At 46.4% G+C, this 131,098-nt stretch overlaps 3 protein-coding genes and 1 long non-coding RNA gene across 8 annotated transcripts; 2 read left to right on the top strand and 2 right to left on the bottom strand.

The window, feature by feature from the left end:
* Window positions 1-13,043: 13,043 nt before the first annotated feature.
* On the bottom strand, window positions 13,044-87,143 carry Cfap251 (cilia and flagella associated protein 251). Of its 4 annotated transcripts, none has more exons than XM_047561498.1 (22): window positions 87,019-87,143; window positions 84,782-85,596; window positions 83,699-84,094; window positions 68,706-68,846; window positions 66,362-66,471; window positions 60,037-60,148; window positions 59,700-59,780; window positions 53,635-53,712; window positions 51,902-51,952; window positions 49,647-49,861; window positions 47,233-47,424; window positions 46,244-46,494; window positions 45,297-45,448; window positions 43,987-44,160; window positions 42,740-42,924; window positions 38,566-38,680; window positions 37,758-37,921; window positions 33,866-33,956; window positions 33,518-33,661; window positions 15,986-16,214; window positions 15,156-15,257; window positions 13,044-14,014 (listed from the first exon to the last, which is right to left on the bottom strand). In XM_047561498.1, exons 2-22 carry the CDS (start codon window positions 85,574-85,576, stop codon window positions 13,914-13,916), a joined length of 3,879 nt encoding a protein of 1,292 aa, XP_047417454.1. In that variant the 5' UTR covers window positions 85,577-85,596; window positions 87,019-87,143; the 3' UTR covers window positions 13,044-13,913. The 4 variants fall into 4 exon arrangements, with proteins under 4 accessions (XP_047417454.1, XP_047417458.1, XP_047417456.1 ...); XM_047561502.1 differs by having other exon boundaries at window positions 45,336-45,448; XM_047561500.1 differs by having other exon boundaries at window positions 84,782-85,594; window positions 87,006-87,068.
* Window positions 87,144-88,803: 1,660 nt separating this feature from the next.
* Window positions 88,804-107,024, bottom strand: Psmd9 (proteasome 26S subunit, non-ATPase 9). 2 transcript variants are annotated; one of them, XM_047562772.1, is made up of 6 exons: window positions 106,824-107,021; window positions 101,941-102,043; window positions 97,382-97,593; window positions 95,344-95,445; window positions 89,499-89,587; window positions 88,804-89,177 (listed from the first exon to the last, which is right to left on the bottom strand). In XM_047562772.1, exons 1-6 carry the CDS (start codon window positions 106,959-106,961, stop codon window positions 89,150-89,152), a joined length of 672 nt encoding a protein of 223 aa, XP_047418728.1. In that variant the 5' UTR covers window positions 106,962-107,021; the 3' UTR covers window positions 88,804-89,149. The 2 variants fall into 2 exon arrangements, with proteins under 2 accessions (XP_047418728.1, XP_047418729.1); XM_047562773.1 differs by lacking the exon at window positions 95,344-95,445 and having other exon boundaries at window positions 106,824-107,024.
* Window positions 107,025-107,211: 187 nt separating this feature from the next.
* On the top strand, window positions 107,212-112,047 carry LOC124991767 (uncharacterized). Its single transcript, XR_007109939.1, has 3 exons — window positions 107,212-107,357; window positions 107,798-107,928; window positions 110,634-112,047. It is a non-coding gene; the product is annotated as an uncharacterized LOC124991767 (long non-coding RNA).
* A 10,261-nt stretch (window positions 112,048-122,308) lies between these two features.
* Hpd (4-hydroxyphenylpyruvate dioxygenase) lies at window positions 122,309-129,836 on the top strand. Its single transcript, XM_047562535.1, has 14 exons — window positions 122,309-122,376; window positions 122,488-122,514; window positions 123,005-123,067; window positions 123,362-123,466; window positions 123,900-123,942; window positions 124,096-124,178; window positions 124,674-124,763; window positions 124,925-125,028; window positions 125,395-125,472; window positions 126,139-126,301; window positions 126,408-126,479; window positions 127,950-128,072; window positions 129,318-129,434; window positions 129,528-129,836. The coding sequence occupies exons 1-14, from the start codon at window positions 122,374-122,376 to the stop codon at window positions 129,636-129,638; spliced, it is 1,182 nt and encodes a 393-aa protein (XP_047418491.1). The 5' UTR covers window positions 122,309-122,373; the 3' UTR covers window positions 129,639-129,836.
* Window positions 129,837-131,098: the final 1,262 nt, after the last annotated feature.

The following is a 131,098-nucleotide window of genomic DNA, read 5'->3' as shown; positions in this document are numbered from 1 at the left end:
GCCCCGTGCTGGAGATGAACTAGCCCAACACCAGTCATTTCAGGGTGGGGAAACCGAGTCTCGGCGAAGTTCTCGGTTGCAGCCATAAACTATAAATCTATGACTCCCATTCATTTTAGTACCAAGCAGTTTTCCCTGTGGTTTTGGTTTTTGGGGAAATGGAGTGAGAGACTTGTGGACCTTTTCCTAGGCATATCTTTTCCCATTCTGAAATGCAAGCTTCTAGCATGAAAATGAAGACAAGAACAATTACCTCAGAGAATCATCCTGAGGATGATGTGGGGAAAGACTCGACAGCAGCCTGGTTGTGTACTCCCAGTTACTCCAGAGGCTGAGGCAGGAGGATTGCTTGAGCCCAGGAGTTGGAGACCAGCCTGGGCAACATAGGGAGACCCCATCTCCAACAAAAAACCAAAAAGTAACAGTGGGTCACAAATCAGAAGTCTCATACTGTTGGCCTTTTCACTGTATCTAGTCATCAGATATGTGCTTTGGGCCACATAGAACATTTAAAAATATGTATTTCTAGGCTCAGTGGTAGAGTACCTGCCTAGCTTGCTTGGGTTCAATCCTTAGTGCCACAAAAATAAATAAAAAAATAATAATAAATATACAAATCAATAGCTTTAGAATATATATGTCTACACATGTGTATGCATATGTATATACATATATGTATACATATATATTTCATTTTATTTGTTTATATTAGACATAGGGTTTTCTATGCTGCCCAGGCTGGCCATGAACTTCTGGGCTCAGGTGATCTTCCACCTCACCCTCCTAAATAGCTGGGACTACAGGTGTGCGTCACTGCATCCAACTATATTTGATTGAAAATAAAGACACCACATTGGGCTAGGGTTGTGGCTCAGTGGTAGAGCACCTGCCTCGCACGTGTGCACTCAAAGGAATGAATACATGCTAGAAGAAGTACTGACATGTTAAAACATGCTAAGCGAAAGCAGGGTACACAAGGACAAAGATTGTATGATTCCAGTTACCTGAGTTATCTAGAATAAGTGATCCACAAAGACAGCAGATTGGTGGTTTGCAGGGACTGAGGTGAGGGGGGAATGCAGAGTGACAACTAATGGGCATGGAGTTTCCTTTTGGGGTGATACAAAAGTTCTGAAACCAGATAGAGGTGATGGTTGCATAATATTGCACATGTCTTAAGTGTCACTGAATTGTACCTTTAAAATGGTTATAATGGTCAGTTTGATGTTATATGTATTTCATGACCATAAAAAGAAATCCAAGCCAGACACGGTGGCACACACCTATAATCCCAGCTCCTCAAGAGACTGAGGCAGGAGAACCACACGTTCTCAGAATAAGACAAAAAGTGCCGATGTTAAGTTCCATGGCAGAGTGCTTGCCTGGCATGCATGAGCCCCTCAGTTCAACCCCTGATACTGTGAAAAAGAGATGGAAAGAAATCCAAATATCCAGCTTTTCTTGTGACATCTAGATCCACAAACTGGGCCTCTAGTGCCTCATGGCACCAATCAGGAGCTCTGTCCCCTACAGACAAAGCTGTCCCAGTCACCAGGGTGCTTATCCAACCACCTGACTCATCTCTGCTACCTGTATAACCCCTGAGGTGTTTCTGTTTTGGTCCCTGAGTAAACCATAAAGCTTTTACAAATGTTCTTTATAAACCTAGCATGTCAAATTTTACAGTTTCTGACCATGAGATATTTAAAAAATTTCTTTCGACAAAGCACATAGTTATTTTATAGCTGGTGACCAACAATTCTAATATTTGAAGTATCTGAGGATCTGTTTTTGCTAGCTCATGGTGTCATATTTCCTTGTTTTATACCTGATTGTCTTTGACTCTGCTAGACACTATATTTTTAATTAACTCATTTATTTATTATGTGGTACTGGGGATCAAACCCAGGGCTTCCTATAAGCACAAGCACTCTATCAACCCTAGGCCCTTTTTAAATTTCATTGTGAGGCAGGGGCTCACTAAATTGCCCAGGCTGGCCTGGAGCTTGTGATCCTCCTGCTTCAGCCTCCCAAGTAGCTAGGATTACAGGTGTGCACCACCATCCTGACTTAGACACTGTATTTTAAAATTTATTTATAGGGATAATTTGAGGCCTCCCTCTAGAGATGATTGACATCTGCTTCTGCCAGGCTCCTGAGGTCACTGCTAATCTGGGACTACTACCGTCTAAGTTCAGGGCTTGCGGTTCCCTGACCACCCGGCTGAGGCAAGTGCAGGCTGAGCAACGGTGGAGACTGGTTCACATCCATTCCTGAGGGTGGAGTCTGTGATGTGCGGTAGCTGCCTTATGGGCTTGAGCTCCTGAGCTCTGTGTTCAGGGACTTCAAGTTGAGAGCTTGAAATCATCCACGGCGGGAATGTTTACACTATGGAACTTGGTAAATACTGTATATATCAGGACCCTTCTTCCCCAGCCCCACCCAGAGCTGACTGTTGAACATTTACCAGCATATCACTCACTGGGGAAGTCTGACTGGGGGAGGTGGCTCCCAAATTATTATGGGGAAGATCTCCCACTGAGTATGGGCCCCAGATTATAAATTTCTGGCCTCTTGCCCCAGGAATCCATTACAGTCAAGTTCAAATATGCTAGGGTTGGCAAATATCTGTGGGGTAAACATGACTTCCTCGTCAGATTATCTTTTAGCTTTTTTTTTTTTTTTTTTTTTTTTTATTTTGGCCTACTAAGTTCTTACTATCTTGTCAGCACACGGTGGCCTTTAGGATGTTTTCAAATGCTTTTCCTAGGGTCTGGGGTTGTGGTTCAGTGGTAGTGCACTCGCCTAGCATACCCAAGGCCCAGGGTTTGATCCTCATCACCACTTAAAACTAAAGAATGAAAGGTATTATGTCCACCTACAGCTAATCATTATATATATATATATATATATGATGGTTTTTTAAAAATACTGTCCATAGTTGTTTAGTTACTCTCACCTTGAGAGTTACTCTAACTATTTACCAGAAACTAGGATTCAAACCCTCTGATGAAAGTTAGTATTCTAGACAAAAGATGCTGGGCCTGATGGCACACACCTGTAATCCCAGATACTTGGGAGGCTAAGGCGGGAAGAGGGTGAGTTCCAGCCCAGCCGGGGTCATTTAGGGAGGACTTGTCTCCAAATAAAAGATAAAAAGGGATGTAGCTCAGTAGTAGAGGGTTCCTGGTTCAAACCCAGTACCAAACAAAAGAGTAAAAGATGATCCCCAAAGGCACAAAAGTGAGTTTAGTCAAACGGCTTCAACTGTTACCTCCTCTGTAAAATGGGTATGAAAATAATCACACCTACCTCACAGGGGTGTTATGAAAATTCAACACAGGATTTGTCCACTTGAAACAGCGTGGGCACAAAGTAAAACTGGGAAGTATTTGCAACCGGTAGGGCCTGTATGATTGCCAGTATCAGGAAAGCCCACCCTGGAGACTGAAGTTAAACCACTCCCTCTCCGGGTCGCTGAATTCAACCCTTGTTCCCCATCTGCCGGTGAGCGTTCCCCGGTGGAGGCTGGTGCACCACCACGGGCTGGAGGAGGTGTCCATCTCTGGGGCAAAGATGTGTAACAGGGAGGAGGCTGCTGGCCCGACTCTGGTGCTTCTCTGCAGCCTAGCAACTTGGGGCAGCAGCAGCAGCAGCAGCAGCAATGTCCCTTTCATAAACAGAGGTGCTCTGTGGCTCAGGGAGCCGGTCATTAGCCAGCCTGGCAAGAGGGGGGAGTGTGAAAGATTTAACCACAGAGAGGAATAGGGTCCCTTCCTCTGAGACAGGAGCAGAAAGGATGAAATAGATCATCCAGGGCAGTTCCCACCTTTTTCTTTTCTTTCTTTCTTTCTTTCTTTCTTTCTTTCTTTTTTTTATAGCAGAGATTGAAATCAGGTGTGCTTAACCACTGAGCCACATCCCCAGCCCTTTTTTTTTTTTTTTTTTATTGCTAAGTTGCTTAGGAGTTGCTTAGGGCCTCACTAGATTGCTGAGACTGACTTTGAACTCGTGATCCTCCTGCCTCAGCCTCCAGAGCCGCTGGGATTATAGGTATGTACCACCTTGACCAGTACCACCTCCCTCTTTTAGGAAAAAAAAGCTAAAATCAAGTAGATGCATGGCCAGTTAGCAGAGCTGTGGCCAGAGCCAAGCTCTATTGATAATCCTTGGGCTGCCCCACTCCATACGCCCCATAATGTTGACGACTTGACATTAGTTATTCTGGGGCTGGCACAGGCCTGCAGCTTGCAGCAGCAAGTTGGAAGCTGAGGCAGGAGGATCACAAATTCCTGGCCCACCTGGGCAATTTAGTGAAACCTTCTCTCAAAAAACAACAACAACAAAAAAGGGCTGGGGATGTAGCTCAGGCGTAGAGCATGTGCCTAGCATGTGGGAGGCCCTGGCTTTAATCCCCAGCACCAAAAAACAAAACAAAAAAAAGACAGTAGATAGGAAGTGCTTTGAAAGACGAAGGTGTTCAAAGGTGAGATAATGTAATCCAAATGCTCCTCTGACATTGAACGATTAAACACAGGAAGTCTGGTCCTGACCCAGTGATTTAGAGGACAGCTGGAATCCCTCCACAGCCTGGTAAGTCCTCAGGTCAGGAATCTCTAGATTCCTTCTAAGGCTGCCTGCATTTCCTCCCGTCCTCCCCGTGTGTGCAGGTGTTTGGGCTCCCTTCCTAGTTCTGGGTGAGCCTCTGGGAATGGGGACAAGCCGAACTCCAGAGCTGAAGGGGCCCGTCTGTATTCTCACCCAGGCTAGGTTCCAACTTTGGCCATGGGAGGATTGTCTACCCAATTGATTTTTTTCCCCCAGTACTGGGAATTGAACTTTGGGTGCTCTCCTGCTGAGTTACATCTCCAGACCTTTTTATTATTTATTTTGAGACAGCCTGGAGTTACCCAGGCTGGCTTTGAACTTGGAACCCTTCTGCCTCCACCTCCTGAGTAACTGGGGTTACAGGGTGCACCACCAAACCTGGCTAGCCGGGGTTTTGAGTTTGTTTGTTTGTTTGTTTGTTTACTGGGGATTGAACCCATGGGCACTTTACCATTGAGCTACATCCCCAGTCCTTTTTATTTTTACTTTACGACAGGGTCTCACTAAGCTGATTAGGGTCTTGTTAAATTGCTGAGGCTGGTCTCCAACTTTCAATTGTCCTACCTCAGCCTCCCAAGTTGCTGGATTACAGGTGCCCAGCTGCCAGTTGATATTTTAAAGTAACAGTTTTATTGAGATATAATAAATGTACTATAATTTAAATGTACCCTTTCAAATTATATAATTCAAGGGTTTTTAGTGTATTCACAGAGTTGTACAACCATCACCAACATCAATTTCGGAACGTTTTTATAAATTCATAAATGAAACCTGGTACCCATTAGGCAGTCACTCTCCCACTCCCTCCCTTCTAGCCCCTGTCAAACAATAATCGACTGTCTCTCTATTGGATTGTTAGTCAGCTTTCTGTCTGACAAAATACCTGGCATAAACAACTTAACAGGAGGAAAGATTTACTTTAGTTCACAGTTTCAGTCCACGTTACTTGGCCCCATTGTTTGGGGCCTGTGGTGAGGCAGCACATCATGGTGAAAGCACATGGCAGAGGGAAACATGTTCCCCTCATGGTGGCCAGGAAGCAATGGAGAGAGAGGAAGGAGGGGTCCCAATATCCTCTTCGAGGGCACTTCTCCAGTGACCTCATTTCCTTCACTAGGCTTCACCTCCTAAAGATTCCACCACTTCCCAATAGCACCACAGGCTGGTGACCAAGCCTTTACCATGTGGGCCTTGGGGAACAGTTCAGATCCAAACTGTAGTACAGATGTTTCATCTAAATGGGATCATGTATGTGGTCTTTTGCATCTGACGGCTTTCACTTAGCACGTTTTCAAGGCTCATCCCTGTTGTAGCATGTACTGTTACTTCATTTCTTTTTATAGCTGAATGATATTCCATTACATAGGCATACCACAGTTTATCTGTTCATTCATTGATGGACATTGGATTGTTTCCACCTTTTGGCTATGTGAATAATGCTCCAGTAAATGTTAATTTACAGGTTTCTGTGTGAATGTATATTTTCTTTCTCTTGGCTGTATACCTAGGGAGGGAATTGCTGGATCATATGGTAATTCACTTTAACATTTTGAGGAACTGCCAAACTACTTTCCAAAGTGTCATCATTTTACATTCCCAGCAGCAACACATGAGAGGGTTCCAACTACCCCACATCCTCGTCAACACTTATTATTGTCAGTCTTTTATATTTAGCCATCTGGTGGAAGTGAACGGGTTTTTATTTTCACTTTCAGTTTTGAGGGAATGTAGGGGGAGGAGAGAAGTGACTCTCCACTGGAGAAACAGAAGTGGCTACTGAGGAGCCTGAGGGGATTGGAGGGTTGAGTGCATATGGAGCGGGTCCCATTGCCGCCCCAGGTTTCTTTGGTTCCTGCCCATTTTCAGAACTTGCCTCTTTCGTATCTCCACTGAATCTCTGAGCTACCTGCTAGTCTTCAAATAAAGCCCCTTTCCACTTGAACTTCTATTGCCAACTTCTATTGCTGCCAACCGAAGGTCATGATCAATATTGCATTCAAACTGCCCTTCATCTTAGTCTTACTCTTCCCAAATGCTACTTCTGCTGCAATCTTTCGCTCTCCCCTGAACTACACAATATGTTCTTCACTATTCCCGGCTGTTCCCCACCAGCCCCCACGAGCCCATCCCCAGCCCTTTACCTCTGAGATGCAAATTCGATCATCTCCCCCTTCACTTGAATCCAGTTTAAACTCCTCGATTTCACGCTTCAGGACATCTATAATGTGACCACTGCCTCTTTTGGATCGTAACTTGGGTGCTGCCCTTGGGCACCCCTCAGATTGGCTTGGATTCCTCCAATGTCTCATTACCTCCATCCTCACTCCTTCACTTCTGTAATTTCTCCTCTCCCTTCTGTGATCTTCTCCTTTTCCCTACCCCACCCCTCTGCCCTGTATCATATTACAAGATACTGTAACGATGATTGACAGACCTGCTTCCCTCTCTACAATGTAACCTTCCAAAGTCAAGGACCATGCTTTGTGTCACATTGTAGCTCAGTGTTCGGCACACCAAGTGGCGTACATAGCTGACACTCACTTGGTCACTGTTAGATAGGTTATCTGTAGGCCACAAGTGACTGCCATTCCGTCAATTCTCCTAGCAGAGTCTAAGAGGTAGAGATGACCAACAGGAGGGCTAAGCTGCAGACATCGTTGTGGCTGCACCTGGCAATCACCAGTGACTGACCTGATACAGACCTAAATGTGACTGTGCTTGAAGGGACGAGAAGAACGCTGAGAAAACTGCAGTTGATTCCATTTATAAAAAAACACTGTGGCTGGGGGTGTAGCTCGGCAGTAGAGCAAGTGTTTAGTAAGTTTGAGTCCTAAGTTTGGCCCCCGCACCCCCACCTTACATATAGCTGAATCCCAGGAAAACTCAGAGGGATGGAAAGAGGTCACCTCAAGGACATCGGGCACATGGGACTGAAACACACTGTGAGCTTGTTTACCTCTGGCCATGTATTAGTCAGTTTTTCACCACTGTGACCAAAATACCTGACAAGAACAACTTTTAGAAGAGGAAAAGTTTATTTTGACTCATGGTTACTGAGGTTTAGTCCATGGTGGGACGACTCCATTGCTCCGGGCCCAAGGTGAAAAGCACATCATGGTGGAAGAGCGTGGCGGGGAAAGCTGCTTCAGTCAAGGCAGCCCGGAGAGCGGAGGGACAGGGGAGGGAGCGTAGGGAAGATGCACCCTGCCAGGCACAGCCCACCTGCCAGCCACGCCCACCTCCTCCAGCCACGCCCACCTGCCCACGTGTGGCTGCCACCCAGTCAGGATGAGTAGGTTACAGGGCCCATGAGCTGATCACTCCACCTCCGAGTGTTCCTGCATCAACACAGGAGCACCTGGAGGACACCTCCCAGCCGCACCGAAAGGAACACCCCAGATTGGGGCTGGCACCTCCTGCAACTTATTTGTGGTTTTCCCTGGTATCCTCCGAGTGACAGCCTATCCCACTGCAAGGCTCTTTGCCTCGAAGGAAATGAGAATGGCCAGCTCCTCCACGCAGGAAACCTGGCAGCCTCCTTTCTGGCTGCCTCTGTCACACATGAAAACACTCAGACTCATGGGGAAGAAACACACAGAGGTGGGAGGAAGGAACCAGGGGGATGGGGCGCTGTGGACCCTGCAGACTTCCTCTTGAGCCTCCACTATCCCCTGCGTCAAGCCCCTGGCTCTTCTGCAGCTCCCAGACTCAGGGCACTCTCTGCGTGACCCTCCCTGAGGACCTCCTCTAGACCTCAGTCCCCACTTGATGTCTTCTCCTGGGGTCCCGGCATCCCCTGATGCCTTGTAGCACAGTTGCCGAGGATAAACTCCTCTCTTTGCTTCTTTTCTTCCTTTCAGGCTGGAGATTGAACCCAGGGGCACTCTACTCCAAGTTACAGTCCCAGTCTTTTATTTTTATTTATTTATTTATTGTTGATACTAGAGATTGAACCTAGGTGTACTTAGCCACTGAGGCACACCCCCAGCCCATCTATCTATCTATCTATCTATCTATCTATCTATCTACCTATCTATCTATATTAAATTTTGAGACAGGGTCTCGCTGAGTTGCCTGGGGACTCACTAAATTGCTGAGGCTGGTTTTGAACTTGGGACCCTCCTGCCTCAGCCTCCCCAGCTGCTGGGATCACAGGCATAGCCACCATGCCCAGTGGGAGGCTGTTTCTGTGATTAACACAAGCTCCCGTGAGCTGGCCAGCCCTGGGCGGCGCACAGCGGCAGTAAGCCCGTGTCCAGCTCCTGGGTGGATCATGAATGCAGTCGGTTGCTCTTGGTGAAGAAATGAGAGGGCGCAGCACTGTCCCTGAGCAGGAGGCGAGCCCCTCTCCCTGTCCTCTCTGGGTGTGGCACCGGCCTCTGATGTATGCTCAGCTCCAGAGCCTGGCCCAGGATCTGGGGGTTCAGGGAAAAGACGCTGAGCCATGGGCTGGGGCAACCGGCACTTGCATGCTGTACGAACTGTTCACCAGGAGCCTGCGCTAGTTGTTGCAATTAAACTCAATCCCCCAGCAAGGAAAACACCCCCAACTTGCTTAAAAGAGTAAGAATACACAAAAACAAATACTGTATTTACATGGATGTGTTCTGTGGCTTCCAAACTATGAAACGAGAATCCATGAGAAGAGGGAAGAGAGAGTGGTTTGACCCTTTCCTGTGGGGGAGACGTGGGTACTGGACCTCCCCACTGCTACCTCCTGGCTCCACCGATTCCAAACTCTGAAGGACAATGATGTCAGTGGTGCACAATGGTCTTACTTTTTAAAATTATTTTTTTCTTTTCTGCGGTGCTGGAATTGAACCCGGGGCTTGGCACGTGCCAGGCAAGCACTCTACACTGAGTCAGACCCCAGCTGGGCCTGACGCTTCTCATCTGGGCGTTGAGAAACATTGGTTGAGACCCAGTGAAGGTGAGTGCCGCCTTCTCAGCCCCTCCTCAGGGAAGCATGCGTTAGTGGCACTGGGCTCAAGGTCACATTGAAGACACAGTGTCCTCAGGTCTTTTTGTTTTGGGTGCTGGGACTGAACCCAGGGCCTCGCACATGCTAAGCACACACTCTATGCCCCCAGCCTCTGTGTTTTCTCCCTTCTCTTTCCTTTTCTCCTCCCTCCTCTCTTTCCATCCTTCCTCTTTGCCTTCATGTTCCTTCCAGCTAAGCCAGTGGAGAGTGCCTACGTGACACTGACTTGGTGGCAACTTGCCCTAATTCCCAGGGCCCCGTGTCTGCTATGGAAGTCGATTGTGAAACAGCTGCCCACAGGGAATGGCGGGCCAAATCCCTACAGGACATGCTCAAGCAGAAAACACCAGGCTAGTTCAGCCTGGGGACACACATCTAGAAGGGGACCCTTTTGGCTTGCATCACCTTGAAGCCCCCAGAGGCCAGGTTTGTGCAGAACAGGCAGCGGGGGAGGGAGGGACGCCAGCTCCTCTGGAGTGGAGAGGCGGGTGTGGGAAGGTTCAGGGGACTGAGTTAGAAAGGTGGTACAGAGTTCGCCTTTTTATTTTGGACTTATTTTGTCTTACTTTATTTATTTAGGTGTACTGGGAACTGAACCCAGGGGCACTCTACCACTGATCTTCCCCAGTTCTTTTATTTTGAGACAGGGTGTTGCTGAGCTGCCCAGTCTGGCCTGGGAGTTGCCATCCTCCTGAGGTTACAGATGTGCACAGCTGTATCCTGCTGTGGAGTATTTTCAGGTTTACCGAAGAGTGCACAGACAGCATGGCGTTCCCACAGACCCTTCGCCAGCTCCCCCCAGGTGAACGTCTTACGTGGAGACGGAGACATGGCGAGAAAGCAACACAGTGCAGACCTAAGCTGCATTTCACTGGTTTTCTCCCGGATGTCCTTTCTCTGCCTCAGGAACAGATCTGGGTTCCCGTGCTGCGTTTAGCCATCATGTCCTCCTTATAGTTTCTCAGTTTTTTCATCTTTGTCATGACCTTGACACTTTTTGAAGAGTAGAAGCCAGATACTTTAAACATATTTGTTCTCTTTATAACAATCTGTCAGAGGGCAGGGATGGGTGGATTACAGCCTTTGGGACAAATCTTGGCTATGGTCTGGTTTTGTATGACCCTCAAGCTAAGAATGGCTTTCACATTTTTAAAATGGTTGAAAAAACTAGCTGGTTGTTGTGCTGTACCCCTATAATTCCAGTAACTTAGGAGGCTGGGGCAGGAGGATCACAACTTTGAGGTCAGCCTCAGTAACTCAGCAACAACAACAAAAAAGAAGTGGAGGTGGGTATTGGGGATGTAGCTCAGTGATAGATGCCCCTGGGTTCAATCCTCAGTACTGCAAAATGAAAACAAACAAACAAAAACTTTAAAAAATCCAAAGAAACATATGTCATGATACATGGAAATTATCATGAAATTCAAATTTCAGTGACCATAAATAAATCTGAATCGAAAAGCAGCCATGGTCACTTTTTCCTGTAGTGTCCAAGTGACATTTGTGTCACAACTGCAGGACTGGGTAGTTGCGACAGAGACCATTTGGTCCCAAGAGCCTCAATATTTTCTCTTGGGCCCCTTATGGAGAGCTTACCGATCCTGATGCGGAGTCCTGTGAGGACCGGCCATTCCACTCACTTTGACTCAAAAGCTAGGTCAGCTATTAAAAGAGCACCGAAGTTTCAAGTTCACTCATGGGATTATTCCACAGAAACTTACTGAGGCCCGCGGTCAAAACTAGGAGAGACCCTGGTTTGAGCAGGTGTGAAGCCATGCTCAGACTCGGGAACTGGGAGAGGGCGGTTCTCTCCAGATGTCTTATCCAGCGCTCCAGAACAATCTCTGCCTGGGAGGAGAATAGCTGCTGTCATACCTGGAGCGCTACCCTGTGCCAGTAACGCTTTATGCGCATGGTCTCTTTGAATCCTCACAAGCACAGGAGTAGTTCAGGAGGAAACTGAGGTTTAAGGGCTCAGCCACACCCAGGGCACCCAGGCAGCCATGAAATGGCAGAAGCAGAACAGGAGCCCAGCCAAGTGCGCGGGCTCCCAGCACAGACTGCAGGCTCCAGTCGCCACACTCCAGAGGGGCCTGGGGTCTGGGGGAGAGGGCTGGGGCTAGGAGAGGCTCTCAGCGGTTCTGGGAGGACACTGCTAGTCCACATGTTCCCGACCTACAAGTGACAGCTAACCAGAGGTCCCGCCGTCAACAGTGGTGACTTTTCAAAAATATCACAACATGCTTTTTGGCGTTGTTTGTGGTTTGTCCCTAAGTCTTAATGCACAAGCTCAGTGATACTGTCTTCTGACTCTTCACTGTCCCCTTCTGTTGTCACAGCTCTGCCGTTCCCGTTGTTGGAGACTCTGAGCTGTCTGTGCTGCCTGTCCCCTTCCTTGGGCCAGGGTGTTGGTGCCCAACCACTTCTCTGAGGCTGGACCTCCCCTGGGTGGAAGTGCAGGACCCTCATGGGACTGAAAGGGGCACACTGTCTGACTCCACTTCTGTCAAATAAGTTGAGAGAAATAAAACCAAAGCCCCTGCTAAAGAGGTCTCAAGGGGGAAGGACCCTGACCAGGCAGGGCCGGAAGTGGGCTGGGAACACCACTGATACCCATCCTACAGCCTGCAGCTACGTGGGCCTTCCTGGATGAACATCCACCACCAGGACTTCTGCCTCCCTCCACTCTGGCTGGATCAGCCCAGAAAGGGCATCTCAGCCCGTGTTTCACAGTGGTCCCAACTCTACTGGGTCCAACAGGTCCCGGTCAGCTCTGCTCAAGACAACTGTCCCAAGATATGTAGTTGATAAGATCAAAATTGAAGGACACCAGATTTGATGAAAGAAGCCCCTGATGGGTGCCCAGGCTGTGTCCAATTCTGAGTTTTTGGTTTTTTTTTTTTTGAAAAGAACAAGAAGTCATTCAAGAGTTTCCTGTTCCCTAAAATGTCCCCGGAAACTTTTTAACTGGCTTGCTAATATATCTCCTAAGCCCTTAGCAGCTGCAAAATTGATGCATAAAGCTTGTTTTCCTTTTTGTGCTTTTTTAAAGAACAAAATGTAAACTAGGTTGCAGAGCTCTGGTAACATGCTTCAACAAGCGGGCGCCTGCAGAACCTTGGCTCGCACCATCTGCCCCAAGGTCGCCGTGACACAGCCTGGTCTGGGGCAGATGGTTCCTTTCGTTCCATGTTCCAGGGTGTTCTGAAGACTTACCATGCCAAATTTCCAGCTGGACACGAGGCAGTGGGAAGGCTCCGTGCAGGAAGCAGATGCTGCTGCTGCTGGGTTTCTCTCGTGAACACTGCTCCTTAGGAGAGTGGCACTTTCTTTCCAGGCTGGTTTCTCGGGGGAACACCCAGCTTGGGGTGTTGGGTGTGCTGGACTGAGCATGCCGGACGGAAACACTGGACACATTTGCCTGAACAAGGCCTCAGAAATGATGACAAAGCTCTAAAATCAGAACATAACCTTCATCTGCTTACACTCTGATGCTCTGCTATTTTCAAGGCCGAAATACTACTGTAAACTTAGTGATAATGTCCCTAAGTGTCCTTGAGTTGGGGAACTGGCCCCTGCTTTTGCCACTGTGTGTTCTGAAGCCGAGCAGAGTGTGAGGTGGTGAAGCGCCCACGACCATGCTAGTTATATGCAGTGCAAGGGAAGGTGCTGGTGGCAGCAGCTGGGGCTGCACATGGCTCTGGCCCAGGTGCCGCACACAGGGCTCCGGCTGCTTCTGTATTCCCTCTGGCAGTTGCCACCGTGGTTAAGCATGGCCAGTGGTGCTCATCATAACGGCCACACACAACTGCTTGGGGGTTTTGCTGAGAAAAAGCCATCATGGGTGGCTCTCGGGAGCACCCCTCCCTAGCTTCACCACAGGCAGAGCCAATCCGTACTGGGCCACATGAAGCCAAGGGTCCAGGGGCACTGCAGGCTGAGGCAATAGGGCCACTGACTATCAATTCCCTGGACCACCCGTGTCAACAGGAAGGCCCGTTGCTGGGCGAGACCCACCTTATCCTGTGCAAACCCCCTCAGGCTGAACTGCCTCGGATGAGGCGTGGAGACAGTCCTGGTGTCCAGCCGCCATTGACGCCCAGCTGCCAGGGCTGTTCTTGCCTCCACCCACTTTTCTATTTCAGAAACAGTGGAATGTCCAACTTTGCGAATTCCAAAGCTTAACAGAAATTTTCTTTTAATGTCTAAATGTTCTGAAGACTGCAGTGGGGGTAGGGAAACAAACGCAGAAAAAGCAACGCCTCTTAGAAAACACGCCAAGTCCATTGTGCTTCAAACGGTCCTCACAGCCTCACTGACCACATCATCCAGAATCCTCTGCAATGCTTAGGCCAAGAATTTCAGTCGCGAATATTTCTGCAGTGATTTCGTCTGGTAGTTCTTCTTCGAGGCAGATTTCTGAGCCTAGCCAAACAAGAAGAGAAAACCAAATGCTTTCCAGTGACGAGGCTTCTACTGCAGAGGATTTCCCAAAAAGACACCCAACAAGAGCAAGAGGTGCTCTGTGCTGTGGTTTGTCTTTGATCCTTGGAGAACCCCTTAGGTAGAAATGGATTCAAATCTCCCCATTACCCAAAACTCTGCAAACCTTGCTGGAAATCCTTGACCATCATTGATTGACCTTTTCAAGATTACTAGAAACACAAGGTAAATATCTAATCATTGGGAAAGCCACATTCTAAGATCCAAAGTTCACAAAGGAATGGGTAGCCATCAGGTACCAGATTCCAGAATTTTCTGAGTTCAGGAACTTTTTTAAATGAGATGCTGGGAATGGACAATAAAAGGAGTGCGAATAGGGAGACGGGTGGGGAACCTTTGCTCCTGACAGCCTCAGCAGGTAGCAGCCCTGACCACGGGGGCTCGGTGGAGACATTTCAGCCCAAGCAGGACCAGAAGGGCTGTTTGGATTGGTTCCTCCTGAGCGTAAATTCACGACCCGAGGTTCAGGCTCCTGGACTAAAAGGAGAAGGTGGGGTACCTCAGGCCATAGCGGGGAAGGCTGAGGGGAAGGATCCTATGTACTTATTTATTTATGTATTTGTTAATTTATTTTCTGTAGTGCTGGGGGACCCGGACCTAGTATGCCAGGTGATACTGAGCGAGGGCTCTACCCTGGAGCCACACCCCGCATGGGATGATCCTGAAGGACTTTGATGTTCTCACAGCTTGAAGCTGGGCTTGTGTGGCCACCAAGCTGTGGTCTCTTCCTGTTTGTCTCCCCTTACATACTCTTGGTCTGGAGCCGCTGCCACACTGCAGCCTCTACTAGTGGCTGGTGTTCACCCACTTCAGGCGGAGAGATGAAGAACAGGTCAGTGGAATACAGGGAAGAGCAAGGCCAGAAGACACGGTCTCGCCCGTGGCCAGAGCCCCCGCGCACGGCTTCTCGTGACTTATTCATGTGGGATTCCCAGCAGGCTGACTCTGTTGAGTGCACTGTCTTCAGGAGAGTGGCCAGCACCAGTCAGGGGAGATACACGCACTTAAGTCTACAACAAATTAGTAACCACAGCTACGTGCCCAGACAGAGCCGGCCCAGTACCTCTGACGGAGGAGGCCGCGGGCTCTGATTTCCACCCCTCAGGATTCAGGCCAAACAGCGTGGCAAAGCAGTCGTGCATCTCCTCTTCAGTCATGTGCTCACCTGGGTGTCAGAGAGTGAGAGGAGGTGGTTCAGCTCTGGGGGCCAAGCACAAGGTCAGAGTTCAAGGTCACCAATCCAAGGTCATAGCTTCCACTATTTAAGGTCTTCCATTATTCCACTATTCCCTTTTCTTTAGACACAAAACCACTCAGGAGAGTCCCATTTACTGTCACATTACTTCCTTAGGTGATGTTAAAAGTGTACTCCAGTCAGGGAGAATGTGTTGGGGCTTGCAGAGAGAAAGAAGGCAACTTGCCAATAAAGACTGCCCAGCTGTATCTTCAAGTTCATTTATACCAGATCCGCCGAGTTAGACTCAGAGGAACCTCCCCACCCTCTGAGAGAAAGCAGACTTGACTCCCCCCAATAAAATAATGTGGAAAAAAGCAAGAAAAATAAAACTTACTTTGGTGCAGTTTTATTTCACAAATGCATCCCAATCTGAGGCTAGCCCCGTGAGATTGATAAACTGGCATTTGTACCTCCATTTTATAAGGGAGGATGATGAAAACCACATTTTCCTGGTGTCTAGGTCAGGGTCCCTCCCCTTCCTTCACACTTGCTGGATATGGAGGACAGTCAGCAGCATCCTTCATGTTTAAAACGCTTTCAAATTACTGTTCTTCCATGATGGATGGAGACAGCAGGGGGTTGGTCTCCCCTAGGTTGGTTCTCCCTACTTGGAACGACCCAAGGATGTTACCAGATACCCCCACTCATGTATCTACCTTTAGTTAGGAGCAGTTTCAGGAAATCTTCTCTCTGAATAGCCTTCTGCCCTTTGGAATTGGTATAACCAAGAACTTTAAAGCTCTCCTGGATGCCATTCAAGGTGTTGCCGAAAGGGGGCCTGTGATTAAGGTAAACTTTGAAGAAATCTGGTAGGTTGATCTTGTCAAGTAGCTGTCCAGTGTCCACATATTCGCTAAATTTGATTTCATTAAACATGTCATCAATCTAGGGAAGAGATTAAAAAAAAAGATCATGGAAAATAGGAAGGACACTTTGTTATTATACTTCTAAAACTTAGAAGAGGAACAGACCCATGTTTGTAGTCGACATAGAATGAGTCTGTTGGGGTCAAATTGTGACCCCCAAGAAAGATGTGTTGAAGTCCTAACCTTCAGGTGCTTATTGAAATAGGGTTTTTGCAGATGTAATTAGTCAAGATGAGGTCAGTCAGGCACCTTGGCACATGCCTGTAATCCCAGCTACTTGGGAGGCTAAGGCAGGAGGAACATAAATTTGGTGGTCAACCCCAGCAACTAAGTGTGACCCTGTCCTAAAATAATAAATACAAAGGCCTGGGGATGTATGTAGCTCAGTGGTAGAACCCACCCCCGACACACAAAGATGAGGTCACACCAGAGAAGGTGTCTTTATAAGAAGAGGCAAGACACCCACAGGGAGGTCAGGTGAAGCCGAGCTTAGACTAGTAAAGCTTTAAGCCAGGGAACTGCAAGGGCTTCAGGCAACCACGAGCAACTAGAAAGGGCAAAGATGGACTCTCCCCTAAGGGTTTCAAAAGGAGGAGTATGGCCCTACTGAACCTCGATTTGGGATTTTTTTTTTTTTTGGGTGCTGGGGATTGAACCCAGGGCCTTGTGCTTACAAGGCAAGCACTTTACCAACTGAGCTATCTCCCCAGCCCCTCGATTTGGGATTCTGAGAGAATAATACATTTCTGTTGTTGTAGCAGGCCCTGGGCCCTGGGTTCAAAGCTCAATGCCAAAATTAATCAATTAATTAAAATCTCTGTTGTTGTAAGCCACCCAATTTGTGGCACTCTCTTAGAGTTGCCCTAGCACTGTGTCAAGTTTGTCAACACTGCAAGTACTGGCATGAACACTGCTTCTTTCCTTTCAGCTAGGAATCTCATAGTGCATCAACTACTTCCTTGCCTTGTGAGCAGATATTAATTTTATTTTAAAGTTAAAATCCTCAATAATTTGGGCCAGGTGTGGTGGTGCGCACCAGTAATCCCAGTGGCTTAGGAGGCTGAGGCAGGAGGATCTCGAGTTCAAAGCCAGCCTCAGCAAAAACAAGGCACTAAGCAACTCATTGAGATCCTGTCTCTAAATAAAATACAAAATAGGTCTGGGGATGTGGTTCAGTGGTTGAATGCCCCTGAGTTCAATCCTTGGTATCCTCCCCCCACCAAAAAAAATAATCCTCAATAATTTAGAAATGAGTTTGGTTGAATAAGCAAATAATTTAGTGGGGAGCTCAAATATAGGACCCCTGCCCCTAGTAAACGTCTTAAGACAATTAATTGCTCCATGATTCCCTTTTTGTTGCTTTTCCAATTTTACTCTGCAATATTTTATATATACAACAGATTATATATAACATGCATAACTTACATGGTATAATTTTTAGAACAAACACCTATAAAGCCATTAGTCATAGAAAAGGTCAATAAAATTGACAAATATTTAGCTAGATTAACCATGAGCAAAAGAGAAAAGACTATTAAAATCAAGAATGAAGGAAATGACATTATTACTAACCCTACAGAAATAATCACAAGCCTATGGGAATTGGATGAACAATTAGGTGTCATCAAACAAGAGAACTGAGATGAAATGAATAAAGGCCTACAAAGATACAAATAACCAAAACTTACTCACAAAGAAACAGAACAGTTGAACAGACCAACAGCAAGAGACTGAAGTAATTTTTGTATTTTCCACAAAGAAAAGTTAAGGGCCAAATAGCTTTGTTGATGAACTCTACCAAATATTTATAGAAGAATAACAACTTTTCTATGAACTCTCCCCCCAAATAAAAGGCACTACTTTCCAATTCATTCCATAATGGGCAGTATTACCCTGAAACCACACATAGACAGATACATCACAAGAAAAGAAAACCATAGACCAAAATCTCTTATGATTTTAGATGCAAACATGCTCAACAGAATACAAGCAACCTGAACCCAGCAACATACAAAAAAGAGCACACACCAAGACCACGTGGGATTTATCCCAAGAATGCAAAGTTGGTTTAAAACATGAATCTTAAAGTAACATTATACAGGATTATTAATAGAATAAAAGACAAAAAAAAATCATGATTATCTCATTAGGTGCAGGAAAAAGCATCTGACAAAATTCTAACACTTTACATCATAAAAACAGTCAACGCACGAGGCACAGGACAATTCCTGTGAAAACCCCACAGCTATAATGATGGAAGACTGAGCGCTTTCCCCCTAGGCCGGGACAAGAGAAAGATGTTTGCTCTCACCACTTCTATTCAACACTTTACTGAAGGGTCTAGCCAGGGAAATTTACCCAGGGAAAAGAGATAAAAAGTACCCAGATTTGAAAGGAAGAAGTAAAGCTATCTCTATGCAGCTGACATGATCTCGTATATAAAAAATTATAAGGAACCCACTAGAATACACCAGAACTGTTAAGTAAGTTCAGCAAGATTATGGGGTATGAGGTCAGTGTGTGAAAATCAGTTGTGTTTCTATTCTATACACACGAGCAATGAACACAACAATGAAAGGAAGAAAACAATACCATTTCTGATAGCATCAAAAAGAATAAATACTTAGGAATAAATTTAACAAAAGAAACATGACACTTGTGCTCTGAAAAACTATAAAATATTGTTGAAAGAAGTTAAAGAAAACCTAAAGAAGTGAGAAGACATCCTGTATTCTGGGCTTAGAAGACTTAATACCGTTAAAGTGACAAGACTTTATAAATTGATTTGTGCATTCAACAGAATCTCTATCAAAATGCAGCTGACTACCCTCCACCTAGAAATTGGCAAGCTGATCCTAAAATGCAAATTGCAAGGCACCAAGAATAGTCAAAAACAATGAAAAAGGACAAAGTTGAAGGACTCATACTTCCCAATTTCAAAACTCATGACAAAGCTGCAGTAATCAGGACATGGCAAGACATACAGACATGTAGTTCAATGAAATGGAATTAGGAGGCCAGAAATAAACCCTCACCTTCACTATTGATTGATTTTTGACAAGGGCAGCGTGTCAATGCAATAGGAGAAAACAGTCTTTTCTACAAATGGTGCTGAGGCAACAGAATGACCACACACAAAAATGAACTCCAGTTGGGTGCGGTGGCGCACACCTGTAATCCCAGCGGCTCGGGAGGCTGAGACAGAAGGATCACGAGTTCAAAGCCAGCCTCAGCAAAAGTAAGGTGCTAAGCAACTCAATGAGACCCTGTCTCTAAATAAAGTACAAAATAGGACTGGGGATGTGGCTCAGTGGTTGAGTGCCCCCAAGTTCAATCTCTGGTACCTACCTCCCCCCCCTAAAAAAAAAAAATGAACTCCAAATGTGTCAGGTCTAAATGTATAAGCTAAAAACTTTAAAACTCCTAAAGAAGACATCAGAGTAAATCTTTGGTTTAGGAAAAGCCTTCGTAGATATGACGTCAAAGCACAAAACAACCAAAGAAAAATGGAAAGAAAATTGAACTCCATCGAAAATAAAAATGTTTGTGCTTCCAAGGACACCACCAAGAAAGCAAAAAGATAAGCCACAGAAAGGGAGAAATACATGTAGATCAGGTACCTGACAAGGGACTTGTAGCTAGTAACCACCAAGACCTCTTCTAATGCAAAAAAAAAAAAAAAAAAAAAAAAGATGGACAAAACTAACAAGAAAGTGGGCAAATGATCTGAATAGACATTTTTCCAAGAAGACATATGAATGGTCAAGAAGCACACGGAAAGACACTGGCTGTCATTGGCCACTAGGGAAATGCAAATTAAAACCATAGCGAGATGCCACTTCATATCTACCAGGATGGCTAAAATCAGACCGACAAGTGTCGGCAAGGAGGAGAAACAGGAACTCTGACGTGCTTCTGCTGAGAGCATTAAGAGGGCATGGCTGCTGTGGAAAACAGTCTGGGTGTTCCCCAGATGAAACATGGACCCCTGTGGGACCCGGAAATCCCTCTTCTGGTACATGTTGGGAGAAACAAAAGCTTGTGTTCACACAAAAATTTGGACACGAATATTCACATTCACAGCAGCATTATCATAAAGCCATGAAATGGAAACGACCCAAATGTCTATCAACTGACAAATGAGTAAATCAGAGGTGGCCCATCCACACTGTGGGACGTTATTCTGCCATAAAAAAGAATGGACTACAAATACATGCTGCAGCCTGGATGAATCTTGAAAACAGACATTATAAGAGATTATGCGAAGTAAAAGAAACCTCTCTCTCTCTCTCTCTCTCACACACACACACACACACACACACACACACACACACACACTACTGTATGAGTCCATTTATACGAAATATCCAGATTAGGTGAATCCATAGTGATAGAAAGTACAAGCGGTTGCCCATGGCAGGGTCGGAGGTTTGAGGAAAATGAGGAGTGACAGGTAATGGGCCCAGGTTTCTTTTTTGGTGGATGAAAATGTTATACAAGAGGATTGTGATGCTGGTCACACAATGGAGAATATGCTGAGATCCACTGAATTACACACTTTAAAAGGGTGTACGATCTGTGAATTCTACCTCATTTTTTTCCCCAAGAAGACATCACCCAACCGAAGAAGTCGCCGGTGCCTTGCATCCACTCAGGCCCCTTCCCCAGGACAGCTCCCCGCCCCACGGAACCACGTTCTGAATTTTCCACTGGTGGAGGAGGTTCCGCTCACGAGCACGCCTGCCTGGCCCACAGACGCTTCCTTTTACTTTGAAGACGTGTGAGTCACTGTAAACCCAGCCACGGTCGCTGAGTTGTCCCCACACGATGGCATCACACCAGCTCCCCTGGCTTCCGTACTTCACCTGCAGACAGGTGCTGCTTAGACTCAGCACGAAGCGAAAAGAAAAGGTGACACTTTCCACTCCATCTGTGTGAGGAGAGAACGGTCAGATGTTGGCTTCTGACCCCGGGGACCTTGGGGACTCTGACAGGGCTGCTTAGGCCTCCTTGCCTCTTGACCCGGCACGCCACCTCCTCAGAGATCAAAGCTGTATCTCCAGGCCCGCGGTGCCATTCTGATAGGGGTTTCTTCTTGGCCACTAGCAGAGACACATAATCATGCCACCACCACCATCACCTGGGCAGCCATGGAAACCCACCCAGGCCCACAGGAGGGATTTTTTTCCAGTGCTGGAGATGGAACCCAGGGCCTTTAGGTCAGCGCTCTACCGCTGAGCTACGCCCTCGGCCGGTCGCAAGGTATTTCCAAAGCGGCCACAAATTCTCAATGCAACATTTTAGGAATGGTCTTTCAGACTAACACTATTGGTTATGGATACAAATTAAATATAACCGACATTATATTAGCTATGAGCAATACCTGTAGTTATAAGTGATAACGTTATTTTGTATGGAGTTTACATTTTATACAACTGCATGTTGGTATGTGTGTAAAGTTGTGTACAAATAAAACACCATCCAGGAGCATACGTACATATTATACTATGCTATACTTTCTACACATTATATGATTTAAACAGTGTTAATATATCATATACCACTATTTATTATGAGCCGGTAGAAACTAAAAGTATAATCTTTGATGACAGACTTAGGTTCTGCCTTTGGCACTGGCATTTTCTGTGCATGGGACCTTGGGCAAATTGCTTCACATTCCTATCTTCAATGTCCTCATCTTGAAGGAGGGTTTAACACAGTGATACATATGCATTGGGCTGCTTTGAGTCTTATTGAGATAATAGATGTAAAAGGCTTACGCAATGCCTTTCACATAGTAAGCACCCAACAGTAATTATTCTGTGATTATTATATTTTCCATGCACTTGCTAATTAGAACATATGTGATTACAATTGATAATTTATGATTATAGAATGTATTAATGAGATATCATTCATAAATATAAAATTGGAATAAACTTATATATAAATTATAAATGTAATGTATGATTTAACTCAGTTCAGAAGTAGGAGACTAAGATGACGAAATGGAATTCAATGGAGCCTGAGTTAATCCTACCCAGAGAGTTCCAAAGGCCTCAGCGAACATTCTCAGCACAGATAACTGGGTAGGTGACCCACCTCTTCCTCTCATCTCCCGTATGATGGACCAGGAATCACTGCTCAACAAGCCTGAAGTTGGTGGCCTTGGCATCCCTGACAGCTCCTTCCTCGGTCTCCCTGCAAGTGTTGTTGCAAAGGCAGCTGCTGCCACTTGTCTAAACGAAGCTCACATTTGGAAGAGGAACCTCCGAGATGGAAACGGCATGCGCCTTCAGAATGCCCCAGCGTGAAGATGATTCCAGAGGGGGAGGAGGCTGGGTTGACCTGCTGGGAAGACTGGTCGTCATCAGCCGGGCCGTTTACTGCCTCGACACGCTAGCCCGACATCTGCTCACCTGGGGAGTTTTTAAAATCCTGAGGGCCGGGTCCCACTCCCAGAGATCCTGATTTACGTAGTCTCGGGTGGAGTCTGCGCAGTCATAGTGTCTAAGAGCTCCCAGGTGATTTGAATGTGGGGCCATGGTCAGGATGTCCAGCTTTATGGCAAGGGACTCTCAAACTGCATCAGGTACAACATGACCAGGAGGCCTGGGTAAATCAGGGACCATTGGTCCCACCCCCAGAGTATCTGATGCAGCGAGTCTGAGACAGGGCTCAGAATCTGCCTTTCTCACGAGTCCAAGTGAGGCCAATGCTGCTGCCTGGGGCCACCTTTGAGAACCATTGTCTTGGGACACAGGGGTTCATGGAGGTGATGCTCACATCAAAATGAACCAGCCCAGGTTTGTGGTTTCCAGAAGCACAATGATGGGGGGCAGCTGCGGGGCGGGCACTGGCTCCTCGGGTTCATACCCGTCTCCCATGCTGAGCTCCTGGTATGGTTTTCCTGTCCGCCTCCTCAGCAGCTTAGCTGGCCTGAGCCTGCCGCTGTAGGGGCTCGGAAAATGCCGGATGGACAAGGTAGACAGCACGGAGCCAAGGAGGACTCTCCCTCAGAACCCACCAGGGCTCATGTGGAATGACCACTCACCACCCTGGTTCACACCCTCGGTTTCCAGCAGTTACTGTGTATTTGCTCTAGTCAAGGTGGGATATTATTTAATGACTTGTCACTTGATTTACAACTTTTACGTATTCGGACTGATGTCATCAGGGCCTCTGTGGGAGCCACTGACCCAGCCCCTGCGACCCGAGGGCGGCCGGAGTCCCTCACGCAGGATTATTTTACTCCTGCCTGTCACTGACCCACGTAGACCTCTGGGTTTGCCATCCCTGCTGTCAGCTGCACACTGAGGGCTTTAGAATTACGTTTTATAATTAAGTTTTATAAGCTCCCTGTTAAATGGAGGGGAACCCGATACGTTTGAACTGAGGCCATTCTGCGTGTTTGTAAGAAGCTGCAGGTGGGGTGGCTTCCTTTTGTGATGGTTTCACAGACTCTCCCTCCTGCCACGCCCCCTGCTCCACACACTACACCTCTAGAACATCCTCACTGAACGGGGAGACAGTCCTTCGTCAGCTCGCCTGTGCCCCCACACCCTCTCCCAGCTGCGCGCTCACTGACCTGGTGGGGGAAGGAGTCAGGTGAAAAGGATTCAGGGCTGGGGCCCATCTGCAGACACCTCCGAGCCCCTTGGCCTCACAGCTGCCCTGTGTCTCCTCTGGGCCTCCCTTATCCTTAGGGATATATTCCAAGACCTACAGTGAATGCCTGAATAGTACAGGACCCTGTAATCGCCATCTTTAATATCAACTAAGCTCTGAATATCCACAATGGTGGGTCATATCTTCTGCAGGTTTGGGTGCAGCAGCAAAACTAGTATATGTTTCTTTTTCTTCCCTCATGATTTCACAGATAGAAGATTAGTTCTTATCACGGAGCTTAGTAACCTGAGCATATGACTTTTGTTGGTGGGAGATTTACTTGGGATTGAACCCAGGGGTTCTTTACCCATGAGCTATATCCCCAGTCCTTTTTAACTTTGAAACAGGGTCTTGCTGAGTTGCTGAGGCTGGCCTCAAACTTGGGATCCTCCTGGCTCAGCCTCCGACATTGCTGGGATTACAGGTGTGTGCCACCACGCCCAGCCTTTTTTTTTTTTTTCTTATTAAAATGAGAATTTTTGCCTTTTTGGTTAAAGGGGCCACTTGACAGTTTTTCTTTGGCATATGCAATTGCCAGAGTCACCATGCTTGCACTTTGGGACCGTTTAGGAAAATGACAGTTACTTGAACACACGTACTGTAATACTGCGGTGGTGGACCTGACGACGAGCAGGCTGTGACGTGTCCAACGGGCAGGTAGTGTACGCAAAGCAGGTACAATGGGTAAAGAGAGGGTTCCTGTCTTGGGTGGAATGGAAAGGGATGGCACAAGGTTTCACCATGTTACTCAGAAAGACAATTTAAACCTTATGAATTGTTTATTTCTGGAATTTTCCATTCAATGGATTCTGTGCCACAGTTGATTCTGGGTAACTGATATCACAGAAAGCAACACTGTGGACAAGGGGCCACTTCTACATCTGAACAGCTGCCTCTTTCTCCTAGAGTGGTGAACACCATAGTTAGGGTCTGCCCACCAGGCGGCTGGGCCACAAGAGACTGGTCACAGGGCTTTCTCCCAGCTGTTTATACCCCATGTGAATGACACCAACCAGAAGGACCTCCGTGATAACCTTCACCCAGTCCCTCATCGGAGTCCAGGCCTCGAACACTTTTAGGGACTCCTCTTCTCCATGGTGAGTGTTTTTCAAGAGTTTTACAGGGACAGTTCTATCTGAATGACAAGTCCTGCACTTTGTTCCAAAGCCACAGTAGAGGGTTTGTTAGGGACCAAAGCTCTCTGAAACTCTGATCTTGCCTGTGCACCATGAAGTACCGATGGATTCTAAATCAAGAAATAATAAGAATGGAAATCAGTTCGGCAGTTCCTCAAGCAGGTGGACATAAGACTGACCGCTTGGTGTAGCAATCCACTGCTAGACACACATGCAGGAGAGGTGAGAACATAACCCACAAAAAAATCACACGGAAGGCTCACTGCAGCATTATTCATAATAGCCAAGAGTAGGAGCAACCCAAATGTTTATCAGTTCATGAATGAATAAATAAAATGTGGCATATTCACATGAATGAATAGAATCTTATTCAGCCATAAAAAAGAAGGAAGCAGTGACACATGTCACAACCTGGATGAACCTTGAAAATATCACTCCAAGTGAAGGAAGCCAGACACGAAATATCACACACTGCACACTCTCACGTATATGAAAGCCAGAAGAGGCAAATCCTCACAACAGAAAACAGACGGTGCTTGTCAGGGGCTGGCAGGGGCGGGGATGGAAAGGGACTGTTAATGGGCCTGAAATTTCTTCTGCAGCGATAAAAACACTCTGGGATTACACAGCCACACAACTGTGCAAACATAGAAAAGCCACTGAACTGCACACTTGGAATGGATGAATGACAGGGTGTGTGTCACGTCACAGCAAAGTTACTAAAAGGAAATAATGTGGAGGTGAAGCCAGGGCAGGGGCAAGTAACAGCATTTCAGGTCTAAGAACAGTAATATTTTAAAAGTTTGCTGGGCGCGGTGGCGCACGCCAGTAATCCCAGCAGCTTGGGAGGCTGAGACAGGAGGATCACAAGTTCAAAGTCAGCCTCAGCAAATTAGCAAGGTGCTAAGGAACTCAGTGAGCCCCTGTTTCTAAATAAAATATTAATAAAAGGACTGGGGATGTGGCTCAGTGGTAGAGCGCTTGCCTAGCATGTGTGAGGTGCTGGGTTTGATGCTCAGCACCTCATAAAAGTAAATAAAATAAAGGTAGTGTTTCCATCTAGAAATATACATATATATATATATATATATATATATTTTTTTTTTTTTTTTTTTTTAAAAGGTTTGGGGCTGGGGTTGGGGTTCTGGCTCAGTGGTAGAGCCTAACAAGTGTGAGGCACTGGGTTCAATTCTCAGCACCACATATAAATAAATAAATAAATGTCCATTGACAACTAAAAATATATTTTTTAAAGAAAGGGCTGGGGATATGGCCCAGTGGTTAAGTGCCCTTGGGTGCCCCCTGAAAATATACAATATACATTATATATATATATTCTTCTACCATCACTGCAATCTACTTTTATAATCATAAAACTGGAAAGATTAATACATACTTGTTGTGAAAAATTCCAGTGACAGAGACATAAATGTCCCATGATTCCATGCCCCACAGCAATACCAGGGTGGCTGTCTCAACTTTCAGGGTTTTCTTCCTTCTTTGTGTCTAATGCATGTAGAAGCAGAGCACAGGGTCTGGGGACAGCCAGCTTGGTTCCTAGACTCTGGTCCTCGAGAGCTGAGTGACTGTGAGTGTCCCAAGGCTCTGTGCTCACTCTCCCCATCTGTGACCCGGAGAGGGTAGAGCCAGCTGTGCCTCATGCAATCACCCTGAGGACCTTGTGCCCCAGGGGTTCAACGCAGCACAGCTCCAAGCCACAGCTCAAGAGAGAAGGGCTGCCGCTGCTGCTGCAGTTCATGGTCACCACGGTATTATCATCACCTACGTTCCTTTTTGCAGTGGCTCATGGGATTCCAGGATTAATTTCTCTAATGCATTAAGTGTGAAAGGTAGAAACAGTCCTGTCTTGCTCTGGTCTTTCTGCAGGAAGCTCTCTGTTTGCTGGGTAAGGGCCCGGCCTAGAGGCTCTCAGTGGACCAGGTAGGCCTCACCCAGAACAGTGGGCCACTTCTCTTGCCTTCGGGATGGAAATACCTCCCAATATTTACATTTCAGAGCAAGGCCCAACACACTGAGGGCCTCTCTTCAATGTGCAAGCTTCCAAATTCCCCTGGGATCTTTATCAGAGCAGAAATTGTGCCCACGATTTCTAGCTCAAGTTTCGCCCCCTCGTTATGGGTGAGGCTGTGCCACTTGGCCATGTTTCTCCACCCCAGCTGGGACCACATTTTAGCCATGAGGATTAGCGCACAAGGCTTTGGGAGGATCTGTGTGTTTGTCTTTCTGGGTTTTGTTCTGAATATAAAAGCAACACAAACAACGTGCCACAGTTAAGAAAAATTGAGTAATATGAAAATATAGGTCTGAAGTTCCCATCCCCTGCATTCGTAACCAGAGTGTCTTCTAAGAAGGGTAGAGGCTACTAAGTGGGCAGGTCTTCATTAACTTTCTGAACGGAAGTTAAGAAGAGCTGAACGGACATGGCTAACAGAGGAAGAACCTGGAGCTCTGAAGCACTCCAGGAAGGAGGCCGGAGGAGCCAGGGTAGAAAGTGAGCGCCAGCAGGATGAGGTCAGAGAGGAGGCCCCCTGGCTGGGAAGAAGATCCAACAGCGGTTTGAGGTGAATTGCTGTGAAAACGAGGTTATATGTGACCTTTCCTGATGATTCCCAAGTTTTCAAGGAAGTCCTCTTGTGGGAGTGGGCTGTACGTGGAGAGTGAGGCTGGGTTGGTGTCAGGTCTGGAGTGATGGGGGTGCACATAGCCTGCACACGCACAGGTAGAAGCCCAAGATCGGGAGGGCAGGAGCGCCTAGGGCAACGGAAAACTCCTGCTGGCTGAGGCCAGGCTTCCAGCTGGTTCTGGAGACCTCGGTTTAAGTTGGGTTGTAGGTACCAAGCAGGAAGTCCTCCCAAATCCCCTCCCCGAGAAGCAGTGTGAAGGGTTTGGAACTCAGTGACTCAGTGAGACCCTGTGTCAAAATAAAAATAAAGAGGGCTGGAGATGCAGCTCAATGGTAGAGCACCCTTGGATTCCATCCCCAGTACCTCCCCCCACCAAAAAAAAAAAAAAAAAGAGGTTCAGAACACGTTCCTTTAGGTTTTTCTAAGGATATACAAACACACATAATTAATAAAGAAATTGCCTTTTTCCTTTTAATAACAAATTCTATATATTCTTTCTTTCGGGATTAGGAAACATATGTCAATCTCACTTTTTTTTTTTTTTTTTTTTTTGGTACTGGGGATTGAACCCAGGGGTGCTGTACCACTGAACTACATCCTCAGTTCTTTTTTATTTTGAGACAGTTGCTGAGGTTGGTCTCAAACTTGTGATCCTCTTGCCTCTGCCTCTTGAGTTCCTGGGATTACAGGCATTTACAGATATGCCAGCTCAACTCACTTTTTAATGGTTACTAAGTATAGAAGTGCCTTATTTTATTGATCCCATCTCCTGTCAATGGACATTAGGGTTGTTTTAATTTTTGCGGCTATAAACTGTCCTGCAATAATTGTCCCTCCCCTATGTATCAGCGTACACTTGTGAGACTTTTCCCTAGAATATGACCTTAAGAGTAGATTTGTTGGGTAAGCATAGTGGCACACACCTGTAACTCCAGCAACTCAGGGGGCTGGAGCAGGAGGATTGAAAGTTTGAGGACAACTTCAGCAACTTACTGAGGCCATCAGCAATTTAGCAAGACCCTGTAGCAAAATTAAAAAATAAAAAAGGACTGGGTATGTAGTTCAGTGGTTAAAAAAAAAAAAAAAGATTTGTTGAATCCAAAGATAAACACATTTAATAAGAAGTCAGGTACTCCTTTATTTCCTCTCTAACACTCCTGAACACATCCAACACATTAGGGGTACTTGATTACTCAGGGGTCGAATCACGAAGTCAGGGACTCTAATTTCCTCACTGTCCTTGCAGTCCAATATGGCCCAGGAGCACCATTCTCTCATTTGCTCCTTCAGGCAACACTTGCTGAGTGTCCTCTATGGGGGCACTTTACAGGCACACATGTCTCTGCTGGGATTAGCCTTAAATTTACAGAACTAAGTGGTTGCACTGACGTTAATTCACTACAAAAACTTATCAGGATTATACAACACCACTCAGGTTAAACAGAAAAGAGGCTGAGGCTGGGGAAGACAGCTCAGTTGGTAGAGTGCTTGCCTCACATGCACATGGTCCTGGGTTCAATTCCCAGCACCGCCCCCCCCCCCAAAAAAAAAAAAGAGTGACCAGCCAAGCCATCGGGCCCATTCCAACACAATGTTCCAATGTCCCAGAAGATCTGCTACATTTATAAAGATGGAAGATGAAACTTTCTAGACATCAGCTACAGAAACTGGACACTTAAGTTCTGGCTCCTTCTATAACATTGTATACTTTGCTAATAGTTCATTTAAAAACATGACTTATAAGAACTGCCCCCTCTGCCTGCTTTGGCTGTGTTCTGCCTGCAGCTTTTCTGCAAAAGAAGGGGAAGGGCGAGGAATTCTTTGGGGAGGGTTATATTCTTGTATAATTTGGCTTCAATTTACCACGCTGACGAGCTTCAAATCCCCAAGGCAGTTACCATGATGTAAGAAAAATATAAATACCATAGAGTCTTTGGGGGGGCTGGTTTGAACCTCTGTGCCTGAGCCTTTAATGTGCCCAAGTGTTAAAGCACTCTGCTAGCAAGGCCAACTTCTTGGCGTGACTTCTTCAGTACGGGGGACCACTGCATCTTAACAGGATGTGTTCCATTAACCACAGAAAAGCCAGAGTTCAGAATTTCAAAGACTGGAAAAGATTTTTTTTTAATCACTATAAATCTGACATGAAAACAAAAGATCAGAAACTTCTCCCTGTGTAGCTTCAGATATAAAGTAACTCATCTGCTAACAAAGTCTGCACACTGGTATGGGGCACATCTGGATCCCAGGGCCTTTGGCGAATGTCTCCAAAGAATCAATGTATTTTTTTTAAAGTGGATTTAAAACCGTAGTCCAAGGGATTTATGAAGATGCTGATGTCAGCCCTGAAACTCCCCGTTTGGGCCAGGGGTGGGTCTATGCAGTAGCCAGCAGAAACCTCACAACTGCAGTTTTATTCTATTTTTTTTTCTTTTAGTTTTTTGTTTGTAAATAATTATAAATGTTGCTTTATAAAACATTTATTATAGACTAAAAATTATTTTTATAGATACCTTTTATTAATCAGCAAGATTTTGGTAGGTTGTTAAGCTTTATTATTTTTTGCCAAGGATAAGATTAATGCCTACTATTGTATATGTTCTACCATAAAAAGTAAAAAATTAGAAAAAAATGGTCATTCCATCAATCTCTTAAAAAGAACATGCCTTTTAATGAGAAATACAGGATGAAGAAGTATTGGTGTGGGGTACTAGGGATTGAATCCAGGGCTTCTCTACCACTGAGTTACACCCTTGCTCTCTTAAATTTTTATTTTAAGACAGGCTCATGCTAAGTGGTCAGGGTTGACTTGGAACTTGTGATCCTCCCGCTTCAGCCTCCTGAGTTGCTGGCATTACAGGTGTACGCCACTGTGCCCAGCAGAAGCATCCCACTGAGTAAGTGCCTCCTCTGTGCGTGGTGTTTGGGGACCTTGTGTTTCAGTCTCATGGCAACGCTGAGGTTGCAGATTTTTCCAGCCTCATCTTAAAGACAAGGACCCAGGAACTCAGACTATCTTTGAAAGGACTTGCAGAGCCAGCGGCTAGGAATGACCACCAGGTCAACTAATTCTGAGTCCCCTGTACTTCCCACCAAGATAGGCTTCTTTTCTTTCTTCAATCTCGAAGCACCAGGCATTGTGCCAAGCAATCACCCAGAGAAGATGGTATTAGTTTAAGACAGAAGTTTAACTAAAAAAAGGAAAAAAAAACAAAAACAAAAAACCAAACCAAAACAAAACCATAGAACCAAGAAGATGAAATGCAGTTGGGGGAAGTGAGGTGTGATCCAGGCTTTACTTGGGAAGCGAGGTTTCCATGATGGAGTAAGTTTGGGGAGTGCTCTACAGCACATCAGAAGGCTTGCTTGCAGATTCCTGATCCCAGGGCCTGTTAAAGGCTCTGAACAGTGGGAATCATGGAACTATTTTTTTTTTTTAATCCTATGCAATTTTTTTTTTTTTTTGGGTGATGCTGGGGATGGAACCCAAGGAGGTGAAAATACAGAGTTCCAGGCCCTGAAGACTGATTATTTTTATGTGGGATGGGACCCAGGAATTGGATATTTGAGGAAATTCTTTAGATAATTCTGATGCAGCTGACCACTTTGGGAATAAGTGGTTGAAGGTTAGCTTTGGAAAATACAGCTCTAAGGAACATTATTTTGTTTGTTTATTTGTTTGTTTGTTGTTTTTGAGATGAGATCTTGCTGTGTTGCCCAGGCTGGCCTTAAATTCTTGGGCTCAAGTGACTCGCTGGGCTCAGCCTCCTAAGTACCAGGGACTACAGACATAACACCAGCTTAAAGAACACCTCTACATAGGCCGCACAAACGTTCTTGGAAGTGGCAAGCTTCCAGTCAATGTGTTTTACAAAATACACATCAGAGGAGAGCCCTTCTGAGGTGCTGAGAGAACACCTGGTATTTTCAAGGTCCTCATTCAGGACTCAGCCATGGGCTATGGGCTCCAATAGCTCATTTGTCCAGAAGCTACTTGAAAATAAAAGCCACCTTCAAGCACACACAATATGTGATTCTGGGTAGACCGCTGGAGCTCTGTCACCTAATATGAACATCAAGCCTTAGCGGGGCTTCAGGGGTTATGCGCGCCTGATGGCGGGCGGGTAACATGCTCCAGTTTGGACAGCAGTCTGACAACATGGAGACCTTAAAGTTCATGTTCTCTGACTCAATAATTCTTCTTCTCAGACTGACCCAGGAAAATAATTAGAGAAGTAAGCAAGACCCATGCTCAGAGATGCTCGTTTGGTTGTGTCTGACAGCCAAATACTTCAGACAACCTTTGTGTCCAGCAGCTGGGGAATTGTTCTGTTAGGCACACAGCCTCGAAAGGGAGGTCATCAAGGACCTTTTGCCCCCAACCTCACAACCAATCATTATGAGAATGCCCACATATGTACACACATACATACGATGCCATATATATATATATATATACACACATACTGTATAGTGTTGGTATGTATATACATATTTACACAACAGAATGCCAATTCTTTGTCTAAAAATATAAATATATGGGCTGGGTTTGTGGCTTAGTGGTAAAGCACTCGCCTAGCATGTGTGAAGCGCTGGGTTTGATCCTCGGCACCACATAAAATACATAAATAAAATAAAGGTATTGTGTCCATCTAAAACTAAAAAAAATTTAAAAATAAATACTTTATCTCTCTCTTTCTCTCTCTCTCTCTCTCTCTCTCTCTATATATATATATATATATATATATATATGAAGGAAATCCACCAAATAATATATATATATATATATATATATATATATATGAAGGAAATCCACCAAATAATAACAGTGATCATCTCTAATTTCTGTTTTTCTCTTTATGGTTCTATTTTTTAATCAGAAAAGGTTATACAATTAACATATATCCTTTAGAGAGCATGTTTTTACAGACTTTATGGAAAGTGCTTATGACATAATATTAAGTAAAAACATAAGAGAGAAATATATATTCAATTTAGTACCAATTTTTTAAAACTAAAAAATGTGTCAAAAATGTTTTAAAAACTATGTTTGCAGGTGTAAGTTGGGCATGGGCACACGCCTATAATCCTAGCAACTTGGGAGGTTGTGGTGGGAGGATTGCAAGTGTGAGGCTAGCCTCAGCAACTTAGTGAGATCTTGTCTCAAAAATAAAAAATAAAAAGAACTGGAGATGTAGCTCATTGGTGAAGTGCTCCTGGGTTCAATCCCCAGCAGCGACAAAACAAAACAAAACAACAGTTCATTTAAGGAATATTTCCCTGGGCTACTTCTTGTCCCTGATGGAGGCTCCTCACGGCAGGGGTGTCTCTGCCGCATGGTCATGAGGAATGACTGCGACTGAGCTCCTCAGTCCAGAGAAGCCCTGTCTCCCAGAGGTGCCCCATTAACACGCATACTCCACACTGGCAATAAAAATGACCGAACGCCACCACTGCCAAGCTCTTCCTGTGCCCAGCACCTCACAGGCATCACCCTTCAAATCTGAAAAGCCCAGACCTCATCCGGCAAGGGCAGAGCAGGGTGCTGCCTGCCAATTCCAGAGCCCATGTCGTAAGCCCAGTGTTCTAACGAACAGGGGACTTGTAGAGGGAAGGCGTCTTTGGGGAATGGTGCCTTTCCTTCTGTTTTGTTTGGTTTTTGAGGTGGGGGTCTCGCCACATTGCATGTAGCTGGGATCATGTCTATTGTAAATCGGTCACTCAAGAGTGCATCTGAGATGCCCAGAACCTTCTTTCTGATCCATTTATGTTAAGAAAAATGTTAAATTTCTACTCTGACCTATAATTATTTTCCCAGAGGTAGTTGTTATAAATAGCATGCCCGCCGCTGTTCTTGTTTTTGTTCTCCCTACCTTCTCTTCGGATGGGTAAAAGCCAATTGCTCTCATGACATAAGGAAGCTCCGACAGGCAGATGTGTTCCGACACCTTCCTGGTCTCCATTGTATCAATACCTTGACTGCGGAGCTGAGAGTAGTAAAAATAGTCTTCCAGCTCCTGTGTGGAGACAAATGGAAACACGATGCACATTCTGGCTTCAGCAAGAAGCGTTAAGATTTCAAGCACATTTTCTACAAAGTATGTTTTGAGCTTAGCAGGGAAAGGAGTTTTGGAGAAAAGCAATGAGAGCTAAGCCCAGGCATGTCTGTTCCACAGACTTAACTAGATGTACCAGGAAGCGTTTATTCTGAGGACAATTACCCTGTAGAATTTTCCTTCCCTGCCACCAGACACCAGACCGTAGAACGGGGTCAAGTCTTCACCCCCAAGAGAAACCGCAGCCTCCAGGGCACTGGAACAACAACAGAAAGGTCGCGATTAGGAGGCACTCGTGCCCCAACACGGTCCAGGCGGGGCTCCGCCAGGCGCCGCACCCTCTGAAGGGCACGGAGCCACCAGTACAGTCCAGGTCTCTGCTGACTCGGTTAGAGAAGTCCCTCTGTAATGAAGCCCAAGACAGAAAATTCAATGTCAAGCGTGGGACTCGGGGGTACTGGCACCCACCTTAATTACGGTCGTGTTCTCTCTCTGATGACAGGGCAGGCACTTGGCAATTTGTCTGCAGCCTTTGGGGACCACATCTGTCCTAAGGGAGGGCGGATGGGCTCTTGTATTCTGAAACCACAACCCTTCCAAGCACAGCGGCTTCACCAGTAACTTTAGACACCAAGAGAATGGGAGATGGTGCAGGTGGACACCCAACTCTAATTGCTTCCATAAAAACTCAGGAGACCACAAGGACCATACCAGTCAGACAAAAATAACCCTCTGCTCTCTAACACAGGGTCAGATCTTCCAAAAATAGGCCCTTTAAGTGGTTAAGAAAACCTACTTACCACTTAAAAGACTGACTTTGTCTCACACAGAAGGTTAATAATCTGAAATCTTGTAATAACCCAGTCCTTGAATTTGAGTGCTGTTAATCTGTGATCAGCCCCTCTGCTGGGATATTAAACACTGTGATGCAGAACATGGTGGGGAAGTGGCTCAGTGTCTGGAAGCTGGAACCACAGGGACACTTGCAAGCTGTGTGACTAACTGTGGGCAAGAAACTTGACTTAGTCTCGGTTTCCTCATCTGAAGTGGGAAGGAGAATATAGGTGGTTTCTGGAAGAGTCCAAAAAGTGAGCGTTCGTGGAGGATTCACTGCCAGGCCCTCCGGTCTCTTCCTGTGGTGTGTGTGCAGGCCCCACTTACTCCATTTTTGAGCCATAGAGGAATCCCTCACAGTTGAGTTTCTTCACCTGTACGTGGGGATAACAACAGTGCCTGCCTCATGGGACCAGACGGCAGGAGGGACGTGTGAAAAGCACTCGACACAGGCCTGGCCCAGAAGACTCAGTACAAAGTGCTTAAGCTCACTGTTACCGTGGAAACAGGCACTGCCTTGCCCCTACCATCTCTTACAAAGAGTTGCCACAGAACTGTCCTCCTGTCAGGGGCTGCCCGAGCCCAGTAGCCAGTGCTAGGGTGGGGGCACCTGGTACCCTCTTGCAGGACCTGGCCCTCGTCCCACTTCTTGGCCCTGACAGTGGGCTGTGGAGGCAAGAGTCAGTCAGCAGGGCTCACCCACTTTCAGTCATGTGGTCCTGGAGCAGGGTAGGGACCCAGAGGAGCCTGTCACCACCAAGAAACCCAGATGGGAAGGCTGGCTCTCCAGGATAGCCCAACACTCTGGGCTCTGGGGGTCAGGGTCGTACCACATGCCCTGCTTCTTGGCCATGGTCAGCTGGCCCAGAGGGGTCAAGGACTATATCAGGATTTCGCTAACCAGAGCTCGGGCAAGAGGCTCGCTCCCTCTCTGACAAGGGTCACAATCTGTGAAGCCTAGAAACTGTCAGTGGCCACACTCCTGCTGAGGAACCAAACCTAGTTCTGCAGAGAGGGAAGCCAACAGCAGAACCAGGCAGAGAGAGCTGGCAACAGCAGAGAGTGTCACTGTCCCTGCTCCTACTGCCCCGCAGCTACATGTGATCCTGATGACCATCTCACACCGCGCCCTCCCCCGCTTTTTGCCTAAGTTGGAGAAGGCAGAGCAATAATGATGGTGGTAATCAAAACCACTCTGAACTCTATGATGATGCTCCATTTAACAGATGGAGGAATGGAGACTCAGAGAAGGTAAGAGACTTGCCTGATGTCATCCAGTGAACAAGTGGTGAACTTAAGACTTGAATCCAAGTCTCTGCTTTTATCTGAGCAAGGTGGCCGAAGAAGAGGCGGTGAGGCTGAGCATCAAAAGGGAATGGGGGATTTAAAAACACAAGCCGGGGGACAGAGAAAGGTCAGCACACTAGCAAAGAAGGGGAGCAGGGAGAGGGAGCAGGGATCGAGCCCTGGGGAAGGGTGGCAGAAGGGGGCGCTGGGGAGAAAGCTCTGTTCGCTGCAATCACAGTATCCCGAGTCTGGACACATGCTAATTAAAAGAATCAGAGCACCAGGGATTTACCAACTTCCTTTCACCCTACAATTCTGCCATCAATAAATCTAGTAGGAAATTCTGTTTGTTTCCTTGTTTAGGGTTTTTACATTTCTTTCTATTAGTGAAGCACTGAACATATTAAGTCACCAGAAGCAGCAATAAAGTGCTAATTAGTTTATAATGATCCTTTGTCCCCACAACAGATTAAATTGAAATTCTCAGAAGCCTGGACTCCGGCCAGGCCCAGGAAAGCTACAGGAAAGCAGGTCTTTTTGTTTTTGTTTTTATTAATCCCTACCATTCTAGACCCCATGATGACGGAGAAGAGGACAAAATGAAAAGGAAGACTGCTTTCCCGCAGGGTGGCACCTGTGCTGAGGCTGCAGGGGGCTGGTGGGGTGGCAAGGACTAAGTGGGGAGCCCACCTCCAGCTTCTGAAGCCCCATCTCCGGGCCCTGCTCTCGGTGAAGGCAGAGATGAAAGTCAGAGTTGCAACTGCCATCTGAAACCACCTGGGCGCCAACGCAGACCTCCCAGGCCGTTTTCACTCAAATTCAGGTTAAGAGGAGAAGCCCGAATGTCTACCGCAGAGGGAAAGACGTGCACTTGGTGGGAGGGAACTTTCCGGGGGCCCCGAGTCAAGTGTGTGTTACTTGCCCATTAAGGTCACACTATCAGGAAAGGTCAGAGACAGAGACAGAGCAGGGACATGGAGAGGGCGTCTGGAATGGAAACTGGCTGCCAAGTGGTTTGTCCCGTCCCCACTGCAGCTGACTGAATTCAGGTAACTGAGGGGATCATTTTAGTGCCTCCTACTTCTTTCAGTAAGAAAGATCCTGAGCTCATGAGCAAATGCTCTTATCAGGAGAAAGAGAAGGAAGGTAATCATTAATTTGCTGAGTACATAGCGCTGCACTAAGAGGCACTTTTTTTTTTTTTATTTGAGACAGGGTCTTGCTATGTTTCTGAGGCTGGCCTTGAAATTGTGATCCTCCTGCCTCAACCTCCCAAGTTGCTGGGTGTTACAGGCGTGTACAAGCCACATGCAGCTGTACTGGTACTTCACATATATTATCCTTTTTGATCCTTACAAGGCCCCTGTAAAGGTTTCTATTGTCACCCTCAATCCCAGATGAGAAGTCTAAAAATCAGAGATATTAAGAAAACTGCCCTAGGTCCCACAGCCAGCAGAAAACTCATGTCCCTTTCCACCTCAAAGTCCCTGTACTCTCTGATGTTCAACCCTAGAATTCTTCAGTCTCGCCTTAGGCAGAGGTTCTCAGTTCAGGGCAGGAAGGGTGAGAAAGGAGACTAAAAATGCACATTTCAAACAACACTCTATTTCTGTAACACGCTTTGGCGATTCGGCCTAGATCTTTCTGGCAGGTGTGGATGTGCAGAAGACAGCGGGGACCGGCGAGTCCAGGAGGACTCACATAACCTAAGTGATAACTTCTGTACTATGGTCCACGAGATTGCACGGGAACTTTTGGTCTGCACATTAGTACAAACATGTTTCACAAGGGCGCATCCTTCCGTCAGGCTGTGACACCCCAGCACAGTGTCCAGCACGTGGCAGGGCCCCGCGGCTGTCGGCTGCTGTGGAGTGAAAAGGAGGCGCCTACCCTTGACGCCTTCCTCAGGGGCCAAACCACAGGCCCTGTCACGCACCTTAAGTTGATTTTCCACTGCACTACTGAGCGGTCCCGTCCTCCTGCTGTGAAGGCATAGCTGCCATCATAGGAAAGAGTCATCCCGGCCACCCCATCTGGGTGGCACACAATAGCGCAGGTCTTGTGTGGATTGCCATCAACTGGCAAGATCTGAAGTCCAACCTAGGAAGGAATATGTAAGGGGATATTCAGCCTCAAGTAACTGGATCCCAACCCAGGCCTGCCATCTGCATGTCACCTCCTGATCCGTGTGCTGGAAGAACTCGTGTGCCCAGAACCACCTCAGGGTGAGACAGTCATTGACTGTAGCTGGGCATCCACATACTGGCCCTTGCTGGGGATTCCTAAGGGGAGAAGGGCACCTGGCACAGCCTCAGCATGTGACAGAAGGGGAGCCCTCCTCCCTGCCCTCATGATCAGATGCCCAGGGTTTTCAGAATAATTCTCACACCTATGGCTTTATACTTTTCGATACGGATGATTTGTAAAATGTACTAAAGACACTTTTAGGGTACATTTCACTTTTAGTGTAACACTTAGTGTCTTTAAAAAACTTTCCCATCCTTTGGAGATGCTCTGGAGGGCCACATGTCTTCACTGGAGATTCAGAAAATATGGAAGCTCCCCCCACAAATACGGCCCAAGAGTCATGCTCATTAATCTGCGGCAACTTTCAGTGTCACCATCACCCTGGAGAGAAATAGCCACATGTGGCCGGCAGTCCAGGTATCCTTGAGTCTTCCAGTCCTCGGGACTGACTGCGGTCCACACTTGCCTTACAGAGGTAGAGAGTGGAGGGCGGCTACCTTGTTTTTGTTAATGAACACCAGATAGCGCCTCTGTAGATCTAGGGTGGTTTTCACCGGGAGGACCTGGGTCTGCTTGATCGGGGAACCGTAAGTTGGCCCAAGAAGTGTCTTTCTGAATGGGAAAAAAGGAATGGACTTTTAAACTCCACAAATCTAAACATAGGCTTCAGAACCTCTTGGTCATGACAACCTTATACATTTTTAATTCTGAATTTCCCGTCTTGTCACCCAGCTAAGCTGGCACGTAGGAACCTTTCCCAATTGCTGCGAACGGCTGTGGTAAATAAGAGGCAATAGCTCCAAACAGCAAATGCTCTGGGGAGACTGGCTGTGAAGAATGCTTTCAGGAGTCTCCGCTGACTGTCCTCTTTGACAACTGAGTGAAGGGAACATTATGCTTCGAGAAAGTGTATGTGCACAAGAGACGAGAAAAAAGGTGCAAGGAAATGGCACGCACTGGCAGGACACAGAGAACACCCCAGCCCCACAGTGAGGCTGAGAGATTAGGACGACATCCACGCTTTGTTCCATGTGCCTGAAGCACACAGGTGTGGGTACTACACACAGACTTCTACAGCCCTCCTGCGCTCGGGCATCAAATTGTAATCATGCTACTCAGACTTCCCTAGTTCAACTTTTCTTTTCTTTTGAGGTGGGGTCTTGCTCTATTGCCTCAATCTCCTGGGCTCCAGCAATCTTCCTCGGCAGCCTCCTGAGTAGCTGGGACTACAGGCGTGTGCCACTGTGCCTGGCTTAGATTCCTCTAATTCAGACACTTTATAACTAGGGCTCTGGTCCAGGCCAGGGCTGGATTCTCCCTGAGGCCCACAGAACCTAAGTTTCCGGACCTTTACCTGCATGCTCTAAGCTCTAAGGGCTTCTAACAGAATTAAGATGATTTTGTGGCCCTTATTATTAATAATGAATTCTAAAGTAAAGAAAAGGTTAGGTACTATCTGTGCTTCCAGTTCCTTATCTGTACGACAGGGATAAGGACGGTACTGGCCCCAGAGTGCTGTACTGGACGTCAAATAAGTTAATATGTATAAAGCTCTCAGACTAGTTTCTGGCACACAGCCACGTAACTGCTACCTAGTATCATTAAAACTATCTAACAATCTTGTAAAATCATCTTTTTCTTCTGGCCAAAAACTTATTACATACTAATTGTGAAAAATTTCAAATATTTAGACACATAGAAACCTGTAACTCCACATTGCTGCACCCTGTCCCAAGATAAGCATGGGTAATAGGTAGGTGTACATGATTTGAGAATTTCTTTATGATTTCATATGAAGTTAGAATTATACTATTCATGCTTAAGGCTCTAATATTTTACCTTGGAGATATTTCCATGTACCGCATGGAGGATCATCTTACTTTTTTTTTCCTGTTCTAAAAGCAGCATTATGTTCCAGTGTACCGACAAGCCATCATTTAACTAACCCCCTATTAATGGACATTTGGATTGTTTCCATTTTTAAACATATTTTCAAACAAGAGAGCCTTTTACTTATGTCTTGGCATAACTGTGTGAGTACGTCTGTGGGCTCCATTCCTAGAAGTCAGAAGATATGATAAAATTTAATAGAGGGTGACAAATTGCTTTCCCAAAAGGTTGCACCAATTTACACCCCCACCGCAGTGGGAGGGAGCACCCGACTCCTGTACCCTTGCCAACACTTGGCGCCATCGATCATTTTTATCTTTGCTAATATGATCTGTAAAAAATGATATCTTGTTTTCATTTGCATCTTTGATAGACTGCTGAGCATCTGCTCATGTTTATTGGCCTTTTTCTGTGAACTGCCTTTTCATGTTCTTTCAAGTATTTTTAAAATGCGTTTTAAAATTCTTTTGGATTTATCGTGAAAAAGCAACTCCTTCCCCATTAAGCTGGGGTTAGGAGGCTTCACTACCTCCACGGCTGGAAGCTGCCTCCTGCATGGGGTTTTATTTCGGAAGGACGCAAACGTCTGGAGCGGGAGGTGCCAGCTACACAGCACGGTGCCCGTGCGGGGCTCCACAGCATCGTTCGTTTCCGATGCTGGGTTTCACGTTACGTGAATTTTATCTTGACAAATCAGGTTCCTAAAAGATGATTTATGCTAATTTCAGGTTGATCTTCAATAGACAGAACCTCTAACTGTGTGGCTAGGAGTCTCTCTTGTTGATAGCTGTTAGCAGGCACGTCAGGCCTGAGGCGGGCCGTCCCTAACTCTCCTGCCCTGCAAATCCAGTCTCTGTGGGATATTTTTTTGCCCCAGAAGTGTTCACCCATGACAGATGAGGCACAGAGATTCTGAAATCTTCCTAAACTCTTCTTTAAGCATTCATGTGTTTTAATCGTTTTTTTTTTTTTTTTTCCTGGATTGTGATGGATTTCTCTTCCTACCATATAATGTGAAATTTCTCAGTCATTTTCCCCTGTGCTTTCTAGAAAAGAACTTTTTAAGGAAGGAAAAAAGACCCGGTGACCCTGGCTTGGAAGCCCTCTTATCTGAGACCGACATCAAAACAGTGGCCGCGCTCCAGCACAGTTGCTGCCGTGGGCTCTCCACCTCCCTGAGCCCGGAAAATGCTCTTGCTCCCAACTCTTCCAGGCTCTGCCTCTTTCTAGTCCCTTCAGGACTGTCCAGGCAGGACCCCGAAGCAGGTGCTCCTGCTCGAGGCTATGCAGTCCCTCGTAGAGGTCAAAGTCACAGCAAGGTTTGAAGATCAAGTCTTGCCTGCCCTGCCCGGCTACTTCACTGGGAAGCCCCCCTGACCCTCAGTGGGATGATTCTGTGCAGGGTTTTGGGGGTGAAATGGATGAGAAGCGCAGGCCTGGCACAGGATGACACACGGTGAGCAGCAAACCCGAGGTCTGCAGGTCAAACATGTCCTGCGGCCACCCCTGGCTGCAGTACCACTTCCGCGGGGAGGGTGCTGCACTCAGACACCAGGTGTGCATGCCCTAAGCTTGGCCTTCGACCTTCATCCACTCTTCCCTCTGGAGGTGTCTGTCTTGGAGCTTTAAGCCATTCTTTGCTCTTGACCCCCAGCCCAGCTTCCCTCATGACCTCTGGACTTGGGCACCTAACTTGGGTATTCCTGCGTGGATGACAGGTAAAATCTCAAACTCACCTGGTCTAAACTCCTACTCCTGATTGTCTCAGTCCTGTCCTTCCTCATCTCGTTCAAGGTCGGTCCTGCTCCTCTGGCTGACACACTCTTCTCTCTGCCTTTCCTCCACCAGTGACCCCTGTTAGCGTTGCTGGCATGATGGCCCCAGAACCCAAGTCCTTCCCTGCTGCTCCTTGGGGCCACCGTCATCTCTCACAATACCGCCTGGCCTTGCTCTACCTTTGTCCTCTGTACCCCAGAGTTCAGAGCCCGGACAGAGACCAGATGTCGGGTGCCCTGCCCACTCCACTCTACCTGGCATTTATCAAACCCCACCGCCTTCTGCCTAGAGTCCTCTTCATGTGCACAGCCTCTGTTTGGAGGCCTTCTCCTGCACCGCCCTGGCCTGCCCTCGCACCTCCTTCAAGTCCCTGCTCGGTCACCTATTCTGAGGTATCCCCTGCTACCCTTTGAAAACAGCAGTGCCTCTTTCCCAGGACCCACCTCTTGGGATCGTTCTGCGTGCCACTGTTCACCTGCTCCCTCACCATGCTGCCATTTACTGTATGTTCCTTCTCGTTCAAGTGTGAGCGCCACATGGCGCAACACTGCTTTGTCTTTACCCTGTATTCAGCACCAGGAACAGCAGCTGGCTCCTGCGGCCGTGGACAAACAGATGCAGCCAACTGAACTTAACACTGCTTTGAGAGCCAGGGTGAGAAAAATACAATAAACCAACAACAGGGAGTAGTCTGGTGAAAATATGTCTTTTCTCAAGTAGAAGAACTGGGCGCTGGAGAGCATCAGCAACCTTTCCTGGGCCCCAGAGTCTGTTTCCATCGCTGATTCATAAGTACCGAGCTCGAGCGCCTTACCTCCGAGCAGTGCCTGGCTTAGGCTGGCATCCTGCCTTGGGTGCTGCCTGGCCGTGTGGCCCTGGGTGAGGACTTGTGTTATCTGTGCCTGAGTTTCCTCTGCAAAGTGAGGAGGATGATCCCAGTAGCCAACGGGAGACCTGAACCAGGCTGGGGGCTGAGGACCTGATCCGGATGGAACTTGTGCTCACCTGCACATTTTGGTGGTCGAATTAAAAAGTTTCATTTTGTAGCCACTGTTGCAAATAAGCAAGAAGAGCTCCCTGACGAGTGGTGGGTACCAGACCATACAGGTGGGGTAGTTGCCCTGGTCAGTTCGGTGAATGTCCAGGACTTCCAGGTTGTCTTTGTGGCTCTTGAGGAGATTATACTCTATCTGCGGAGGAACCCAGGAGGACACACGTGAGGACTGAGCTGGATGAAGAGCTCACTCGAGGAGCCCCATGTTCTTGGGTGCTGGTCTTTCTAATCATCAACCCACAGGGAGAGAGCATTGGTTCTCTTGGACTCACCTAGACCCCGCAGGGAAGGAGTTACCATTACCGAGTACTCCCCGTGAGAAAGACGGCAAGTCATTGGGGCTGGGGATGTGGCTTAGTGGTAAAGCCCTTGCCTAGTATGAGTAAGGCCCTGGGTAGTTTAATCTGAACTCCCTGTAGAGTAGTAGCTGTACCCATTTCACAGAGGGTCAAACAGATGTCCATAGCAGCTTGCCCAAGGCCAAACAGACAAGAAACGATAGAGGAAAACTTCAAATTTAGGTCCAACTGACCCCAACTTGAACTTGCACAGTTATACATAGTCATATCTATACTGCACCCCCTACTCTTATCCTACCACCTCTTCAAGAGCAGGAACTAATTCACATCTAAATCTCAGCATTTGACGATCACGAATGAGCACCTGCTGCATTTTTCCCCATAGATATGTTTTGGTGGGTAGGCCAGGATGAACGGATAGAATAAAGAAAAGAAAAACAGAAAAGGGAGGGAGAGAGGGAGGGAGGAAGAACAGATGAATAAATACATCGATTGCTTTTGAACCCTTTTGGCGTCACCCTGTAATACAGTGCTTGCACTCTGTCCCCATCTTTTATCTCTTGTCCTCTATGAGCACAGAGGGCCTCATGCATGCTAAGTACGTACTCTACCGTGGAGCTGCATCCCCAGCCCGAGTCTTCCATGCTGTGGGGATACCATCTCGCCTCGCCTTCATACTCGCCCCTTCCTGGAAGCCCCCTCCTTCAGGACATGCACCCCTATACCGTGTCACAACTGGGTGAAGGCAAGAGGTTGCCCTGGGGAGGTTTTTGATACTGTGCTGGACACTCCTTGTCTCCAACAAGCATGCTGCGGGCCTGTTCTATGAAAGATGCCAGGGAAGTGACAAAAATGAGACACAGTCCTGGAGACCAGCTAGACAAAACAAAATAGCTCACCAAGAGCCTGTCTGTCCCCAGGCTCAGCAGCCTAGGCTCATTGCTGTCCAGGTGAACCCCAAACAGGAGGCTTTGGATGCATTTGCGATGAGAGCGAAGTCTTGCTAAATATTCCCAGACCCTTTGTCCATTTTTAACTACCACCATGTACACAGCCACAGTAAACTTTATATCCTGAATACAAGCAAAGGAGCAGAAGTCATTTATTTTTTTTAAGTTATGAATTAAGAATCATCATGCTTTTCACACAATTTTGATTTTAGAATATCCTATCAAGCTGGGCACAGTGTTGCATGCTTGTAATCCCAGCAGCTTGGGAGGCTGAGGCAGGAGGAGCCCAAGTTCAAAGCCAGCCTCAGCAACTTCCAAGGTCCTGTGCATCTTAGTGAGACTGTCTCTGAATAAAATATAAAAAGGGCTGGGATGTGGTTCAGTGGTTAGGAGTCCCTGGGTTCATTCCCTGGTACAAAAAATAAAAATAAAAAAGAATATCTTATCCAAAAAAATCATACTCTGTCAGAACAAGCAGTAAAATAATTCACAGATGAGAAAATTACAGTCCCAAACAGACAAAGGTGGACGGGAGAAAAGCGTTCCTCTGACACTGTAGTCTTTCTCTCTTTTCCAGGTTCCCACCTGGTTCTCTATGGACAACCAAGAACCTGACCCTTTATGCTTTTGCCCTCCCTTTTCTTTGTCCAGTTACAGAAAATAAAAAAGGTATGATAGAGGCTGCAGTAGGGGACAATGGCTGGGAGGGACTCAAGACACAACTGTGTGTCCCAACAGCTCTGCCCTTCAAGTGCTATGTGCAACCCAGAGAGGCTGCATGTGCAGCAGGGGAGATACTGGGAGGGTAGGGGTCGGGCAGGTGCTGCTAACCCGGCACCTTCATGAGCCCTAAGAACAGAGGGAAGGAACAGAATGCAAAATGCTGGTAGAGGATGCTGCTTTGAAATCAACAAAATTTCATCTGGTCAAAAATTTAGAGGGAAATATTAAAAGAATGGGTGCCATCAGGGCAGAAGCCACGTCTGGAAGTTCTGGGCCCTAATCTTGTGCACAGGAAAAAGCCCTTCTTCCTCCCCCACGCCTGGCTGGTAACAGCTTTACTGAGATATAATTTACATACCACACAATTCACCCATTCAAAGTGCACAGTCCAGTGGTTTTTAGTACAGCTACAGAGTTGTGCATCCATCATCGCGACTTCAGAGCATGCCATCACCCCCACTGTCCCGACCCATTCCCTCTTTTGATTTCCAATAAGGGTGCTAAGCCACCCAACGGCAGTCAGTGAAAATACTTACAGCAGTCGCCATATACTGGGAGTCGTGGGAGAAGCTTACATGAGTCACGCTGGTTCTGGAATACTTGAAAGGCTCTGGGGTTTCGTTTCCCAAGGACATTGCGTCAAGAATATAAACTGTCCCCTCTGTGAAGCCAGCTCCAATCAGGGCTCCTGAAATGACAAGCCAGAGAACACTGATAGAAAAAGGACCTCATTCATTGGAAACATAGGGGGTGTGTGCCAGGCTTGGTCCTAGGTGCTGAGCAGACAGTGACCAGAACAATAGATAAAGTCTCTGTAGGAGGGAAAACTGAAAATCTTGACATTTGGCATGAGCTCTCAGAGCGTAGTACACCCAGAGCGCTGGAGGAGCCTCAGAGGGAAGATGTCCCCTCTATCCTGTGGGGCACTGTGGTCAGTGGCAACTTCCTGGCACGTGGGGTGTCTCCTGCCACGTCCTGTATGGATGGGGGAAAGAGTTTCCATCGGAGGACAGTGCCCGCTATCAATCAATCACCAAGAGACTTACCTAATCAAGTAAACACAAGAGCCAATAATCTTCAAATGGGAGGGGGTGCGGCAGACTGGGCCTTGCCAGATCTGGCCTCCAACAAGATGGAGAAGTCCACCTTCACCTTTATTTATAGTCACACAGGTAAAGAGGGACAGGAGGGGCTTCTTCTGTGAGGAACAGGATGCGTGGAGTTAGGGAAGTCAGGTGCTTAGAGAATTAGCATTCCCTCAGGCAGGGAGCCACCTGCACAGGGTCACCTACCCCAGGCTGTCTGAGACAGTCTCTCAGGACTGCAGTTCCTGGGAGTCGGAGCTCTGTATCCCATGCTCAGCCAAGCCGGATTCTGCTCAACACGGATGGCTCCCCACACTGGCAGCCCAGGGCATAGCCCCTGTGGGCGTGTTTCCACACGTGTTATCTAGTGCCCCCACAGACTGCACAGGTGAAAATACCTTCAGGGTTGTAGGTCAGACTCTGGACTCCAAGCCCTTTCTCAAAGATCCTGCTGAAAAGATACTTCTTCTTTTCATAATCCCACACTTTAATCATCCCACAGAAACTCCCAATGGCGATGAGAGGCTGGTATGGGTGGCAGGAGATGGCACAAATGGCGTCCTTGGGCTCTATGAATAACTTCTCAAGTTTGGTGCCATCTGTTGTTACGTGGTACACCGAGGCATCAGATGTTCCAATGATAAAATTCCTGTTTGCCAAGGAGAGACCAAACAGTATCAGTGTTTGCAGGGAATGGGCACGCCAGCCATTCTGCTTCTAATTGCACACGAAACGCCTCTGTCGTCTGTAATTTAGTGACATTATTAACCCAACATCTCCAAAAATATACCACCAATACCCAACAGCCTCCATTTGCAAGTGAAAAAAGCCCACTTTTCTACATGTAAATTGAGTCATTAAGTATGCAGATGGACAGTCAGTTGTACAATTAGCTAATCTGCACATGCAAATATTCATTTGTGTATGCAAATATGGAGCTGGGTGCACACATACAGATGTGCCTGTAAAGACTGCAAGGGTAATTAAGCAGACTCACAGATAATTCGGTCTTGAAATGTTATGGCTATTAATTATCTAGTGCCTTTAACGCAGTGACTGGGACAAACAGCTCATAGCAAGAGAGCAACTGGCCAAGGACTCCAGGCTCAGCAGAGGTGAGAGAGTGCAGGATAAGGACTTTCCAGCTTCAAGTTACTCAAGATTCCCTATATTAAAATAATATCTAAATAATTTTTAGAAAATGATCCAATAGTGATTGCAATCAGCGAAGGAGAACCATCCACAAGCAGGTAAAGGGCGGAGTAGAAAGGCTGGGCCCCTCCATTTCACATCCCAGGAACAAGAGGAATGTTCCACTGCATGCAAACAAAAGATGACCCCAGCCATTTTTTGACCATTCAGATGACTAGATTCATCAACAACTTACCTGACAACGAAAAGGTCACCTTTTAAAGTGCAGTCTGGGGGGAAGTTTGATTCTTCAGTAGAACTTGCTGGAGTAATTGAAAAGGACAGACTTCTTATGCAACTCAGTTTGAAGTGACTGTACCAGTTAACAATGGACAGCGTGTGGTCATAGAATTTAATGTTACCCCTAATGTCACCTGTGACAAGGTAGCTGCAATAGAGAATAACATGGGTTTGTTAATAGCAGTAATAGCAAGTATCATCTGTTGAATACCTGACTATGTTAGGCTCTGGGTTCTGGACATGATAAGAAAAACTTCATTGAATCTCATCCAATTTACACTTAGGAAACTAAGAAACTAAGGTGAGAAATTTAAAAATTTGCTCAAAACCTAGGGTTGCTGGATTTAGCAAACAACAACACAGGATGCCCAGAGAATTGTGACTCTAAGATAAGCAATAATTTTTTTGGAGGGGTGGGGGGATACTGGGGATTGAACCCAGGGTCACTTTACCCCTGAGCTCCATCCCCGGCCCTTTTTATTTTGAGACAAAGTCTTGCTTAAGTGGCTTAGGACTCACTAAGTTGCCGAGGTTGGCTTTGGACTTGTGATCCTCCTGCCTTAGCCTCTGGAGTCACTGGGATTACAGGCATGTGCCACTGTACCCGACTTTTTTCCCTGTGGTGTTAGGGATCAAACCCAGGGTCTTGCACATGCTAGGCAAGTACTCTACCACTAACCTATACCCCCAGCTTATTTTAAGTTTAATTTTGAGAAAGGGTCTCACTAAGTTGCCTAGACTGGCCTTGAACTTGCAATCCTCCTACCTTAGCCTCCCAAGTATCTGGGATAAAGTCATGCAGCACTGCATGCTAGTGAATAATCTTTTCTTCTAAGTATATCCCAAATATCCCAAGGGATATACATATGCCCTGCAACCCTAAGGCTAGACCACACAGAGAATCCAGGTGCATCTGAAGCAAAGTCCATGCACTCTTTTCTGCCCTCCAAGGTCAACCACATGTATAGAGGGACAGTGATTTACATTTGCTGCTGTATTACTATGGATGACAACCAAGTCAATCAACCAGCTCTCCAAAAATCACGCAGGCTGGCAATGGGATCCTAGCTGCTTCAGAGGAGGGCACTGATGTGAGTGGTCATAAAACCCCATCCAGTCATCACGGTCAAAGGCAGTGCCGCGTGACAAAATGACTTTTATTTCCAGTCCTCGGATCCATCCCAAATGAGATTTTTTTTTTTTAAGACTGTGACACAATTCTCATGATGGGAGGAGGGGGAGTGAATTTTCTCATGTATTATGCACAGTTATTAAAGGAGCTTTCTGATTAATAAGCAGGGCAGGTGGGCAGAGGAATGGGCTAGAACTTCTTTCACTGCCCTCTGCTGGACAGAAACAGCAAAGCTGGCCGAGTGTTTTCCTTCAAGGGCTTGCAGGTCCTGCCTGGCTGGGTTTAACACAGACAGAGGGGAACCCAGGCATGGTCTTCTCTGGCCTCCAACCTCAAACTAATTGAGTTGACTGCACACCAATGGCAGATCTACTGTGTTTTTATGCACCCCTGGGTGAAGATGACAAATTGCATCTCTCTCACCATTTCCCGGTACCAAAGGGTATTTTAAAATCAGATGGTACAGTGACTCTAACCATATGGGCAGGTCCTTGCATTGGGCACTTCCTCCATGCTTCTGGGGACTTCCCTAGCACACTAAAGATGGTTGTCACTTACTTAAGGGCACCTCCAGGTTAAGTGACATGCAGAGTTCTACACACTTGTCTCATGAAATCCTCATAAAATAACTCTGAGAGAGAGCGTGCTATTGTGCCCTTTTTATAGATGGAGAAATGTATGTTTCGCAAGGTTGAGTTTCTTGCTCTAGGTCACCCATCCAGGAAAGTGAACCCTCTTCTAGCTGAGGCTTCAGATCATCTGTGAGCCCCCCTCGAGCCCCTCAAAAGGAAGTTAGCGAATTCCATAAAGTTCCAATGCATTTGATCTTCACACAACACGTAAATGTCATTTTTCAACCAGATAGAAACAAGAAAGCTCTTTGAGTTATTTTTTTAAATGTAAAGTATGTAAAATTTGGGGTGCAAAACAAGTCTAATTAGCACCAAAGAAAAAAATCAGTTACTTTTTGTTTCACCAACATAAAGGGATTTTTAAAACATAACACATGCCTGTGATCTTAAAAAATCCAATTAGTACAAATGGGACTATAAAAAGAAGTAAATCCACCTCCACCCTTGGTTCTTGTTCTCATTTCTTTTCCTCAGAGGCAACCAATGTTCTCAGTTAATTATGAGTCTCCCCAGAAATATTCTATGCATATACTAAACATGTGTTCAGAAAGGGTTCTAAAGTATTTTTACAATCATCTATAGCTACTTTTCAACTAGGTTAATTACCCATCAACTGTGGTGAGCACGGTGATGCCCTCCCTTTGCAGATGAACCAGTTTACAGGGCTTGATATAGGCAAAGCCAAAGAGGGTGGAGGAAGACTCCGGGGGGCGGTGTACATCCCACACAACCAGCTTCCCTTCCATCGTCGCCGAGAGTATTTGTGTTAGATTCAAGTGAAAGACGGACTGGCTAAATTTTCCCACAAGCTTGTTGAATGTCTGTGTTTCAAAAGACAAGCTATGAGTTACTATTGGTAATAAATATAAAATGAAGCATTTATCAACTTAACATTTTATAATATTATACTGAAATAAAGTGAGAAAAAAAAAAAAGGGAAAAAACAAAGAATCACTAAAGGCTTCCTCCCATGGCTCTTGCTATGGTCCTGACAGTTCTGAACCTCTTAAGAGTTACTAAGAGCAAATTAAGAGTTAAGTACTATGTTCAATTAAACTGCGTGTTTAAAGCAAATGGAAGAGTGGTTAATCACTGTTTATACCAGGTCAACTTCTCTTACAGAGGTTTCAGAAGCTGATAAAGAAACTGTTGTCTGTCAAGAGCAAAGGCATCCTCTGGTTGTAAAATATAAAATAATTACCCCAGTCTCCTTTGATCATAAGATATTTTTCCATCAGTAGAAATTATTTAAACACTTACATAGAAATGCCCTGAATAAGACTCCTTATTAATGCTAGTGCTACAAAATAAGGCACTAGGCTATCTTTCTTAGGCAATGTCTTAGAGATGAAGTATAGAAAGAATACAGAACAATGATAAAGACTCTTAGAGAATGTTCACGGAATGAATGAAACTCAGCAACGTGATACAGCAAGTCTGCTGCCTAGTTCTCTATGCCAAAAAGATCATGATTCACATGACACACACTTTCCCAGTTGCAAGTCAAACCAGGCAGTGTTCTGCCTTCTTCTTCTGTTTTAGTTGTCACTGAACTTTTCTTTTCTTTTCCTTTCTTTCTTCCTTTCTCCCTTTCTCTCTCTTCTTTCTTTTTTTCTTTCCTTCCCCCCCACCCCTTTCTTTCTTTCTTTCTTTCCAGTGCTGAGAATTGAATCCCATGCCTCACACATACTAGGCAAGTGCACTGCTACTGAGCTACGACCCCAGCCCAGGGTTCTGCTTTCTTATTTCCGTTCTCATACATATAAACAAGTGTTCTTTCCATGGTCTATTTAGTGCTGTGTTGCACACAGTTTTTTAGTGCTTTTTGTTATTGGTGATTTCAGTTTAAACCAGCCCTCGAAGTTAATGCTGAAGTACTATCTAGTGTTCCTGAGTGCAAGTAGGCTGTGATGTGTCCTACGGAGGAAATGCGTGTCAGATGAGCTACATTCAGGCATGAGAGGTTGTAGTGCTATTCATCATGAGCCCTGTGTTAACAAACCAGTGTTATGTATTAATGGTGTCTTGAAGCAGAAACATACATAAAATAACATTGAGTGTTGAAGATGTGAACAGAGGTTCACAGGAACCTATATATTTCCCCTGGGGGTGATGATTCACTATTCACTAATTCAGTATTTGTAGAGACTTTATAGAAATAGCTACCTTGATTAATGAGAGCTGACTACCTTTTATACTTTCATTTCTGGAAAACAAGTTTGCATATAGAATAATCTTTCCTTGTGTCCATTCATTTTATCTTTATTTTTTTTTCTTTTGGCATATCATCTTTAAAAATAAATTTTTACAAATCATACTAAGAAAAAATGGAAGCAAAAAATCATCATAAAGTGTTCACTGAGGGCAGATCACACAGACATCAAAGGCAGAAAGTGCTATAGTAGACAGAAGCCAAGTTCCAGCTCGAGTGCAGTAGCTTGAAGTAAGAAGATGAGATGAAACACTTTCTCTACATCAGCTCTTAAATAGCTGAATACCCTTTTTAAAAAATTATTCTGAAACTGAGCAGTTTCATAAGGGATCTACTTATGTTCAACTACTCCATTATTTTAATTAATTCTCATTCTTTGTCAATGTGCACATAAATATTACAAAATCCATTACTTTTTTGGATATTTTTTCATAATAACGTTTTCATCATGGCATTTTAGTTTTAACAATATTTCCATATTTTCAACAGACAATTTGATATGGGTGAAGGACCCAAGTAAAACTTTTCCAATTATTTCCCAGTGGTTTAATATTAAGATATTCAAAGCATGTCCCTAAACAACTAAGCTTGCACATACATAATACTCTCCACAAAACTGGATGTATAAAACCGTAATAGGCATACTCACTTTTTCTGTTAAAAGTGGGGCACTGTGAACAAGTATATTTTTCTCTTCACACTGATAAGCAAAGGAAAAAAATAATCACTACCAAGAAGGGGGGGGGGGGGAGAAAGAGAGAGAGAGAGAGAGAGAGAGAGAGAGAGAGAGAGAGAGAGAGAGAGAGAGACCTGATTTCCAAAAGAGGAACTACATAATAGCAAAATCAAACAAACACATCTAAACAGGGTCACAGATTTGCAAGTTCTACAGCTAAAAGAACCTGCCATCTTGGGGAACATCTAAAAACATTCTCAAAGAAAAGAGAAGACACAGAGAATGCCAGAGTGACACAGACTTTAAATGGTGGTTAATAAGAATTTTAATTCTGCATTAATAACCCTTTAAAGCTAAAATAAACAGCTGAAGTAATGAATATTACTGACAATTAACAAGTCAATGTGCTTTTGTTTTGCATTTTTTAAATTGAGGTAAAATGCACTTAACATGAAATTAACTGCTAACTATTTTAAAGTGTATAAGTCAGTGGTATTTATTATATTTAAAGTGCTGTGCAACTACCACTATCATATTTTCTTTTTTTTTTCACTGTCACATATTCATCACCCCAAAAAGGTCACAGAACCCCCCCACCAGCCCCTGATAACCACCAACACCGTCTCTGTCTATAGATTTGCCTATCCCAGCATTCCATATAAATGGAATCAGACAACGTGTATCTCTTTGTATTTGGCTTCTTCCATTTAGCAAAATGTTTTTGATGTTCATTCACATCAAAGCAAGTAGCAGCACTTCATTCGATTGATAGTATTGCATTGTATGAATCTGCCTCGTTGTTTAGCTATTCAGCAGTTGATTGGCAGTTGATGAACTGGTAGCTTGGTCTGACCTTTTGGTGATGGTGAAGCGTGCCGCTCCAGTGACTATTTCTGTAGAACTGTCTGTCTGAATGCCTGGCTTCAATTCTTTCAGGCATAAACCTTGGAATTGCTGAGTCATACGATAGTTCTATGTTGAACTTTGCGTGTATGGTGCTGAGACTTGAACCCAGTTGTCTTGCATATGCTACGCACTACGCAGGGGCTCTGAGTCGCATCCCCAGCCCCACTTTCTTTTCTTTTCTTTTTTTTTTTTAACATTTTTAGTTGTCAGTGGACCTTTATTTATTTATTTATTTTTATATGTGGTGCTAAGAATCGAACCCCCTGCTTCCCACATGCTAGGCAAGCGCTCTACCACTGAGCCCCAACCCAGGCTGCCCAGGGCCACTTTAACTTTGTTCTTTAATATCATTCTTCTTTCCTGTGTTGGTATACGTGCTACTTATCTGTTTCTTAATTCCATTCTGAAGGGAATAAAATCCATGATCTCAAAATATACTTTTAGACCTGTAACTATATTCAAATAAACATTTGCTTCATTACTTTAAAAAAATTAAAAGAAATTTAATTATCTGCTTCTGACTTAATATGCTAATTTCCAATGAAACTAAAACAAATACTATAATCAAATCAACTTTTTTTTTTTTTCTTTGCAATGCTGGGGATTGAACCCAGGGCCTTATGCTTGCAAGGCAAGCACTCTACCAACTGAGCTATATCCCCAGCCCTTAAGTCAACATTTTGGTATGTTCATTACTCCCTAAATAGATGCTATATTGTTATATTACCAAAACGTCCATGTTCAAAGACTAAACATAAACTTGTACCCACATTTAAAACAAATCAAAAATTTCTACTTACCCATGAATAATATATTGCCTGTGTTTTACTATTGCTCACCAATTCTTTATTATTTGTTGGATTAAAAGTAAGGTAGTTCTGGAATATAAAGTATGAAAATATATTACATGATAAATTTTGTTTCTCTCTGGTTTCTTTGAATGTTAAATAATACACACACACACACACACACACACACACACACACACATATATATTTTGGTACCAAGAATTGAACTCAGGGGTGCTTAACCACTGAGCCACATCCCCAGCCCTTTTTGTATTTTATTAGAGACAGGGTCTCACTGAGTTGCTTAGGTCCTCGTTAAGTTGCTGAGGCTGGCTTTGAATCCATGATCCTCCAGCCTCAGCCTCCCAACCCACTGGGATTACAGGCATGTGCCACCGCATCCAGCTAAATAATAATTTTAATTAAAATAAATAACCAAGAAGGGATATTAAACAGAAGACATGGCATGTGGTGAGCAATAAGAATATCATTTACATGTTGGTTGTTAAGGAAAGTACTATCAAGTATGTTCATTTTCAAGTCTTACTTATTACAATCCATAAACTAGAACAAGTGAAAGAAAGTAAGCCAATATTCGAAATACCCTTTTTTGGTACAGGGAATAGAACCCAGGGACTCATGCATGCCGAGCACACGTTCTGCCACTGTGTTATATTCCCCAGTCCCTCTCCAATGACCTTTATTCTGTGTCCTTGTGGACAAAGACTTCTACTTACACATTTCTAAAATTGACAGGGCCACAAGAGATCTTGGAACGAAAGCAAGACATTGGAAGAGGGGTCTGACTCCTGCCAAGATTGTGTATGGCTTGAGTTGCTGGCTCCCTTCCCCAGAATCACCTCTGCAGAAACTACAGAAGTGAGGAGAACACTGAAGGCAGAAACAACAACAATAACAGAGGGAGAAATTCCCGGGGAGCCAGGAGGCACGTGTCTAGAAACGTGCACGGGAGGTGGGCAGCTGCAGCTGGAGATGATGGACAACAGGGGCAGCGCCGAGGCAGGGGAAGCGGTCTGTGATCCAGTCCATTCATTCCCACCTCAGCTTCAAGCTCCCTCCCTTTCGACTGCTTGCCGAGTCCCACAGGAAAGTAAACTCCCCAGGCCACAAGCCCGGGGAGTGAGGACCTGATAAAAGCACGTGCAGGGACCAGAACTTACAAAGACTGACTATTCCCCAAGTGCCTGTAAGAAGCACAAGTAAGTCTGTGTGGGTGTGGCGGCCACACCTGTAACCCCAGCAACTTGGGAGGCTTAGGCAGGAGGATCACAAACAAGTTCAAGGCCAGCCTGGGCAACTTAGCAAGACCCCATCTCAAAAATAAAAAATAAAAGGGCTGGAAATGAGGCCCAGTCAGGGGTAGAACACTTGCCTCACCAGTGTGAAGCCCCTCTGTTTAATCCCCAGTCCTGCCAGGAAAAGAAAGTTTTCTCTGAAGGAAGTCGTCATCCCAAGCCTCACATTATTTCTATACTTTTTATAACACAACATTGAGAAGTCAATGAAAAATTACCAGACATGTGAAAGAGGCATATGCAAATGACTGAAAACCAACGGGGTAAAGCAAGTAGCAGAAAGAAGCCACAGGAGTCCAGGTGTTGGATTAGCAGCCACAGATCGACAACTGTGATTAATATGCTCAAGAAAGCAGAGGATAAGAGATTCTCAGCAGAGAGTTCTATTTTAAAAAAAGAAGCAAATGGAAATTTTAGATCTGAAAAAAGAAAGATTAAAAAATCTCAAAAGATATTTTAAAAGAAAATTAGATATAGCCAAAGAAATGATTAGCCAGTAGAAAAGGAAGATAAATTACAGTAGAAAACATCCAGACTAGAGCACAAAGAAATCAAAGGACGGAAAAACAGAAGAGAGAACAAAAGACCAATGGACACAATAAAAAAGATCCAAACGTATGTAATTAAGAGTCCCAGAAGAAGACTGTGGCAGAAGGAATGTTTAAAGAAACTATAACTGAGAATTCTCCTAAACTGAGAAAAGACAGAGCATCCCAGGTTCAAGAAACCCCCAAAAAAATAAGCTTTAAAAAAATCAACAACAGGGGCTGGGGAGATAGCTCAGTCGGTAGAGTGCTTGCCTTGCAAGCACAAGGCCCTGGGTTCGATCCCTAGCACCCAAAAAAAAAAAAAAAAAATCAGCAACATACCCACATACATACAGACACAACATTGAAAAATTGCTGAAAACCAATAGAAAATTCTAAAAAAGCAACCAGGTAACTTTTAAAATACAGATTGATGGTTGATTTCTTAACAGAAATGGAAGAAGTCAGAAGACAATGGAGTCATATCTTCAATGTGCTGAAAGAAAATAGAATTCTATGCCTAGGAAAATATCCTTCAAAAATAAAGACAATTTTTGGGTGTGGTGGCATGTGCCTATAATCCCAGTGGCTTGGGAGGCTGAGGCAGGAGGATCGCAGGTTCAAAGCCAGCCTCAGCAATTTAATGAGGCCCTAAACAACTCAGTGAGACCTTGTCTCAAAATAAAAAATACAAAAGGGCTGAGGATGTAGCTTAGTAGTACAGTGCCCTTGGGTTCAACCTCTGAAAGAAAGAAGGAAGAGAAGGAAGAGAAAGAAAGAAAGGAAGGAAGGAAGGAAGGAAGGAAGGAAGGAAGAAAAGAAAATTGCCATGAGAAAGGAAAGCATACATTTATACAAAGCCTTGTACAAGGACATTCATAGCAGCTTTGTTTTTAATAGCCACAACCCAAATGTCCATCAACAGTGGATAAACTGTAACATAACCATCTAATGCACTACTATTCAGCAATAAAGAGGAATAAACTCTTGATGCACAGAACAAAATGATTCAGTTAAAAAAGTCAAAGCCCTCAGCCAACAACAACAAAAAAGTCCATTTATATAAAATTCTAGAAAATGCAAATTAATAAGCACTAATAATGAGGAGAACAGGGGTTGGAAGATGGGAGGGTGGATCAGACCATACCTTGAAGGCCACAATATGGTGTTTTGATTTTATTTTAAGGGCAACGAGAACTCATAGAAGGGTTTAAGTAAGGGAGACACGCAATGCTTTACTCATTTAAAGAACATCACGTGACTGCAGTGGGAGGGAAGTGTTCAGGATGGGGCCGGAATGAGCTCAGACCCTGGGGAAGGAGCTGTTGTCAGGAGTGGAGGTAACCACAGCCTAGAAGGGAGGGTAGGAGAGATGCAGGGCAGAGGAACAGCTTCAGGGCTTCTTGGGGATGGATGAGAATACCCAAGAAAGTGTAGGAAGGAGAGGAAGAGGAGGAGAAGGACCAAGAAGAGGAGGAGGAGGAGGACCAGGAGGAAGAGGAGGAGGACCAGGAGGAGGAGGAGAAGGAGGAAGAAAACCAAGAGGAGGAGGAGGAGGAGGACCAGGAGGAGGACCAGAAGGAGGAGGAGGAGGACCAGGAGAAGAGAAAGAGGAAGAACTAAACAGACGAAGAAGCAAAGGAGGACGAGGGGAGAGAGGATGACTTAGAACCAAATCTGAGGAACACCAATATTTACAATGTGGGCAAATGAAAGAAAAAGAATCCACAAAGGAGCCACAGAGAGATGGGCCTGTGTAAGCCCCGGGATGAAGTAACTGCTGACAAGATGAAGGGTAAAACGATTTAATGTAGCCATCTGATTGGGTGTGCCAGCGACCACGATAAGCACGGTTTTGGTGGAGCCACGGGGTGGGAAAGAGTGGAAGAGGGACAGAAGGAAGCAAGATGCCCATCACCAGAAGGAGGCATGAGTTGGGTTACACTCAGAGCAACGAAAGCTACGCAACAGGGAAATAAGAGCATCAGAGCTGGAGAATGAACACGGGTGAATCCCAGAAGCAATGCTAAGCAGGTGAAGCAGTAAAATATACTTCAAATATATCCAGGTCAAAAGCAGGTCAAACAAAATAAGATGGAATTGAGGGATACATAAATAAGAGAAAAATAGAAGGAAAGCAAGGGAACGAACAACACAAAATTTGAGATAGTGGTTCACCTTAGGCAGAAAAAAAACCAAATGAGATTGGGGACAGGGAACAGAGAAGGACACAGTGGCACAAGCTTATAATGCCAGCTCCTCAGGAGGCCTTGACGGAAGGATCAAAAGTTTGAGGCCATCGGGGTACACAGGTACATTTTGTTTTCTCCTTTAAAATGTACACATTTTGCATACATGCTTTATTTAACCATAAAAATATAAAGATATCAAAGATTTCTTGCAAAAAAAAAGGAGAGATGAGGAAGTAGAGGAAACAGGTGTAGACAATTATTATTATTATTATTATTATTTTGGTACCAAGGATTGAATCCTGGGGTGCTTAACCACTGAGCCACCTCCCCAGCCCTATTCTGTATTCTATTTAGAGACAGGGTCTCGCTGAGTTGCTTAGGGCTGGCTAAGTTGCTGAGGCTGGCTTTGAACTTGTGATCCTCCTGCCCCAGTCTCCCGGGCCGCTGGGATTACAGGTGTGGGCCACCACGCCCAATTAGACAACCCTTGTAGAAATTTTATTGTGAAGAGGAGCAGAGGAAATAGCTGGGGGGCCAACAGGAGCTCTCTGAAGATAGGTGATAGACAGCATGTCTATGCCGATGGGGATGCAGGTGCAGGAGAGGCAGCGTTGACAGCAGCAGAGGAGCAGGTGGAAGGGAATGGGGGGGATCTAGCATGCTGCCCCCATGGCAGTTAGAGGGGAAAAGAAGATGGTGAGGTGGGAAGCAGGCAGCCTGGCCACCAGATCAGCCAGCCAGTGCTGAGAGCTATTTTGCTCTTAATGGCTGAATTCAAGGTCATATGAATCAGCTCTCTGGGCAGCTCTCTCCAGCCACATCCCCTGCTCAGCTAGTATACCATGAAGGTGGAATTTATTGGGGAAGAGGGGTGATGAGCTGTCCAACAGAACTTTCTGCAAGATGGAACTGTTCTGTGTGATCTGTGCTGCCAGATATAGAATCCAGGAGCCACATGTGAGGGCTTCAAAGGTGGCTAGAGAAACTGAGGAACCAATCTGAAGTCCTATTTCATTATCATCAATTTAAATTTAAATGGTGCATTCGGCAAAGTCACAGGATGCAAAGTTCCCCACATTTCTATATACAAGGAACAAATGATCTGAAAAGGGAGTTAAGAAAACAATTCCAATTGTAAGAGCATCAAAAAAATATCAAAAACACAGGGATAAATTTAATCTGGGATGTGGAAGATTTGTACAAAGGAAACTGTAGAACACTGCTGAAAAAAATTAAAGAAGATATAAATAAACACAAGGCATCTGGTACTCAAGGACTGGAAAATAATATTATTAAGATGACACCAGCACCCAGGGTGACCCGCAGACTCAGTGCAGTTTGTACAGAGCCCTGAGGCACTTTCTGTAGAAACAGGAAAACCCACGCTAAGTCACCACGTAGGCCTGACTGTGCATTAGTACGACTTTTAGAAGTAAGGGCAAAGAGGGAATCAGAGCACAGGACTGCAAAATGACTCTTTTTGGGTTTTAGATCCTGTGAGCCAGGCAGGTGCCTGGCACAGGGCACATCCTCAACAGATGTATAACGAATGAAGGATGCAAGGAACATTGTGACAACATGGCAGACAGCGGTGACACAGGAAAGCAAGAGACCCTACAGAAGTGCTGTAGGTGACCCTGGCAAGTCACCTCAGGTAAACGGGGAAGAACAATGATAACTTCTCTACCTACTTCATGAGCTGGTGACAAGGCTAGAAGCAGTAAGGAGCATGCATCTAGAACAGCTGGGTGACTTCAGACCGCGTATTTAATAATTACCAGTAGTCCACAGATGTTAATATCTCCTTGCTAGCATATGTGCCTGGGTTATGTGAGTTAATGTAAGTAAAGAATTTAGCAAAATCTGGCACATAATAAGTGCTTGAACTGTATTAGCTTTTATTAGCAAAGATGAACAAGGCCTGGGATACGAAAGTGTTTTTAAAAGCATTTCTGCACCACAGCAAAACTCCACTAAAGCCAAAGGTGGGATCTGACCCGCTTCAGTATAATGTCTGACTGAGGTTTGCAGACGGGCCTCACCTGGAAACCATAGTCCTTGGGGAGACTGAGGGTGCACGCGGGCGTCTCCACTGCCAAAGTCCACTTCCAGATGCACACTTTCTACAAAGGAGAGCACAGCGAGAGGCCTCTGAGGGCTGCTGCAGAGAGTTACCGCTCTTGTGGTGACACTGTAACTTTAGGCAAGTAAGCAAAGGACCACAAGCCAAGCCACAAACAGGGAGGTGCCAACTCTGCTCGGTGGAGTCTGGTCATCTCCTGGGAACGCTTCGGATGCCAGCTGGCTGGAGCAGAGCTGACCGTGGGGACACCTGACAGGTTGAACAGCTTGCTGAGGCTGGCCCAGAGGGTCCTTTACCTGGACTTCAGCGTCTGAGATGGTTGCCAGATACTTGGCGTCACGGGTCATGGCTATGGCCCTAATGCCGTTACCTTCTGGACAGCTGTCAAATATGGTGTGCACAGGAATCCTGCAAAACAGGCGGGGAGGGACAGCAGCCATGAGGCCTCCTGCATCCTGGCTCAGCTCAAACCTTCCAAACACATAACAAAATGTGGTCAAGTTGCAGTAGAATATTTATGTCTAATTGATTGATTCATTATTATTCACTAATCACATATATCTATATCTAGTTAATTTATTCATTGCTGCTCACTATTCCATAAGGGGAGTGAAACCCTGATGCAGGCCACGTAGGCAAAACAAAAAATATGCTGCTAGGGAAAGAGGCCAGACTTAAAGGCCACACATTTTGTGATTCCATTGATATGAAATGTCCAGAACAGGCAAATCCAGAGACAGAGCAGACTGTGGCTGCCAGAGGCCAGAGAGGGGATCGGGGGGCTTCTGCTACTGGGTACAGGGTCTCCTTTTGGGAGGATGAGAATGTTTTGGAACTAGACAGTTTTGGCTGCACAACATTGCGAATGTACTAAATGCCCAACCAACTGCACACGCCAAAAATGGACAATTGTATATTTTGTGAACTTGCCTGAATAACAACCAAAGGCCTAACGGGGATGGGCGTAAGAATGCTGTGGGGAAGAGCTCTCCTCCAAGCTCCAGGCCCGTCACCTGTCCCTGGGTGCCCACTCAGTGCAAGGCACTTGGCCAGGCATGAAGGAGGCAAATAAGAAAACCATGACCAAGAGGAGGCCGGCTCAGGAAAACGGGTGCCCTTCTGCTCCAGGAGTATGAGGGAGCTCGCCCTTCCCGGGAGCCGCGGAGCTGTGGCTCTGAGTTTTAAGTGTGTGTACCCTGAGCCCAGCAGTTGCGCTCCTGCAACTTTTCTAGAGACATTAGAGTAAAATTAAACAAAAGATACGTGCTCACGGTGATGCTGTATTAACAGCAAAGTACAACGCACACTTCCGTTAAAACAAGGATCATTTCAAACTATCGTGGCAAAGCCAGACAGTGGGTAACTCGGTTGCCACAGATCTAAGAAAACCTTGTGGGAAGAGCACAGCGTCCTGACACGCACGCGTGCCTGGTCATGGGTGTGAGCGCATCTGTGTGTCTAGAGAAAGTCCTGCAGGGCTGGCTGGAAATGGGGTCTGGCCCAGGAGGGACTTTCCTGTTCTACTTGCACACTTCTGTACACGTCACCGTGACGTCTGTGCAGAGGAGTTGGAGACTTGACATGGGCAGAATTTAAGCAGATGACATCGACACACCTAAGACAGACGAAGAACGCATGAAACCCAGCAGCAGTGGGGGAAGTGGGTTGTAATGTGGGTTCCAGCTTCTACTTCGAGGGAAGAGAGGGCGGCAGTGAGATGGAAGCCAGGCAGGTGATGCCCACTTGTGCCACCTTGGAGTCCTTTTGACCGTGAATTTAAACAGGCCCAGGCATGTCACATCGGTGCCCCAACTGAGGGCTACTCAGGTTCTGTCATTTCAGACACTTCTTTCTTTTTTATTTTTTTGTGGTGCTGGGGATTTGAACCCAGGTCCTTGTGCTTAGCAAGGCAAGCACTCTATCAACTGAGCTATATCCCCAACCCTCATTTCAGCAACTTCAACCTACTGAGAAGAGGCCCCCAAATTCACTTGCAAGGCAACCTCAAATTTTTGAGAATGACACAGTGGTGTTCTCAGTGGGAATGCATCTTATCTCTGAAGACATTTGGAGAGAAGATGAAGTTGGTCAGACTCATAAGAAAATTTGTTCTTTATTTTTTTTAGGAATACATAATGTTTAAGAGAATTTGACATATCAGAGTTTCTCACAGATTATGTTTGATTCTAATTTAAAACATGTAGTGGATTTAGACTTGTGATTTCAAAATGCAATCCTATTATGTTTGTGTACAATGTTACGACACTTAAGACGACTTAAGATTTGCCATATTTGTGACTAAATTTATTAGATTTCTAAGAATTACTTAAGTTCCAGTGAAGAATTTGTTAGACTACTAAAAAACTTAAACAAAAAACTGAATATATTAAATTTATAAATGCAGTTTAAAATGCTTAAAAAGAGCTAATAATCAAATTTGTGAAGCCAAACATTAATCCAAGCTTCCTCAAAGGTGATTACAAAAATATGCTAGATTTATAAATGAGTAAGACTCTTAAGTTGAACAAAACGCTTAAGGAAGAACTATGGTTTATAATCTGTCACTTTAATACAGTGGATATTAATTCTAAAGCCAAAACATTCTCTGAGTAATCTTTTCTGGGTCCCAAAACCACCATTTGGGAGATGGCAAAACTCGAATCCACATTGCATTTGAATTGTTAATCACAGATAAGCTTTATTTCTGATCTAGAAAAAGAAGTCGCGGGCTGGGGATATAGCTCAAGCTGGTAGAATGCTTGCCTTGCAAGCACAAGGCCCTGGGTTCAACCCCCAGCACCACAAAAAAAAAAGTCTCTCCCCTCAAGATGCTGCACCTAGCAGGGAGTCAGCCTCATAATGAGTAAAGTGGACAACAGGTCAGCACTGCTCATAGCAGGCGAGCTCTGTCGGGGGGGAGAGGCACCGCTGAAGGGCCCCTATGCAGGGTTTGCGGATGTCCTACTGCGTGGCATGGTGACTTTCCCTCATGGTCAAGTGGGAAAGAGCACTAGGACTGCTAACCGTCAGTGAAGACTTTAGTTTTCAATTGAAGTGGATTAAAAGAATTAGTTTTTCATCAAAATGCATTAAGACTAGTTTATCAAAATCAAATGATGAGCCAGGTACAGTGGTGCACACCTGCAATCCCAGCTACTGGGGAGGCTAAGGCAGGAGGATCATAAGTTCAAGGCCAGCCTCAAGACCCTGTCTCAAAATAAAAAATACAAAAAAGAAAGGGGGTACGGATATAGTTCAGTGGCAGAGTATCCCTGGATTCAACACCCAGTACCACAAAAAGAAAGAAAAAAAGAAAAATCAAAATGTGGTTTATCCATATAATGGAATGCTGATTCAGTCATCAAAAGGAACGAAGCATTGACACACGATATGACACAGATGAACCTTGAAAACCTGCTCCATGAAAGAAGCCAGACACAAAAGGCTACATATTGCTTGATTTCATGAATGTCCATAGTAGACACATCTACAAAGGCAGAAAGGCGGGACCTGGGGAAGATAGCACGGGGAGTTCATGAGTCCAGAATTTCTATTTGGGTGATAAAATGTCACTCAATTTTTGAAAATAGTGGTGAAGGTTGCACACTGTGGCTATAATTGATACTATTGAATTATACATTTTTTTAAATGGTTAAAGTGGTAGATTTTAAGTTGTATACACTTTACCACAATAAAATAAGATTGGCATCCTATAATAAGATCTGTGTTACAGAGAAAGAGCCAAAGAGTGAACTGATGGCAAGGAGATCACACCGGGGGGAGGGGAGGGAGGGAGAGGAGGGGAGGAGAAGCAGTGGGGAGGTCGCCCAGGTTGTGTGGGAGGGAGGGTTCAGCAGGAGATACCCATGGGACATCCAGGTGGAAAGTCTCCAGCAGCTTCCTCTTCAGGAAGAAGAGGGACACTGAGAGTTGTCATCGAGATTATGACTCTTCTACCTGGGGAACAAGGTCACCGGCGGCCTCCTCATCATGAGTCATGTTCAAGGGATGGCCAGGAAGGGGAGTCTGAGAAGAGACTAGAAAGAAGAGCCATAGCACAGATGGGAACCAGTGGGGTGTGGTCTCAGAGAAGCCACAGAAAATGCAGAGTTGGATGTCACCGAGAACCAGGTAAGGTTAGGGTGGGGACTGGGTGACATGGCCTATGGAGATCTCCAGGAAGCCGGGGGACCCACCCTCCAGAATGTTAACAGAACTTCTGCCTAATCTTCTCATTCATCTGGACCCTCCCCACACCCAAGCAGGGCCTATGATCCTGCTGGACAATCTAGAGCTGCTGTCTGCCTCTAGGCCCAGGGATTAAGACAGAAAACCCACCCATGAGCATCTATCACGGGCCAGGTACAGGTTCACCTGATGTTCACAACAATCCTGAACCATGTCCCTGCAAATTCCTGTCCACCCAGAACCTCCGGATGTGACTCACTGGGAAACGGTCTTTGCAGATGTCGTTAGTTAAGACGAAGTCATACTGGATGAGGAAGGCCCGAGACCCGGGGACGGGGCCCGACAGAGGAGAAGACAGAGAGACACAGGGAGAAACGCCCCGTGAAGATGGAGGCTGAGGCTGGAGGGCTGTGTCCCCAAGCCAAGGAATGCAAGGGAAGCCACAAGCAGGGGGAGCCAGGGGAGGGGCCCCAGCAGGAATCAACCTGCTGACACCTTGACTTTGGACTTTTGGCTTCCAGGACCGTGAGAGAGTAAAGTTTTGCTATTTTAAGCCACCTAATTTGTGGTCGTTTGTTACAGCAGCCTGAAGAAGTCAAACAGTAGGTATTATCCTCATTTTTTCTACAAATGAGGAAAGTCACTAGGCGTCTTTAGGCCTCCAAGCCTCACAGCTAGCACACAACAGGCCAACAAGCCAGCTGGCCCCAGAGCCTGCACGCTCCTTCCTCCCGGCTCTGTGGTTTAATGTCACTTGGGAGTCCACCGAGCCCTGCCCTCTCCTTCCCATCCTTCCGGCGTGTAGCGTCACCACACGCTGATCCACTTCAGGCTCCAGCTATTTTGCTCTCTGTAACTCCAGGGCTCTTTTGGGCAACATCTACTGTATTCCCAGCGATCACAGCAGCACGCGCATTTCCAGATTCCCAGTCCCAGGCCCAGATAAGCCAGCCTCCTGCTTGGCAGCCATTGCTCCAAGTGACACGTCAGCCTGACCGCCCCCAGCTGCCCAGGCAGCTTCTTGCCTAGTGTTTCCCAAACTACCTGTGGTGAAGGACTCTTTCTAAATTTGTCATTCCACTGCAGACAAATGCTTTCCTAAAGTAAAATCACTGTGGCGGGCGAGGTCAGGCGGCCAGCGAGTTCCCAGAAGCTTCCTCTCACTTTCTCTGCTTCCTGTTCAACACGGGCCAGCTCGGCCTGTGCACTGCACATTGAGCAGCGCTGCGCTGGCCCCAGAAGTCCCTCAGTTCCTTGGCTTCATGCACTAGAAGAAAGGGGGCCACAAACGCTGAGCTTCACGGTTGGGAGGAAGGGCACGGGAGGATGGTCTCCTTGATTCCTGGAGAAACTCCCTTCCAGTGTCACCAGCAGGAGTACAGGAGCGGCACGACCTGCCAAGCAACCACAGAGGGCGCAGATCCCCACGGCCTGGGCCCAGGCTCCCGAGCCTGAGGGTCTGGACTTGCTGACCCCATCAACACCCTGGGCTGGTCTCTGCGACACTGCACCGAAAGGACTCCCTGTCCACCCAGGGGAAGAAGCCACTGCAGTTCCGGTCTCAGATGCCAGAGCGGGTCAAAGCCTCCTACCCTGAGGAGAACGGGAGACCCGGTCCAGGGGAGGGCTCCCTACAAAAGCCCTGGGCCCTCACAACTGTGAGGTCATCCCAAACCAGGGAAGGCCGGGCATGCCACAGCCCAGAGGAGCCCAGGGGGCACGACAAGTACGTCTAAGTGGTGACCTGGCTGGGATCCTGAAACAGAAAAGGGACATTAGGATGAAACTAAGGAAATCTAAATAAACTCCAGATGCAGACAACAACAGTGCTATCAACGCTGGCTCCTTACCTGTAACCATGTACTACGCTGACGTCAGATGTAAACAAAAGAGGAAACCGGCCAGGGGTACGCGGGAAACCTCTTTACTATCAATCTAAAACTGCCCCGAAAAACTGGAAGTTTATCATTTTAAAGGAAGGTTGTGATCTGGGCAAACTGTTAGGCTGCAGAGGAAAGCCTCCGGGCGGGCAGACACGTGGAGCAGAGTCAAGCACAGCCAGCCAGCGGAACGTGCCCACAGCAGGGAGTGCCCACAGCAGGGAGGCCAGGCAGCAAGAGACGTGGTGGGAAGCACTTGTGGGGACTACTTAGAACTTCCCAGGAAGGCTGGTAGAGGCTTGCCTAGCAAGTGTGAGGCCCTGGGTTCCATCCCAAGTACTGAAAAACACCTTCTTTCCCCACAGAAGAGGAAGCCGGACCAGTGGCTAGAAACCTGTCCTGATGAGAGCAGTGCTGTTCACTGTAAGTGACAGATCTGGCTTCTGCGTGCTGGGATACTCCCTGCCCAGCCTAAGTTTCTGGGCCCCAGCGTTCCTTGCAGCGGCAGTGGGTATACAGAAATCGGGGGAAGCAGTCATGACCCGCAGCCTACCCTGTGAACGAGTCCCATATGATTATCAGGCAGTCTGGCCCTTTGTCCGCTGTGGCGATCCACCGCCGGTCTTCACTGACGCAAAGGCAGGAGATGACGTTGGGGTGGCCCTGTGGAAACGAGGGGATGCTGCTGTGACACACCCAGGACAGCCGGGCCTCAGGCGCCGCGGGGAAGACTGGGCACCTGCAGAGAGGTCCCAGCTCCCTCTAGGCTCCTCTGGGCAGAGCTTCTCCCGGGGGCCTCCATCTCCTGGTGGGTGTGTCTCAGAATCTCTCCTCAGAACACCTGAAGGACAAGCCACCCTCCCCACAGGACTAGCTGCTCCCCGAGGGTCGAAGCCCTGCTCACCCCCCTCCCAGGCTGTGGCCCTCCCACCCACCCGAGGGATTCCCCGCAGCCCACCTCCTGGGACCACAGCTCCATTTCAGGTCACCAAGCACCTCTGGAGCAAAACGACCCTCCTGGTCTCTCCCACGCCCTGGGATGGCTCCCACACAACGAGGAGTCTCAGGATACGTGCGAATGCCCCAGAGGGCAGCACTCTGCTGGGTGAGGCCCGTTTCCCTCCTCCCTCGCTCGGCACCAGCCACGCTGGCCTTCCTTCTTGAGCCTCACACAGGGCCTGAATGCTTGGAGCTCCCGCGCTTTGGAAAGTTCTTCCCCTCAAACATCCCTGTTGGCTCACCTCATCCCTCAGGTCTCAGCAGAAGCAGACTTTCTAAGTCCCTGCCCACCCAACCCAGAGGAAGGGGTGCCTGTAATCCCAGCATTGAGCCTGAGGCAGGATCTCAGCAAGGCCCTCGGAAACTTGGTGAGACCCTGTCTCAAGAAAAATAAAAAGGACTGGGGATGTGGCTCCGTGGTAAAGAGCCCCCGGTCCAATCTCCAATGCCAAAAGATAAACATTAAAAATAATAAAAATTTTAACATTAAAAAAGGACTGGGAATATAGCTCTGGGAAAGAGCCCCAGGTAATCCCTAGTGCCAAAAATAAGCCAGTAAATAATCCAATGAAATAAAATAAAAAGGGCTGGGGATGCAACTCAGTGGTGAGCACCCCTACATTGAATCTCCAGCACTAAAAAAATTAAAGTAAGTCTCTCTCACCCTGATTTTTCCTGGCCCATTTCACACTGTTACAATCTGTGACCATATTGTCATGTGTTCAATATGTGTTGGATGTCTCTTCGCGCTAGTCTGCACGCTCACTAGGACAGGGACAGGACAGTAGGTGTACTGCCTTCCTCATGACCACACACCCACAATCAGAAAGACAGTGGTACTGATAAATATTTGTGGTATAAATGAATGGTCAAGGCCGTCCCCGGCCACTGACCCAGGTGAGACTGGACTCCTGCAGGGCTCATGGCCTCCATTCCATCTCCCCCCTCCTCTGGCCTGTCTACAAGATCCCCTTCCCTTTGCCTGCGCACTCAACCAGGCCCCAAGGCAGCTGCGTGCTGATTTGTGGTGTGTCTCTGCATTTCCAGAAAGGAGAGTCCTTGAGCTGCACACGCATCTTGGACTCCTGGCTCAATGCTGAGCATTGCCCAGGCTCTTGGTAAGTACTTTGTGAAGTTTCTGAACTAGGTATTGACTAAGGAGGGTCCTATAAACATCAGTGAAAAGATAACGTGGACTGTTCACCAGGTCACCCAGGGCAGTCAGGTAGATGAATGAGGACAATGAAAGGGGTCAGAAGTGAGGAACGGAGGAAGCAAAGTGGTGTGAGGAAGATGGACACTCAGAAGACAGGCGGGGTGAACTAAGAAAGCTGCTGAAGGGAGGGAGGGAGGGACAGGAGGCCCACTGACCTCCTGAATATGTCAGGTCAGGAGAACTCCAGCCACCGTTTACCAGTGCAGTCTTGAGCAACTCACATAAACCATTCTGAGCCTCCATTTCTTTTTCTGTAAAAGGGGTATGCTAATACCCAGTTCTCAGCATGGTTATGAGGATCCAAGCTCAATGGACACTAGAAAGAAGTCTAAGCACTCATGGGGCATGACTCCCTGGTGAACAGATGTCCTTGTGCTTCACTGTGGTTCTGTGGAGACGTCATGATCTACATTGTCCACATTTTTGTGGAAGTTTAAAAAAAAACAGATGTTTTAAATTCTTGCAAGGATAAAATTAATATCCACTGCTATTTGTCAACTGCTGCTGATTAGAATCATAGAGGCAATGAGCAAAAACATGTGTTTCTAAAAGTAGGATTTGCTGTAGTTCAAAGGAGAGGCAGGGACGTATGACAAGGATACGCTGCGGTCAGCCTGAAAGTCCACAGCGAATGGCTACCTGCAAGTCAGTGCCCCTCTGCCAGCAGGAAGGCTCCACTTACCTGTAGGTGGTGCTGGCTGTTCCTGAAGAGGTTATAGATGACCGCAGTGTGAGCACACACGTACAGAAGGACTCTCTGGGTCTTGTCTCGAATGTAGAAGACAGGGAGGGAGCTGTTCCATCCAAATGACCAGGTCAAGGTCTGGAAGACAAACGCAAAGCCAGCAGGACACTAGCGTGCTGAGCCCAGAGCAGGTTCCTGACCAGTGCCTGGAGGAAAACTTCACAGCGGCAAACCACGAAGAAAAACCACTTTAAGAAAGTTCTTAGCAGCGAGCTGGGTATGTGGTACAGGCCAGCAGTCCCAGCTACTCGCGAGGCTGAGGCAGGAACGATCGCAGGAGTCCAGAATTTCGAGGCTAGCCTGGATGACAGCAAGATTACCATCTCAAGAAGAAAAAAGAAAAAAAGTCTCAACAACATGCTGTGATATGAAGTTTTGAAGAGATGACACTAAGTGAGAGAAACCTCACAAAAGGCCACGTTTTAGATGGGCAGGTGGCTGAGGTAGGAAGATCACAAGTTCAAAGCCAGCCTTGGCAACTTAGCGAGACCCTGTCTCAAAATAAAAAGTAAAAAGGGCTGGGATGTAGCTCAGTGGTTAAGTGTGCCTGGGTTCAATCCCTGGTACCCACCACCCCAAAAAATTAAGAAAAGGGACATGGCTTCTGAGAGGGAGCCTTCAATGCACACCAGTGGTGGATAGAGGTGCGCATGGCACAGAAACTGCTACGAGATAAAAATGGGTGAAGTTGAGAGAGGCAAGAAGGTGCTTGCTCAGAAGTGTGCCCAGGGCCACACCATGGGAAAGGGTGGTCAGTGCAAGACGGGGCCAAACCTCCATGGACTGCTTGAGCGGAAGGCAGGTCAGGCCCTGGACTCTCCAATAGGAATGTAGGTGTTGCCTGGAGTGTTTGGAGAATACCAAAAGGTTCCTCCCGGAACTAAACCATCTTTGCTGGTATTAAGAAGGGAGAGAGGGCAGATTTAATAGCTTACCCAGAAAAGCTACTAATAAGGAACAGCCACAGGCTTGCTTACTGCAGACCTTCACTGATAGTACCTTCTCGCACCATCATTTAATTGATGGCAGACACCAGAATTCGGATCAGGAAGGGCTGGCAGAATTTTCTTTTTAGTTGTAAATGGACACAATACCTTTATTTTATTTATTTTTTTATTTTTTTGTGCAGTGCTGAGGATAGAACCCAGTTCCTCATGTGTGTGAGGGAAGCAAGCACTCTACCACTGAGCCACAACCCCAGCCCTGGCAGAATATTTTTGTTGGGATAGTCCTGGTTCAAACAAAATTGACTTGTAGTTAAATGGATATTATTTTTTTAAAAAGTTTTGATAGTAACCCCAATTTAGTAAGTACGATCACCATTTTTCCTTTCCAAAGATATGGTTGGAATTAATTAGTAATGTCCAACCTTTCGCAGAGATGGTAAAGGTTATCTAAAGCCTACTGGAGATTGGTTTTGTACCTAGATTATGTGACTTGTTATGTGAATAGGTTTAAATTCTGGAGGAGATCCCTTCACTGTCTCCGAGCCTAGCAAGACTCACGTGCGTTTCAATTTGTGTTCATCAGCCTGTTAAGTGTCATGGCTGACGAACAGGAAGCAGTCCGGTCTACTTTATATTTTTGTTGACTAGGCCCATTAGGAATTAGAATTCCTCATATCTGGGGCTGGGGAGATAGCTCAGTTGGTAGAGTGCTTGCCTTGTAAGCACAAGGCCCTGGGTTCGATCCCCAGCACCAAAAAAAAAAAAAAAAAGAATTCTTCGTATCTACAATGCTGCCTTTTATTTATGTGTAATATCAAATAAAGAATATGTAACACATTTTTGCAAGTTCTGATGTTTTAAAGTCAGCATGATACAACAGCAAGCTGGATTTTACTTTTGAATTCTTTACTTTCTGTATCAGACTAAGTTAAAATGCAGGATTGTCTTTAAACAGCTATTCAAAACACACAAAACTGCAGAACGACTGTGTGTGTCATTGGGTAGTGGGGCTTTTGCCAAGTCATTAGAAGGATTAAAGTAGAAGAGATATCCCACCAGCATAAATTTGCAAATTATGTGATCATAAGACTTAAGGCAATTAAAAACAAAATCACAGATCAAAAAAATTTAAAATAGAGTTATCACACCAGGAATGGTGGCACAGGCTGAAATCACAGATACTCAGAGGGTTGAAGCAGGAGCATCACAAGTTCAGGGCCAGCCTGGGGAACTTTGCAATACCTTGCCTCAAAATAAGAAAGAAAAAGCAGGGCAGAGTTAGGTGAAGGGGCAGCGACGAAGGATGTGGCTCAGTAGTAGAGTGACCCTGGGTTCAATCCGCAGTGACGGAAAAAATTATAATTTGATCCAGCAATTAAACTTCTGAGTATAAATCCAAAACAGTCCAAAGGAAGGACTCAGAAGATATTTGTACACTCGTGTCCATAGCAGTACTATCTACAAGAGCAAAAAGGCAGAAGCAACCCCAGTGTCCACTGATTAATGAATGGATGAACAGACAGAAGTCTTTCCATACAGTGGAATATTATTCAGCCCTTAAAAGGAAGAAAGTTCTGACACAGGCTACAACATGGGTGAACCTTGAAAACATTACGTGAAGTGATAAAGATAGTCACCAGAGGACAAGCACTTCTATGCAGATCCCTGGTTATCAAATTCACACAAGGAGAATGGCAGGCACCAGTGGCTCAGGGGAGGAAAGGACGGAGAGTTTTGGTTAAATGGGTGCAGAGTTTCAGTTTTACAAATGTGAATGAAAAGGTTGTGGGATGGATGGGGTGGGGGTTGCCCAGCACTGTGAATGTCCTGAACACTGTAGAACTGTATGCTCAAAATGTTTAAGGTGGACAATTACATGACATATGTATTTTTAAAAATTTAACAAAATATTTAAAGGTAAATTTTATGACATTAAAAAAGAAAAGAGCCAGGTGTGGTGGCCCACGCCTGTAATCCCAGTGGCTCAGGAGGCTAAGGCAGGAGGATGGCGAGTTCAAAGTCAGCCTTAGCAACTTAGTGAGGTCCTAAGCAACTCAGTGAGACCCTGTCTCTAATAAAATACAAAAAAGGGCTTAGTGGTCAAGCACCTCTGGGTTCAATCTTTGGTACCAAAAGAGCAAGAGAGAGAGAAAGAAATGAAAAAGTCTTTAACAGCAAATAGAAACCACTCCTACTCTTCCGTTCCCCAAGACGCAGACCTCACCAACACACAGTGAGCAGTTAACGTGGTGAGGGGCTGGGGAGATAGCTCAGTCGGTAGAGTGCTTGCCTTGCAAGCACAAGGCCCTGGGTTCAATCTCCAGCACCAGAGAAAAAAAAAAAAACAAACAAACAAGGTGAAATTTCATTTACTTCCTGAAAGCACAGAGAACAGACAGGTGATAATAAAACCAATAAGTAACTTTACAAGAAAGGCATGTTCAACCTAAGTATTTGGTTCTTATATATCATTTTTCCTGGAAGGATAAAAGATAAAGAGACAAAATTCCCTTAGATGAATTAAAAGTTCCACATTGCTAGGAATAAATCAAAAACAAAAATTTCATTAAGTAAAAAATTATAGGTACTAAAATCTATTACTTTTTTTTTTTGGCATCAGAGTTTGAAACCAGGGGTAGTTTAACCCCTGAGTCACATCCCCAGCCCTTTTTATTTTTTATTTTGAGACAGGGTCTTGCTAAGTTGCTTAAGGCCTCACCAAGTTGCCGAGGTGCTGACTTTGAACTTGTGATCCTCCTGCCTCGGCTTCTGGTACAGGGATTAGAGGCGTACACCACCATGCCCAGCTAAATATATTACTTTTAATAGTAGCTTTTTAATTGGGTTTTTTTTTTTTTTTTTTTTTTTTTTGGGTGCTGGGGATTGAACCCAGGGCCTTGTGCTTACAAGGCAAGCACTCTACCAACTGAGCTATCTCCCCAGCCCCTTTTAATTGTAATTTTATGTTTAAAGTCTACTGCTTTTAATTCAATGATAGCTTATTTTTGTAGTAATCTTGTGTGTATCCATACAAATTGTGGGGCATTCATATAATGGGATATTATACAGTGATAAAAAGAAATGGCTACCAAGCCGCAAGACATGGAAAACCCTTCTGTGCATAGTGCTACGTGGAAGTAGCCAGGCTGAAAAGGCTCCAGATATTCAGGAAAAGGCAACACGATGGAGACAGTAAAAACCCCAGTGGAAGCCAGGGCTCAGAGGGAGGAAGGAGGGGGAACATAGAGATTCTGAAGGCAGTGACTGTCTTCTGAAAGATCCTGAAATGGTAGATACACATCATTACATGCTTGTCAAAGGCCACGGAACGTACAGCACAGAGTGACCCCCTTATGGGAACTAAGGACTTCATAAACAATAATTCATCAGTGTTGGCTCACAAATGTACCACTCTTGCAAGGTTTAAAGAAAGGGTGACCTGGGGAAGAGGGAGGTGCAAGGGAGCATATGGGGACTCTCTGTACTTTGGACTTAATTTTTCAATAAGTTTAAAACTGCTCAAAAAATAGACTATTAAAAATTAACTGATACTGTACCCAGGGCAGACTAGAGGGAGGCTACATTCCTTGTCGCTCTGTAACTCCGGTTTCAAGCAGAGGATATCTGTTTCTTGGACCCCCAGACCAACTGACTGCGCCCTATCACCAGGACCTCAGACCAACTGCACCCGGCCTCCAGGATCCCGGAACCACACCAAACACACCCCACCTCCAGGACCCCTGCCTGACCAACCGCACCCCACCTCCAGGACCTCCAGCTGACCACGGCCACACCCTGAGCTGCAGCTCCCCCTATGCCAACACATTTGGAAGCCAGAGTGGTCATCTTGGATAAACATGGAAGCCATAGCTCCGATCTTTAGGTGGGGCAAATCCCATCCTGAGACCCCTGCTGGAGGCTTGAAGCTCAATGTCGGGTACCTCTGATGCATCAGGCTACTGACCACTAGGAGGTTTCATTACTATATGACTGTTATACTGTAGATTTTCTTTTTATCCTTATTGAAAAATTTTAAGTTTTTATTTCTTTACTTTTCTTGCTCTTTTCCTTTTGTTTACCTGTTCCCTCAGAATCTCTTTCTCCCTTTTTTGCATGCTAATATCCAATTTCTTTTGATTACACTCTCACCCTTTCTATTAACTAGAACTTCTGTATATTCTTTTCTTATCCCATTAACAGCCACATTCTACAACCCTCTGCATCCTCTTTGTCCTCCATTAGAAACTGCAGACCTTATTGCAAATCTGTTTGTTTTACTGAAGATAATATTTGAACTCATTCTGTTTATTATGACAATTTTGTTATTGTCCTCATAGGGGCTATTTGGTCTAGGATTGCATAGTGTCTGAATTGGGCACTGCTAATATTAATCTCCCCTTAAAGAAAAGGTTTTGGAAACCTATAGGCCCACTATAAGCCTATAGGGGGAAATCTGCAATACCCCAGATCTGCACTGCTAGAGGGGAAGATACGTGAACAACATGAAAAAACAAGAGAAGAAAATGATCCAAACAAATCTAGATTCTATATTAACAGAATCCAATGACAATATGGTAGAAGAAATGTCAGAAAAGGACTTCAGATTATACATGATTAAGATGATTTGTGAAGCAAAGGATGAGATAAGAGAGCAAATGCAGGCAATGAATGATAATACCAATAAGCTGACAGAGCATCTGCAGGAAGCAAAAGATCATTTCAACAAAGAGATAGAGATTTGCAAAAAAAAAACCAAACAGAAATCCTTGAAATGAAGGGAACAATAAACCAAATAAAAAACTCAATGGAAAGCATCACCAAAAGACTAGACCACTTGGAAGACAGAACCTCAGACAATGAAGACAAAATATTTAATCTTGAAAATAAAGTTGCCCAAACAGAGGAGATGGTAATAAATCATGAACAGAATCTCCAAGAACTATGGGACATCATGAAAAGACCAAATTTAAGAATTATTGGGATTGAGGAAGGCACAGAGATACAAACCAAAGAAATGAACAACCTATTCAATGAAATAATATCAGAAAATTTCCCAAACATGAAGAATGAAATAGAAAATCAAATACAAGAGGTTTACAGAACACCAAATGCACAGAATCACAACAGATCCACACCAAGGCACATTATAATGAAAATGCCTAACATTCAAAATAAAGATAGGATTTTGAAGGCCGCGAGAAAAAAGTATCAGATTACATACAGGGGGAGACCAATATGGATAGCAGCCGACTTCTCAACCCAGACTCTAAAAGCTAGAAGGGCCTGGAACAACATATTTCAAGCTCTGAAAGAACATGGTTGCCAACCAAGAATCCTAAACCCAGCAAAACTAACCTTCAGATTTGAAGATGAAATAAAATCCTTCCATGATAAACAAAAGTTAAAAGAATGTACAAATAGAAAGCCTGCACTACAGAATGTTCTCAACAAAATATTCCATGAGGAGGAATGAAAAACAACAATGTAGATCAGCAAAGGGAGGAACTACCTTAGAGAAAAACCACTCAAAGGAGAAACCAAGCCAACTTAAAAACCAAAAATAAGCCCAAATGACTGGGAATACAAATCATATCTCAATAATAACCCTGAACATTAATGGCCTAAACTCATCAATCAAAATACATAGACTGGCAGAGTGGATTAAAAAGAAAGACCCAACAATATGCTGCCTGCAAGAGACTCATCTCATAGAAAAAGACATCCACAGACTAAAGGTGAAAGGATGGGGAAAAACCTACCACGCACATGGACTCAGTAAAAAAGCGGGGGTTTCCATCCTTATATCAGATAAAGTGGACTTCAAGCCAAGGTTAGTCAGAAGGGATAAAGAAGAACATTTCATACTGCTTAAGGGAACCATAAATCAGGAAGATATAATGATAGTAATTTATGCCCCAAACAATGGTACATCCCTATACATCAAACAAATCGTTCTCAATTTCAGGAATCAAACAGACCACAACACAATAATTCTGGGTGACTTTAAGCTGTCACCACTAGATAGATCTTCCAAACAAAAACCAACCAAAGAAACCATAGAACTCAATAACACAATCAATAGCTTAGACTTAATAGACATATATAGAATATTCCATCCATCAATGAGTGGATTCACTTTCTTCTCAGCAGCACATGGAAACTTCTCGAATATAGACCATATGTTATACCACAAAGCAGCCCTTAGGAAATGCAAAAAAAAATAGAGATACTGCCTTGTGTTCTATCAGATCATAATGGACTGAGAGTAGAAATCAATGACAAAACAAAGAACAGAAATTACTCCAACACCTGGAGACTAAATAATACGCTATTGAATGAAACATGGATAACAGAAAACATCAGGGAGGAGATTAAAAATTCTTAGAGGTCAATGAGAACGACAATACAACATATCAAAATCTCTGGGACACTATGAAAGCAGTACTAAGAGGAAAATTCATTGCATGGAGCGCATTCTAGAAAAGAATGAAAAGTGAACAACTAAATGACCTAACATTATAGCTCAAAGCCCTAGAAAAAGAAGAACAGAATAAAGAAAAAGTAGTAGAAGACAGGAAGTAATTAAAATCAGAGCTGAAATCAATGAAATTGAAACAAAAGAAATAATTCAAAAAATTGACAAAACAAAAAGTTGGTTCTTCGAAAAGTAAACAAAATAGACAAACCCTTAGCCACACTAACAAAGAGAAGGAGAGAGAAAACTCAAATTACTAAAATTCGTGATGAAAAAGGAAATATCACGACAGACACCACTGAGATACATAACATAATGAGAAGTTACTTTGAAAATTTGTATTCCAACAAAATAGAAACTACCGAAGACATTGACAAATTTCTTGAGACATATGCTCCTCCCAAACTGAACCAGGAGGACATACACAATTTAAACAATCAATATCAAGCAATGAAATAGAAGCCATAGAAACTTACCATCCAAGAAAAGTCCAGGACCAGACGGATTTTCAACTGAGTTCTACAAGACCTTCAAAGAAGAACTCATTCCAATACTTCTCAAAGTATTCCAGGAAATAGAAAAGGAGGGTACTCTACCAAACTCATTCTATGAAGCTAATATCACTCTCATATCCAAACCAGGAAAAGACGCATCAAGGAAAGAAAATTTTAGACCAATATCCTTGATGAATATAGATGCAAAGATCCTTAACAAAATATTGGCAAACCATATCCAAAACATACTAAGAAAATCGTGCACCACGATCAAGTGGGATTCATCCCTGGAATGCAAGGATGGTTTAATATCCATAAATCAATAAACATAATCCATCATGTCAATAGACTTAAGGACAAGAATCATATGGTTATTTCCATTGACAGAGAAAAAGCATTCGACAAAATACAACACCCCTTCATGCTCAAAACACTAGAAAAAATAGGTATAGTAGGAACATACCTGAATATTGTAAAGGCTATTTATGCTAAGCCCATGGCCAACATCATTCTTAATGGAGAAAAACTGAAACCATTCCCTTTAAAAACGGGAATAAGACAGAGATGTCTTCTTTCACCACTTCTATTCAACATTGTCCTCGAAACTCTAGCCAGAGCAATTAGGCAGACTAAAGAAATTAAAAGGATACAAATAGGAAAAGAGGAACTTAAGCTGTCACTATTTGCTGATGACATGATTCTATATTTAGAGGATCCAAAAAACTCCTCCAGAAAACTTCTAGACCTCATCAATGAATTCAGCAAAATAGCAGGCTATAAAGTCAATGCATAAATCTAAAGCATTTTTATACGCAAGCGACGAAACAGCTGAAAGGGAAATGAGGAAAACAACTCCATTTGCAATAGCCTCAAAAAAAAAAAAAAAAAAAAACTTGGGAATCAATCTAACCAAAGAGGTAAAAGATCTCTACAATGAAAACTATAAAACATTGAAGAAAGAAATTGAGGAAGACCTTAGAAGGTGGAAAGATCTCCCATGTTCTTGGATAGGCAGAATTAATATTGTCAAAATGATCATACTACCAAAAGTCCTATACAGATTCAATGCAATTCCAATTAAAATCCCAATGATGTACCTTACAGAAATAGAGCAAGCAATCATGAAATTCATCTGGAAGAATAAGAAACCCAGAATAGCTAACGCAATCCTTAGCAGGAAGAATGAAACAGGGGGTATCGCAATACCAGAACTTCAACTATACCTCAAAGCAATAGTAACAAAAACGGCATGGTATTGGCACCAAAATAGACAGGTAGATCAATGGTACAGAATAGAGGACACCGACACAAACCCAAATAAATACAATTTTCTCATACTAGACAAAGGGGCCAAAAATATGCAATGGAGAAAAGATAGTCTCTTCAACAAATGGTGCTGGGAAAACTGGAAATCCATATGCAACATAATGAAACTAAACCCCTATCTCTCACCCTGCACAAAAATCAACTCACAATGGATCAAGGACCTTGAAATCAAACCAGAGACCCTGCAGCTTATAGAAGAAAAAGTAGGTCCAAATCTTCAACTTGTTGGCTTAGGATCAGACTTCCTTAACAGGATTCCCATAGCACAAGAAATAAAAGCAAGAATCAATAACTGGGACAGATTCAAACTAAAAAGCTTTCTTTCAGCAAAGGAAACTATCAGCAATGCGATGAGAGAGCCTACAGAGTGGGAGAATATCTTTGTCACTCATACTTCAGATAGAGCACTAATTTCCAGAATATATAAAGAACTCAAAAAACTCTACACGAAGAGTACAAATAACACAATCAACAAATGGGCTAAGGATATGAACAGACACTTCACAGAAGAAGATCTACAAGCAATCAACAAACATATGAAAAAATGTTCACCATCTTTCATAATAAGAGAAATGCAAATCAAAACTACAGTAAGATTCCATCTCACCCCAATTAGAATGGCGATTATTAAGAATACAAGCAACAATAGGTGTTGGCGAGGATGTGGGGAAAAAGGTACACTCATACATTGCTGGTGGGGCTGCAAATTAGTGCAGCCACTCTGGAAAGCAGTGTGGAGATTCCTTAGAAAACTTGGAATGGACCCACCATTTGACCCAGCTATCCCACTCCTCAGCCTATACCCAAAGGACTTAAAATCAACATACTACAGAGATACAGCCACATCAATGTTCATAGCTGCTCAATTCATAATAGCCAGATTGTGGAACCAACCCAGATTCCTTCAATTGATGAATGGATAAAGAAACTGTGATGTGTATATATATATATATATATATATACAATGGAATATTACTCAGTCATAAAGAATGATAAAATTATGGCATTTGCAGGCAAATGGATGAAATTGGAGAATATCATGCTAAGTGAGATAAGCCAATCTCAAAAAACCAAAGGACGAATGATCTCGCTGATAAGCGGATGATGACACATAATGGGGGGTGGGGGGGCAAGAATGGAGGAAGGAAGGACTATATAGAGGGAAAAGAGGGGTGGGAGGGTTGGGGGGAAGGAAAAAATAACAGAATGAATCAAACATCATTACCCTATGTAAATGTATGATTACGCAAATGGTATACTGTTACTCCATGTACAAACAGAAACAACATGTATCCCATTTGCTTACAATAAAAATAAACTAAAAAAAAGAATACTGTACCCAGCAAAGCCATCTTCAGAACTGAAGGAGAGAGAGACTTTCACAGACAAATAATACCTGAGGGAGTTCATCGGTACCAGGCCTGTCTTACAAAAAATGCTAATGGGAGTTCTTCAAGCTGAAAGAAAGAAACACTAATAAGTAGCACAAAATTTCTGAAAGTAGCCGAATGTTGTCTCTGCTATGCGGATGTGAATTCACAATAAGGGGAGGTGGCTAGGGAAGAATAGAGTTACTTTAGATTAAGTAGAGGGGAGTGAAGGGAAGGGAAGAGGCATGGCGTTAGGAAGGATAGTATAGCGAAATAGACATTATTACCTCATGTACATGTATGACTGCATGACCAATGTCATCCTACAATATGTACAATCAGAAAAATGAGAGATTATACTCTATGTATGATCTATCAAAATGTATAAATGCATTCTACTGTCATGTACGACTAAATAGAACAAATTAAATATTTTTAAAAAAGATTTCCCCCCAAAAAAACTCATTGGTAAAATTAAGTACACAGTCAAATATACAAAACTCTAAAGTTGTAATCGTAGTATATAAATTACTTATATCTTTAGTATGAAGATTAAAAGACAAAACTACTTTAAAATTACAATAATTTTTAAAGAATCTGTAATATAAAAAGATGTAAATTGTGACCATTCAAAATGTGGGGAGTGGAGTAAAAGTGTAGAGGTTTTTTTTGTATATGGGATCGAAGTTCATACCAATTTAAAATAACCCATTATAAATGTTTTTGTAAGCCTCACAGTGAACACAAAGTCTATAAAAACCTGTAGTAGGTACACAAAAATTTAAAAAATGAATAATGAGGAATCATAACATGCCGATAGAGAAAATAGCCTAACTGAAAAAAGATAATAAGAGAGAAAGAAAGGAACACATGATCTACAAAATAGCTAGAAAACTATGAATAGAACAGCAGTAATAGCTGGCCTTTAGATAGGGAAAGTACACTCAATTTCAGGTGGACCCAATGTAATCACAGGGGTCATTAAAAGTGCAAGAGAGAATTGAAAGAGGTAACCAGAGAGATGGCAGCACGAGACAGATGCTGCCCGGTGCGGCTGGCTTACAAGATGGAGAAAGAAGACGATCAGCCAAAACAAAGTGGGTAGCCTCTAAAAGCTGGAAAGGTAAGGAAACAGCCTCCACACAGCCTCCAGAATGGAAACAAGCCTGCCAACACTTTGTTTTTAGCACAGTGAAACCCATTTCAGACTTCTAATTTTCAGAAATGTAGCTTGTTTTGGTTTTGTCGCTGAGTTTTTGGTAATTTTTTATGGCAGCAATAGAAAATTAAAATATAGACCTAAACTATAAAACTCTTAGAAGAAAATGAAGTAATTCTTTGTGACTATAGATTAGGCAATGTTTTTTTTAAAAAATATGGCACTAAAACCAGAAGCAATAAAAACATAGATAAATAAAAACTTTGATGCCACAAAGATACTACCCAGGAATGCAATGACAAGGAAAAAATATTTGCTAATTGCATATATGATAAGGGACTAGTATTCAGAATACAAAAAAAAAAAATTCTTCCCACTCAACAATAAAAAGAAAAAAATCAAATATACTACAATGAAGGATGTACATCCACAAGAAATTGATTTCTTTTAAAAATTATGGATAAATAGCAGAAAAATCAACAGGGAGCTGGAGGTGGTGAGAGCTAAGAAGGGGAAGGAGAGGTACTGGGGCCTGAATTAGATCAAGATATATTCCATGCTTGTATAACTATGTCAAAATGGATTCTACTGTCATGTATAACTAAAAAGAACCAAAAAAATAAAAAGACAATCAACTAGGAAAAAAAAAAAAATTAACCAAGGGGCTGGGGCTCAGTGGTAGAGCGCTTGCCCAGTATGGGTGAGGCACTGGGTTGGATCCTCTGCACCACATAAAAAGACATAAAAAATAAATAAAATTTATTGTAAATAAAATAAAAGTTAAAATTCTTTTAAAAGAATTAACCAGGGACAATTAATCCAACATGGAAGAGTGTTGAAAGTGATGTTTGGATGATGAGATGCTAAAAATCAGTGAATTATATTGGACTATAGAAACAAAATCTGGACATTTCCTTAAAAAACTAAGTGGATATACTATATATTTCTTCCCAAGACAGACACAGCAGGTAATATGGCCAATTTTGCTCTCCTACATTCTTCGTTCTCCATCCTGTCCTGTTTACGTAAGTTTGTTCCCTATAATTTATATTTCTATTTAGATCTTTTGTTGTATGGGTGTGAGTGGTAGAGTTATGGAATCGTAATGGTCTAAAGCTGCAACTTCTAGGAACAGAATTATTTAATATTTGGTTCTTAAAAGTTGATTCATGCAAATGAAATTGTTTTTTTGAGAAGTTGCTAATCCTAAAAGGATCATCGCCTTCATCCTGAAAATTTATTTTTCCATTTTACAAATTAGTTATAAAAAAGCACACATTTCTAGATGGACTCCTGTCCTCAGCTACAGCAGCTCTTCCAAGGTCATCTGAACTGCCTCTACCCACCTAAGCAGAGTGTTAATCCCCACACGCTGCATTGGCTCTAACATTTGGGGCAAATGACCAGGAGGGAGTCTCCTCTTATATCGGCCTTTTCCTAAAACATGCTGATATGAAAAATAAAACTTTACTGTCAAAACTGAACTTCACTGTGTGTGATATTCTTGAGATCCTGCTCCTAAGAACATGATTCCTTTGTTTCCTGGCTGCGTGGAATCTGTGTATGCCAGCAGCACTGTGACTTTCTCAGGGGACCCCAAAGGAAAAGGAGGTGGCCACGGGTACAAGGGAGGAGGAGGAGCACATTCCTCATGGCAACTTTTGTGAGCGGGAAGAAGGAATTAGAAGAAGGGAGAAGTGAGCAGTTACAATGAAAAAGAGAAAGGGAGCCACAGGCACCAATATCAGAAACCTCCCAAGACATCCTGAGTTTCCCACATCTTCAGAAATGCAGAATATCTCAGTGTTTAAAAAAAAAATTAAACCCAATGTGAGCTGTGGGTGTGTGCCCCATGAGCAGACACACAGTATGTTTGTGTTCCCAAGGGGACGGGTCAGGAAAGACAGTACCCCAGACGGAGCGGGTGGCGGGGAGTGTGTGGGAAGAGGGCTCTTCCTTCAAACACATCTGTGTTGTCTGCGTTACTTTAAACAAAACTGATTAGTCTAAACAAAAAGAAAAATTATAAAGGAGAAAGAAAAGAAAAGGTACTTCCAAAAACCTAAAGAAATTTGCAAAGGTCCAGAAAAGTTTTGTTCCTGCAGTGAGACCTCAGCCAACAGGAACCGGAACAGGGGAGTGGCTGGGCTGGAGGCCAGCAGCCGGCTGGACATGGACTGCTCACGCTCCCTGCCATCCTACCTGAGCTCTGGGGAGCTGGAGAAATAAGACTGAAGTCTTTGGGGGGCCCCACAGCCCCATTAATCTAAATCTCAGGCTGATCAGAGACAGCCTACAGAGACCTCTGCTCAAGTAAGGTCAGACCTCTAGAAAGGTCTGCCATCTCCCTAGCACTGTCCTCGTCCCTCTGCATCATCCAGGGTAGACACCTGTGGGGCTTCACTGTGTTAGGTACTTTATGTGCCACCGGTTGCTCCCAAACCTTCCAGAGGCATAAGAGCACAGGAACAAAGGAAAAAGGACAAATCCTAGGAAATGATTTTCTGAAAGTGGCAGATGGAAGAAGAAGGGGGGAAAAAAAACCCCTCCTCTTCCTTCTCTGAGTAAATGATAATATTTTTATGCCTCCCAGATGGTGCCTCCCTGGAAAATCAGCAGCAGCAAAGGCAGATTCCTTGGGACAGGCTGGTGCTTTGCAAAGCAGCCTCCACTTTCGTCACACCTGTCACTTTTCTCGCCAGGGTGTGGGGAGCCCAGAAGGGCATCAACCCAGTAGAGGGAGGAGAGGTGAGGCAAGAGGGGAAGGGAAGGAACTGGAGGGAGCCGGGAGGTTACAATGTGGGAGGTGGAGAGGAGAGGAAAGAGGGGAGGCAGAAGAGGGTGGGAAAGGAGAGTGAAAGGAAGAGAGGGGACGGGAAGGAGGAGATGAGGAAGACAAGGGGAGAGAGGGAGGAAGAGATTTTGAGTCTCACTCAAAACAGCGCCCTATGCAACAAACTATGCCTGGAATTTCCTGCCCGTTGAGCAGCAGTATTGAACCCAGATGTAGCGTTCAAGTTCCTGTTCATCACACATGTCCAACCAGAGCTCTTAGCTCAGGAAGTATCTTTCTGGTGGGGCATTCTCCAGACACACGCACAGCGCTCCCGTGTTCCCATACCCCACAAGCACTGGGGAATTAAGGTGCATCATGCTTACCAAGGGGTAGACGGAGGAGCTCTCATCCTTTTGAAACAAGGAGTCCTCTGTGCTGGTGGACACCAGCGACTCCTTGGAGACTCCTTCTTTGAACTGGAATTCTTTTTCTTTTTTGTCACTAAGGCCATATGACACTCTCTTTACATGTGTCCTTCCATCCCGTTCTGCTTCTGTGGCTACCTGTTTTGGTGTCAAGTCTCCTTTTTCTTCTACTGTGTCTTGGGAAGCCTCTCCAGGTTCCTCCTCAAGCTCTTCTGGGAACTGCCAATCCGGCTGATTAATCTCAGTACCAATTTGCTCCAAATCCAGAAATGCATACCGTGAGCTGAGTTTTTTAAAAAGCTCATTTGTTTCAGAATTGTCTGATTGTAATGAAGACTTATCTCCCTGGGTTTCCTTTAATAAGAAATAAAAGAAGATTGTGATTCTAAACACAGTACCTACTGCCACATTCTACCACTTATTGTCCCTTTCTATTCTTGATCAGCCAGTCTTGGTGTTAGCTTTACCTTAGAATTATGAAATGTTTTTAAAGGGAGACTGGCACATTTTGTACTTCAGAAATGAATCATGGGTGAGTCTGGCTTTATTCTTGGCCTACTACCAGGCCAACAACAGTAAAATTATTCAAGTGTCCCTAGTGGTCTCCAAAAGACTGCTAGTCACAGAGTTATTTATTTGGGGTCAGGGTTGAGTTCTCCCCTTGCTAGGAACAGGCTGGGGAAACTTACACCACTACTGCACTGACTCTGTTCTAAGACAAGTCCACTTCTGCTAACCACTAATGCCCTTTAAAAGTCAACTAGGGCACACCTCCTCCAGGGAACCTGTCCTGACCTTCCTCGGAACTGGGTTAAATTGACTTTTTTTTTTTTCTTTTTAATCTCCTGTGCATCTCTCAGTCCCTGCACCTCCATGTTGCTTTATAATGTTCAATTACTGGTCTGCCTCCCAACACACCCTAGAGCTCCTTAATTGAATGGATTGTGTCTTATTTGGTTTTGTATCCCCAGTCTGCCATAAACTGAACATTCGATTAATGATTCTGAATCAGTGGAGGAATGGATTACAATTACTACTTACCAGGATAGTTCCTGAAATAGACGACCGAGAACTAGAAAGATCTTTCTCCGAAGTGATTATGGACATGTCTTGGGGCAGCACTATGACTTCCTTCTGGACTCTTGCAGCCTCTTCTTCAGTTTTTCCAAACTTGTCCTCAGTTTCTTTTATGACAGGCTCTTCCTCTTCCACCTCCTCCTCTTCCTCTTCCTCATCCTGGTCTTCCCCCTCTTCTTCCTCTTCCTCCCCTTTATCGCCCTTCTCCTCTTTGGTTTCTTTTCTCTGTTCCTTCTCCTTATCCCTTTCCTCCTCCTCCTTTTCTTCCTCTTCCTCCTCCTCTACCTCTTCCATTTCTTCCTCTTCCTCCTCCTCTAACTGTTCCCCTTCCTCCTCCTCCTCCTCCTCCTCCTCTAGCTCTTCCCCTTCCTCCTCTTCTAGCTCTTCCCCTTCCTCCTCTTCTAGCTCTTCCCCTTCCTCCTCTTCTAGCTCTTCTCCTTCCTCCTCCTCCTCTAGCTCTTCCCCTTCCTCTTCCTCCTCTAGCTCTTCTCCTTCCTCCTCCTCCTCTAGCTCTTCCCCTTCCTCTTCCTCCTCTAGCTCTTCTCCTTCCTCCTCCTCCTCCTCTATCTCTTCCACTTCCTTCTCCTCCTCTTCCTCCTCTTCCTCCTCCTGAGATTCTCTCTGTACTAAGGTGTCATCTTTTAATTTTTGCTGCATATTTTCTACTTCTTTATAATTTGAATTGTATTCTTCTTCTTCCACTTCTGTTTCTCCACTTTCTTCTGTTTCTTCCAAGACATTTTCTTCTGCGTCTGACATTCTTCTCTGTAGAGTTTCCTCTAGAGAGATTTTGATCATAATAATCAGTGAGCCCCATTTTGATTCCTGGGTGCACTAACTTATTGATGAAATGGGTAATACCAGCTCTGGATCCTTTCTACAGGAATAAGAGGAATGTTCTATTTTTTGTGGTACTGGGGATGGAAGCCAGGGTGCTCTACTACTGAGCTATATCCCTAGCCCTTTGGTTTTGAGTGAGGGGAGTGGGTGGGTACCAGGGATCTAACCCAGGGTGCTTAACCACTGAACCACTGAACCCAGCCCTCTTTTTTTTTACATTTTAAATTTATAGACAGGGTCTTGCTAAGTTGCTGAGGGCCTTGCTAGTTTGCTGAGGTTGGTTTTGAACTCATGATCCTACTGCCTCAGTTCCTCAAGCTGCTGGGATTATAGGCGTGGGCCAAAATGCCCAGATCCCTAGCCCATATTTTTAAAAATTGAGACAGGGTTCCACTGAGTTGTCCAGGTTGGCCTGGAATTGCAGTCCTCCTGTTTCATACTCCCAAGTAGCTGGGATTGCAGGTGCATGCCACCATGCCCAGCAAGAATGTCATATTCTTGGGAAAGCCTGGACTGAATCTTTTTTTTTAACTTTTATTTATTTTTCATTAATTTGGTGACAGTGATAATTAAATTTTTTTTTCATACCTGTATATAGGGTAATAATGTCTGTCTCAATCTACCATCCTTCCCATCCACAACCGCCCCACCCCACCCTTCCCTCTGTACAATTCAAAATTCCTTCATTCTTCCCTACCCACCGCCCACTATGGATCAGCATTCGCTTATCAGAGGCCTTTGGTTTTGGGAGATTGGCTTATTTCACTTAGCACGATATTCTCCAGTTCCATTCATTTACCTGCAAATGCCTAGCCTGAATCTTAACACTATTGATCCCTTGGCCTCTCATCTTTCTAGGAAGAAGCTTAGAGACTTCTAACTCATTTAAAATATATTCATATTCTCACAGGCAGCAAAATGCATAACCCAAGCATTAGCAACAACTCCAAGGACAGGAATAAGAATACAAGCAGTGTAGCTTAGTGGTTAGAGCATGGGTTTTGCAGACAAAGCCTTGCATTGAATCCCATTTCTACGTCTCACTCACCCCATGACCTTAGGCAAGTCACTTTACCCCTTGGGGTCTAAATTTGCTTACAGGCCAAATCAAAATGATGGCACAAAATTCTGGGGTCGTGAAGATTCGATAACATACCAAGTGCTCATCCCAGTTCCCGCACACAGCGCAGGGCAAAAATGGTCACGGTTATTATGGGGATAAAAGCCCCTGCGGAGCGACCCAGACTGCCGAGCATCTCGGCCCGCCTGGGGAAGGTGGCAGGCGAGTGGGCCCATGGAGTGGAGCCCAGCGCCGCAGCCTCCTGCACCCCCGGCCACCCGGACTCACAGCGCGCGCCCACCTGGCTCCTCAAAAAACCGGGGTCCTCCTGCCGCCTGGGGCCCTCAGCGGGTTTTTGAACTTTCAGCGGCCACCAGGCACCTTCTTTACCAGCTCCCTAGTTACGGTTGCCACCCAAGCTCCATCCCCATGGCAACGACCGCCGCCTGCCGGGGCGTCTGACCGTAAAGCAAGGGGTCAGGACCATGGTCACGTGCTCAGAAAGTCGCTGAGAGCCGGGCCGCGCGCCCCCTGCCGGCCGCTGAGGTAGTGGCTCTAACTCTCGCTCTTTGACCCTCCAGGCACTCTCCCTGGATCTTCCCATGGTGTCATCCCCTGAGACACTGCCACGACCAACACTGGCAAGTCTGACTTTCCGAAGGCTTGACATGATTACGTGAGGTGCTTTGAACTATGTGATAAAACTCTTGCCAAAAGCAAACTGAACTTCCTGGTCTCATATTCATAGCACAGATCTATCCCGCCTGACTGCTGGCTGGGGCACTGCATGCACACAGAATTTTGACTGGCTGGGATTGAATATTATGCAGGTTGCACGATCTTCTTGTTTTTATCATAAAGAAATTCTGCAAAACAAGTATGGTTAAACCAATCAGGGTCATTCCCTGTCAAACTGACTCCCAGCCAGAATCTCAGGAGAGTGCAACAGGTGGCCATTCTGGGCTTTCCAAGCAGGGGGTCGGGCGGGAAACCGGTGAAGGTACCGACACAGAAGGCTCTCTGCTGCTATCATTTTAGGAGATGAATGGTTCTCCCCACTCCCACTACCATGCCCCACTGCCGCCAGGTTGATTCATATGCATAAAGCTCAAAGGAAAAAAGGGGATAAGAAGGGTACACTGGGTGATGCAAGCTGTGTTTAGTATAGTCTGGGACTTAAAAAAGATTGGAAAGTACTTGGGGTTGGAACATGCAATTTATACAGCAACCACTGGTACACAGCAATTCTGTGGCTACAAGAGGGAAGACATGAGGCTGTTATGGCAGGACAGTTGCAGGAAGAGGCTCAGTAGGACACTTTCCAAATTGAGCATGGAAACCCACCTTGGAAACACATGCCAACACTGACTGCCATCAGGGCAGGCTGGTGTCTGATCTAACTCAGGAAAATCCAATCCTAAGGAACGCAGGCTTCCTGGCAGAATGTGCCAGACCTCCTCCAAAACACAAAGTGAGCTGCGAGAGCTGGGGGAATAAACACTGCAACTCCACAAAGAGAGGAAGAAATCAGACGCGGCGTACCAGGAATCACTGAAACCCATTTGACGTCCAGAAGAGAGAAGGAAGAAAGCAGCAGTCTTTTCGAGGTCAGACCTGTAAACACTGTTTCCATCAGCAATTTCAAGCACACCTCAGTTTACAAAAATAAAACTGTTGTTCTCAGGACATGGCTGGAAAGTTCAAGGGTAAAAAGTCAAATTAGAAGCTAATGTGCAGGAGTTTTTATTTCAGAAGTGAAGGGAGCTTGCTGCCCTCTGGCGAGTTACTGAAGAGGAAGCTGGTACCACACTGGGCTACCCAGGAAACCTCCTGGCTTTCCTCATCCTCCAAAGGGAGCTGTGGTGGCTGTGGGGACTCAACTGCTAAGGATACACCAGACTAGCACTTTCTGGTCCAGAGTAGCAATGTTTCAATGCAAGGAAAGATGCTGGTCAAATCTTGACTTCAGCCCAGTTGCTGGCCTTTTTTTTTTTTTTTTAGCTCAGCTTTAAGAATATTCCAACCCCACCTGAGCTTAGGTTTAAGAGGTTCCCAAGAAATTCGGCTAGGTGATAACACGGTCATATCAGAACTGCAAAACGGTGTTTATTTGAAAAACAAAATTCTTAGAGGAACAAAGTCACATCAGCACCTGCCAGAATAATTGCTGCCCACTTGCTCACAATCCAGAAAATTCCCATTTGGGGGCATGGCCCAATGTGCCAGAGGCCAAGCACAAATCATGTTTTTAACAATGCCTTAATCCAGAGAGGTCACAACGGGAGGCCCGGGCGCGTCCACCACCCAGATGGTCAGGCTTCCAGCCTCTTCCAGATCCTTACGCTTGCGGGGGAAGAGAATGAGGAAATCCCCCCAGGCCCAGAGGTCCAGGGCACGGGAAGAAGCTCTCCTGTTGCCGTCTCCCAGGGCAGTCATCTCTGCAGAGGGATGATGTTGCAGCTGGAAGGAAGAAGAGGAATGGCGTCAGCCTGGCCCCACGCAGAAGGGCAAGCAGTGAGGCCACCTGGGCGGCTCGTCTACACCCTTTCATTCTCTTAAAGCAAACGCCCTGGGCATGAAGGGCCCAGAGACTCTCAGGAGTCCTGGGGCCCCTCTGCCTCTACACCTGCAGCCTCCTCCCTATGGCAAGCCTTTGTCGCCAGTTTCTACACATTCTGGGGATTCCCATCATTCAGCAAGCTCCCCAGAATTCCCCGCTGTATGTCTAACGAACACTCACTGATGCCGCCACAGCGTGAATGAGTGAGGGGGATACATTACCCCAGCAGGCCTTTCCCGGCCCAGCGCGTTGGAACAAGCCGGAGCTGGTGTCTCTCACCTCTGCGGACCACAGTCACATTCAGGGGTCTCTGAAAGGAAAACAGGATTATTTCAGGTTCAACTTAATATTCAAAAGGATTCAGGTTCAAATGCTGATATGCCATTTGGGGTCCACCTAGCTGATTGAGATTTGAAATTTAAGAGCAAAATCCTGCAGTTGGCAACAATGTGGGTGGTGCACTCTTGGGGCCAGTGGGACTACAAATTGGTACCACTGTGCTGGAGAATCGTGTTCCTGCAAAAAAACCTTTACAAGGTACATGTAAGATACATTTTACAAAAGTATGAGATGATACGAAAATAAAGTGTTCATTCCACTTACTGAGAATACTCAAAATACCCATCTATGAAGTATTGTTCAGCTAGGCACAGTGCACGTCTACAATCCTAGAAATTCAGGAGGCTGAGGCAAAAGGATTCCAAGTTTGTTTCCTGCTATAGCCCCGCCCAAGAGTCGGCGCATGCCTAGGAGGACTGAGCAGAGAGACTTTCAACACTGTGTGATTACTGCACTCTGTGATTTTTTTAAATGACAAATGCATTTTTTTTTTTTTTGGCCATTTTGAAGAATATAGTTTGGTAGGTTTTGGTATATTCAGAATTGTGAACCAGCACCACTAATTCAAGATTTTCATCACCCAGAAAGAAGTTCCATATCCATTAGCAGTCACGCCCCATTCCTCTTCCCCCAGCCCCTCACAACCACTAGTCTACTCCTCCTCACTCTGGATTTGCCTTTTCATATGACTGAACTCATAATGTGTGGCCTTTACATCATTTAGTGCCATGCTTTCACTTTTCACCCATGTGCTTCATCCCTTTTTTTAAAAAAAATTTATTTGTTCTTTTTAGTTACACAAGACAGCAGAGTCTATTTTGATATATTTATACCAACATGAAATATATCTTATTCTAATTAGGACCCCAGTCACGTGGAAATACATGATGTTGAGATTCACTGTGGTGTGTTCATGTGTGTACGTAGGAAAGTTATGTCCAATTCATTCCACTGTCTTTCCTATTCCCATCCTCTCTCCCTTCCCATCATTCCTCTTTGTCTGATCTATTGAACTTCTATTCTTCCCTTCCCTCCTTGTTGTGTGATAACATTGACATATCACATCGATATATCAGAGAGAACATTCATCCTTTGGTTTTTTGGGATTGGCTTATTTCACTTAGCGTGACAGTTCCAGTTCCATTCATTTACTGTCAAATGTCACAAACTCATTTTTTATGGCTAATATTCCATTGTACATATATATCACATTTTCTTTATCCATTCATCTGTTGAAGGGCACCTGGGTTGGTTCCATAGCTTAGCTATTGTGAATTGTGCTGCTGTAAACATTGATGTGGCTGCATCATTCTAGCATGCTGATTTTAAATCCTTTAGATATATACCAAGGGGTGGGATAACTGGGTCAAATGGTGGTTCCATTCCTAGTTCTTTAGGAATCTCCATATTGCTTTCCAGAGTGGTTGCAATAATTTGCAGTCCCACCAGCAGTGTATGAGTGTACCCTTTTCCCCACATCCTCACCAACATTTATCGTTACTTGTATTCTTGATAATTGCCATTCTGACTGGAATGAGAGAGATGAAATCTCAGTGTAGTTTTAATTGCATTTCTCTAATTGCTAGAGATGTTGAACATTTTTTCATGTATTTGTTGACAGTTCATACTTCTTCTTTTGAAAAGTGTCTGTTTAGTTCCTTTGCCACTTGCTGATTGGGTTATTTTGTTTTTTGGTGTTAAGCTTTTTGTTCTTTGTATGTACTGGAAATTGATGCCTTATCTAAGGTACGGGTAGGGAAGATTTTCTCCCATTTTGTAGGCTCTCTCTTCATGCTCTTGTTTCCTTTGCTGTGAAGCAGCTTTTCAGTTTGATACTATCCCATTTATTGATTTTTAATTTTATTTCTTGTGCTTTGAGTCTTGCTGAGGAAGTCAGTTACTAAGACAACATGTTAGAGGGTTGGCCTTACATCTTCTTCTATTAGATGCAAGGTTTCTGGTCCAACACCTAGGTCCTTTTTTTTAAGTTGTAGATGGACTCAATACTTTTATTTATTTATTTGTATGTGATGCTGGGGTTCAAACCCAGAGTCTCCCACATGCTAGGCAAGTACTGTGAGCTACAGCTGAAGCCCCATACCTAGGTCTCTGATACACTTTGAGTTTTGTGCAAGGTGTGAGACAGGAGTTATATTTCATTCTACTACGTATGGATTTCCATTTTTCTAGCACCATTTGTTGAAGAGGCTATCTCTTCTCCATTGTTATGTTTTTGGTGCCTTTGTCTGGTATGAAGTAACTATTTATATGGGTTTGTCTCTGTCTTCTAGTCTATTCCATTGGTCTTCTTGCCATTTTTGGTGCAATACCATGCTGTTTTTGTTACAATAGCTCTGAAGTGTAATTTAAGGCCAGGTATTGTGATGCCTCCTGCTTTACTTTTCTCACTAAAGAATGCTTTGGCTCATTCCTTTTTATGACTGAACAAAATATGCATTGTTTGTATAAAAAAGACTATTTATTTTTGTAATGCAGGGAACTGAATCCAGAGCTAGGCAAATGCTCCACCACTAAGTCACAACCCTAGGCAGACAATAATGTTTTTAACTGAAGATTTTTTTAAAAAAATATATGCATTTGATCCAGAAACTACACCTGTAGTAAGTGATCTGAAGAAACAGATTTATCTACAAGAGTGTTTATCTCCCTACTTCCACAAAATTGTAAACTACCTAAATGGGTAACAACAGAATGGTATTTTGGGGTTTTTAAAAATTCAAGAACAGACAATGGAAACCCAGATCCTTGATTCTCAAGCTGAGTTCTGGTTCTAGGAGGATGGAGGTGGGGACTGAATGAGCCTGAGACCAGGCAGCTCTGGTCTCACAACCCAAACCCCAACCAACCTACCACAGCTCAACATTTATCTATCTGACATACTGGAATTCCCCATGAAATTTCTTTTGAACAAAATTTGTTTGCTTAAAAATGTTGTAAGGAAGAATTTATAGTTCTGCAACCAAGCTGAGAATGTATTTACCTAGAAAAGGCAGATTAAGAACCAGTCACTATTACATGCCTGTAATCCTAGCAGCTGGCAGGCTAGGCAGGAGGATGGCAAGGAAAGGGCTCAAGAACTTAAGGAGAACTTGTTTCAGAATAAAAAAAGGGGCTGGGGATGGAGCACACTGGTCCAAGCCCCAGGAACAGAAAAAGCATACATCGCTATTACTAATATTCACCTAAGATGGGAAACAACCTAAATATCTCTCACTGGTCAATGGATTAGCAGTTTGTGCTATGACCGCCACAGAGAAGTAGAGCTCAGTACTAAGAAGGAACGAGCGACAGACGCCCAGAACAGCGCAGAAGATTCTGAGTCTGTTCTGCTGAGTCCAAGGAGCCAGGCTTACAAGGCTGCACACCATATGGCTGCATTTCTGCAACATTCTGGAAAAGGTGAAGTTAGAGGGATGGAGCACAGGTCAGTGGTCGTATGGGGAAGCATTAACCACAGAGGGATCTGAGGCAGTTTAGGGAGTGGTGGCTGCTTCTTCACCCTGGAGCCAGTGGGGTGACCACACACCTGTTAGCAACTCGCAGGACTGTACGCAGAAAAGGGTGGATCTTGCTGTAGGTAAATCCACCCTCACTAAAACAGCCAACAGTTCTCTACACTGGCGGGTGAGCAGACTTTCTGGGAGGACACACAGCCGGCCTGTGGTGGGAAACCTCACTGTATGTACTTTAGTTCTGTTTTCTTCCGTGTGGATGTACTCCCTCTTCCAGAATTTAACAGCAAGATATATTCACAGTCAAACCTGTAACAACAAGCCAAGACAACTGCAAAATGTAACAGTGTGTGCATGAAGGAACAGGACAGAAATGAGTAACCACAACATACCACAAGCTAAGGAAAAGAAGAAAAGAGAGTCTGGATAAAGGTGACAGTATGAACCTATGTCCACACTGCTCCCAGAGGCCTCAATACAATATGGCAGAGGAGCAAAGGGAGCAAAGGTACAAAGCTACAAAGACAAACAAAATGGGAAAAGAGGCTACAGAGACAAGACATGGCAACCAGATGGAAGCTTAACGCTGTGATCCCAGCAGCTCAGGGGACTGAGGCAGGAGGATCTCGAGTTCAAAGTCAGCCCAGCAACTCAGCAAAGCCCTCCACAACCCAGCTAGAAATGTTATTTAATGTTATACTATGCTGGAAATGGGGAGACGGCAGCAGAGTTTGAATTTCAACTTGTCTGTTTTAAACAGACTAAAATGGTTCAAATGTACACAAATCAAGTCCTAATCCATTCCTGTTTGATAGGCGCTGGACTTCTACGCATTGCACTGTACTTTATTCAAATTCTCAAGTTGATTGTCGTAGAGAAGGACCCTGTAAAACTAATAAATTCAATAACATAGATTCAATAACATCTGAGTGTTTTAAAATTCAAGCAGATTCACCATACATGAAAATCAAGACGGGGAACTAACTGGGATAAAACATATGTAACATGTATAAAAGACAAAGGTTTAATATCTAGGAAATATAAAGAATCCCTACAAAGCAAGGGTAAATAACTCAGTAAGTAGAAAAAAATGAGACAAACCATAAAACGGACAATTCAAACAAATGAAAATAATGAACATATCAACTCGGCGTACTGGCTACACCCGCAATCCCCACTACTCAGAAGACTGAGGCAGGAGGATCACAAGTTTGAGTTCAGCCTGGACGACACAGTGAGACCCTGACTCACATAAAATAAATAAAGGGGATGTTGCTGGAGCTCAGTGGTAGAGCACACTCGAGGCCCTGGATTCCATCCCCAACACCATGGAAATCATTTTTTAAAAATATATAAAAACAGATATTCAACTTTTCCAGTAGTTAGGAAAATACAAATTAAAACAAAATGTCAACTTAGCAAAAAGTTAAAAGATCAATACACATATGTCAGGGTATAAATTGGTAAAACTTTATCAAATTACCTACTACGATTTTAAATGTGCACACTCTCAGAGAAGCACACGTGTGCAATCATATGCAGTACACCTGACTCTACACTGGCCAAAGCTGGCAATAGCTAAACAACCCCAATAACACAGTGATGAACAACTGCACTCTATTCACATGACAGAGTACTATGCAACAGTGAAAAAGAGGAAGGCATGTGCCAAAGCAAACAGTCCTCCAGAAACACTGTTATAGGAAAACATGAACAGGAAACAGGAGGGGGATTTTCGGTAGGGTGGCTAGGAAAGGCCTTGCAGAGGGTGTCTGAAGTGTAAAGATGAGGGGGGCGAGGAAGGAAAAGCCTCAGGGCAGAGGGAACAGCATGTGCCAAGGCTCTGAGCAGAGACTGCTCTAAGCAACAGCTGTGAGGCAGCCGGGGGCCCATCAGTATTCCAGGCCCTGGCAATGCCGAGCGCTACCTTCTGAATGTCTGGGTCCCCTCCTCCAATTCATATGCAGAAATCCTGATCCCCAGTGTGCTGGTACCAAGAGGTGGGACCTCTGGTAGGGGTCAGGCCATGAGAGTGGAGCCCTCATGATGGGACTCATGCCCTTAGAAGAGACCCCAGAGAGCTCACTCATAGCTTCTGTCACATGAGGACACAGTGGCAAGGTGCCCTCTGTGGAAAGGGAAGCATCCTGAACCAGACCCTGAGTCTGCAGGGCCTTGCTCCTGGACTCCCCGGCCTCCAGAACAGTGAGCCCCAGTATAAGTACATGCCAACACCCCCGCCTCCCCAACTCACCCCCTCGCTGTGCTGAACCACACTGCTGATGTTATGCAGTGACTGGAAGTTCTGGGTGTTCACAGAGCCAAACTCCACAATCTCATCATCTACCTGCAGACCCTAAAGAGAGAAGAGAAAATGAAAACTGAGGCAAGGGGTCACGTGCTTCTGGAGTTCTTTACCCTTCAAGACCCATTCAAAGCCAAGGTCAAGAGCAGATTTCCTATAAGGGAGAACAGTAGGCTGAATGCAGAGGTCAGGAATTTAAATACCTCATGCAGGAAGGGACAGTAGGCAATCGGGCCACTTCCTCCCGAGGGTTCCATCTAGGTTTCTCCAGAAAAGTGTTTCTCTCTGGGGCCCAAGCCCAGGTCCAAAGGCAGAAAGAGGTAAGCCGGTCTGAACCCATTTTGTCCAGAGGTCAAGTTTTAGATGAGACAGATTTTTGCACTAGAAGTTCAAATAAGCAGCCACAGGCATAGTGCTGTCCAGGATGAGAGTGACCCTTTGTTCTGGGTCTCAAGAAGGAAGATCACCGCTCACTCAGCCTTAACTAATATTGGTCATGAACCAACTATAGCACTGAGCTCGAAGCTGTGGACACAGTGAGGAATAACACAGAGCTTGGATACAACGTGCAGTCCTGTGATATTAGTGACCACAAGATGAATGGCAGGGCCTGGATTCAGGACCCAGTTCCGCCTCTTGGGAGCTATCTGGATCAGCAGAGGTCACTTCAGGTCTTCAAAGCTTTTCCTCATGGGTCGAATGGAGTAAATATTAGCATCTATCCCAGAGGGTGGCTGTGGAGTTTAACTTAACTGCAAGTCCACATTCAAACCTGGACATGAATGTCCCCAGCAGCCCTATTCTTTTTTTTTTTTTTTTTTTTAATTTTTTGAGTTGTAGATGGACACAGTGCCTTCATTTTGTTTTATTTATTTTTGTACGTGGTGCTGAGAATCGAACCCAGTGCCTCGCACATGCTAGGCAAATCTTCTACACTGAGCCACAACCCCAGCCCAACAGCCCTATTCTTAACAGCCCTAAAGTGGAAACGATCCACACACCTAATAGTTGACCAATGGGTAAACAGAATTTGGGATAGCCATGCAGAATATTGTTCAGCCACAAAAAGGAAGAAGCACAGACACCACTGCAATGCAGACGAACCTAGAAGCCGACGCTGCACAAAAGAAGCCAGAAAAGCAGCCAGACCCAGGAAGACCCCTCTGTGAATGACTCCCACTCCCACGACAGGCAAACCAACAAGACAGAAGGCAGACTGGAGGGTGCCAAGTCCCAGGGAGCTGCCAGGGAATCCAGGGCTTCTTTGTAGGATAATGAGAATGAATTTTTTAAAAATTTTTTTGTTCTTCTTAGATATACATGACAATAGAATGTATTTTGACATATGATACATAGATGGAGTCTAACTCATTCTATTTAGAATCCCATTCTTGTGGTTGTACATGATGTGGAGTTACATTGGTCCTGTATTCATATGTGAACAGAGAAAAGGTATGTCAGATTCATTCTCCTGATAATGTTTTTAAATTGATTATGGTGATAGATGCACAGCTCTGTGAAAACACTAAACGCCTCTGAATTGTATGCTTTAAATGGGTAATTTATGACATGTGAATCGTATCTCAATGATGCTGTTAAATTAAACAAATGAACCAACCCCATGAGACACACATCATTTAGCAGGATGCCTGAGCAAATGGCAACTAGGCATTCTCACCTACTGTCCAGTACCACACTAAAATGAACCCAAAGAGAGTCCCTTTCCCTCTGGGGACATTTCTCATCTTCCACTTTATGTCCCAGCTGTCACTGGGAACAGGTCTCTCCCCCCACCAGTTTGGTGAGCAGCAGGGTTTGACCCCTCTCCAAAATCCTGACCCCCCCATACACAGTAGGCCTTGCCAGTGTTTGTTGATGTGTAAAGGAATTCAGAGCCACAGCACCGAGAGTGGGTTGGGTCCCCACAGCCGCCCCACCTACAGCGCGCCTCCCTGGGCGTCGTGGACTTGGGGCTGGGCTAGATTACCGCAATGCTGGCTGGAGAGCCAGGGCTGATGCTGTTCACTCTGGCGAAGGCCTGTGGCAGGCCGTGGCCCCCGCTGTGGCTCAACCTGCGGCTCATGGCCTCTTTGTGGGCCTCTGCCAAGTCCCGCGCCTGCTTCTCCTTGTCATGAGCGTGCAGCTGGTGCAGGGCCGCCTCCACCTGCTTCATCACCTCTTTGTGATCATTCTGCAGGCCTGGGGGGAGAACCATCACATCAGCGCCACACGACACCCGCATTCACTCACCTAGCATTTAACAAGGGCCTTTTGCGTGCCAGGCCTAGGGAAGAGGCTGAGGACGAATCCTGAACAAGACAAGAGGGCCTTCTTCCTGAAGCCTGCTGTCTAGAGAGGAAGCAGCTATTTACAATGACATCTGGTGACACCTGTGTGGCCCCAGTCAGTGCAGGATATCAGCAGGGCTTCCCAAAGGCAGTGCAGCCCTGGCTGAGACCTGAAGGAGAGCAGAAGTAGATGTGAGTGAGGGGCAAGCACAGTGCTCGAGCACTGGGTAAGGTGGGCAGGGCCCAAGAAAAGATGTCACTTTGCTCCTGAAAGTTTGAGAAGGAAAATCGAGGCATAAGCTGCACAATACATGCCCGGAGCACTCTGCTCTGTCTGGGAGAGGCAGCAATTGCTTGCTAAAGTCCCCCTCCTGGCATATGAGAATTTTTTTTTTAATTTTTTTTGTTCTTTTTAGATACACATGACAATAGACTGTATGTTGACATATTATCCATACATGGGTCTAACTTATTCTAATTAGGATCCCATTCTGTGGTTGTACATGATGTGGCGTTACATGGTTGTGTATTCATACTGATGGTGACGACCTGTTCCCTAGGGGCTTCCTCTCTAGACAGCAGGCTTCAGGGGGGAAGCCCTCTTGTCTTGTTTAAGAGTTGTCCTCCCACTCTGTTCCTAGATCACCACAATCAATTTAAAAACATTCTCAGTGCTCACAGTTGAACTCTGGAAGCACGGGCAAGTGTCTCCAAATCTTTGATTTTTCTAGAAAAACAGGAAACGGGGAGCTTGTGAGTAAAATCCTCTGATTTTCTGGTACAAAGGCTAATTCTAAATAATCGCCAGGCCAGTCAAACAAGACTTGCCATTAGGCTAGTCCAGCATAGCAGCTAGAAATTTGATAACTGATTTTTTTTTAATCTCAAAACACCTTATCAGACTGTGCTGGATTCTACCTCTTTGTTCAAGTCAGATTGCTCACACGAAATCCTCTGCCGAGTTTCAAAGAAGGCCTAGACACAAAAACCCACATCTGGTATCTGTGGGACGCAGCCTGTCAGACTTTCCAGGAGCCTTTGACTGTGGGCCTCTGGGCCACCTGACCTGGTTCCTCCATCCCTGTCAAGATGGAGCAAAGGCAAGGCCCTCAGGTATTACAGGACTCCAGTACTCAAGCACAGGAGCAGATGTGAGGAAAGAACCTGAGCGAATGGAGACAGATCCTGGGCAGCAAGGTCAAAAATGGAAAGACCCCACCACCACATGGTAAGGTCCATGAGGGTCTCCAGAATCTCCAGCAACCCCCAACACATAGTCAGTACTCAATATACACTTACTGGGAACAGAAAGAATGACTTTATTTATAATATATTACAATTCTAACCAGAATTCAAAATGTTTCTCTTTTCCTGGATAAATGTTTCTACAGTAGATTTCAAAAACCAAATTTGCAGTTGCAACAAATGTACAGAATAACAAGCTGTTAATCAGGTGAAACTGGGTTACAAAGTACGTGGGACCTCTCTAGACATTTTCCCAATTTTTAGGTAAATCTAAACTATTGTGAAAAATAAAATCCATTTAAAAAATACAGTAGACTAGTAAGAAGAGGGAGGGTAAGAAAGAGTCATGGGTGGATAGTTGAAGTACATTAAACACCTGTACAAACATGCCACAATGAAGCCCTTTCTCTGTACAAGTAATACACAAACACAAAAACAACAGGTGAGCTGATGGCACACACCTGTAATCCCACTGGCTCAGGAGGATGAGGCAGGAGGGTCACAAGTTCAAAGTCAGCCTCAGCAACTAAGCAAGGCACTTAACAACAACAAAAACAATGTGTGAGGCCCTATATCAGAAAAAATAAAACAACAAAACATAATCCCAGCAGCTCCAAAGGCTGGGGCAAGAGGATCACAAGTTTGAAGTTGGTGTGGGCAACTTAGCCAGGCCCTGTTTAAAAAAGAAAAATAGGGGCTGAGGTTGTAGCTCAGTGGCAGAGCACTTGCCTAGCATGTGTGAGGTACTGGGTTCGATCCTTGAACCCCATAAAAATAAACATATAAAATAAATGGATGCTATCCATCTATAACTACAATACCACAATACAAAAAAAGAAAAGAAAAATAAAAAGAGTAAGTATACAGCTTGGTGGTAAAGCACCCCAGGGTTTAATTCCTAGTACCAAAAAAAAAAAAAAAAAAAATCCTGTATCACACAGACCTGGGCGTGGCAGTGCCTGTCTAATCCCAGTGGCTCAGAAGGCTGAGACAGGAGGATCACAAGTTCAAAGACAAACTCAGCAACTTAGCAAAACCACATCTCAGAATTAAAAACAAAAAAAAAAAAGAAAAAGGCTGGGGATGTCGCTCAGTGGTAAAGTGCCCACTTTCAATCCCCAGTAAAATAAAAACAAAATAAAACAATATACTTATGAGAATAGTTTTTCAAAAGAAGACCAATGAAAAAGAATTGTTCAACAGATTCTTAGGTGTAACGATGTCATTAAGATAGCGTCACATTGGCACCCAAAGAATAGATCAATAGGACAGTAAAAAAAGATCAGGAGTGGACCTGAGCATGACAGAAAATGTGCTAAGTGGCACTACCAGCATTTCAAATTAGGGGGAAAGAGGGACTATTACTAAATGGTTGGAATGTCAAAGTAATCATTTGGAAACCAATAAGTCAGCAGGTGCTCAGGAGCTCAGGGCTCCTCCAGTCTCCCCCAGGTCCTCCTAATGCAGAAGCACGTTGCCACATCCCAGGGAGTCTACAGGTCTAGATTAAAGTCCCAAACTTCCCTCAAGCTGGTCACACTAGCATGGCTTTCCCCTTCTCTCTGTCTTCCTATTTCCTACTTATTTTAATGTACGAATGAAGTTCTTCTTTGAACAAAATCTAAGATGTCCCATTATCTAAAAGTAGCTGTGGGGAAACTGGCATCTTAGCTGTCAAACCCTGGGGTTACCTGTCCCCCCAGGGCTTCTCCAAGGTTGACTTTATACCAAGACATGATGCAGATGAAATCAGGGTTAAACAGATGAAATGGAAGTCATTAAGTGAAAAACACAGACGATGAATTCCCTTGTAATAGGACTTCACGTGGAGAACGATGGTTGCCTAGCAGGGCCAGGGTGAAGAGTGTCCCCAAAGAGGCTCAGGTCTGGGAACACATGACCTTCCATGGCAAAAGGAACTTTGCAGATGTGATTAAGGACCTTGAGATGAGGAGATGGCTCAATTCACAGTGGTCTGAGTAAGTGAAAGAGGAAGATGAGAGGGGGAGAGAACGAGGGGGTGAAGACAGACTCAGAGGTTGGAGAGATGAGATGCTGGCCTTGAAGATGGAGAAGTCCAAGAGCCAGGAATGCAGGTGGCCTCTAGAGGCTGGAACGGGCAAGGAAATGGCTTCTTCCCTGAGCCTCACGAAGAAGCCAGCCCTGTGGACACCTTGATTTTAGTCCAGTGGGGACCCATCTGGACTCCTCACTGCCACAGCTTTAGCTCAATTTGTGTGGTTTTTTTTTTTTTTTTTGCTTTTCGACCTGAATTAATCCTGAGCACCAAACTCGACAGCAAGAAATTGAGATTTGTGTGGGTTTAAGGAAGAAAATCATGGTCATGGTACAAAAGAAACCGAAAACCAACACCCTACTCAACCTCTGCTCTCTCCTAGTTCCATGGAAACTACATAAAACACTGGATTCAGGACAGTGACGGGCCTGCAGAGGAGATGTCCCCAGCTCTTCTGAAGGACAAGAGGGCCTTTGAGGGGAAAGAAGTGGACACAACGGCAGGAGGCGGGATGGGCAGGAAAGGTCCTTGAGACAGGGAGCTGGCTGGCGTGAACCTTCCCACCTCTTCTGCCTTGGAACACGACCCCAAAGGCTGATGTGGAACCTGGACTTCTGCTCACGAGTCCAGCTCTGCCTACTCTCAAACTGGACACATTTCATGTCTTTGTTGAGGTGACCTTAGTGGGGTCACTACCATGAATAGCCAAACTTATTTCATAATGAACAGAAATAGATTTGACCAGAACTATAAGCAGCACTGCACTTGGGCTTCTGTTGTTAGATCAAAAACTTTTCTTAAGAACAAAATGAAAACAAGGAAAGTACAACATAGAACCCTAGGGTCTAATGCTCTCCCTTCATTCTGTCCCTCGAGGGGGACAGTGAGGTAACTGCATCAGGAGAGAGGTCAGCAGACACCCTGAACACAGGCGACTCCATGTGTGGGCCTTCAGCATTCCCGCCAGGTAACAGGGAGCCCCAGAGGGCCACTCACAGATGATGTTGTGCCGTGCGGTGCGGACCTGGTACAGGTCCACGTCGGCCCGAGGGTAGCCCTCCAAGTCCACCAGCGGCTCGTTCATCCCAACTCCTTTTTGCTGCAGGAAAGACAAGTGGTTAAGAAGACTTCACAGCTGGAGCGTCCTCTGGACCCCGTTCCCCACACCTGTGCCTTTCTCAGCCAAATAAAGGGGACAGTGGTGAAAACGGTCACATGCTGACCGCTCAGCAAGAGCAGGTGCTTCACTCAGGTCCCCACAACGCCTGTGAGGTGGGCATTAGTCTTTGACCTAATTTTTAATGACACAAATAATATGTGAACACATTCTTTTTAGAAGTTCAAACAGTGCACATGAAACTGAGGCTTCCTCGGGGTGTCACCAGAGACCCACTCTCCAAGACTCCTACACACCTCCTTCCACAGGCAGCTGGCACCCAGCTGGTCACCTTGACGTTGGAGGGGGGTGAGAACCCCACTGAGCGCCAGCTGTGGCTGGGTTTTCATTCCTCTGAAAATTTAAAGATCTAAAAGGCCTTTGCAAGATGCTTCTCCTCCTTGGAAGGATACTGACAAGACTGGCTGCCTCCAGGCAGAGGCCCTGGAGGTCGGGCCAGGAGGAAGACGCATTTTGTATCCTTTTGCAGGCTTCAAATTTTGACTGTGACACTGGATTCCCTGTTCAAAACAATACACTTGTTTTAACATTCATTTTATTTTATTTTATTTTGAGACAGGGTCTCATTAGTTTTCCCAGCCTGGCCTCTAACCTCTGGGCTCAAGAGATCTTCCTGCCTCAGCCTCCCAAGGAGCTGGGACCACAGGTAGAGGTGTGTGCTACCAGACTCTGCCTGCCTCAACACTTCAGGGACAGAGCACAAAAGCAATGAAATGTGTCACACGGTGTAAGGCAGGGGCAGGTGAGACCAGCTTGAATCCCTGTTTTGCCCCGGACCCACTGGGCACCTGGGCCTGTGCCCCTCACCTGCCCCTCCTCGGTTTCCTCAGCTGCATGAAGGACCAGCACTCGCCTCCCTCCTCACCTCCGTGAGCATGAGCACAGGGCCGGCACAGTCACAGGGCAGGGGCTGAGTGGACACCCGCCCAAAGACAGGACCATACCCAAACCCCCAAACCTGTGAATGTGACTTTATTGGGAAAGGTCTTTGCAGATGTGATGGAGCTAAGGATCTGCAGACAAAAGCATCTGGATTCTGCATGGGCCCGAATCCAGTGACACTGTAACAGGAAAGCAAAGGTGGAGCTGGGACACAACTGGGACTGAAGGCCAGGGGAAAATGGAGGGAGGGACTGAAGTCACACAGCTGCAAGATAAGGACTGCAGGCACCAACTGATGCTGGAGGGGGCACGGGACAGATCCCTCTCAAGGCCTTCAGAAGGGACCGATCCTGCTGCTACACCTTGATTTTAGACTTCCAGCCTCCAAAACGGTGAGAGAATCGATTCCTATAACCACCAACATTGTGGTCATTTCTCAGAGAGGCCCAAGGAAACTACCGTGCATAGAAAGTAATAAAGGGGGGCTGTAATTATTGGTCAATCCAGAGACAAGCTGCCCAGTGTGGGCAGCACTGAGACAGCTATCTGTTCCCTTCCCTTCCCTTCTCTCTGGAAGCCTCTGGGCTACCCGCAGACCTGTATCCTGTTAGGAACACCCTTAACACAAAAGGCTACAGTATCTGTCTCCTGCCTTCCCAAGAGTGACTGGCCACTAGGAATCAATACTACATAAGACACTGCTTCCCACAAGGTGGGACCCACACCACTGGTGGCTCACACACAGGGCCTTCAACAACCCTAACTCCAAAATGCTTCCCATTTTCCACTTCTTTTCAATCTTCAACAATCCAATACACAGTCCCCCACTTAGACCTGGTCTTTATAACACTCCCGATCTCATGCTGTCTTGGACCTGTTCATTTTAAAAGCAGCTTTACTGAGAAATAATTCACATACCAGACAACTGCCCAATTTAAGTGTACCACTCAATGGTTTTGAATATATTGGAGTTGTGCCACCATCGCCATAATCAATTTTAGAACATTTCCATCACCCCCAAAAGGAAACCTTGCACCCAGAAGCAATCACACCACCCCTCCCCCAATCCTCTGATAACCGTCAAGCCACTTTCTATGGATGTGCCTGTTCCGGAGCTATGACACGATACCTGAGGTGATTAACATAGGAAGAGAAAGGGTTTATTTCAGCTCACAGTCCTAAAGGTTCTGGGCCAAGATTGGACAGACCCATTGTTCTCACCCTGTGGAGAGACTGCTTCACTCTTGTGGCAAGGGCATAAGGTAAAGCAAACTGCTCACATTGCAAGCCAGGCAGCAAGAGAAAAACGGAGGGGAGCGGCTGGGGTGCTGGTATTCTTCCGAAGGCCTGTCTCCCATCAGGCTGCCCCTCAAAGCTTCCACCACTTCCCACAGCACACCCTAGGGATCAAGCACTGAATACATGGGCCTTTCAGGGACATTTGACATCCAAACACTAGCGCTAGAGCCAAACAAAAAATGTGTTTTTTACAGCACTGGGGACTGAACCCAGTGGTGCTCTACCACTGAGCTACACCCCAGGCCCCTTTTCTTTTTTATCCTGAGACGGGATATTGCTAACCTGCCAAGGGTGACCTCGAAATTACGATCCTCCTGCCTCAGCCTCCCAAGCAGCTGGGATTATGGGGGAGCACCACAGTGCCCAGACTGGCGTTTCCATAAAGGGATCATGCCACATGTGGTCCCTGGTGACTAACTTCTTTCATTTGTTGTGTTTTCAAGGTTTATTCAGGTCATGGCCACCGGTCAGTCATTACAACAATTCTGCTACAAACAGGTGGAGGTCTGTATGGACAGGTCTTTTCAAAGACCTGAGGTATTACCTGTAGGAATGGAACTGCTGAGTGACGGGGTCACTCTGTGTGACCTTCTGAGGAACTGCCACTCTCTCCACAGCAGCTGCACCATTTTTCACTCCCATTAACCTGGCACGAAGCTTCCAATGTGCCATATCCACCATGACGCTTCTTCTTACATGTATTTTTTGACAGCCCTCCCAGTGTGAGAGGTGACCTATCAGCATGGTTTTGATTTGCATTTCACCTACACACACTCATGTTTAGCACTGTTTCAGGTGCTTAGTGACCACTCAGATCCTGTGCTTATATTTGGATTGGGCTGTCTTCTTACTGTAGACTTGTAAGTGCTCTTACTATATTCTAGATGCCATCTCCTCACCAGATATTTTGCAAGTATTTTCCCCATCCTATGCATTGTCTTTTCATCTCCTTCATTATGTGCTTTGAAACCTCTTTTTAATTTTGAAATCCAATTTATCATTTTTGCTTTCATAGCTGGTGCTCCTGCTGCCATAACTAAGTTCTAGGAACTTGCCTAACTCAAGTTTACTGGGATTCGTGCCTATGATTTATTCTAAGAAATGCATGTGCTGGACACCATGGCACAGGCCTGTAATCCCAGGGGCCCAGGAGGCGGAGGCAGGAAGATCCCAAGTTCAAAGTCAGTGAGACCTTAAGGAACTTAAGGACACCCTGTCTCAAAATAAAAAAATAAAAAGGGCTGGGATGGGGCTCAGTGGTTAAGCACCCTGGGTTCATCCCTGGAAAACAAAAAAATTATAGTTTTAACTCTCCATTTAAAAACAAATCAAACGGAGCAGGACTTCAGGCACAAGCCTTTGCAAGCAACAAAAGCTAGCTAGAAGCAATTAATGCAAAATGTCACCTTAATAAGTACTTTTACCTTCTATTAGAGAGAATAAATTTTCATTTTTCCATATACAGTGGACTTACAGATTTTTTAAATAACAATTTCCAAGTAAAAAATTGGTCAATATCAAAGTAACAACTATACAAGAGGTGTATGCTTCTGTTTGCAGTAGAAAAGTAAGTAAGATTTGAGAAATTGCTGGCAATCTGCTAGAAAGTTCTGGACTGAGCAGGCCTGTGGTCTCGAATCCACTTATGACCATGAGCAACTTTCTGAGCTGAAGGGGCACTCAACAACTTAACGGTGTAGTTGTGAGGATTTCATGATATAACCCACAAACCAGCACTCTTCAGGCCTATGGTCGGCACCCAATAAAATGGTACCTTGGCTTCCATATGGTCATCTTTCTCCCATCACCTGAACTGATCCCATCACACCTATTTGGATGTAATGAACGTACTCTTCCTCGACAAACTGCTGGTCTTGCGCTAGGTGGCATAACAAAACTATCTCCCTTGGAGTCGGACAGGATGGGATCCGGACCCACTCCTGCCTCCTAGGCAACCCACTCAGGCCTCCATTTCTTCCTGTGACAAAAACGATATAAGGCTCGACCTGTCAGTCAAAGCGTGGTCCTCAGATCACCAGCATCAGCATCGCAGCAGTTTGTTAGAAATGCAGCATCAACAAGGTGCCCGGGTGACTCCCACATGCACCGAGGGTTAATGGACGCTGATGGGAAAATATCAGCAAAGCCAACTTCAGTTGGTAAGCTCTGACTACGGACCCATGGTGCTGCTACCACCCTGCCTCAGTTAAAGTTCTAGCTCTGTGGCTCCAGGCAGGTCTAAGCCATGCCTCGGCGACCTCTGCCCTAAGTGGGGGAAACAGCAGCTCCCACCTATGGGGTCGTCGCCAGGACTAAACCAGTCAACCAGCGACGACAGCGCAGGGCACACGCAGCCTCCCCAGACGCGGGTCACGACTTCGAAACCAACTGCTGCTGGCTTCCCGGGCTGTGCTGCACTGCCCGCTGCCCACGGGCCGCCCCGGAGAGGAGCCCCACGGCCCAGCGTCCGAGCTGCCTCCCGCCCCCGGCACACGCCGCCCGGCTCGGGGCCCGCACTCACGCCCTCCAGCACTTCGTAGTTGGCCTTGATCTGCGCCTCGATCTCCTCCTTGCGACGCATCAGCTCGTGGATGTCGCTGACAGTCGCCGCGCGGGCCCCCGCCGAGCTCCCGCTCTGCCCCGCGTCCCTATCAGACATCGCGCACCTCTGCCGGGATCCTGGACGACCGGCTTCCGGGGCACGGACGCGGGTGGAGACAGCAGCTACGGCTCCGCCCGCGGGACAAAACACCGCAGCCGTTCAAGGACGCTAGCATGGCGCGGGGCGGGGCTACTCCAAGCCACACCCTCTGAGAACACGTGGTCCTAGGGCACGCCCACCGAAATAATACCCAGGAGACTGGATTTTGGTGACGCCCCTACACTCACAGGCCTGCAAGCGTCTGGGATGAGCTCACCCAAGATGACTCCTTTGGGTTTCTGATTCACGCAACAAACGTTTATTGAGCGCCTGCTGTATATATGTGCCAGAGAACTCTGCCCTGGCGCTCCCATTCACCTCGTCAAGTCTCCAAAGCTCTTAAGGATTTACACAGTACGTTCAGGTTTCTTCCCCGCCCTGAATCCGGTTCAGATCCACTCTCTTGACACTTATTGTTCTCTGAGTGACTTTAGGTAACTTACTTCACCTCTCTAAGCCTCAGTTTCCTCATGTGAAAAATGGTACAGTGCTTTGATAGCAGTCTAGATCACAGAACTGTCCTTCTGCCAACAAATATTCACTGAGTGCTTCCTGTCTGCCACACGCTGCCCTAGGTGCTGGAGTATTGAAGGTCTGTGCAGTGTGTAATCGGTTCTCTGTAAATTTTGGTAAAAAGACTGGCGATCAGGGGCTGGGGACTTAGATCATTGGTAGAGCACCTACCTAGCTCGTCCCTGCACTGGGGGAAAAAGTGAAAATAATGGTTTACCAAATACTTACAATATGCCAGATACTGTTGTGAAATCAGCGTCTTACATGTGTCATTTCAACAGCCTCATGAAACCAGGAGCATTATGATCCCTACTTGACGGCTGAGGAAACCATCCCCAATAACCCACTGTGTAACTAGCAAACGGGAAACCAGCGTTGCAATCCAGCTGAACAGAACCATCAGACTTAACAGGTAGGTATGCCTAACAGTTTGCAAAAGAACTAGAACTCATCACACTAGTCCTCCCCTGTTTGGTTCATTCCTCTCTTTACAATAAACTAACATTTAAACAGTGACCAAAAAGAAAAGAAAAGAGAGAATAACTAAATGCACATCTTCCAGTCCCTAATATTCTGCACTGAGGAAGACACATCACCTAGGAAGTATTCAAACATGTTTGGCCTGAACCTAGCCATGAGAAAACACACAGAGAAATGCAAAGCAAGGGGACGTGTTCTCAAAACAACTGGCCCGAATGCTTCAGAAAGGTCACCCTTGTGAAACACACATATGCATACACACAGATGAGATGGGGTTAGGTAGGCGACTGCTTAGATTATAGAGAAATAGAGATGCAAGAACTAAGTACAATGTGTATTTATTGACTGGATCCAGTATCTTCTCCCCTCAACAAAGCTATTAACAGTGTTCTTGGGACTGCTGGAGAATTTGAGTATGGATAGTATATTGTTGATGTTGAATTTCTACATTACAGTGCATACACTGTGGTTATGTAAGATAATGTTATAAGGGGGACTTGGGAGATAGCTCAGTTGGTAGAGTGCTTGCTTCACAAGCCCAAGGCCATGGGTTCAATCCCCAGCACCACCAAAAAAAAAAAAGAAGAAGATAATGCCATAAGGAAGTTCACCCTGTATTATTAACGCACAAGAGAGGAGACTTATTTCCGTGGGTCAGAAAAAAATATATGTGAATATATATTTGTACACAATTGAACAACAAAATAAATGCAGGAAAACATTAATGATAGGAGATTGAGTGAAAATGCAAAGGGTCTTTATATTCTTTTTACAAATTTTTGTAAGTGTGAAATCATTTCAAAATAAAAAATTAGAAAAATCTTTCAACAGAAGAAAAGTAGGAAAAGGTAGAAGTGGAACAGATTACATTAGGCCTCCTATATTTTGTTCCATCATCTCTTTTTTTAAAAAAATGCTTCAAACCTTGACAGGAAAGGAAAGGAGAGAGAGGGAGGAGAGAGAGAGAGAATGAGAAAGAGAAGAACTGAATGCTTGCCTATTCTTTGATTAGATAGTGGATTTTTTTTTCAATAAGCATTAGCTTTTCACTTAGTCATTAGTGAGCCAGTTGGTGAGATTCAAATATGAACTTTATGTTAAATTCTAGTATATCAACTTTAAATTTTTCATTAGATCCTGACATGGCAATTACATAAAAGAATCTCCTTAATCAAAGGAGATTGGTGATTTCTGCAACTAACTTGCAAGTGGCTCAGGAAAAAAAAAGATACAGGCATGTGGGCAAAGCAAAACGTAACCATCTGGAAATCCAAGTGGAAGGAGGTCCAACGTTTGTGGAAACTGTCTTGCCACTCCTCTGAGGTCTAAAATTTTCCAAATAAAATATGGGGAGAGAAGAGTCCCACCAGGGCAAATGAAAACCAGAGCTATTGTGTGTCACTATGACTGGTTGTTGTTGTCCTTGTGGTTGTGATGATTATGTGGAACCTGGACCCTGTGCCTTCCACTGCCCTCAGAGTTTCAGATCCATTGGCCTCTCCATCTCCACTCCCATCCCCACCCCACAGGCTTTCCCTGATTGCAGAAGCCTCTGAACTGGTCTCCATTAACCCATTCCCCACGGCAACCAGAACAACCTTTCCAAAGAGGACATTGTCACTCTGTTGCTTAAAGGATTTCGGTGGCTTTTTTGTGCACTTTTCTTGTCCTTCAAGATCCTTCTGATGGCTGCTGGCTTTTAGACTTCTGGCCCCACCCTCCACTCCCTCCTCCCCACTCTGAACTTCTCAGTCTCTGGCACATGGGCTGTGTAACTCCCTCTGAGCACGGGGTCTCAGCACCTGCTCATCCCTCCCCAAAAGCATCGCAGGCCAGACTCCAGCTCCTCCTCCAACATCCAGCTGCATTGCTCCTGGTTGTGGGAATCATTCTCTGACCCACCGCAAAGCTGGGCTGTTATCTGTGCTTTCCCACTTGGTTTTGTCAATGCGTGTCATGCGTCAGAGCTCTGCAGGGATTTTCCACCAGCAAAAATAAGACCCTTACCAGGTGTTGCCCCTTGACTTTGGACCTGTCATCCTCTACAGCCATGAACTGAATAAAGTTTTATTCTTCATAAGTTATCCAGGTTCAGGTATTTTGTTATAGCAACAGAAAACAGACTAAGAAAGGTATGCAGCTCTTTGGGAATCTAGTGGGAATTATAGGACAGTGGCCTAGAGTAAGGCAACCTCACTGTGCTAAAACAACATGGAGCAGGGAGGAAGCAAAAGGGCTGCCAATCACAGGTGCCAATATTTAAGCATAGGAAACACAAGTCAGAGAACCACACAATAAAGAATCGTGATTTGTACAACAAAATCAACTCCCCTGTGTATGGGTATAGAGTATGCTGGAAATGATTGCCTGAGATGGGAAAGATGGGTGGATATGTAGGTGAATGCAGTGGTTAATTTGAATCGTCAACTTGATTGGATTAAGAGATGTGGAAGATTTAGTCTTCCGGGTCTGTCAATGAGGTTGTGTCTAGGAATGATTGGCATGTGGCACAGCAAATTGAAGTGGAGACCCTCCCTAAGGGTGGGCAATACCATCCAATAGATGGTGGCTTGGATGGAATAATGTTGGAAAAATAAGGAAGCAGCAGCATCTGATGCAAGCTCCATTCTTCTTGAGTGGGTTCTCGATCGCTGCTGTGATCACCTGAGGACATCAGACCCTTGCTCCTTCACCCTTCCAAAGTGGACTCTGCCAGTGATTCTCCAGGGAGTTTCCAGAAGCCTTCCGTCTCAGACTGGGTAGTATGGTTCATCGTCTTGTTGAGAGATGCCAACTTCTTGGACTGCACAGTGCTGGTTCCTCGAGCTCTCTGGCCAGCAGACAACCATTGTGGCCTATCCAGCTTCTGGTTATGTAAACCAATGTAATAGTTCCCTTTTTATAATCCTACTTCTTATTGATACTGTTCTGCTAGAGAACTTGAATACAGGGAAGGTGTTAATATTTAGTTCCTCAGCAAAGTGTGGGGCAGGGGAGAAAGTTACTTTTAAGAATAGATTAAATATGACTGCTAGTTCACAGTAATTTAAAAAAAATAATGGGGTTGGGCTTGGCTTAACATGAATGGTCCTCTGGTTCAATGCCCAGCACCAAAACAATAAATTAGTAACAAGAAAGAAATTGTGTGCTGGGGATATAGCTCAGCTGGTAGAGTGCTTGCCTTGCAAGCACAAGGCCCTGGGTTCAAATCCCCAGCACCGCAAAAAAAAAAGAAAGAAAGAAATTGTTTGGGCTGGGGCACGTACCCGTCAGTGTAGAATGCTTGCCTAGTGTGTAGAAGCCTTGGACTTGGTCCCCACTACCTGGAAAGGAAAGAAGGACATGTTACAGACTGTGAAGCTACATTCAAGTGAGCTACATCACCCTGGATGCATCCAGGACTTAGCAACAATTTAATACTTTGTACTAGGAATTGGTTAAACAAATTATGCTACGATCCTTCTTATTCTATTTAATTTTTTAGCTGTTGATGGACCTTTACTTTAATCATTTATTTATATTTGGTGCTGAGACTCAAACCCAGTGCCTCACACATGCTAGACAAGTGCTCTACCAGTGAGCTACAACCCCAGCAAAACAATCTCTCAATGAAATACACAAACACACACACAGAGGCATGAGTACAAACGTGAAAACTTTACCCTGAGTGTCTACAAAGTATATAAAAATTATCTACAGAAAGCATATCCATACATGTGGATATATCTTTAGAAGATAGTAGGTATAGCTAAGACCAAACCATCCGCTGTGGTTGTTTATGGATAAAGGATTTCAGTGGGTTTGTTTTGTAAATTTTGTTTCCATCTGTTTTGTTTGACCTTAATTATGCATATTTTCTTTTTCCCCTGAATCACCCTATATTTTTGTTCTAAAGGACAATATAAACCACACATCTGGCTTGGCATAGTGACACACGCCTGTAACCACAGTGACTCAGGAGGCTGACTGAGGCAGGAGGATGGAGAGTTCAAAGCCAGCCTCAGCAAAAGAGAGGTGCTCAGCAACTCAGTGAGAGCCTATCTCTAAAAGAAGGGCAAAAAAAGGACTGGGGTGTGGCTCAGTGGTTAAGAACCCCTGGATTCACTCCTCAATAACAAAAAAACAAACATACAAAAAACAACAACAAAAAAGTCCACGTATCTGAGTTGATTAAATAGATGTGTTCAGTTTATGCAAATTCAGAACTATACACTTCTAGGCACTTTTCTGCATAAGATATCTTCAATAAAGTATGTGATTTTCCAATATTTAAAAGGCCTGGTGTTCCACCATGTAGTAGTCCCAGCTGCTTGGGAAGCTGAAGTGGGAAGATTTCTTGAGCTCAGGAGTTGGAACCCAGCCTGGGTAGCATAGCAACACCCCGACTCTTTTATGAAAGTGCACAAAAACATAAAGAAATTTTACCTTTAATCCCAGCTACTCGGGAGGCTGAGGCAAGAAGATGGCAAGTTGGAGGCCGGATGGGCAACTTAGTGAGACTGTCTCAAAATAAAACCAAAAGACCTGGGATGTGACTCAGTGGTAGAGCACTGGCCTGGCATGTGCAAGGCCCTGGTTTCAGTCCTGGGAAAAGACAGGAGAAGAAATTAAAACCAATAACATTCATCTTATTGAAACAAGATTCAAATAACACAAAAGGAAGCATTTTAAAGTGAAAACTCAGAGGTGATACGCACGTTCTCAGTGGTAAGCAGCTATCACGTGGCCTAGTTCCAGAACATTTCTTTCCACCAGCTCTAAGGGAAACTCTGTGCCCATGAAGCAGTCACCCATGTCCCCAGCGCCCGGCAACCACCAGTCTACACCCTGTCTGTGGACTTCCTGTTCTGGATATGGCATGGAAATTCAGAAGAGAGCAATTTTAAATCAATGGCTTCACACAGCAGCTCAAGTGACTAAGTTCTCTTGAACAAAATCTGGCCAAGCTGGGCCCATGTCCCACAGGAAGCAACTGGCTAGAGCTCTCATCATCCTTCTTGACAGAGTGTGGCCAGCAACTCTGCACCATGCCAGCAGCTCTGCTGCCTGTCACTCTCCTGGCTCCTGGGGCACTGGACTTTCAAGTCCCTGCCTAGTGGCCTCTCACACCCTTTTGTTTGTAAGAAATCCTTTGGGTCTCTGGAGGCAGTGAGGTGCACCAGGAAACTGAGAAGCTCGGATGCAGGTGAGGAGAAAGGAACCCACCTCCACCTGCTAGTGTGAACCATTTAGTTTCTTAGAGCCTCAGTTTCCTCAACTGCAAAATGGGTGTGATAGGAGCGACCTCACAAGGTTATGCTGAATGCAGACACATTGCACTGGACACATGGCCACCTCTGTCCCTGCAGGTAACACGGACACACCACAACTCTCCCTAATATTTGGAAATGGGGAAAGGGGGATGCAGAGGGGTTAAGCAATGTGTTGAAGGCCAAAGGGACTCTCCTGCCAAGAACACGACTCAGCACCCCGAAGGGAAAGGTGGGGCATGTTCGCAAGCCTGGGCCCTTTGGGTGGCAAGGGCCCAGGTTCAGCCTGGAAGGGGTCAAAGGCTGGTCTTGAGTAACTCCGCCATGGCTTATGCGAACGGCAGAGCTACTAACAGGTGGTAGTTTGGACTGAGGGTAAGAAATCCCTTTGATGTGCACTGGGCTTTGCTGCCACCTCAGGCTCAGCCTCCAGACACGGATTTCTTCCATCACCCCACCCAACCCTGAGGCCCCCACTGTGGAGGGGCCTCCTGGGGACTCAGGAGAGTGCTCGTCTACTCCTCAGGAAGCCCGTGAGTTTGCTTTTCAACAACATTACTTGAACTTAGATAATGTTTAAAAATTGAGTTTAAAATCAACAAAAACACCCCCCAAGTAAATTATTAAAGCTAATAAATGCTCAAATCTCGTCACTTCCAGATAATTTCACTCCTTTTTTATGCTTCCATATACTCCTGAGCTTGTTGACATCTGTCATATCCATGTAATGTGCTATGGCACGTGGCTTTTTTGACAAGGGTCACTGGGGATTGGACCCAGGGTTGCCTCACCACTCAGTCACATCCCCAACCTTTTGTTTGGAGACAGGGTGTCAGTAAGTTGCTGAGGCTGGCTTTGAACTGGCATATGGGCTTAAGAGAACTTAAAATAAAAATGGAACCTGCTAAGGTCTGCTGATTTTGTCATTTTGTGCCACCAAACCTAACCAGTGTTGATGCATATTCCTCCCTGCTGAGCCCACGCCCTCCTCCACCAACTCTGCCACGGTGAAGATGTGCTCAGATGCCGCTCTTCCTACTGTGATGCATTCTCCTCCCTTCATCAGGACTCTCTGCTTGAGCTAGCTAAGGCCAAGGGGAGGCGTCGGGTTCCTGGGAGGCCCCTCTGCGCTCTGAGTTCCTGTGCTGCCTTCCACCACAGGCACAGTGCTCCCTCAGGGCTTCAACACAGCCGCCGCAGGACCTTCAATCGGACTGGCAAACCCCAAGTTCAGAGGCAACCACTTCTCAAGGGGAAGTCCCAGGCCAAACCCTTCTGCTCCCTGATCAGCCCTGAACCAATCAAGGGATTCCCATTGGCTAAGTCTAGCTCCCACGCCCCACCCCACACACAGAGCCTAGAAAGCGATGACCCCCAAGCAAAAGTGGGGAGCCCTCAAAGGTGGAATGGAGCCTGGAGAGGCAAGAACGGGGTAGCCAGGCCTCTCCTCCATGTCCCCTAGCACAGAGGGCAGCCTTCAGACCAGGTCAGATCCAGTACCCCCTGCTTGCAGGCTTTGGGGCACTAATACTCAGAGAGGACTTGGGAGTGGCCTGAGATCACAGGGTCCAGTCTCCAGAGATCTTGTATCCTGTGCCATCAGCTTTCTGGACACTCCAGCCTGTCATTGGTACCTGGTGAAACCGCTGCCTGTCACGCCAAAGCTCAGGCTCACAGCTCTGTGCCTCAAAAGATAAAGAGCAGCCCCTCCCAGCTGCCTGTCCATCTGTACCAGCCCTGATAACAGGACCCGATGGGCACCTTGGTCGGCCCTCACCCACTCAGCTACCCATCTGAGATCTCAGTCCTTGCTTGGGGGCTGTGCAGCCTGGCAGGGGAGGAGGGACAATCTGTCCACAGGCTTGCTCCTCAGAATCCTCAGTGTGTCTGTCTGTCTGGGTATCTGTACTTGTGGATCCTAGGAAGCAGAGCTCAGGGCTATTCCTTGTTTTTTACCCACTTTTTTTTTTTTAAGTTGGGGTCTCCCTGTATTGCCCAGGTTCATTTCAGACTCTTGGAATCTATTGATCCTCCTGCCTCAGCTTTCTGAGAAGCTGGGACTGAAGCAAGGGCCACTGTGCCTGGCTGAGATCTGATTTTAAATTGTAACTAAAACCTCTTGGTTTATTTGTTTCCCAAACATAATAAGCACAAAGCAGCTGTCCAGCCACTCTGGTGCAAGCACAGCAGGTAGACACTGGGTGGGTGTCCTCTGAGCCCCTTCCATATGCTGACCTTCAGCAGAGTAGGCCTTAAGGTTCCGATCATGTTGCTATTCTGCTATAAAACCTTCAAGAGCTCCCCATTGCCTCAAAGCTAAAATCCAAACTCCCTAATTGACATTTGAGACCCCCTTTCCTTCCTTTTAACAATAAACCCGTTTGGTGATCATTAATGGAGTGCCTGCCACATGCCAGGCATGGAACTGGGCTCTCTGCATAGCCAGGTCAGATGGTTCTCACAGCAACCCTGTGAGGCAGGTCCCATTGTCATTCCCACTTTGCAGACCGAGGCTCTAGGGGTGAAGTGAGTTGCCCAGGCTGCTCAGCTAGCAATGGTCACGAGCACACAAGTCCTGCCTGTGCGGAGCCTTTGCTCTGCACTGGGGGCTCCCACCACCTCCCGCCACTACCTGGCCTCTGTGCCAGGCCTGCCCTTTCCACTCAGCCATGGACCAAAGGAAGTGGAACTTTCTGCAGGATCTTAATGAGAAGCACCCGGAGAGCCGATTTCCCTGCTGCTAGAAGATGAGGTAGAGGGGATTTTGGAGGCGGCCTCTGCAAAGTCTGATGGCCTACAGCATGGTGAGATCGCTTAGAGTGTGGACCTTGGTGAGAGGCAGGCCTGGGTTCAATTTTCTCGTGTTGACTTACTAGCTGTGTGTCCTGAGGCACTTCTCTGAGCCTCTACTTTCCAGTCTGTAAAATGGGGGTGGTAATAGCACCTAGCTCAGAGAATTGAGGAGGGACTGGATGAGGAAAGGGCAGGGCATGTCACAAGCTTACCGCAGTCACTGGCATGTAACACAGAGTGACCAGGAAATGGGGGGAGTCCATGACACTGCATACATGCTATTTTGAGAAAGCACTCTGCAGAGGTGACTGCTTGGTGGATCACACCCCTCTCGCTGAAGACCCTTTCTTTTACATTAAAATGTCAACTTACTTCTTAGAACACCCAAAACACAAAGGACATAAGAAAAGGGACTTAAGTTAAACTAGGTAAAAATTAAAAATTATGGTGTTCCACAGGCACAGCGGCCGTACCTGTGATCCCAGCAACTCAGGAGGCTGAGGCAGGAGGGTTGCAAGTTTGAGGCCAGCCTCAGCAACTTAACAAGACTCTCTCTGTAAATAAAAAATAAGGACCGGGATGTGGCTCAGTAGTGGAGCACTTGCCAACAGGAGCAAAGCCCTGGGTTCAATCCCCCTGCTACAAAACACTCCCAAGACTACACACTGTCCAATGCATTTGGATGATTTTCTGGAGAAGGCAAAACTATAGGGCCAGGAAAGAGATCCTTGGTTGCCAGAGCCCCATGGGGGTAGGGGAGGGAGGGAGTGTGGAAGGGCGTGGGTACATTTGGGGGTGGTGGATTTGTTCTTTTTTTTGGGGGGGTTGCTGGGGATCGCACCCAGGGCCTTGTGCTTACAAGGCAAGCACTCTACCAACTGAGCTATCTCCCCAGCCCCATGGATTTGTTCTTTATTTCGATTGTGGTGACAGTGACACAACTGTAGATGCTTTCCAGGGAAACTTAAGTGTACACTGAGAACAGTGACTTTCCCTCCATGACAGTTATACCTCAGCAAATACAACCCCTCCCTGATTGTGTAAACATCAGGAAGGACAGTGTACAAAAAAGGAAATAATCCCAAAGACACTGTGCAGTCCTTGCTCAGAAAAGCTGAAGCTCTCAAAGGACAAACTTCACCGACTCATGTCTCAACGATTGTGGTGACATCGTTGGCATGTTTTGCACTGCAGACAATCCCAACCAATGGCAAGAAGAAAATGAAAACCACCTGCAAACAATGTTTTGTTTTCCACAATTGGTAACTTATCAAATACACTGTCTTGTGCCTTTTTTTTTTTTTTAAACGAAGTATATCTTGCTCTTTCCTCATCATTACATGGAAAGTTCCCTCTTACCAGGGTTGGTAGGAAATTCCCAGATCCCCATCTCCAGCTGATGGCCTTGTAGTCAGGCCTTTCAGAGTCCCTGTAATTCTGCATGATCTGTTCCCTTTGCTCTTTTTTTTTTTTTTTTTTTTTTTTTTTTTTAACTGGGGATCGAACTCAGGGCCTTGTGCTTGCGAGGCAAGCACTCTACCAGCTGAGCTACCTTCCCAGCCCTTCCTTCCTTTGCTCTTGGCCAAGACAACTTAACAGCAAAATTATTGTCTCTAGGATCCCATGCAGCAGGGTAAGACCAATGTACAGCATCCATCTCGTTTATGCCCTTCGGAGATCCTGGATGCAGCCAGCTAAAATGAGTCCCATCAGTCATCAAAGTTTGTCTTAGAGAATGAGGTTTGGCTTCTCTGCAAGTTGGCACAGCACACGCTTTCGAGGTGAAGTCGACCTGAACACTTTCCAGGATGAAGGCAATGCACTGGCCTGTCAGGATACACACACAAGGGGCATAATCCCACAGGACACGTGTGTTGTCCCCAGAAACAGAATTCACAATGTCAGGGCAAGGCGTGCACTGATCAGGCGATCAGGGCATCAGGGCTCCCCGGGTGACCCCCACCGAGGACCGCCCATCCTTGGGCCCTCACTAGAGTCCACAGATTTAGTTTCATGCTGCTTGCAGAGGGACTGCTGGAGACATCTGGTTCAAAATCATGCCAGCCCATGGCCAGTGGGAACTGGATTCAGATGTCAAAGATGGAATCAGCTTGGTAAGGCAGCAATGGGAGTTTTCTTCAGGAAGAGAGATCTTCCGAAAATATCACGAATGTCCTTTGCTATTGAGCTGAGCCTCCCAGGTTCTTTCTGTTGTTGAAAAATCAGTTTGGATCTTGAATGTCCCCAAAAGCCCATGTGATGAAGGCTTGGTCCCAGTCTGATGCTTCGAGGAGGCAGTGGGAACTTTACGAGGCAGGGCCTAGGGGAAGGTTCTCAGGTTATTGGGGGTGTGCCCTCCAAGGGATAGTGAGAAACTTTTGTCCAGGAAGACTGTATAGGATGGAAAAAAAGTTATTTCACAGAATATTTTGATACATCTTAACCAGAAAGATTCATTAGGTTCAGGAAGAAATCCTGATTTTTCACGAATTTCCAAAATGGGTATATACAGCCGGGTGTAGTGGCATACACCTGAACTCTCATTGACTCAGGAGGCACAGGAAGGAGGATTGTAAGTTGGAGGTCAACCTCAGCAACTTAGCAACAACCTGTCTCAAAATTTATAAAACAAATTTTTTAAGGGCTAGGGAGCTAGCTCAGTGGCAAAGCACCCCTGGGTTCAACCCCTAGTACCAAAAAAAAGGAAGGTTTATATAACTGACCACCCAGGGCTGGCGGTTGCTCCAGTGGGCCTTGGATTTGATTTCCAACATTGCAAAACAATAAATTATTTGACAGTAAATAAAACAATGTGTGTGTGTGTTACAGGAATAATATAGATTATATATGGGTATGCATAATTATAAATAAAAGTTAAATAAATTATGTAGAAGATATGTGTGTGTGTGTGTGTGTGTGTGTGTGTGTGTGTAATGCCTCTACCCCTTTGGTTCTGAGCCTGGGCAGCCTAGAGGAACGTGCCTTGCTGGGTCTGGTCTGACCTTGACCGCCTGCTCACTGAGCTGTGTGCACTGGGAGAGGCTGAGTGAAGTGCAGTCATGCTCAGGCCACGGCTGCAAAATGCAAGGGACCAGGGCAATCGAGAGCAGAGTGACACCAGATTGCCAGGAGTGGGTGGGAGGGGCCAGGCCCTGTAAGGTGCCCTCCCCAACATGCTGCTGTGGGTGGGGATCTTGAGTTCAAGGAATCCACACCAGAAATAAGCAGCTGGGACTGGGGTGTGGCATGTGACTCCCATGTGCCAGGCCCCAGGTTCCATCGCTGGCATGGAAAAGGAGCAAGGGAGGGAGGGAGGAGGCAGAGAGGGAGGGAAGGAAGGGGGGCAGGAGGAGGGAAGGAGGAGGGAAGGAAGGAAAGAAAGAAGAAAGGGAGGGAGGAGGCAGAGAGGGAGGGAGGAAAGGAGGAGGGAGGGAAGGAAGGAAAGAAATAAGGGAAGAAGAAAGGGAGGGAGGAGGGAAGGAGGGAGGGAGGGCGGACTTGAGAGCAGCCTGATCTTAAATGGTCCCATTCAAGAGCCAGCCTTGTAGTGGAGGCATCTGTAAGCGACCCAGGTGGCCCAGCAGCTCCATGGCATTTCCGCCATATGTGGCCCCACAGAGGCGTGTCTCCCTGCTGCCACCATCCAGGAGTCAGGATCTGGCTCACTGAGTGGAGCAATTTTACCTGGCTTCTGCTTGGAGTTAGCGTCAGGCAACTGGGACTGTGAAGTACAGGGCCAGGCTGCCAGTTGGCAGCCGTCACAGCGCCAGGGAGGAAGGCAGCCAGGGCTGCCGCAGGACTCACACTCACTTCCCGGGAAGCTGCTGTTGGTCCCAAACAATGCTTCTGCCATCTAAAGCAAGGGTCATCATCAGTGTGTCAGGGTTGAGCCGGAGAACCCCATGGCTGCCACCACAGCATCCAAAGTCCCCAAGAGCAGCCCCAGGTTCAGTGATTTGCTAGGAGTGCGCGCAGGGCCTGGCTTACAGCCACAGGCCTGCTGGGATTCATTAGAGGGAAAGTGCAGGGCCACCGCAGTGAAGGGGAAAGTCAGGAGGAAGCCAGCACAGGCTCCCAGAGTCCTCCGCGTGGTGGGTCACATGCTCCGCTCCTGCAGAGGGCTGGGACATGGTCTCTACTGGGGGAGCTGGGCTGAGCCAGAGTCCAGGGTCCAGGGTTTTTGCTGGGGGTGGGGTGTTAGCACCCTCTGCAGACACATCCCCAAATTCCAGGGAAGTAGAAACCACTGTCTGAATGTGTATGTGTGTGTGTGAGTGTGTGTGTGTGTGTGTGTCTCGCCTATTGTGCCGAGGATCAAACCCAGGGCCTTGCACATGGTAGGCAGCTGCTCTACCACCAGCTACACCTCCGCCCTGATTGTGCAAACCCTCTGGGCACAACCATTCTTATAATTTCTGAAATTCAGTTTCCAGGGTGCCAACCCCGCCCCCAATGTGCACCCTTTCTGCACACTAGGATGTGGTCTGGGCTGGGTGTTAGGAGCCATCTGTTTAGAAGGACCGTTGAGCAAGGCCCCTGGAACCCACCTCCTGGCACAGGCTGGGCACAGAGAGTGATGGCCACAACCCACTGAGGCTAGTCTGTTGTCACCTGAGCCCAGCCCGGTCAGCTGCATCAGGAAGGGACAAAGGTGCTCCAGAGACCCCATAGAGTCTCCTCCCCGAGCTCTGCCCATGGATGGCAGTGGCACCTGCAGGGATCCAGAATGGGACTCAGACCCACAACGTTTCTGGAAGCAAAGTCCAGAGGGGAAGAGAAACAAAGTCACCACCCCTGCTCAGCCGAACTGGACACCAGCCTTTGGCCCCCGAGGCTGCTCATGGCGTCATTCCTGCATTCAGCAAACATTGACCTTACACCCAGGATGTTCGCCAGGCCAGGCTCCAGGAACAGGGGTTTGAATTAGCCGCAGCAACTAGGGACTAGGTGTTCCTGCTGGCCTGGGGGATGGGTGGACAGCACTGAGTCCTTCTCCCCCAATGGAACCTTCTAGGCCTATGACCTCCACTCTGTTTTCTCAGGTGGAAAATAGACTCAGGGAGCTGGGATAGAGCTCAGTTGGTAGAGTGCTTACATGTCAAGCACAAGGCCCTGGGTTCAATCCCCAGCACTGAAAAAAAAAAAAAAAAAAGACTCAGAAAATAGACTCAGGGAGCTGAGGTGGACAACACGTGAAGCCTGGAGAGCCATTGGGAGGGGAAGAATGAGGCGGTGGGACCACCTTGCCCGCCTAGAAAGAGCCCAGAACACAGAGAAAGGAAGGGAGAAGATATCTCCAAGGGTGGAATGAGCCAACTGCAGAGGCCAGTAGCCAGAGTGCACAAACCTGCTCTCACCAGCTCCGTGACCTCGGGAAAATGTGTTGGCCACTCTGGCCTCATGTCTTCGGGACACCAACATCACCCATTTCTCTGCAATTGAAACTGTGGGCCCTGGAGGTGAAAACCCTGGTTCACATTCCAGTTCTGCTCTGCCACTTGCCAACTGCATGGCCTGGGACAGTCCTCCGTCCTGTGCTCCCCCCCAGGGCTGCTGGCCTGGATTTCCATCCTCAAAGCAATGAAAAGAGTTTGGAGGGACAGGTGCGGCGCCAGAGGCTGGAGGGCGCTGGAGCCTGGGCCCAACACTTCTCTTCCAATACTCAGGCCACAGCAATGGCAAGGACCCCAGTCCCCATCAGGAACCCCCACATCACAAACAAACAGCTCTCGTCCCTGCATGCTGTGCACTGAGCTGTGTGAGGTGTGACTCCAAGACTTGCACTGTATCTCACAGAACCCCCCATAGTTTATAGACGGAGAAACTGAGGCTCAGAGGGTCTGTGGCTTGGCCCAGTCACACACTACAAAGCAGGACCAGGATGCAAAACCCTGTGCACATGACCAACCGCCAAGGAATGCACCCTTTTATCCCAAATACAGTCTACATGTCCGTTGTGCCAACAGGGCTTCAAGACCAGCTCCCAAATTCCCTGAGTAAGAAGTTCTGAGGCTGCCACTCAAGCTGGCCTTGGCTTCTGAGCTTTGCATCTGGATAGCAAAGATCATGGTCCCACCCTGGGGACCTGGAGGGATGTCCCTGGGCTCCTTCCCCCTGGCTCTGCCCCCACTCCCCTCTGAGGCTGGCAGCATCGCCTTGGCCTGTTAGCCAAGGCCTTCCTGGACCAGGGCCTTCCTGGTTGGACTCAGCTCCCCACCCCCAGGAAGGCCAGGGAGGTCAGGGGTGGGCCCTGCCTCCTGGTAAATACCTCTGTCCAGCTCTCCCCAGGCTGCTTCTCTCTGTATTCCTGGCAGGAAGCTGGACGGAGATCAGCCATGGTGAGGGGTCTGCCTGGGGCCATGCTGGCTCCCTGCGGAGGGACCTCTCATGAGACTTCAGCAGTGCCTGGGCCCCTGGCAGAGCCTCACTGTCTTTTTCTTTCTCCTTAGACGACTTATAGTGACAAAGGAGCAAAGGTGAGTGGGAGGGGAATGTGGGGCCTGGGTCTACGAGGGAGTTGAGGATGGGGAGACCAGCGTGTCAGCAGAGCAGAGGAGGAACAACGACTGAGGATCTGGCATGTCCCAGCCACACAGGAGTTTACCCCTGGGCTCCACACCCTGAGCTGGACTCCCGTTCGCCCTCCTGAAAACCTTTTACCTCTTCTGATATACCTGCTGATCTCTTCTCCTCTGGAAGTTCTTCCTAAGGTCTCCCCTAAGCCCATGCTGCTAGGGCTATTCCTTCTGGGAAAGCGGGGCTGACCCCCCGAGGGCCATTCCCAATCCCGAACACTGCAGGAGCTCACCTTGCGCATGAGCAGCGACTCCTGAGGCCAGGCAAAGCTCCATGGCTTCGGCTTCTCGGTCGGGGCTGAGTGCGGGATAGGGAGCTGGCAGCTGGAACCTCCACCTGTACTTCTCCAGACCTCCTCCCGGGACTCAGCCTCCTCCCCTCCTCCTGCAGCCCGAGAGAGGCCGATTCGTTCACTTCCACTCTGTGACCTTCTGGGTTGGCAACGCCAAGCAGGTAGAAGCTGGGGCAAGGTGGTGGAGTGGGCAGGGGACAGGCAAGAGGGCCTCCTGGACCGGGGCACCCCCCAGCCGTGGAGGTGGCTGCAGGAGGGGGAGGATCAGGGCCCAGTTGGACCAACACTTTGGACCCTGGCAGGAAACTTGTCTGAGGGCAGAATGTACAGAGAGCAGCTTTCTCCCCAGTACAGTCTCTGCTCCTGGGCAAGAGGCAGACAGGGGATGGGGACGCTTGACTGGGCCCCAGGCCACCCCTCCACCCTCATGAACCCTGTGGCCACTCTGTCATCAGGCTGCCTCCTTCTACTGCAGCAAGATGGGCTTTGAGCCACTCGCCTACAGGGGCCTGGAGACAGGCTCCCGGGAGGTGGTCAGCCACGTGGTCAAGCAAGGACAGGTGCGTCCACACCCCGGGGCCCCTGCACTCGCGGTGTCTTGAGGGCTCTGACGTGGCCAGTGATTTGCACCAGGGGTCTTCCCAGGCGAGTCTCCTCAGCCTGGCCGGAGGCTGGCCCCACACAGATTCAGGAAGCCCAGGACATTGGATGGGGAGATTCAGCAGTGCTAAGACCCAGGGGCGCCCTGGAGTCCTCCCCAGGGAACCCCACAGCTGATCAGGGGACCCAGGGCTGCCACAGGAGAGAGTCCCCAGCCCTCTGGACCTGTGGGAGAAACCTAGGCAGAGAAGGAGCTAGAAGCCATGATTCAGGAGTCCCTTGGCTGGCCCTTCTGCTCCACCAGGGGTGTGTTGGGGTGAGCAGCAAGGAGGGGAGGGTGCGTCTGCCCACACTGCCCTGAGCCACCCGTCACACCCTTCTCCACCATGGTAGATTGTGTTTGTCTTCTCCTCTGCGCTCAACCCCTGGAACAGAGGTGAGGGGCCCGAGGTGGCAACTGGGCTGTTGGAGTGGGGTCAGGGTGCGGGGAGGGCAGGGGCTGGGCAGGGGCATGAGGGGGCTGAACCCAGAAGGCTGAGCCTGGCCAGGGGCCTTGAACTCCAGTGTCAGTGCCCCTTGCCCACCACAGAGATGGGTGACCACCTGGTGAAACATGGGGACGGTGTGAAGGACATCGCGTTCCAGGTGGAAGACTGTGACTACATTGTGCAGGTGAGATTGCAGCTGGGCTGGCCTGGGACAAGAGCCTGCCCTCTGCCTGCCACGGGGACCCCCTGGGTGGTCAGGGCTGGATGTTGGCGTGACACACCGAGTTCCGGTGACAGAAGCCTGCCCCTTGCTGTGTGTCCTCACTTTCATCTTCAGTTTCCAGTGACACACATGGGTCACTTCGTGATGTCAGCTCCCATTCTTTTTATCCATCCTCTCTTCTTACAGGGAGGGAAGCTAAGGACTGGAAAGGGAGAAGGGCCACAGAGTGAACAGGAGATGTACACACACCCCACCTGCTTTGTCCCCCACACCCCAACTCTGAGCCTGGACCTCAGTTTCCTTCCCTGCCCGGTGGGCCTGAGGCCCAGTATGGGGGACAGCTGATGCTGCTATGTCAGGACCCCGGGGAAGCCAACCCCACAGCAGCAGCAGCAGCAAGGACTGGACTCGGGGAGGCCCCAGCCCTCACCGCCCCCCTGCTCCCTCTCCCTGCAGAAAGCCCGGGAACGGGGAGCCAAAATAGTGCGGGAGCCCTGGGTGGAGGAAGACAAGTTCGGGAAGGTGAAGTTTGCTGTGCTGCAGACGGTGAGTTCACATTGGTGTCCCCGTCCCTCCTGTCAGCACCCACTGACATGCAGGGACGCCCCTCACTCACCCATTACACCATCCCACTGGTGGGTGGTGCCATGGAAAGAGCCCAGCACTGGTGGTGCTCATGGCTGAGCCAGGCTGCTTCCCACCCCCAGTATGGGGACACCACACACACCCTGGTGGAGAGCATGAGCTACGCTGGCCGGTTCCTGCCTGGATTCGAGGCCCCAGTCCTCAAGGACTCGCTGCTTCCCAAGCTGTGAGTGTCCCTGGCTCCAGGAGTTGGTGGAGACCCTGAGGTGGGTGCAGAGCCTGTCCCTGTCCTCTGTGTGGACTGGGCTTCTGGGATGGGGCTGAGCTCCTGGAACACAGAGCACACCCGAGGGCCCCAGTTCAAATCCCGGCTGCCTCCCGCCTCAGCCGCTGAACCTTGGGCAGGCGCTGCAGTTTTCTATGCCTCTGTGCCTTCATCTATAAAGCAGGGATCCTACTAATGAGGTAACAAAGCGCCTTGGTGCCTGGGAAGAGCTGCGTAGGTCTGAGCTGTGGTTATTATTGGGCGGCAGTGGAAAGGTGACATTTGGGGGTCGCCTTCTCCTCACCCCCCACACTGTCCTTTTCCTAGGCCCAAGTGTGGGCTGGAGATCATCGATCACGTTGTAGGAAATCAACCTGATCAGGAGATGCTGCCTGCCTCAGAATGGTGAGTCCTGGCCTCCCCTCCCCACAAGGCCCACGCCTCAGTTCTAGTACCAGGTGGAAAACAGGACAGGGTGGTGGGTGGGTGGGCACCTGGACCAGTCCTTCATTTATTCCCCATACATCCACTCCCCTGAAGGCCGAGGGGTTCAGGGCCTGAAGCCGTCCACAGGCCCTCCCTGTGAGGAGGAGGTGGGCAGACTGCCTCTACCTGACAAGGTCTGCTTCCTGCTGGCCTCCCATGGTGGGAGGTGGGGACAGACCAGAGCCAGGGCACAGAAAGGTTGAGCTCCCTTTACAACAAACCCAATCATGGGCACTGACCGGCTCTGGCCATTACATTAATGACCTCTTCAGGGCAAGCCCTCAGTGACCTAATCACCTCTCAAGGGTCCCTAATACCATCTCAGTGGCACTTAAAGGCTAGCATGGTGCACAGACACACCCCTGCCCATGTCAGAAGCCCCCAGCCTCCTGCCCAAGCATGGCCTCCTATGTGGCTTCTGTTAGAAGACACTTTATTTCCACCCTGTGGAAAACTGCCACAACATGACAACATGTGTGACATGATTGCCGTCTCCCTTCTGGAGTCCACTTGGGGACCCATCCTGGAGGGTGGAGGTGGAAGGATAGGAACACAGATCAGATGTGTCCTGCTGGCCACCCACAGGTACCTGCGGAACCTCCAGTTCCACCGCTTCTGGTCTGTGGATGACACACAGGTACACACAGAATACAGCTCTCTGCGCTCCATTGTGGTGACCAACTACGAGGAGACCATCAAGATGCCCATCAACGAGCCCGCAATGGGCAGGAAGAAGTCCCAGATCCAGGTGCCACCCTGGCTGGCTGGGGAAGGAGAGAGGAACAGGCTTGAGGGCCCTGGCAGGGCCGGGGGTGGGAACAGGAACAGATGACAGTGCCTTTTTCCTCTCCCAGGAATACGTGGACTATAACGGGGGAGCTGGGGTCCAGCACATCGCTCTCAAGACCCAGGACATCATCTCAGCGGTTAGAATGCCAGCCCTGCTCCTAAGCCCCCTCCCTTCAGCTCCAGGGACAGTCTCTGAAGAGGGGGTGGGAGGGGCAGTGGCAGTCTGGGGGGTCCCTTTCTCCAACCTGGAGGGCTGACAGGTCTCCTTCCTGGTTCCTGCAATTCCTGTGCAAATAATCCCTACCCACCCCACTCCAAGAGTTTGGTCTCTGCAGAACATTCTGGGCTTAGAGGTGGCAGATGCCACGGGATAAGGAAGACTGCATCCTGCTCCCAGATCTGCAAGTGCATTGCCTTTTGTCTCTGGGGGACTCAGCACCCTTCCTGGGCTTCAGCTGCCTCACCCTGAAAATGAGGACATGATAATCTAAGATCAGTCTTGTCCTTTTCTCCAAATCAAGCACCCTATGTCTGTGGCTCCAGCCCTCAGGGACTAACTGACCCTTAAGGAGAAAAGTCGGGACTGTCCCATCCCATCCTGGCCCTGTCAGGAATTCACTGCATGACCCTGGCAACCTCATTCATGCATTCACTCAGAAGATGCTCATTGAGGACCTACTATGTGCTAGGTGCTATTTTAGGTATGTGGGACACATCAATAACAGTTTCTGCTCTTGCGGAAACAAAAAGCACATAAGTCAAATAAACAGGTGGCGTGAGTGTTCTGGAAGGAACCACCAGGGATATGGGAGAATGTGTGTGGGGGGATTCACCTTAAAATTGGGTGATGCAGGGGCTGGGGAGATAGCTCAGTCGGTAGAGTGCTTGCCTTGTAAGCACAAGGCCCTGGGTTCAATCCCCAGCACCCCCCAAAAAAAAAAAATTGGGTGGTCCCGGAAGGTCACATGGGGAAGGGGACTTTTGAGAATGCAAAGGGTTGGAAGGACAGAAACCTGTGGAAATCTCCAAGAAGCACGCCAGGCAGGAGGGACAGCCCAGGCAAAGGCCCTGAGATGGGCAGATCCCAGGGAGGTTCAGAACAGCAAGGAGGTCAGTGTGGCTGGAACGGAACGAGTGAGGGAAAGCATGGTGGGAGGTGGGGTCAAAGGTGGAAGTGGGGGCAGATGGTGAGGACCATGGCAAGGACCTTGAATTTGACTCTGAGATGAAGCATCACCCTGAGGTCAGCAAGGACCTGATTTGGCTTGTATTTTAAGAAAATCCACTCTGGCTACTCCGCTAGAATAGGTACTTCAATCTCTCAAGGCCTCCGTTCCCCAGCTACGAAGTGCACATAACAGCATTGCTCCCCGGACATGATGAGGCAAGACCAGGAGGATAGGCACATCATGGGTGCTCCGTGAAGGCCATGGATCCCTGATCCAAAGGGACTCAGACAAGGACGGAAGGGGCTGAGATCACACCCCATCCTGGAAATCAGGAGAGCCAGGACAGGTCCCCTGTCTTCTCGTGGCCAGCAGCTCCACCTGCCTTAGGGACATTGAGCCTGGAAAGACACAGGCTGACCTCATCCTGCTCTGGGACAGATTCGCAACTTGAGAGAGAGAGGCGTGGAGTTCCTGAGTGTTCCATCGACATACTACAAGCAGCTTCGGGAGAATCTCAAGACAGCCAAGATCCGGGTGAAGGAGAGCATCGACGTGCTGGAGGTGAGGCCCCGGGGGGATGCTGGGCCACGGGCACCATGAGCCCCGAGCTCCATTGACCTCGCATAGGCTGGCCCAACCCCTACCCTGCAGGACACGCAGGCACACAGAGGCAAAACCAGAAAGAGAGAGAGAGTGTGTTGGTGCCATACAAAGTTAAAACTGGCAACCTAGGGCTACTTTACAGGAAGTGACCAGCTCTCTGAGAAGGTGACTTTAGTTGAAAGCTGTACAGGACATGATCAAGAGGAGGGCTGGCAAGAACATTCCTAGAAGAGGAAAGACCAAGTGCAAAGTCCTAGGTGACAGCAAGCTCCAAGTACCCGAGGAACAGGAAGAGGGCTAGCGTGGGCTGAAGACAGTCTGAGAAGAGATCTATTCAGGCAGCTTCCAGTGGGCGATTCCTCTTGTGGCCTCTTTGGACTGGATTTGCATTTCTTTATTTTTTTTTTTTAGTTGTAGATGGATACAACGCCTTTATTTTATTCATTTATTGCATGTGGTGTTGAACCCAGTGCTTCACACAGGCTAGGCAAGTGCTCCACCAACGAGGTACAACTGCAACCACTGGATTTTGCACTTCTATAGCCAGAAACCATTGAAAGTTTTTTTTTTTTTTTTTTTTTTTTGGTTTTGGTTTTAGCGGCTTTATTGGCACAGAAGTCACATTAAATAGGTTACCCTGTTAGCTATATGCTAAAATCAAGATCCATTTTAGAATATTTTTGTGTGTTCCAAGTATTGAACCCAGGGCTGCTACACCACTGAGCCTTATGTCCAGTCCTTTCTGTATTTTTTTAGAGAGAGGGTCTCACTGTGTTGCTTAGGGCCTTACTAAGTTGCTGAAGCTGGGTTTGAACTCGCAATCCAACTCCCAAACTGCTAGGATTACAGTCGTGTGCCACTGTGCCCTGTTCAGTTTAAGATCATTTACATCATCCCCCAAAGAAACCCTGTTCTCTTAATCATACCTCCTGACCCCTCCACTTCCCTCCTCCCCCCACCCCAGCTTTAGGCAATCATTAGATTACCTTTGGTCTTACAGATTTCATATAAATGAAATCACGTAACATGTGGTCTATTATGACTGGGCTTTGTCACTTAGCATAATGTCTTCAAGGTTCAACCAGTGTCAGCCTATATCAATACTTCTTTCGTTTTTGAGTGTGTAGTGGTGGAGATTGACCCCAGGACCTTGCACATGCTAAGTAAGCCTTCTGCTAGCGGAACTCCCTGTCTCTGGTCCAGGAGCTGAAAATCCTAGTGGATTACGATGAGAAAGGCTACCTCCTGCAGATCTTCACCAAACCCATGCAGGACCGGCCCACACTCTTCCTGGAAGTCATCCAGCGCCACAACCACCAGGTACGCCCTGAGCCCTGCCCGCCCTGAGCCCTGCCCGCAGGGAGCACGATCCGCTCTGTGGGACCCCGGCTCACCTGCTCTCTCCCACTCCAGGGATTTGGAGCCGGCAACTTCAACTCGCTGTTCAAGGCTTTTGAGGAGGAGCAGGCGATGCGAGGCAACCTCACCGACTTGGAGACCAATGGGGTGGTGTCCGGCATGTAGACCCCGCCCACCCAAGGTCACGCCCCTAGTCCTGGACCACGCCCACCTTCCCGGCCCTCAAGGTCAGATCCTCCCTACTGGCTGCTGGCCTTTAGACCCTGCCCACAACCGAATCGGGAGCCAGGGCTCCGCCCACCACTGGCCACGCCCCCTTGTTGAGCTGCTCCCGCCCTCCTGAGTAAAACTGACCCTGTCTAAGGCTCTGTGTGGTGTTTGTGCCCGGTCAGGAGCAGTGGCGCCCCTTCGCCGCCAGGGGGAGGCGTCTGCCTTAGGGGATCCCAGCGCTGTGGGACCCGAGAGGGCGCGGGATGCAAGCGCTGGGTGCAAGCGCTGTGCTAAGCGGGACTGCGCTGGTCGGGGGCGTTTCTGGAACGTGGGGACAGGGAATCTGCGATCTAGACGAAAGGACGGGTAATACGGTTTCATAGAAGACAATAAGGCAGGAATGAGGTTGAGAGGCGGAGAAGACGGGAGGAGGACTAATTGCAACCAAGGAAAAGCCCCTCTGAGAAGGTGCCAGGGGCGGCCAGCCATGGGGAAATCCGGGAAAGCGTTTCCCGGGAAAAGAGAGAGGCGAGAGAGAAGGTCCTGAGGTGGGACGGAAGCGGGCAGCCTCCTGTCCGCTGGCTTGATGACTGCTAAAGAGGCCCTGTCTTCGATTTTGTTACCCAGAGTCCAAACTTCTGAACATACGAGACGGGAGAGTTAGCCAGGGGCTTTTAGGGGCGGCATCCTTGCTGGGCAACCACAGGACACGGAGCCACTCAGCTTCTGCCCTGCAACCCTCAGGTGACAGTCCGCAATACCCCACCAGATGTCACTGCACCTCCCCCTTTGTCCCCAGTGAGAAATCCTTTTAGAAAAGGGGCTGTTCATACTCAGCCACGAGGGACTTTTGCAAAAGAATGAGGCGACTGGTCCTAAAATCCTTGAAAGGAAAATGTTTCTTCAAAACCAAAGAAGAGGGAGGGGTGGGAGGGGTGGGAGGGGTGGGGGGGGAGGGGAAAAATATAATAAACATCATTACCCTATGTAAACGTAAAAAAAAAAAAAAAAAAAAAAAAAAAAAAAAAAAACCAAAGAAGAGGGGCTTAGGGGTGTGGCTCAGCAGGAGTGTTTGTCTAGCATGTGCCTGGGAGGCCCTGGTGCTGTCAATCCCCAGCATGGGGAAAACAGACAAACAAATCACATAGCAAAAGGAGGTGGCTGGGGGACAAATTTGGTCTCTCTTCCTTCTGCTTTAAAAGCTTCACATCCCTCCCTGAGGATGGGTCAACTCAACTAGGTACAGGTGGGTCTGGGTTGTGGCTCAGTGGTAGAGCACTTGCCTAGCATGTGTGAGACACTGGGTCTGAATCTCAGCATCGCATATAAATAAAAAATAAAGATCCATTGACAACTAAAAATATATATTTTAAAAAAGAAGTAAGTATAGATGAATCCCCATGTAGGGGAAAAAA

The sequence above is a fragment of the Sciurus carolinensis genome, chromosome 8 (genome assembly GCF_902686445.1).
Source record: "Sciurus carolinensis chromosome 8, mSciCar1.2, whole genome shotgun sequence".
Lineage (NCBI taxonomy): Eukaryota > Metazoa > Chordata > Mammalia > Rodentia > Sciuridae > Sciurus > Sciurus carolinensis.
The sequence above is the reverse complement of the archived record's forward strand: the minus strand, read 5'-3'. Positions and strand labels throughout refer to the sequence as shown.

What these genes read in the sequence shown, in the direction of transcription:
- Cfap251 (XM_047561498.1), bottom strand. Translation starts at nt 85,576, where the DNA reads ATGTCAGACGCAGAAGAAAATGTCTTGGAAGAAACAGAAGAAAGTGGA. An exon ending in ATATGGGACTCGTTCACAGG is followed by an intron (nt 60,149 to 66,361) that starts GTAGGCTGCGGG and finishes CCTGTTTTGCAG; the next exon opens with GATTCCTGTGCACACCATAT. An exon ending in TCGACCACCAAAATGTGCAG is followed by an intron (nt 38,681 to 42,739) that starts GTGAGCACAAGT and finishes TTTCCCATTCAG; the next exon opens with AAAGACACTTCTTGGGCCAA.
- Psmd9 (XM_047562772.1), bottom strand. Translation starts at nt 106,961, where the DNA reads ATGTCTGATAGGGACGCGGGGCAGAGCGGGAGCTCGGCGGGGGCCCGC. An exon ending in ACTACGAAGTGCTGGAGGGC is followed by an intron (nt 102,044 to 106,823) that starts GTGAGTGCGGGC and finishes TCTTTCCTGCAG; the next exon opens with CAAAAAGGAGTTGGGATGAA. An exon ending in GCTCTCCAGCCAGCATTGCG is followed by an intron (nt 95,446 to 97,381) that starts GTAATCTAGCCC and finishes TTCTCTCTTTAG; the next exon opens with GGTCTGCAGGTAGATGATGA.
- Hpd (XM_047562535.1), top strand. An exon ending in ACGTGGTCAAGCAAGGACAG is followed by an intron (nt 123,467 to 123,899) that starts GTGCGTCCACAC and finishes CCACCATGGTAG; the next exon opens with ATTGTGTTTGTCTTCTCCTC. An exon ending in AGTTTGCTGTGCTGCAGACG is followed by an intron (nt 124,764 to 124,924) that starts GTGAGTTCACAT and finishes TCCCACCCCCAG; the next exon opens with TATGGGGACACCACACACAC.